At 46.5% G+C, this 141,648-nt stretch overlaps 5 protein-coding genes and 1 long non-coding RNA gene across 10 annotated transcripts in view; 1 reads left to right on the forward strand and 5 right to left on the reverse strand.

Moving 5' to 3' along the window:
- Nucleotides 1-7,769: 7,769 nt before the first annotated feature.
- Nucleotides 7,770-25,850, reverse strand: RCC1 (regulator of chromosome condensation 1). Of its 2 annotated transcripts, none has more exons than XM_081016623.1 (10): nt 25,768-25,850; nt 20,499-20,568; nt 18,880-19,067; nt 17,708-17,887; nt 17,483-17,606; nt 16,314-16,436; nt 14,537-14,692; nt 13,025-13,144; nt 11,575-11,727; nt 7,770-9,688 (listed from the first exon to the last, which is right to left on the reverse strand). In XM_081016623.1, the coding sequence occupies exons 2-10, from the start codon at nt 20,554-20,556 to the stop codon at nt 9,516-9,518; spliced, it is 1,275 nt and encodes a 424-aa protein (XP_080872749.1). In that variant the 5' UTR covers nt 20,557-20,568; nt 25,768-25,850; the 3' UTR covers nt 7,770-9,515. The 2 variants fall into 2 exon arrangements, with proteins under 2 accessions (XP_080872749.1, XP_080872750.1); XM_081016624.1 differs by having other exon boundaries at nt 25,780-25,849.
- A 2,827-nt stretch (nt 25,851-28,677) lies between these two features.
- Nucleotides 28,678-34,902, reverse strand: LOC308482571. 2 transcript variants are annotated; one of them, XR_013989315.1, is made up of 6 exons: nt 34,866-34,902; nt 33,656-33,735; nt 32,430-32,572; nt 30,832-30,885; nt 30,544-30,689; nt 28,678-29,347 (listed from the first exon to the last, which is right to left on the reverse strand). It is a non-coding gene; the product is annotated as an uncharacterized lncRNA (long non-coding RNA). The 2 variants fall into 2 exon arrangements; XR_013989316.1 differs by lacking the exon at nt 34,866-34,902 and adding an exon at nt 34,458-34,477.
- A 10,599-nt stretch (nt 34,903-45,501) lies between these two features.
- SYTL1 (synaptotagmin like 1) lies at nt 45,502-77,633 on the forward strand. 3 transcript variants are annotated; one of them, XM_081015761.1, is made up of 16 exons: nt 45,502-45,756; nt 45,933-45,980; nt 56,677-57,069; nt 59,103-59,251; nt 60,785-60,884; nt 63,021-63,069; nt 65,852-65,915; nt 66,577-66,668; nt 67,427-67,555; nt 69,590-69,756; nt 70,213-70,315; nt 70,861-71,022; nt 73,925-74,003; nt 75,760-75,859; nt 76,612-76,817; nt 77,237-77,633. In XM_081015761.1, the coding sequence occupies exons 3-16, from the start codon at nt 56,942-56,944 to the stop codon at nt 77,374-77,376; spliced, it is 1,668 nt and encodes a 555-aa protein (XP_080871887.1). In that variant the 5' UTR covers nt 45,502-45,756; nt 45,933-45,980; nt 56,677-56,941; the 3' UTR covers nt 77,377-77,633. The 3 variants fall into 3 exon arrangements, with proteins under 3 accessions (XP_080871887.1, XP_080871886.1, XP_080871888.1); XM_081015760.1 differs by lacking the exon at nt 45,933-45,980; XM_081015762.1 differs by lacking the exon at nt 45,933-45,980 and having other exon boundaries at nt 60,788-60,884.
- Nucleotides 77,634-77,783: 150 nt separating this feature from the next.
- MAP3K6 (mitogen-activated protein kinase kinase kinase 6) lies at nt 77,784-121,533 on the reverse strand. Its single transcript, XM_081015688.1, has 29 exons — nt 120,747-121,533; nt 117,110-117,249; nt 112,252-112,275; nt 110,066-110,256; nt 105,798-105,966; nt 105,071-105,177; nt 104,263-104,433; nt 103,878-103,990; nt 102,940-103,099; nt 102,314-102,464; nt 100,156-100,263; nt 99,765-99,814; nt 98,377-98,472; nt 95,870-95,948; nt 95,542-95,675; nt 94,425-94,552; nt 91,393-91,529; nt 89,491-89,596; nt 89,214-89,371; nt 87,468-87,645; nt 86,957-87,104; nt 85,332-85,503; nt 84,089-84,292; nt 82,741-82,846; nt 82,028-82,277; nt 81,071-81,180; nt 80,396-80,505; nt 79,275-79,351; nt 77,784-78,478 (listed from the first exon to the last, which is right to left on the reverse strand). The coding sequence occupies exons 1-29, from the start codon at nt 121,099-121,101 to the stop codon at nt 78,334-78,336; spliced, it is 4,077 nt and encodes a 1,358-aa protein (XP_080871814.1). The 5' UTR covers nt 121,102-121,533; the 3' UTR covers nt 77,784-78,333.
- Nucleotides 121,534-128,399: 6,866 nt separating this feature from the next.
- LOC308482565 (ficolin-2-like) lies at nt 128,400-137,751 on the reverse strand. The gene is made up of 6 exons (XM_081015797.1): nt 137,334-137,751; nt 134,938-134,973; nt 132,084-132,211; nt 131,221-131,350; nt 130,173-130,307; nt 128,400-128,706 (listed from the first exon to the last, which is right to left on the reverse strand). The coding sequence occupies exons 1-6, from the start codon at nt 137,422-137,424 to the stop codon at nt 128,465-128,467; spliced, it is 762 nt and encodes a 253-aa protein (XP_080871923.1). The 5' UTR covers nt 137,425-137,751; the 3' UTR covers nt 128,400-128,464.
- A 2,896-nt stretch (nt 137,752-140,647) lies between these two features.
- The window catches only part of CD164L2 (CD164 molecule like 2), a 39,777-nt gene continuing 38,776 nt past the window's right edge, over nt 140,648-141,648 (reverse strand). The window contains exon 6 of the mRNA XM_081015806.1: nt 140,648-141,527. Coding sequence (XP_080871932.1) covers nt 141,521-141,527 — 7 coding nt within the window. The 3' untranslated portion in view covers nt 140,648-141,520. The remainder of the gene's footprint in view (nt 141,528-141,648) is intronic.

Consider the following 141,648-nt stretch of genomic DNA (forward strand, 5'->3'; position numbering starts at 1 on the left):
TTGCCCCCAAAAGGAAGCTTTTAAATATTTTTAAATAAAAGAATCACCCAGTTCTGAAGCACAATTGAGCAAGCATCCCATTTTGTGCACCCTCTGCTGGAAGAAGCGTAACCCAAATGGGCCAGTGATGCTCTCTCTTCCTTCTGTAGCAGAATGGCCCAATTTATGCCTTGGGAGTCAGTCGAGTAATTAGATAAAATATAATGAAAGCACTGGACCCAATTAAAGGTACTACTGCTGGATTATGAAATTGTGAACTGGTGGGCTCTTTGAGTGTTGTAGCAAGACTGAGGGAGGCGAAAGCTGTTAAGGCCCAGGAATTCAGGCATCTGTGCCTCTTCGTGGTTTTTTAAAAAGAATTTTTGAGCGCCAATAAGCATGTTGGCTGGTTGCAAGAAGTGATGGGGAGGGATGCAGGCTATACAATCGTTCCGAGTAAATCTAGGACTCAGTTTCTTACCTTTTGGAACTGCATTCATGAGAATTCTGAAGCACAACATTTACATTTAAATAGGGTTGCCATATGTCCGGAATTTCCAGGACATAGCCGGGATTCGGCCATCAGAAACAGTGTCCGGGTGGATATTGATGAAAAAATGTCCAGGAAAATCTGGACATATGGCAACCCATGTCGGAAGTGTAGATTTTGGTGAATATCCTTAAAAATAGCTCAAAAACTTATTCTGTTCTTTGAGATTTTGCAAAACAAAATTCAACAACTTTGCCGAACGAAAGCTCAACAGCTTTTGTTTCAGGATTTTCACTTTTTGAAATATGGCAACCCTAATTTAAATAGCATGGCTCCCCCCACCCCACCCCCAAATCCTGGGACATGTAGTTTCCCCCATCCTCACAGTGCTACAAACTACAATACCAAGATTCTTTGGAAGAAGACATATTCTTTCAAACACAACAGTATTTGCACCTTGTCCTGCCTACTTTTTACACTTTGCAATGTACAGACCAGCAGCAGCGGAAAGTCCCTTTGATTAAGTCTATTTAATTCAGCAGACCTTTGACCTTATGCTGATATATTTTTCTTTTCTGCTGTTCTTTTCTTCCATTTAATTTACAGCTTGGCACATTTTTAACTCACCAATGCTGTTGGATTCGTAAGCCGCCTAGAGCGGCTGGGGAAAACCAGCCAGATGGATGGGGTATAAATAATAAAAATATCATCATCATCATCTGCTCATATTTGCTAGCTCAGTTGCTTACCATTTTAACTCAGGGATGGGAAGCATCCCAGAAGATGCTGGTATACAACTCTCATCACCCAGCATGGGCAATGATCTGAGACAGTGGGAGCTGGAGTCCAGCAACATCTGGGAAAACCACAGGCAGGGCTGAAATTAATAATAATAATAATAATAATAATAATAATAATAATAATAAATATGTACCCTGCCCATCTGCGGCCCTGAGCACCAAAAAGATTATGGTGCCCACCATATGTAATCCAAAATAAAACCAATTTTATTTTTCGGAAAGACCCAAAACTTACATGTATGCTGAAAGGCACATGCATGTATGTCATGTACAACACATGGCAGCACCTGATTTCCCCACATTGTTTTGATCTTAATCAGTAGGACATCCCGTAGTTGAGGTGGGAATAAGTAATAAAAAGAGAGCAGAAAAATGGGGGAAGAGTGCAGAGCGGCAAAATATTTCAAAGTATCCCCATCACCTTTGCTGGTGTCCGAAGCACATGACCTACTTCCATCCAGTTTGGACGACCAGATTCCATCCAATTGGAAATGCATCGGTTAAGCCGATGTGTTTGCGTTGCGGAATCCGTTGCGCATGCGTAAATGACAAGAGCATGTGCTGAAGATGTGCTTCATTAAAATGGAGTTGGGGGTGGTTAAAGGAACAGATAACAAATCAGGCAATGGTATGTATAGCCATGCAAAATGTGATCTGAAATGCAGTGGGGGGGGCAGGGAGAAAACCTTGCTGCCCTTGGTTCGGCAACATCTAGAAGGACACACACCCCTGAGTCAGATCAAAACAAATTCCATCCAGGGCTGCTGGGATTACGAAACAATTATTGTTCTCTCCCCCCCCCCCCACTTTTGTATGCCTGTTGTCTTTGTCCATGGAGTTTTCTTGGCAGGTTCCTGCTCCAGGTGGATCACATTTGGTCAAAACTCTCCACTATGACCTGTCCATCTTGGGTGGCCCTGTACGACATAAGCTCATAGCTTCTCTGAGTTATTCAAGCCCCTTCGCCACGACAAGGCAGTGATCCATGAAGGGAAAGATGGAGGGCACAAGGAGAAGGGGACGACAGAGGACGAGATGGTTGGGCAGTGTTCTCAAAGCTACCAGCATGAGTTTGACCAAGCTGCGGGAGGCAGTGGAAGACAGGAGTGCCTGGCGTGCTCTGGTTCATGAGGTCACGAAGAGTCGGACGCGGCTAAATGACTAAACAACAACAACCCCCACCTTGGAAAAAGAGAAAATAGTTATTCAGACCAGTCTCCAGCACTAAGCAAAACCCATGTTAATATTCATTATTTTGCTTTTTCAGCAAATGTGCTTCTCCCAAGTATGAAGATGGTGCTGCCGCAACAAGACAAGGCTACACCTGTTGGATTTTCCAGGTCTCCTTGCTTAAACATAGCCCTGTTTGTTGTTCCATTGATTTCAATCAGACCCCACATCAAACGTGCTCAGGTCTGAAGCATTTCCCTATGATTATCAAGTATCATGATACTCTCCAGCGAGCCAAACCCCTACAAAAGGCCATGAATGTCTTGTTAAGGAAGATTTTGCTCATCTTGGATTTTTTCCCAAGCAGCCTTTTTAAACGGCTGCTACGTTTCCAGGGCACTTTGCAAGAAAGGCAGAACATTTGCCGCTTCATTCGCTCCCACTCCAAATCTAGCACTGTGGCTTCTCACTATTAGCCTTTCTGGACCTTGCTTCATTAATTTCTTTACAGATCTTTTGATCTAGCTAGGAAAAAAGGGAGAAAAAGAAATGTGGTTTTCTATTCGTGGTCCATATCTGTCCAACTGCTGCTTGCTGCTGCCATCTTGTGAGCTGTTTTTAAAACTACAATTACATTTAAAGGAGTTCTACTGCTTTAATCAAGAGTGAGTTGTGAATCCAGCAAGAATGAAATTTCACGAGGCTTCCAACTTTGGAAGATTTTCGGAATTCAAATTCAACTTTTTGGGGGTTTTTTTTATAAGATATTTATTAAGATTTTCAAAATATTACAAAATAAAAATAGAAAAAAGAAAAACACAAAAAATAAAAATAGTTAAAAACAACTCAATCTTTCCATTACTTATTTTTCATTAGCTTGTTTCCCGGACCTCCTCACGCCTCCCTTTTTTGTATTCCAGTTCGGTTTGTTGGTTCAGCAAATCCTTCCCCTCTTTGTCTATCCTAATCATTAATCTTAAAATATTGTAACATTAAATTTTTACCCAATTGTAAACCTTTTTTCATATCTCTTAAAGCATTACAGCTAAAAACCTCTTAGTTTCTATCCAACATCCTTCTAAGATTCCTTAATTTTGCAATATTTCTCTAAATAGTCTTTAAATTTCTTCCAATCTTCTTCCACCGACTCTTCTCCCTGGTCTCGGATTCTGCCAGTCATTTCCGCCAGTTCCATATAGTCAATCACCTTCATCTGCCATTCTTCCAGAGTGGGTAGATCTTGTGTCTTCCAATACTTTGCAATAAGTATTCTTGCTGCTGTTGTGGCATACATAAAAAAAGTTCTATCCTTCTTTAGCACCAATTGGCCGACTATGTCCAGGAGAAAGGCCTCTGGTTTCTTCAAGAAGCCTTAATCCTTGGGCACGTCCACCAAAGGTGAAAGAATGTACCTTCAGTTTCTTTACATTTCCAACATTTATTATGGGGCAAATGATAGATTTTTGCAAGCTTGACTGGAGTCATGTACCACCTGTATACCATTTTCATAATATTCTCTCTCAACTTTTTCTGAATTTTTAACCTTATCATGCTTTTTTCTATAACCGACGTGTGTGTGTGTGTGTGTGTGTGTGTGTGTGTGTAAAACTTAACGGAAAATCAATAAAAATAGAATTAAGGAAAAGCAAAGCATGTTCATGCTTTCCTTTGGGGATTCAGCTTGAAGGAATAGCTTTTAGATAATAAAATGCACATGTTGCTAATTTGTTATAAGACAACAGCGTTGTGCATCAAAATGTCAAAGTCAAGAGTTTTCAAGTCCTGTCTCCCACTCCTTTTAAAAACCCCATAAATCTAACAGCATTTATAACTGATGATGTTGGTGGAGTGGGGGAGGAAGGAGATGAATTTGGAAATATATATATTCAGGGAACAAGCTAGACAAAACTGAGGATTTCAAAGTTTTAAATTGGCAAACATTAAGCATCTGCTGTGCAGTTTAGCCTTACACCCATCTACCCAGAAGTCTCCTTGAGTTCCATGGAACTCACAGTTCAACATGTTTTTATAATTGCAGCTTAACTCACCCACTTAAAACAAGGAGACGTAAAATGTCCCTCATCTAGCTGGATCATAGCCTCAGAATTAAATTTGTAAATCTGAATTGTATCAATTTATTTAGCCTGTTCTATAAGATCTGAATCCTAAACACCTGTGTCCTAAACACCTGATCTATACATTCCAGACCAGCCCTCCAGGGACTGCTCCACTTCAGAGTCATATTGCATAGTCCCCATGTCAAAAAAAACCCGAACATAGAAAGCTAGGTTTCCAGGGAAACGATAGCCTATATCTTTCCTCCCCATTTTCTAGAATTCTCCTTTTTTAAAATGGAACTGCACTGTCTCCACTCTGCATGCATGCCAATCCTCCCGTTATGCCAATGAGCTTCTTGAATATAGTTGTTTATGCCCATCGTTCATCTCATTTGTTGGAGTGGGCTTAGTTATTGCAGCTGTTCATGCCAGAGTGGAATAAAGGACACTTACAACTTAATAGATTTCAAGAGAGCAATTGCCCAGGTCGCATTCTCTTCGCATTTCTGAAATGTGTTGGCAAAATCTGTGCTGGTGGCTTAATTGATTCAAAGCAGGGGTGATAACTCTCTTAAAAAAAAAAAAAAAGTTTCGTTTTGGGAGTTTGTCCTTTGTGCATCAGAATCCTCACACTGCAGATTGTGTTGTTGCAATGGGGGCAAGCAATCAAGGTTAGACGCCCAGAGTTTTCTTAAATCACTTTGTCCCTCTTGTCTTAACACAAATGGAACACAAGAAAGGTTGGGTTACAACATTCAGATCACCTTCTGGGGATGATCTAATGCATGGTAGTACAGTGGTACCTCAGGTTACATACGCTTCAGGTTACAGACTCCGCTAACCCAGAAATAGTACCTTGGGTTAAGAACTTTGCTTCAGGATGAGAACAGAAATCGTGCTCTGGCAGTGGGAGGCCCCATTAGCTAAAGTGGTACCTCAGGTTAAGAACAGTTTCAGGTTAAGAACGGACCTCCAGAACAAATTAAGTTCTTAACCTAAGGTACTACTGTACCTAACATTCCACATTGTGGCACCACTCTGGAAGCTTGTTCTAAAGGAATGTTCTAAAGGAATGTTCTAAAGGAGACCTAAGAATTGTACTGAATTCACCAAAAGCTAGAAAACAGGTCAGTGCTGGGCCTCAAAACACCACTGGGTGACAGAGCCTAGTACAAGGAGTCAGAGAGAACAGGGGCTGTCCCTAATCAATCAAAATCCCAGGTTGACTTAGATGCCTTTATAAGCGGGGGCAGCCAATCTAGTGCCCACCAGATGTTTTTGGGAATCTGCTGTCCTCCTTTCCCAGCCAAGATGCCCAATGGCTGAAGATAATGGGAGTTGTAGTTCAACGGTATTTGTATATTTCATTATTACACTGTTTTTAAAGAAGTCTAGCAAACTGTCAATTGCTCAAAATTGGAAGAATCTGGACAGTCTACATCTATCCCTGTGGAGACACACACAAAGAAAAGTATAGATGATAGCATTAATGGGAAAACTTACCAGACCCCTGAAAGCTCAGAGGAGTGAACAAGACGCAGATGGCTATATAGAAACATGGTACCCTTTACTTTCTCACCTGATAATCTTACAGTGTGGCATCCTCTGAACACCCTTGTTCAACTTTGGAACATTTTTAATTAAAAATTCTGCCCCATTCCATTATTGCAGAGGGGACATAGTGGGATGTTATTGCAATCACACACACACACAGACACACACAAACAAAGACACAAACATACACACCAACAGGTGATAGTCAGGACTTGAAGGCTTGCAAAGTCCTGAGCAGTAGGTAAAGCACCACTGATCAGCTGAGGATTGAAGTTACTGCCTATCAGCTGACAGGCAGCATTTTAAAGCTTGATTTCTGGAGGGATTGGCTGGGCAACAGAGTTCCCTGTGCAGAACCGTCACATAGCCTATCCAGCCCCGTGCCTGATGACATATGTCTGGTGCAAGGCAGGTGAGTGTGGTTTAGGGGAAAACAGCCTCGTGGGCCAGAGACCCTTCCTGGGCCAGAACTGGCCCCTTAGGTCAGAGGTTCCCTACAGACAATACTAGGACGGACCCCCTAGCTAGCAAGGCCAGAGCTCAGGGATGATGGGAGTTGTAGTCCAACAACATCTGGGGACCCACAGGTTGAGAACTGCTGGACCAGATAGGAATCTTCCTCCTTTCTTTCAGGTGGACTGGGCCTGTCACTTATTCAGTCCCACTATGCACAGGAGAGCAGCTCCTTCCTAATGAGTGAATACACTGACCATTCATAGCAGTTTCCCGACCTTGGGTCTCCAGCTGTTTTTGGACTACAATTCCCATGATCCCTGACCACTGGTCCTGCTAGCTAGGCATGATGGGAGTTGTAGTCCAAAAACAGCTGGAGACCCACGGTTGGGAAAACCTGATTTATAGTGTGGACCGGCCTTCCTAAAGCCCAGCACCTTTCACATGTTTTAAGTCCCAGCAGCCCCAGATGATATGGCCAATGGGATTTGTGGTCCAGCAATATCTGGAGAGCTCCAGGTTGGGGAATGCTGACATGGATGTTACTTGTATATACATACATACCATCAGTCTGGTATATGATGCAGGTGTAGAGGAAGAAATACTATATCATATCCCCAGCTTTTGCTCAAGATTTCAGGGCCTCATTCACACCATACATTTAAGGCACGGCAGAACCACCTTGAGAAGTCATGGCTTCCCCCAAAGAATTCTGGGAGATGTAGTTAGTTAAGGCTACAGAAACTTGCTTGGTGACCCCTATTGCCCTCAGAGCTACAATTCTGTGAGTGGTTTAGCAATCACTTTCTTTTCGTAGGTTATAGAGAATTATAGCTCTTCCAAAAGTAACAATCTTTTTTTTCTGCACAGCTCGTTTTATTTTTGGCTGGAAGCATCTCATGGCTGGCTGATCCCTGCTTTTGTCTACACCGGACAACCATTTTTAGATTATTATTTTTTATTGCACAGAGTGTCGCTCCAATGTTATTTCTGGTTACTATTATTATTGCATCTTTTTTGTTTTGAATTATGTTGTACATGCTGCTGGAAACAGCCTTGAGGCTTATCTGAAAAGGCAGCTTATTAATATTTTCAATATGGCAATCACCCTATTCTGAAGCTGAGTTGAGTAAGCATCCCATTTTTTGCTGCAAGCTGCACGCCCCTAAACTTCAAATCGGTCCTAGGGATGGTGTATAATAAGCAATAAAAATGCAGGCGAAAAAAACAGAATCAACGGCCCTGCAGAAGATGCACACTCAAGAGTTATCAAAACTCAATTTATTTCAAATGTTAGAATTTTTACAGATTCACATCTCTCCTGCAAAAAAATAAAAATCACTTTTTGCTTCCCTTGCTTCCTAAAAACAAAATAAAAACAAAATAAAAATACTCAGGGCGCCCAAATATTGCCAACAACTCGGCATTTTCCCAAACACAGCCCATTGTAGGGCTGGCAAGATCTTCAAAGCATGGTTGAAGGAGACAAGAGCAAGAAAGTGGGCAGAAGAGATTGACACACAAAGTTTCTATCCTAGTTGGATTACCGCACACAATCTGTGCGTCGGTACAATTCGGCTATTTTTCCTCCACCGGCTTTACCAAAGCCTATATCTGCCCCGCAGAGCCAACACTCAGCACAGGGTGTGGCCCTCCAATGTTGTTGGACTCCAACTCCCATCATCCCTGGCTGTTGGCCATACAGGTTGGGGCTGATGGGAGTTGGAGTCCAGCACCTGGAGCGATACAGGCTTCCTGCGGCTGATGCAGGTAGAAACTAAATACAGGTACCAAGATGGAGAGTCAGGGCAACAGCTCCCTTGCAACCTCCCAGGATTACAGACACAGCTTTAAAAAGGCAGCCGTCTACGGGATATATCCAAAATAATAGAACCGATGCCTCTACCTCAAGAATTCTGAATTAGGGAAAACATTTGAGCAGGGGCAACTTCCCTGAACCGTCACACAGCCACCCAGATGGGAGAAGCTGCACTCAAAGACTCTGGAGCTCTTGAAAGGACAGGCAATGGTCCTTTGGGGCTGTGGCAGGCATGGCTAACCTCTGACCCTGCAGATGTTGGACTACAACTCCCATCATCCCTGACTGTTGGCCATGTCAGCTGGGGCTGATAGGAGCTGGGAATCCAACCACATTGGGAGGGCTACACATTCCCCGTCCCTGTGCTCCGGAGTCACTCCGCAGCAGAGTTCGCAGCTGCCAGAGAACTCTTTAAGACGTCCATGTGTATAAATAAGGGACCAGGATCACCCTCAAGAACCATCTCTGCTTCTAACTGCCCGCCTTGTCTCAGCCAGGAAGGTGGCGGCAGAAGCTTGAAACTACACCTAGATTAAAGAGAAGGCAGTCCTCCCCTTAAAAACAACATTCTCCAAACTGGTACCTGCCAGGTATCCCTAGACTACAACTCCCATCATCCCTGACCACACTGGTTTGGGGCTGATGGGAGCTAGAGTCCATAGCTTTCAGAGGGCACCAGGTTTGGTAAGGCTGCCTTCGATGGGTGTACAAGTTAATCCATCTCCCTGGACCAAAGAGGGACTGAATGCCAAAACTGAGAAAATTGTGACTTTTGAGGTGAGCCATTAAAAACTGAGGGGGCAGGGGCAGGCAAGGGAAGAGTCTAGGAGATGAAAGCCCCGGGTTTGATGGCGAAACCAGGACAACTTGTGCAGATTTCAGAAGCAGGGCAAATCAGATAGCGGAGAGGGAACAAAAGCACCATGTGTTTCCAAAGCCAAATGCTATCCCTTGTCTTGTTTATTTTTTTTATTTTTTTAAATAAGACCTTGTCCTGACTATCAATAGCTTTGAGAGCAGTGAGGGGAGCCATTTTTTAAACAAATACCAACATCTTAAGGGAATTATTTTATATTGGCTAATTTTTCTCCCTAGAGAAATATCAGAAAGTTTTCCGCAGGAGCCCCGTTCCCCAAGACTCAGGAAAGTGCTGCCCCCTGGATGGTTCTCTCCGGGGCTGCAGGAACAGTTTGTCAACTCTGCCGCTCCTTGACGAGGAGGACGGTGTGCTGCCCTCCGCCGGTCACCGAGAGAACGCTGCGATTCTCCAGCTGCTGGCCAGACATCTGAACGGGGCTCCAGGCATCCTCTTCGTCCCCAGTGGCAAGCTGGAGGTTAGACCCCATGCCCCAGGCAAATGCTCGGCCTACAGAGGACAGGGAAAGTAGGACAGTGAAAAAGAGCCCGAAGCAGTTGTGCCCGAAGCTGGCTGGGCAATGCATGCCAGGGCTTCTCACATAACCATTGCATATTATTGAAATTGCAATACTTTATTGTCACTTGTACAACTTGTATACAGTGAGATTACACGAGTAACCCCTACTCAGCTCTCTTAGTCTTAATTCCCCTCGTTTACTGATGCACACCCACCAAACCCGAAAGTCAGTTGCCCTGTTTTTATCTTTTCATTCAGCAGCCTAACAGCCCACGGATAGAAGCTGTTCTTTACCCTGTTGGTGCGGCTAATCATGCTTCTATATCTTCTTCCTGAGGGCAGGAGATCAAGAAAGTGCTGGCCAGGATGTGAATCATCCCTGAGAATTTTCCTCACTCTCCTGAGGCAACGTTCTTCTGCTATTTCACCCAGCGGATTCACAAGGCAGCCCATAATATCTTGTGCTGTATTCACCACCCTCTGTAGGCACGTCCTATCAGTTGATGTCAAACCAGCGTACCACACCGTGATGCAGTATGAAAGTAGAAGGAGATCATCAAATGTTGCAATACTCTGAGGAGATGGAGTCTCTGTTGGGTTTTCTTAACCACCTGGGTTGTATTGATTTTCCAAGTAAGGTCATATTCACATTCATATTCACAGTATGGAGAGGTGCAATATTCAGTTTAAGTTTCTAGACCTCATGAGTGCAGACTGTTGAGACCTGAGCAACTTAGGGGCTCAAAGGCTCCATCACCAAGGATCCCAGTCAGGAAGGCCTGCAAGTCTTTAACTGAGATTCCTTTAGCTGGGTCTCAGCTTTAGCTGTGATTCCTGCATTGCAGGGGGTTGGACTAGATGACCCTCGGGGTCCCTTCCAACTCTACAATTCTGCGATTCTTCAGCAGAGCACATGTGTTGCCTGCAGAATATTCAAGGGACAATCTGTGGCATCTCAGCATCCCTGACAAAAGCCTTGGATATCAATACAGAGCTAGATGGGCTAATAAACAGCAACTTCCTACATTCCCATTTTCACGAATTTTCTGAATACATGAATCCATTGTATAGTTTTACGGGCGGAGGGGGAAGAGTTCCAAATCTTTCCATGCTGACTGCAGAAACCTTTTCAAATTCCTCTCAGAGAACCGAGAGCTACAACAAAATGTTGCAGCGTGGTATGCTCCCTGTTCAGGGTTCGAGACACCTCCATTCCATTCTCTCTTTTCCCTGTTTTCCTTCCCACACCCAACAGCTACACAACTTTTAGAAGACGCCTGAAGGCATCCCTGTATCAGGAAGTTTTTAATGTTTGACATTTTATTATATTTTTATATGTATTGTGGAAGCTGGGGCAAACCTACGAACAAGAAGCTGGCGTAATTAACTTTAGGCCAGATCAAAACCCTGTTTAAACAATGCGACGGCTGCTGTTCTGCCTCAGCCTGGCAGAGGGAACACAAAGCTTCCAAAGTGTTCTAGGCCAGGCTGCCGGGACCTGTGGGATCCAGCCTAAGCACCCCCCTCTCTGGTCCCACCTCTGCCGAACATCCAAAATGCCCTTTTTGGGGAGCCTGCACCAGCCTCAGCTGGCTACCTGAATCCCGGTTGAGCCAGAATGAGAAAGCGATGCCAGCGTTGGGGGCTTAAGATCAGCTGAACCGCTGCATCCTAAGCTGCTCATCCTGCCATTGGATCCCCCTGCCCCACAAGACACAAAGTCATTTCAATGGGTCTACCCTAAGTAAAACATAGCTGAATGCTCTCCACCTGTATATTCAAGTTACTACAGACTAGTAGCCACTCTCTCCAGAGCTTCATTCCCCGCAGCGCCACAGATTCGGCACCTACCAGCCCAGCACGTGGATCAGACTCACCATCTTCCGTAACCGCAAAGCCAACCCGTTCCCCACAGGCGACCGATGACGCTTTTGGCAGCCCAGGGACAGCCGTGGGGGCGTTCTTGTCCGACGCTCCCTCTCCCAGGCCCAACATGCCGTAGTCTGCCCTGCCCAGGCTGCACACGGTTCCTGCGGAAGGTGGGAGAAGAGACGTCGCTCTGTTAAGAGAGATTCAGTGAAGAGCACCACAGGGCAGGTGTAGGATCAACGAGGGACCGACCATCACCCAGACTGTTTGAGGATGAAGGCTGTTTGGGCCACAGCCTTCTCTGAACATCTGAAGAGCTGTTCAACGGTCTCCCTCAGGAGGTGGTGGTCACTCCTTCCTTGGAGGTTTTTAAGCAGAAGTTGGATGGCGACCTGTCACAGGTGCTCTTAGTTGAGATTCCTGCATTGCAGGGGGTTGGATGTCCCATGGTGTCCCTTCCAACTCTACAATTTTGTCACTGGAGAGAGGTTGCTTAACCCGACAGGTGTGATAAGGCCTGGTTCCCTTTCATACATTCCATGAATACAGTGGTACCTCGGGTTAAAAACTTAATTCGTTCTGGAGGTCCGTTCTTAACCTGAAACTGTTCTTAACCTGAAGCACCACTTTAGCTAATGGGGCCTCCAGCAGCTGCCGCGCCGCCGGAGCACAATTTCTGTTCTCATCCTGAAGCAAAGTTCTTAACCTGAAGCACTATTTCTGGGTTAGCGGAGTCTGTAACCTGAAGCGTCTGTAACCTGAAGCATCTGTAACCCGAGGTACTACTGTAGTTGCACACAGATCCTCACCTATCTGCGCTGCACCATATGACAATGTGGAAGGGGCTGCCTGGTTGTGAATTAACCTGTGGATTGTGTTGCTTGGCTATCATTGTATTGCAACAGGAAAAGATCCTTCGCCGTTGCATGCACACTACTTTCCACTCGACTGTGTTGAGTGTGGATGGTTTGAAAGCCTTAAATGAATATATTTCTGACTGAGGGGGGAATTACAGCATTTAAAGAGTCCTGTACTGAGAAATCCAACCCCGATTTCACCAAATCATCTAAAGCAGCCCTGGGGCCATGGCTCAGTGGCAGAGCAACTGCTATGCATGCAGAAGGTCCCAGGTTCATTCCCAGGAAGGGCTGGGAGAGACTCGCTTACCTGAAACCTCCGGAGAGCTACTGGCAGTCAGTGTAAACACTGCTGAGCTAGATGGACCCACAGTCTCGCTTGGTATAAGGCATTTATGTTCCTTGGTACCGTTGCATCCGCTCCTTTGAAGTCATGGAGCCTGCAGCCCTCCCAATGTTGTTGGACTACAACTCCCATCATCCCCTGCCAGCGTGACCAGGGATGATGGGTGCTGTAGTCCAACACCTTCTGGAGGGCCATAATTTCCCCATGCCCGTATTATGTTCCTCTCCTCCAGCCCATCAAAGAGCAGCCACTCACCTTCCGAGTCCAGACACACAGTGTGATGCTGCCCAGCTGAGAACCCAACCCAGGATCTGGTGGAGTTCTTGAACGCCGTCAGAACCTTTGGCGAATAGTAGGTGTCAATTCCTTGTGATCCTGGGAGATAAGCAAGAAAACCCAAGCCAGTTAATAATGTGTACTGTATAGTTATGGGAGAGAAAGAGGACTTGAAGAATTCAACCTGGCATCTTGGAGGTTTAAATCTCAACGCATCTCGACATAGTCTTAGCCCCAAGCTTACAGAGGTTGCCACCAAGTTAGACTAGAATGATCTGAGACTGGTGTGGGCAACCTTTTGTCCCCAAGGGCTATAGCAGCAGCACACATGGACGCTTTTGAAGTCTCTCTTTTTGCTGAGGCTGAAGGAGGACAGACCCGTCTCCAGCCCAGCAGGAAGAGAAAAACCCTTTGAAAATCAATATTGCGCCTTGGGCCCAAGTCCATCCATTCTGGAATCATTTTTAAACCTTTACACAGGATTAAAAGGGGGGGGGGGAGGATGGGTTTCCAAATATGGAAGAAGAATCTAATCAGGGTTCAAGATCTTGTAACTAAGGGATTGGTCACTTCATACTCAGAAGTTAAAAGCAAGTTTCAGGGCAGAAACCCCAGAGCAAAAATCTATTCACTTTTGGTCAAATAGGAAACTGAACTGTAGCAAACGAACGATTATTTTGTGAAATGGGCCCAACAGAAAGGGGGAAAGTCCCACTCACTGGATATCTGGGAAAAGCTATGGAAATCTGCACGTGAATTTTCTTTCAATGTAGAGAAGAGAAAACTGTTTTAAAATCATGAGGGCGGATTGTAAAGATAAATAAAAATGTAAAGATAAATCAAATCAACAAAATCTATCCAGACACATTCTGTAAGGGCCAAAAAGGCAAGCGTTTGATCTTTTTTTAATTAAAAGGGGGGCAGGCATCCAGGGGAAATAGGCTTGGCAATCCATATCCGCCATTGCACCCAATGTGTTTTGACTATACAAAATTTGGCTTTAAACGCAATCCACGGAACATAACCCCCGTTTGCTGCAATGGCCAAACAGTACAGGAAGAAGGGGAAAGCCCTACAGGGCCTGCAGGACACAGATCTACGCAGCGGAGGCTGATCCATTAAGGCACACAGGACAGGGCGCCATTGACCTCCACCAGCTGTGTGCTGGTCACCCAGTTTCCTACCCAAGGGGCACCAGCCATCGCCGCATCTGCCATTTAGGATACTGATTGTGGGAAAGGTTGATGCATGTTCTTACTCTGTGGTGCAGTCCATGTGCTGGGAGCTGCTCCCTTTTCCCTTGGCAAAAGAGGGGCAACCAAGCCGACCCAATTAACAGCTGACATGCGAGGTAGTGCAAGCCGACCCCACCTTCCCTCCCATGAATTTGGCACATTTTGGAAGACCCTCGAAAAACAGCTCCCCCTCCCACCAAGTCCACTTGGCTCCTTCTGAGCCTGGACGGCAGCCTGACTGAGGTGGCCAACTCACCCAGCTGGTAGTAATTGGAGAGGCCGAACCCAATGACATGGCCCTCCTGGGTGATGGCGATGGTGGAGTAAGAACCGCAGAAGACGTCCCGGATCTGCCCCTTGGTCTTGCAGCCTCTCTGCTTGATAGCGACAGCTTGTGGGAGCAGCAGCCGTTCTGGAAGAGAAGTGGCAGGAGGAGGAAAGCTTAGGAGGATTTGGGTGGGGGGGTTGGGGGGTTGGTAGAGGGAAGGAAGAAGCCATCCAGCACAAAGATGCCCTGGGTAGCCAAGCCTTCCTTCTGGAATATAATGTAGGCTCCTTTATGGGAAATCTCAAAGGTCTCCTGCCTGGGTCCTCCTCCCTTTAAAGCAGGTGTGGGGAAACTGGGGCAGGGAAGAAGACCAAAGCTCTCTACCTTGGCCCCCAAAGACTCTTGCCAAGCCTGTGACAGGAGCATGACAGCAGTAAATGACATCGAGTAAGTTGGAGTTACCGTATTTTTTTTGTGTATAAGACTATGCCTTTTGCTAAAAATAAAAAAAAAGGCAAAAATTGGGTGTCGTCTTATACATGGATAGTGAATGCCGAGGGGGGGACGTGCGATTAATGGCAGCAGCAAGCAGGAGATTGGCAGCGGCGACTGGGCAGGTGATTGGCAGCTGCGGCAAGTGGCCGGGTGGCCTGTTGGTGGCAGCGAGCAGGCAGACAATTGGCGGCTGCAGCGAGGTGTGCGATCGTCAGTGGCTGTGGCAAGCGATCGGCAGTGTCGCGCAGGCGGGTGAGCGATTGGCGAGCTCCCCCACCCCCCAAAAAAGCTAAACAACTTGATTTCTTAATTTTGGTTTTTAAAAATAGGGGTTGTCTTATACATGGGGGCGTCTTATACATGGAAAAATACAGTAACTCTTTACTGGCAAAAACAGGAGTGTCAGGCCAAATGAGCACAGCAACTCATCTCCGGCAGGTCTTGCCCACATGAAGCAGTTGCTGAGACTGAAGGTCCCCTGCCTTCCGCCAGCTGCCTAAGTCCCCTCCTGAGACTGTGCCTGTGTGAAGCCAACTTCTCCACCCTCTTCAGATTCTAGGAGACTGGGGGAGGGGAGATTGTGAGAGAGGGGGAGACGACTCCTCACCAGCTGGACTCAGCTTTTGGCTGAGAGTTAATGACTATTACTTCAACACTCTCTCTCACTGCCCCAATCCACTCTCAACATGCCCCCCTCTCCATCATCACCAGTGACGCGGGGCAAGAAATGTCCCAGCGCCTTGTTTTTCCATGTGTTCATTCACAACTATGAACAGATTCAAAATGCAAATGCAGTATTATTGGGCAAGCTTGGCACTGTCAAACTGTTTTGCTTGAGTTCCAAAATACAAGTGAAATGCATGTGCGAAACTAGATCACTCTCTAGAGCAGAGGCAGCCAGGCTAGTGCCCTACAGAGGCTGTTGGACTCCAACTTCCATCAGTTCCAGCCAGTTTGTCCAATGGTCATGGATGACAGTAGTTGGAGTCCAGGAAAATCTGGAGGGCACCATGTTGATAATCCCTACTCTAGGGCATCAGAAATTTTTCCAATGCAAATTCTCAGAGGAAAATTTCGGGGGGGGGGGGGGACGACAGGGCATTTTCCCAATTCTATTTTTACTCTAAATTGCATAGATTTTCCCCCCAAACAGGATGGAATCTATAAAGTTTTCCTGATTCAAGATTTTCCAGAAAACCCTTACCACTGGTCACCACCACCCTCAGACCACTCCAAAGCAACAGAATGAATCTAATGCCAATAAACTCACCCAATCCTTTTCTTCCTCCTCTGGCAGTGAAGACTTGGGGGACTCGCCCCAGTTGGCCGTTGTCTCCGCAACCACAGGTGTAAAGTCCTCCAGCCATGGACACTAATGCCAAGTGATGGCTCCCTGAGAAGCGAAAGCAGAGGCATAAAACTACCCCATTTTTTACTCCCACACCAAGCAATTAGGTTTCCAAAGCATGGTTTTGATGGCTTGGGTGGGAGACTGAAAAACAGCCAGATTGGGACATTCTTCTGCGGTTGCATTAGCTACCTGACATCCCACCTATGGGAGACCGCACAGGAAATTACGTCAAGGAGGAACACAGGAGAACAAGGAAAATGTCCTCTTTACTACCACCCAGCTATCAACTTGAGATAACCGCTTCAGTCTCCTATACAGGAGGTTTGGGCTTTACAGGAAGTAAAAATTCGACACTGGAAAGTCAACACACCAGTTTGCATAGGGGGAAATGGTTGCTGTGCATCGCTAACTGGCCTGGTTCACACACAACACAAAACCAGGGCTTATATAACTATGCCTTAGTATTATGTGTGAGCCCTGCCCAGCAACTTAATGATGGTCTGTTTACTGCCAACCAACTTCTAAAGTCATGGTTTGCTGTTGGCTTACAAACCTTGACTTGTTTTACCTATGGCTTTGTGTTATGTGCAAACCCAGCACTCATCCTTAAGCATGGTTTCTTTGACCACCTCACCCCAGTCTACACACAATCAGCACAACTTAGCTGGTTTGACAGTCAATGCAAAGCGGATAGGAAAATTCTGCCTAAGGCAATTAGGGATTTTTTAAAGGCAAAATAATATTAGAATTGGAGCTGTAAGAGATGCAAAAGGGAAATTGTGTTATATTGCTCAGGAACTTGGCAGTCATATATATACAGTATTCAACTAATTTTTATATTATAGATGTATGTTCTGTATTATTTTGATAATATTATTGCCTCATACAAGTTTGTCATGGCCTTTGGCTAGAACAATAAACTTATGAACTTGAATCTCACCACACCGACCAAGGCACAGGGCAAGAACAGTTGGCAGACAAAAACTTTGGAGCAACAGGTCACGGTTTGTTTGACTGCCTGAAGGACAACTCCCTGTTTAAAAAACCACGGTTTAGTGTGATATGCAAACCAGGCCTCTGTGACTCACCTGAGGCAATTTTAACGACTGGCACATCCAACTGCAGCTCCACAGGAACAGCACTGCCACTGGTAGACTCCAACTGCTCTCCGCCCTTCAAAGGAGCAAGTAAACCAATGACTCCATTCTCATCCTGAGTAGAGGCAGATGCACAAAGAGAAAGGTTTAGCTGGGAATCCAGAACAGAGGGGCTGAATAAGTCTTTATTCCTCCAAAGCAAGGCAGGCAACATACCCGGAAAGCTCCCCAGATGAAGACACGCCCGTCGTCTGTCAATGCCGCCGTGTGGCTGTCCCCAGCAGAAACCTGCACCACCTTCTCCTTCAGATCAACAAGTCCCGGCAAAAAATCTGACCCCTCCTCTGATGTGTCCCTCCCCAAGGCACCCTCGTCGTTGCAACCAAAAGTGTAAATCTGCAAAACAGGAGAAAATGCAAGAAATCGACTTGCTGGGCCAGACCAAAGGAAGATCAAGTCCTGGCAAATCCTGATTTCCACAGTGCCAGATGTCTCTGGAAAACCCACATGGAGGAGATTAAAGGCCAGCAACTGGTAACTCAGAGCTACCATGACTAGCAGCCATTCTCCATGACTCTGTCTATAGGGAGGGCCATAGCTCAGTGGTAGAGCATCAGCCTTGCATGTAGAAGGTCCCAGGTTCAATCCCCGGCATCTCCAGGCAGTCCTGGAAAGCCACTGTCAGTCAGCGTTGACAATACTGAGCAAGAGGAACCAATGCCCTGGCTCAGAATAAGGCAGCTTCCCCATTTTAAAGCCATCTATGGTGCTTGCTACCAACACAGTTGTGGTCAAAAAGGGCTACACAAGAGGAAATCCAAGGGCCTGTTATTTCAGATGGAGGGCTGAGACAGTGTGGCAATTGGATAACAACTTTCAACAAGAAGCAGGGAACCCTGCTGCATCTGCAAAGCAGCTTGAGCCGCTGGTCTTCAGTTGGAGGGGCAGGACTCACAAGTAGGTCGCCACCATGTCTTCATCACCACCGCCTGTCTCGTTGGCACAGGGGTGGGGAAATTCAGGCCCAGGGACCACATGCATCACTCCAGGCCTTGGGACTGTTCCCAGGCGGACACTTTCCCTAGGTCTCGCTTCACACCCTCCACGAGGCTAGTTTCTACACACACCTCCATCCTGGCATTTTTATGAGTTCAAAATCAAGTTACAACCAGGCAAAATGACTTGGGGTGCAAGGAAGGGTCAAAAAAGGGGTGTGGGGAAGGGGCATGGCCTAAAGAGTGTCACAAGGGCCAGACAGAGGCATAGAGGGTCTCTTTGGGCCGCTGGGCCTGAGGTTTCCCCCACTACAATGCTTTGGGGGTTTGCAAGCACCACTAAAGGAATGCAAATGGTTACGGCGCCGGTGGCGAAGGCACGACGAGACTCACTTGGCCTGTTTCACTGAGGCACACCGTGTGAACCCCTCCCGCTTCAGCCTGGATGATCTTCTCGGGGAGCTGCAGGAGGGCAGGCCTCTTCCGCGCCAAGACGTCCGGTCCGAGGCCCAATTGCCCAAGGTCGCCCTGCCCCAAGGTCAGAACCAGTCCGGGCTCCGTCTGGTGCGACTGATGGCTGACTGGAGAGGAACCGTGAGGAGGAGTCAGAAATGGAATACATGGGGCAGGGGCAAGAGAAGAAGTATCACATGACCACCCAAATCCATTCAGGAAGCTCTCAGCTCAGGACCCAACCGTTCTGAGACTAGCCAATGTAGTCCCTCCTGACATTGGGCTCCAACTCCCATCCAACCCCAGCCAGTATGGTAAATAGCCGGAGCTGCAGCCAACATCTAGAGGACAACAGACAACTAATAGCACCCTTAGCAAACCTCATTTCCCAAGGGAAATGGGGAAATTCAGGGAAGGCATGACTGCATCATACCACATCATGGTACTGATGGGGCCTTAAACAAACATGGCTATTCCACATCAGTTACAGGCTTTCGTGAGCTTTGAAGGCTACAAGAATTGCACATGACAGCAGTTGCAACCCACAGCAGCCTCCGAGGGTACAAAGTGGGAGGGTGGCAGAGAAGGCTCTCAGCAGATTGGCATGGACAGGCCAAGACAGGGGACTCCCCATTTATGTGGGGGTTACGTTCCAGGCCCCTGTGCACATACACAAAAATGCACAAAAATGCCAAGCACCCTGGAGAGCCCCCCTGGCTCGGGAGCAGACCCATACTAGAGTCCGAAAAGGTTCTCTTCAGACTCTGGTGAGGATCTCCTCCCGAACCAGAGGGGCAGAGGGGCTTTGTGGGGCTCCTTAGCCTCCCGGCTTAACAGCTGACATGCGAGGTAGCGCAGCAACATCAGCCACTTCCCTGTGCATCAGATGAGGAAGCCCTGCTGACCCTCCGCTCATGCAAAGACGCTCCCCAGAGCCCAAAGAGGATGCCGTCTTCCAGCTCCTGGGAGGGTCTCCTCGCAAACCGGATGTTTAGTGAGCTGGTCAACCAAGCCCCACCGTCCCTCTGGCTCATGTTTGGTTGACCAGGTGCTCCCCCTTTCCAGGTACCATTTCCGGGTGCCCGGCACTGCACACAAACAGAACATGAGTAAATGGGGAGTGGCCTGTAGTCATTTATTATCATCATCATCATTATTATTACTATTAGGACTTATTGCAAAAAGCTTAACAAACTATTGGGTGAGATCTCAATGGATTCAAGTTACAAGAAAGGAGATTCTGACTAAACATCAGGAAGAACTTTCTGAAGGTAAGAGCTGTTCGACAGTGGAACAGAAACCCATGAGAGGTTGTGGACTCTCCATCCTTTGAGATTTTGAAGCAGGGGTTGTCACTGTTGAAATTCCTGCATTGCAGGGGGTTGTACTAATAAGCCTTGGGGTCTCTTCCAACTCTACACTTCCATGATTTGCATTGCATCCGATTGTCATAGGCTGTGTCATATATTTTGTTGTTTCTATGGCTTGCAAACCACCTTGTGTAAAGTGATATAGAATGGCAGTATACAAATTAAATGAAAAATGGAACGCAACCTCACCTTTAGTCCGCTTCACTTTGACAGCGTCATCTTTTTCCAGCACCCGTTTTCTTGGCATGTTTCTTTAGTGCTGTTAGGAAGGGAGAAGTGGAAGAAATCCCCAGTCAAAACATGAAAGGCTGGCATGGTCCAAATCACAGAGCAGGATTACTTCACTGGAGCATTCTTGAGTTCTCTTTCACGGGTAATAGTTTTAGTACAGTGCTTCTTATATTCTAACTGGGAAGCTGTGAGTTTAATGGAACACCTGAAGCCATTTTCTGAACTGAAAACAAATACTCCCTTTTTTTAGGTACAGCGGTTTTTGTGCTCTATTTGTATGATCCCTGCCCTTGTGTTTCATAATGCTCCTAGAGCTGTGAATCTCTGATGAAAACATCTGCCTTTCTGTTTCCATAGAAGACTGCTCTGTCCATCTACAAATATTCAGCAATATGTTATGTGTCCCAAGAAAGTTTGTAGGAGGCATCTTGAAGTGTTTTGAATTCCCCCCAATATATTTGGCTACGGGGGTGGGGGGCAGATCACAGAAAGGGAACCTGGGCCTTTCAAATGTTGTTAGACCCCCCCATTCAGTGTGGTCAATGATAAAGAAGGACGGTAGTTTGAGTCCAGCCACATCTGGGGCCCACAGGTACTCCATCCCTGCCTTATGTTCTACTGCTGCAGCAAGAGGGTAGAAATAGGATCCTTAAGTAAGAAGAGAAGTGTTGAATGAGACCAGGAAGATGATGCCAATGCAGAAAGGGAGAACCTGTCCCTCAATAGCGATGAAAATATTTTGGCTGCCAAACTTTCAGAGCCTAACCGAAGTAAATTCAAAAGTTAAAGCCCTCCATTGTTCCACATCTCCCCAAGGCCATTTGCCATGGTGCCTGGCCAAAGAAATTTGGAGGGGGGGGGTGTCATTATCATTATACACACAGTGCCTCACTGGCCCCAGGGCCACCTGTTCCATCCTCTCATGGTTTGGCCTGGAAAAGCACAGCATCAGAACAGATGTGAGGGGGAAATGGTCATTTTTTTTAAAAAGGACACAAGAAGGATCAGAAAACGCTTCGAGGCATCATACATGGTTGACTTTGGGAGATGCTTAAATGAACACTTTTCCAGCTCCAATGAACAGGGGTAATGTGTGAATAACTGGATTAGGGGAACAAAGGCCAGCTCTGGCAAAGAAGAATTTTACTTGACGTACTTTGCACAATGCAGGAAATTAACTTCACTGGTATTAACGCCAAGCCCCCTGCCCCACCACCAACCCAGATTCCGCACTCAGCGAGTTACGCAACTCATGCCACTTTGCACAGCTTTTGGAATATGCTTGTTTAATTTAACAGTAATGCAATGTTGAAGACTTGTTATTGGCTGCAATGGGAATGTGCCTCTTTGGCTTCAGCAGTCATGGCAAAACTTGTTTTTTCTAAAAAGTGTGTAATTCATTGCAATAAATCTAAGTGTCACAGGACATCAAGGACACAGATTCCTCAACGCAATTTCTGCAGGAGAGTAGATGTCACGTAATCTGGTACGGTTATTTTAGCACCATGAAAACAAACTAGATTCATGTTTGGCTTTGGTCAAATCTATTTTAGGCAGTTTTATGCCACTTTAATCTCTGACTGCCCCCAAAGAACACAGGGAAATGCTGTCTTGTGAACTGGTGAGAATCCACAACACAGGGCAGGAATTCCTCCAGTGCTTTATTTTTCCGTGGGAAATTTCCCATTTCATAAGCTCATTAGTACCGATGAATGGATGTCAAATGCAGGCACAATGACTAGGCAAGCTTCCCTGTTTCAATGTTTTTAGCTTTGCTTACTAAATACAAGTAAAATAAACATGCTATCACACTAGAGGCATCACAAAAAAATACAATGCAAACTGAAAATGTTCCAATGCAAATTAGGTCAATTTGCACAGGAGACATTTCCAGAAAACTTTCCAATTCAAAATTTTCCAGGAAACTCATGCCACTGCTGAGAATTCTTTATTTGGGATTCCTAGCTCCTAGTCTCACAAAACTACAGTTCCCAGAACACCCTGGGAAGTGGCCAATGACTAATAAATCAGTTTGCATCTGTACAGTATTGTGATTGTATTTCCCTGGTATGATGCGCCTTCTAAATCCCTTCCCAGTGCAATATCCCATATAAAGAGAATAGTTGGAAGGTTCCATTGAGACAGGACTATACCCTGCTGCCTTTTTAGCTTTTTGGGGTGTAATTTTGTGTCTTTCTACACACGTGAGGAAGCGTGTACAGTCTTCAAAGAATGGGGAAAAGATCTCAAAAAGCTGGCCCATTCTCCAGGGCACCCTGATGCTGTTAATCAGAATAGAAAAAGTAATAACAACAACAACAATAGGAATAGACACAGCTAGTGAGACTAGGCATAAAGACTTTGACTGGCAGCAGCTTTCCAGGGTCTCAAGTTGTATTTTCCATCATTTAGTACTGCCTGGTCCTTCTAACTATTGATACCAAGGACTGAATATGGGATCTTTAACATACAAAGCATGTACATTACTACTGAGCTATGATTCTTAACTGACCATAGTAAGACCCCCCTGTGATAGATAAAGGTCTATGTATTCCAACCTCCTGTTCCCCTAAGGCAGCAGTTCTCAACCTGTGGGTCCCCAGATGTTGTTGGACTACAACTCCCATCATCCCTGAGCTCTGGCCTTGCTAGCTAGGGGTGATGGGAGTTGTAGTTCAACAACATCTGGGGACCCACAGGTTGAGAAAGGCTGCCCTAAGGGGCCAACCAGATGCCAATGGAAAGCCTATAAGCAGAACATGAGAACAAAAGCTGGGCACTTACTCATCATAGAATTGTAGAGCTGGAACGGATCCTGAGAGTCATCTAGTCCAACCTCCTGCAATGCAGGAATCTCAGCTAAAACATCCATGACAATTGCTATGGACTGGAAGCTGTCTTGTACCAGATCTAATTGTCCATCTGCACTAAACATTTAAAGCAGTATCATACCACTTTAAACAGTCACGGTTTCCCCCCAAAGAATCCTGGGAACTGCAGTCTGTTATGGGTGCTGAGAGTTGTTAGGACATACAAACACACACATAAAAAGGTAAAGGACCCCTGACAGTTAAGTCCAGTCGCAAACGACTCTGGGGTGGCGGCGCTCATCTCGCTTTACTGGCTGAGGGAGCCGACATTTGTTCGCAGACAGTTTTTCCGGGTCATGTGGCCAGCATGACCAAGCAGCTTCTGGCGAAACCAGAGCAGCACACGGAAACGCCGTTTACCTTCCCGCCGGAGCGGTACCTATTTATCTACTTGCACTTTGATGTGCTTTCGAACTGCTAGGTTGGCAGGAGCAGGGACTGAGCAACGGGAGCTCACCTCATCGCAGGGATTCAAACCACCAACCTTCTCTGTGGCTCACATCACCCACCACATATATACAGACCTACAATTCTTAGAGTGGTTTAACAATAAATCCCTCTTCCCGGTGAACTCTTGAGAACGGTAGTTCTGCGAAGGGAATATCAAGGGGCATGCAGAGGACAGCTGGGTGGCTTGTCACTAACTATGTATATATATTTTTTAAAAAAAAACAACAAACACAACAACAACCCTGCAGTAGATGCTCACACAGCAATTAGAATCACAGAAATGCAGAGTTTGAAGGGACCTTGCACAACTGCATTCCACTTCTCTGCCAATGAACACCACACCTGTTCAATAGTTCCACCTGTTGCACAGCTGAGGGCATGAGAGGCTGTCTGGAAACAAAGATGAGCCCTGACTGCAAAATAAACCAGTTGTGCTGAAAGGCAAAAGGCAGCTAAGAAGCCAAGCTCCAGATCAGAAAAGACACACACACACACAGACAGAGAGAGAGAGAGAGAGAGAGAGAGAGAGTTCATTTTTTTCCTCTCTGCAGCAACCAAAGAGACCCAGATACCTCGCTAATCCCTCTCAGCCACAGATCCCTGGACTACAAAACAGGGAAATCAATACTGGCCTACCTAACAGGGTTGTTGAGAGGATTACAGAGAAAGCAGAAGTGAAGTGCTTTGAACACCCAACACCCTTATACACTTTTTAAAAAAGAAAGACAGAAGAAAAAGTGGTTTATAAGCTAGAAAATAAATTTAAAACATTATCATTATATTGCAACTACTAAAACGTATCTGTGAAGCGTCCTGTTGTTGAAACAATGTTAGGTCGTGTTTGTGAGAAGGCTCCCTGGACTTACTTGGTCAAAAAAGAAAGAACTGTAAGATATATTCGAGAAGGAAAAGTAAAATGCACCTGGGAACTGGGTGAATGCAGTCTGAGTATTATCTATTCTGACTGACACATGACACGTGAAGAAAGAGCCTTCGGGCCAGATTCAACTACTCAGTTCCACCACCAGATGCCAGTGCAAGAAATCCAGCTGTCCCGAATCTCCCACCCACGCACCCACCTTCCCCTTTATGGGATGGCCTCTGGTCCCAGTGCTACCAGGGAGAAAAACACCTCTGCCCACTTTCTCCACCCGCGGGTCATTTGTACGCTCCTCTATCATGTTCTATCGCCGTACCCCCACCCCTTCCCCACGCCAACTCCCCTTCTACAGCGGTACCTCGGTTTACATACGCTTCAGGTTACATACGCTTCAGGTTACAGACTCCGCTAACCCAGAAATAGTGCTTCAGGTTAAGAACTTTGCTTCAGGATGAGTACAGAAATCGTGCTCCGGCGGCGCGGCAGCAGGAGGAGGCCCCCATTAGCTAAAGTGGTGCTTCAGGTTAAGAACAGTTTCAGGTTAAGTACGGACCTCCGGAACGAATTAAGTACTTAACCCGAGGTACCACTCTATTTCCCTTTCCCGCAACTCTCAAGGAAGCTGCCTGGATTTGAATTTCCCGCGCTGACGCTCCCTTCCTTTCCCGCTGTTGCAAGCCGCCCGAGGAGAGAGGGAGGGAGAGAGAACCTCCGACTTTCTCCTTCTCCCAGGAAACGTTCTCCCAGGAGGGAGCGCGCGCCCTCGCCACCCGGCTTTGGAACGCGAGCCTGAAACTTCGCGTTCCATCCGTAGAACGTTCAGACACCAGCCAGTCCGCCCGCCACGCCGCTCTCAAGCCACGTGGGGACGAGGCCGGTCGGGCCCTTCCAGAACTTAAGACGAGATTCAAAGGGGGCGAAGCGCACCAAACCCGGGCTGGTTCTCTCTTTCTCCCCCCACCACAACCGACCGTTCTGGGCAACCCCCGTTCCGCCATGCTGCTGCTGCCGGCGGCGGCAGACTCACCTCGTTACTTGCCTTATATTGGCTTTCCCACTCCCAAGTCCGACAAGTCTTCTGTTCCTCTTCCCCACAAGCACTCCCTCTGCCTTGCCCCCTCCCTCCCTCCCTCCCCTGGCGTCCTTATCCGTTCGAGCATGCGCACTGAGGCGCCCCGGCGCAGTTACCATTGGCTAGCAAGAAAGGAGGAACAGAGAAAATTTACTCTGGAGCGCCAACTATCGGCCGCTGCGAAGCAGGGAAAGGAGATCCCATCCCCCAACCATTCGACAAGGCTGAGGTTAAATAGGAGAGGTAAAGCCCGGACGGCGCTTCAGAGGGTAGATCATTGATCATTTGGCTGTACACGTACACATGTAATGATCTTAATAAAGTGGGTTCTTTTTCAGACCCCGACCCTAGTTACACTTAGCTGGGGGAGTAAGTCAACACTACAGAGTACCTAGAAGGGGATCAGCAAACTTTTTTAGCAGGGGGCCAGTCCCCTGTCCCTCAGACCTTGTGGGGGACCAGACTATATTTTGAATAAAAAAATATGAACGAATTCCTATGCCCCACAAATAACCCAGAGATGCATTTTAAATAAAAGGACACATTCTACTCATGTAAAAACATGCTGATTCCCAGACCATCCGCGGGCCGGATTTAGAAGGCGATTGGGCCACATCTGGCCCCCGGGCCCTAGTTTGCCTACCTATGAGCTAGAATTTGGCTGTATAGTTGCAGTCCTGCACATGTTTACTTGGGAATAAGCCTGAATAGACACAGGGGGGACTTGCTTGAGCATCAGTGTGCCTTGGCTTGGGCTGCATGTCTTTCAAGGTGGGCTGGAGCGCAACAAAAATCTGATCATTACTTTTATTGGTAGTATTTTACCAAAAAAAAAAAAATATTGCTTTTACTACTATATCCTGCTTATCTTCAAAGCTGAAGGCTCACCCAAGGAACATGGCTCACCCAATTTCCATTTTATCCTCAAAACAACCCTGAGAGATAGGTTACCCCTCACAGAGCTACAATTCCCAAACAACCCTTAAACAGCACCCAAAATTCTTAAGAAAGTGCTTCAAATGTGTTCTAAAGGTATATAGCACTGTACACAAGCCTGTAAGTCCAATTATCCCTGAAGAGAAATTTAGTTGGAGGTGCCATGGAGGAAGGATTCCCCAACAGGGTGGGGAATCTGCCCCCTTTCTCTTGGCCATGCTACCTGGGGCTGATGGGAGAGTCCATCTGGACCCAACATAGTAATCACTGTCTTTTCAATCATCCACTCATTTTGCCAAGGGCTTTCTTCCAGCAAGGGAACGACTTACAAAGGGGCTTAGAGGAGAAAGTTCCCACCTAAACCTTAAAACCAGGAAATGAACACACCCCACCAAAAAACCCTCTGTATTGGGACTCTTCAAGTGGATGCCCTTGGGTTTGGGGAAAGTGAACTATAGGAGTGTATGTACTTGCTTTCCTGTCTCACACAAGATGCATTAGTGTCAAAACCAACAGTCAATCTACCTTGCATTCAGATTGGCAACAGCTATCCGAGGTTACTTTCCCTGCCCTACCTGGAGATGCGGGTGATTGAAGCTTGGACCTTTTGCATGCAAAATAGATGCTGTTCCAGTTTCAGCTTATCCCATGCCTGCTGCAGTTGCTGTTTGAACAGGTAATTTGGGAGGGCGGCAGCATGAGTCACTTAATTACAGGAAGCAAAGTTTTGCAATGCACAGAATACATGTACTGGCCAGTAAAGATGGATTGTTTGATTAAAGGTCAGGCTGAGCAATCACATCGCACTAAAAATATACCTTCAATGGTCACATGGTGCTGTTTTTTAAGTTTTGTGCACCATTTTTAGTGCTACCCGGAACCTGTTGGAAAATTTTCAAGCTTTAGCTTCTTCGCAACTGGAGAGTAACCATCACCTGCAATTTACCTAAAACCAAATTCCAGAGTGCACTAGGATTGGCTGAACATGGAAGTCCACATGCAATTGCTTAACATGTTGGACAAAGAGGCTTGGTTTTCTTTCAGAGGACAAACTGGGTGATCTTTGGCTAACCAAAGGACCGTTGTACAGATAACATGGGAGAACTATCACCTTAAGCTGATCACTAAACTTCTAGAAATTTGTTGTCATAATTACAGACCAGGTTATTTGATAGGCACAGGAATTACATGGGAAGGGTGCAAACAGCAAGCTACAGTTGCAGTCTACTTTGAATAAGATCTGTGCAGGAGGTACCAGAATTTGCAGAAAAATATACGGTATAAAGTTTCATTGTAAGAACTTACAAGATCTTGTGATGGAGCTTGCTATCTCGACCCTCTTTCCTCAAAATGTCAAGCCTTTTTAACTTGTGAGCCTGAGGGAAGCGCTAATCTTAGTACTGATTTTTGCTCTGAGTTTTTGGCTAAAGGGTGGGGTATAAATGCCATATGTGATCCAATACAGGATGTAAGGAAAGTGATCATATAATCAGCAACTCACTGGTGTGTGCAAAGAACAAAATCTCAAGTTCACTTCCCATAATCGGTAAGGTAAAGAAACTGCAGACTTCAATTAGGCAAACACAAAAGACTAGATAAACTGATGTGATCAACAATTCCAAGATATCAGATACTGTGCATCTGCCAATACCTTTTGTTTTTTCTGTTATAGCCAATGCTACTCCTACTCAGAGTAGACAACCAAAAATTATGGTCATAGCTAACTTAGGTCCATTAATTTCAATGGGTCTACTGTGAGCAGAACCTAGTTGGATGCAACCCTGTTTCAAAGTCCATTTTAAATTGTCAGACATTGTTGGAGCATGGTACAGCTGCATAATCTCATCTTCTGTCGTCTGTATACCCATTTTCTCTAACAATGTCAATACCAACTGTAGATCATGTCCTAAAGCATTAATAAAAAAAAACTTACAGAATAATATGCTTTATTGGTGTTCAACAAGCTATCTCTTACAGGTAAATAGCATAGGAGTTCTTGAAATCTCAAGCTGCTGTTACTTGCAAGGGGGAAAAGGCATGCATGCATCAGTTGTCAAATTCTGCAAATGCAGAAAACCTCTTCATCCCAACCGGTTAATTTGGTTTTGGACCATTATCTTTGTCCCCATTTAAGTGTTTCCCTCGACCACCTTTGCTCAGAACACACAAGCGTTGTGTCACAGATCTTGCTGTTTTGTTACCACTACGGCAGCACCTGCTAATCAGGGAAAAAGCAAGATGATAATTCTCCACATTAAGGCTTTGGAGGTCATTCCTTCTCATTAGTATCCACAGCAATGCAGCTTTTCTTCCATCATGTTGCTGCCAGAAAAAGCCATCATAGTGCCCTGTCAATGTCGGGGCCTTCCGAATCCCGCCAGCCTAGTCGGCAACCAGGGATGATGGGAATTGTAGACTTGAAGGCATACTGAAGGTGGAGACCAAAGGTAGCCATTTCTCCAGGATTGTTCTGTTGGATCTGTAGGACTCTGTTCTCTTCTGACCTACGCTTAAATAGCTGATGCTTTCACAAGACTACATCCTCAGCATCTTCTCCAGCTCTTTTTCTCCTGGTTGTTATTCTTCAATTTAAAATGGCCTGATAAATAAAAACAAAAACATCAACAGGCTGTTTCTGGTTCTCAGCTTCCTGAACATAAAATCAGCACATTTTAACTGATTTAAAGCTTTTTTGTATTGTACAGACTTGTGAGTCACTTTGAGACTTTGTGGAGAAAGCAATGAAAAAATAATTGAGGGAGAGAAATCAATCAAGCATGCACTAATAAAAAGCAGGACCTCAATCATTCCAATTTTTAAAAAAATCAGACCCCTATGTAAAGACTTCGAACTAGTCACTGCACAAGCACTGAAATTATGAGAATATGCAAGGACCAACTTGAACAAGCCCAAGTGTGCAGTTTATAAAACTTGAATAGGTAAGGATGAAAACGTAATATTAACAGTAAAACTCAATATATCTGTGGCCCCCATAGCTTCTTCCAACCATGAACCACAAGCTTAGGCTTATTAACACAAGTATGACATCAAACTCTGGTGCACATGCCTCTTACAAGGCCATTATGTGCCTTAATTTTTCACATCCCTCATGCCATAGTACCCAAAACTCAAAAAAGAGCAAGGCAAAAATTGAACACAAGAGCCCTGTTGGATCAGGCCAAATGGCACCTAATCCATCATCCTGTGGCCAACCAGATCCCCCAATAGGAACTCTACAAGATTTAATAAGGGTTTATGAATGAAGCAGCAAACAAGCACATGTCTCCTGCATGGTTTATCTCCTCAGTCACCGTCCGAAGACTCAGAGAAGCAGTAGGAATATGCAGGTTGCAGACCACGAGGGCCCAGCTTGCTCTCCAACGGTGTGGAAGGGGACTATACGTCACAGAGCCCAAAGGCCTACGCTCCCATACGCCACATGGACAGAGCTGAGAGAGAGCAACCTCTCCAGATATCCCCGTTGGTTGAAGGCAGGACGAACTGCAAAGTGCTTCTACAGTATAAGAAGTTACTAGCCTCTTTACCAGCATGCCTCAAGGTGGTACTTTATATTTGTTGGGACTCCAACTCCCATTAGCCTCAGCCAATAAACCAGTGTTTATTGAGATGGGAGATTATGATGATAGTAGCCCAGCAACATCTGGCACATTGGAAAAACGCTTGCTTAATATCTGCTTCCAATATAATGATCCCAAGCTACTACAAAGACTGTTGTATGCAGGCCAGCAGGACATTAGCAAACTCTCTTCTGGAAGGACAAAGCAACCCTTTTACCTGGTTGACTCTTGTGGAGCTCCAGTGTCCATGATGTGCAGACATCTGATCCTCACCACATCCAGAAGTCAGCCCTCATCCTTGCTCAGGCCCCAGGTATGATATACAACTAGCGGCATGACATAGCAAATGCAGAATACCTGTCACTAAGAATAAAAAGCAGGGTTATCTTTCAGAATTGGGTCTCTGAAAGCAGAGGGCATTTGCCCAACAAGAAAAAACAACAGACAAATAGGAAAAAATAATTATTCTCGTGAATACCTTGAGAGTCAAAACTGCTGTACATACCCATTTCAGGATTATATGGCCATTCCAACAGCATGCAATGAACTTTCAAGCGTACTGGAATGGGAAGAACAGAATCGTACAATAGTTAAGACAGCTGCTTCTCAAACTGGGAGTCCCAATGTATTCCTGGGCTGGTCACACAAGGAGTATGTGTCTGTGTCATTTCTCCCCCCCCCCACCCCCACTTCTAGGGATTTTAAAGAAAATTCATGATGGGCCCACAGCACTTCTATCGTGGATCCTCTTGGAGCAAATTGGTTACTGACCCCCTACATATTAAATTCTATTTATATAAGCAATATGTACTCTAACACCAATATGCTAATTAAATGATGGAATATATAATATGCAATTGCCCAGTGATCTTGACAGTCTTATTTACTTTTTCAGTGAGAGGAGGGGAGATAGGACTAGAAAGCCTAGCTGCTTGTGCCACCATAGCTTTTTGCTGCTGTTATTGGGGGGAGGAAGATGTTCTGGTTGATTTCTATGAATTGCACATCATTTTATAATAACTATTTTTTACTTAAGCCCTTTAAAATATTGCTAGGCTGCCTGGAAACCTTTGTGCAACAGGCTACTTATAAGTTCAATAACTAATAATAGAAGGGGCACAGCTCAGTGGTAGATGATCTGTTTTGCATGCAGAAGGTTCCAGGTTCAATCCTTGGCATCTCCAGGTAGGGTTGGTAATGACCCCTGCCTGAATCCATGGGGAGCCAGTGCCAGTCAGTGTAGACAGCATTGAGCTTGATGGACAAATGGTCTTAACTCAGTATAAGGCAGCTTTCTATGTTCCTAAGCGAATTATATTTATAAGTGGACCTCACTCCCAAAGGTTTAAGCAACACTGGATTAAACACAACTTTTTAACAATACCACACTAACACAAAGCAACAGCTACAGTAAGGAAATACTATCAAAGTGAAGCAATGTCTCCTGCATGGTTTATCTCCTCAGTCACAGTCCAAAGACTCAGAGAAGCAGTAGGAATATGCAGGTTGCAGACCACGAGGGCCCAGCTTGCTCTCCAACAGTGTGGAAGGGGACTATACGTCACAGAGCCCAAAGGCCTATGCTCCCATACGCCACATGGACAGAGCTGAGAGAGAGCAACCTCTCCAGATATCCCCGTTGGTTGAAGGCAGGACGAATTGCAAAGCGCCTCTACAGTATAAGAAGTTGTTGTTTAGTCGTGTCCGACTCTTCGTGACCCCATGGACCAGAGCACACCAGGCACAACTTTCATATGCCTGTTGTCTTTGTCCATGGAGTTTTCTTGGCAGGGATACTGGAGTGGCTTGCCAGTTCCTGCTCCAGTATAAGAAGTTACTAGCCTCTATACCAGTATGCCCCAAGGTGGTAGCTTATATTTGTTGGGACTCCAACTCCCATTAGCCTCAGCCAATAAACCAGTGTTTATAGAGATGGGAGATTATGGTGAGAGTAGCAGCCCAGCAACATCTGGCACACTGGAAAAACGCTTGCTTAATATCTGTTTCCAATATAATGATCCCAAGCTACTACAAAGACTGTTGAATGCAGGCCAGCAGGACATTAGCAAACTCTCTTCTGGAAGGACAAAGCAACCCTTTTACCTGGTTGACTCTTGTGGAGCTCCAGTGTCCATGATGTGAAGAAGTCTGACCCTCACCACATCCAGAAGTCAGCCCTCATCCTTGCTCAGGCCCCAGGTATGATATAAAACTAGCGGCATGACATAGCAAATGCAGAATACCTGCTACCAGGAATAAAAAGCAGGGTTATCTTTCAGAATTGGGTCTCTGAAAGCGGAGGGCATTTGCCCAACAAGAAAAAACAACAACAGGCAACCCTTGAACAAATCTGCACTCCCACATACGTGCAATACCCTCCACCCCCCACAATATCCTTTAAAAGTGATTGTAATTTTTATGATCAGGAGAAAACTGTTGTGGTGTCTTTGAAAAGTGTATTGCAAACAAAACCCTATTAGCAAAGCTCTTGCTTGAGTGTCTCCTGCATGGTTTATCTCCTCAGTCACTGTCCGAAGACTCAGAGAAGCAGTAGGAATATGCAGGTTGCAGACCACGAGGGCCCAGCTTGCTCTCCAACGGTGTGGAAGGGGACTATACGTCACAGAGCCCAAAGGCCTATGCTCCCATACACCACATGGACAGAGCTGAGAGAGAGCAACCTCTCCAGATATCCCCGTTGGGTTGACAGCAGGATGAAGTGCCTCCATTTCTAGACGTTTTATAGTCTCTAGGTCAGCAAGGGCCAAGTACGCTCAAAATACTGGTGCCCCCAACTCCCAAGGGTAAAGTACAAGGAGCAGAACTTTATTTTTGCGGTGGAGACAAGTGATGTGCTCCATAAGGAGTTTGCACTTTCAATAGATTAAAGAAAAACCTTTTCCTTTAGATATCTCTGGGAAGGAGGCTGTGTACACACTTTACCTTCAAAATACATTTAAAACGCATTTTCCCCCTCCCCAAGAATTATGGGCACTGTAGTTTACCCCTCATAGTTGCCAGTAACCACTAAACTACAGTGCTACAGTAACGCATATGCTTCAAACTTATATACACAGCCAAAGTATAACATCTGCATATAATCCATTTGTATAAAATTATGCTGTTCCTATCTTTGCAAGTCTTCCCAACCAATTGCCTTTCAGGTATTGCAAGACTACAACTCCCAAGCATTCTTGGCTATTGGCCATGCTGACTGGGGCCCAGTAAGAGCTGTACGTAGTTCAAAACATCTGGAGTGCACCAGATTGATGAAGGCTAATTCAGGTAATTTGCTGATTAAGATCAAACAAAAAAAAATTATCCAATACCTTGCATTCCCAAACTGGACATGTTCACCTGTGGATCAAATGCCCTCTTCAGCAGCATCTAATGAGGTTCTCAAGGCTTTCTGACCACAAAGAACGAAAGTGTGCATTAGTGTATTGTAACTTTATGAAATACAGCTTCATACAGTACCATTGGCACCAAGCAAGGTACAGCCTAGCATCCAATAATACATTGCATAAACATTTATGCCCAAACTTGCGTTTGTTTATAAATGCTTGGTTTCAGGTAAGCTTTAAAGCACCACAAAGATCAGAAAAACTGTTAGGCAAGTCCGTATTATTGCAGATTAAATGCTTCAGAGTCTCATAGTTTTAAACAAAATCTTGCTTGAAATTATCAAAGTTGAAAGGTTTCTCGCCACCCAACAGCACCTTGATACACACATGTGTACACTGTTAAGAGGTCACTAGCAAGAGGAAAAAAAGGTTTTCAAATCAGGCATAGGATCATGCTAGTGCAGGTTTTTAGTAGTTCAGTAAATATAAACCTCCAACAAACATGAGGCTTCTTGTGAGGATGAAATGGGAAGAGGGGAGAACCTTGTACACCACCTTGAGCTCCTTTAAGGAAAGGTGAGAAACTAATTAAACAATAAAACATTTTAGAGAGGTAGGCAAGATCCAATTTGCCTTGCAAGTTTAACAAAGAAGACACCCATGCAAACGGGTAGAAATGAGGCTGGTCATAGCTTTCTTCCCAACCAAAGAGGATTCCCAGATAGAAACTAGGGAAGTGCAGTACAAGCAGAGGAATGGTTGCTGTAGGGCACCATTCTTTCCAGACCTCAAAAACAAATTGCGAGCCATGCCGGCTGCTGTCCTCCAAAACACACCCGACTTGCAGTACCTGTTGAATTTCTGCCTGCCGCCACATGCTTTCAAGGTGCAGGAACTCTCCCTCTCCCAATAATTTATTTTATAATCTTTTGTATAAGAGTTTTCTGTGGCACTAACTGCAACAACGGCGCTCCTTCAACGTTGAAATTCAAGAAACGAGCGGAAATTCAACAGAGAAAATCTCATCACTGCATCTTCCGCTGTTTCTTTCATTTATTAAGATATAAAAACGGTGCAATTATAAAAGCAACTTAATTAATCACTTATAAGTATTACATTCCCTATTGCTTCTTGTGAGATTAAAATGCCGCGCTTCCCGCTCTTTTAAGGCGAAGGCAGCAGCTCCACCACTTACCTCTTCTTCCCACGCGCCTAGAAAAGAATGTGGGACGCACGACGTGGGTATTTATAACGCGCAGGGGCTGACGGGAAAGAGCAAGCCGCCCGACTGCACGGCGCATGCGGCAAAGGTTTCCCGTCGAAGGGGAAGGCGTAAAAACCCCACGAGTTTCATCTATTTAGGCGGTCTTCACTTCCGATTCTCAATCGATTTTTTCAGAATGCGGGGCAATGTGGGGCGGAAAGGCATATATGAATAGTATTATATATATATTTTTAAAATCGAACAACAAAAAAATGGTCCTCGGCGCATATTTGAGAGCACTGCACTTCTGTCTCCAGATTTCTCTCTCCCTCTCCCTCTTAAACCTTACTCCACTATAGCTAATTCTACCAGTTTTGCCCCGCACATCGATGGCCAATGGGAACCGAACTTTTTACAGATTCATGAAGACTGCACCTTTCAGGGTATTTAATTTTTTCTATTTAAACAACGGCGACACAACGCATGCGTAATAGCGAAGTGGGGGAAGAGAGAGAGAGGGAGGGGGGGAGGGGGGGATGGATGCAGAGGAGCTGTGATTGGTTGAACTCCAAGGTGGTGCCGAGTTGAAAGAGAAGGAGATTCTAAGAAAAGAGACTCCGACGCCGTTCTGACAACAAGGGCTCCCTCTACCGAGTGAAATGGCGAATAGCCACTCGTGGGGAACGGAGGCCGAAAAAGGAGCCACCGTTATTTATTTTAATAAATATAGTTTGTATGTGCCCAAGGACGAATGAAAGTCTAACTTGTATTTTTGCTTCACCTTCATATTTTAAATGATCTTAGAGTGGCTGTCTTATTCCAAAATAATTTTAGAAATACACTTGAAAGAGAAACAAAATAAAATAAAATAAAATAAAATAAAATAATTCCTTCCAGTAGCACCTTAGAGACCAACTAAGTTAGTTATTGGAATGAGCTTTCGTGTGCATGCACACTTCTTCAGATAAGCTCATTCCAATAACTAACTTAAGGTGCTACTGGAAGGAATTTTTTTATTTTCTTTATTTTATTTTGTTTTGACTACAGCAGACCAACACGGCTACCTACATGTAACTAGAACTTGAAAGAGAAGTTGGAGAATTACAACTCATTACCAAACTAAAAACTATGGAGAGACCTGGTCTGAATAGAGATAATGGATTCATGTCCCATTATACATACTAAAACTAATTTTGGTCATCTATCCTTTAAAAATCCTTTGCCCTTCCCTGTGGAACCAACTGCCATAACAGTCATCAACAGTTAAAAGGTTGAAGCGATCTCTGCTTCAGAGTATCTGACAAAGTGTGTATTACACACGAAAGCTCATACCTTGAAAGCTTATATTTAGTTGATCTTTAAGGTGCCCCTGGAATTATTTTTTAAAAATCATCTTTCAGTTTGTTATTTATTATGACTATGACAGATCAACACGGCTATCCACCTGAATCTATATTTTAAATGAGTTCATCTATTCAATTTTAAAAAAAAATCACATCAGCTTAAAAAAAAAATATCGTTTGACCAAAACTACGTGCTTAAGATCCAATAATAATAATAATAAGCATGGCAGAAAACTGGAAAGTGTTTGGGACAGATGCTTGGAGCTGTGCATGGCTTTATATATTATCACTTGCAACATAAGAAAAGCTCTGCTTGGCTGCCCTATAACCAGCCTAAAAAGTTCAGGGTGGGGACACCCCGCAAGCAGTTTGGGGCATCGTATCCCCCTGTACATATTAATGCTTTACTTTGTATTCATTAAGGCTGTGCTCGTGATAATGATAATTAAAGGTTCATTTGTCATCTGTTCTTCAATTGTACTCTGATCAATCAATTGCCTCACAAAGTTGTAATGTAACTTCCAGCTGGTATACATTACAAAACTGATAGCTAAATTTGCACTGGCAGATCAGAAGATGTGGTCTAGACATACTGAAAATTATGATGTATTATAACATTTTTTTCATAATATTTTATTGAGTTTTCCAATTTAATAATCCAATAAAAAACGCATTATATTCCAAATTACAACACAATCCAGGAGAAGGGTCCAGCAGGTTCTGCAAATTGGTGCTGCCTATCAGGAGTACTCCCCTTTCAGTAACCCCCCTACACACTCTCTAGCAAGGGAAGGGGCCAGTGCAATGAGAGCAAGAGGGGAAAGTTGACCAGCCAAGGGAAGAGAAGTAGCTGGAGTCTCTGGTGCCACCCAAGCTTTCAGAGCCCCACCGCCATCACCAGTCTATGTTATCTAGGAGGAGTTACAGAAGGAAGGAGTATTTACTGTAGATCAGCTGGTGCATAGAAGTGAACGTCTGGCCAAACATCATCTGCTGGACACCAGGACTTAAATACCTGTTTGTGGGAATTTGCGTTTGCTCCAACTTTCTGTGGCTACAACAACTGTGCCTTAAGGAACTGATGCACCTGCTCCCTGTATCAATGAATGCTATAAACTAGAAACCTTTGGACTACTATCTGATTTTGTGGAGAGCCCGGACAGACGGCCAGGTAGCTGTGGAAGCCTCACACCCCACACACCCACACCCATCAGGAAGCTGTCTCCAAATCACTTCCTCCTTCAGGATCCCCAGTTGATTTTCTGCCTTGTGGAAGTAGGCAGAGTTTTTTTGGGCTCCCACATGGGTATAATAGCTATTATTATTATTATTATTATTATTTTATTGTTGACTGCCCTCGCTCCTCCACAAGGCAACAAGGTGAAATTGTTGCTCATTTCCCCACTTTGGTCAAGAATAGTATTTCCTCCAACAGCAAAGAGATAGTACTACAGGGTCCCTGATCCAGTTCACAGTGGGAGTCCTTCTGGAGTGCAGGAAATCAGGGAAGATCAAGCCCAAGGAGAAGGCCAAGAGTATTCACCAGCCACATTCCTCTTTCTGTGACATGACAGCAAACAGAAAAGTTCATTATGGAGTCTGACTGGTGAAAGGGTCAGGTTCTGAAGCACACCACCTTTCTGGCCCAAGCACCACTGCCCAGAGAAGAAAATGGCTCATTTAGTGCAATAATTGGCTATCCGTGAGCCAATGGATAGGACAGCTGCTCCTGTTTTTCAGTTCACAGTAACTGTGACAGGAGGTCTTTGGATCAGCTGACTACCACAAACTGCTGCATTTGCTGCCCGAGTGAATGTATAACAGCCCCTTGGCCGAGTCTGCCGCAGCTGTGGTAAGGATGAATAACCTGCTTTTGCACTTCCTTCTCCCCATTGTAATATCTAACAGTTTCTGTATTCTGTAGTTCAGTGGAAGGAGAGAAAATAAAAACCCCAAATGATGCTGGCCGCATAATTCTCTCACACACAAACACATCATCTTGAAAAATGCTAGCTTTAATTTAGGATTCATTCTCCATTCTCCCTCTACCATTCCATTTTCTATTTTCAACTTGGAGCCAACAATTTTTGGTTGTTGGGCCAACTCTTCACTGGGCTGTCCCTTCTCATGGGAGAGTGAGTTTTAACTGTTACAGGCCGAAGAGAGGCTGGGACCAGGTACTCTGGGTCTACATGTTTCTCAGATAAGCCCCTTAAGTAAACTTTTTGCATATTAAGAGGCTTGACAGGAGATATCTGACAGGCTGGCTGACAGGCTATCTGTCAGGCTATCTGTCCGGATATCTGACAGGCTATCTGTCCGGAGATGTTGCCTCCAATGCCGCTTGCATTCCCCATCATTCTGCACTGGCACCCCACGTTGGACGGTGCTGGGAGCATGTGCCGACAGCGGAAAAGCCAGCAAAGGAACCCACAGCTTGGTGCACACAACAGGATGCGTCGCACAGTGCCCACAACATTACACGGCGCTCCGGGTGCTGCGCGCGCAGCCGAAACAGTTAACCGCCATGCGGGGGGGAGGCAGCAGGCAGACAGCACGGCGACTGTGCATGCTGCCCAACATTTTGTCCCCCCCACCACAGAACCTGCACCCCCCTTCGTACGCCCCTGTGCGTGGGATGCTGGCACCCCTTTTGATTGGTGCTGTGATTCCCTGCGAGTCCCTAAAGGTTCTAAAGGTACTGTATTTTTTGCTCTATAAGACTCACTTTTTCCCTCCTAAAAAAGTAAGGGGAAATGTGTGTGCGTCTTATGGAGCGAATGGAGGCTGCGCAGCTATCCCAGAATCCAGAATAGCAAGAGGGATCGCTGCTTTCACTGCGCAGCGATCCCTCTTGTTGTTCTGGCTTCTGAGATTCAGAATATTTTTTTTCTTGTTTTCCTCCTCCTAAAACTAGGTGCATCTTATGGTCTGGTGCGTCCTATAGAGTGAAAAATACGGTAAACAACTATTTCCTAAAAAAAAGTCAACAACTTTGGGGATCCCCCCGTAAAAAGGTCAACAACTCTGGGCAACCTAGGGGCGCTGGGTGGATCTTTGCACCCTGGTGCCGCATATGCTTAAGACAGTACTGTGAATGAGCTCAGTAGAAGGCAGTTCTCTCCTGTTCTGCTTAGAGTGTCTCCTTCTTTCCTCTTTACAGACTTTAGTTTCAAGGATGGGACTGGGGCAATGACAAGAAGATCGTTGCCTCCACTTGGGTTGATGGTGTGCTATAAGACTGGTCTCCTCATACTGCAGGGTCTTCCATTTTACAGCGTGTACATTCTAGAAGGGGAGGGGAGGGAAAGTGCCCTGCTGCAGGAATTCCTTTCCTCTTCTTAGATGGCATTTTTGAGGGACAGGCAAGGACAGTGCCATCCTGTTTCGTCACCCGATATGAAATGGGAAGGTGCCGCCCCAACTCACCACCACCCAAGCCTCCCTTTTTACATATATAGGTACCGTATTTTTCGCCCTATAGGACGCACTTTTTCCCCTCCAAAAATGAAGGGGAAATGTGTGTGCGTCCTATGGGGCGAATGCAGGCTTCAGGAGAGCCCCAGCGCCAGCCCCACAAGCTCGGGGGACAGCGGGGAGGCGGAACGCCGCCACCCCGCTGTCTCCCGATGTGGTTTGGAGGCTGGCAGCAGGGAGATGCGTGCTTCTCCCTGCCGCCAGCCCCGCAAGCTCAGGGGACAGCGGGGAGGCACAGTGCACCTTCCCGCTGTCCCCGGACCTGGTCTGAAGGCTGGCGGTGGGGAGAAGAGCGCTTCTCCCCGCTGCCGGCCCCACAAGTGCCTGGGGGGGAAATAAAATTTTTTTTCTTTATTTCCCCCCAAAAAAACCAGGTGCGTCCTATGGACCGGTGCGTCCTATGGGGCGAAAAATACGATAATAATTTTATTTGATTTTACAAATATAGGATTATAACAATCCAAATTACATATCCCTATTCAGAGATTTCTCCAAATCGCTGGGCTTCCCACCTTCCCCTCCATGGATCGTATTGTCCACCTTCTTAACTGCATATTATTTCATAGTCCATATTTTATATCTTTCCATATTATCCATAATATTCGCTACATTACAAGTGTTATTAAAATCCTGCTAAGGTTTTCATCTGCTTACAGTGGTCTCCTAGATAAATTATAATTGTTTCCCATTCTTCGTTGAAGTTTTGGTCTTCTGGGTTCCTGAGCCTTCCGGTCAGTTTTGTCATTTTGGCATAGTCCAATAGCTTGGTTTGACATTCCTCTCTGGTAGGGACTTTGTCTTCTTTCCATCTCTGGGCTAGTAGCATCTGCGTTGCTGTTGTCACATACATGAAAAGTCTTTTCTGTTCCTTTGGAATGCTGGTACCTACAATTCCTAATAAAAGGCTTCTGCGTTTGTTTGTTTGTTTGTTTGTTTGTTTGTTTGTTTGTTTGTTTTTACAAAAGTTATTTTAAACATTTTTTTCAATTCATTATTTTGGTATTTCTTAGAACGGCCAGCTGGCAGGGAAACAGTTCAGGGCTAGGAGGTGCCTGGAGGAGCTGGTCCTGGAGCAGAGCGGATGGAATGAGCCCTGCTTCCTATCTCTCCCATTCAGGCAGCCTGATGGAATTACCAGGGAATAAGTTCCATTGCAAGAAAGGAAAGTGGCTGTCCAACGAGGCCTTACAAATAGCGGGGGAGAGAAGGCAAGCAAAATGCGAGGGAGATAGTGAAAGATACAGGAAACTGAATGCAGATTTCCAAAGAATAGCAAGGAGAGACAAGAAGGCCTTCTTAAACGAGCAATGCAAAGAAATAGAGGAAAACAACAGAATGGGAAGAACCAGAGATCTGTTCAAGAAAATCGGAACTATGAAAGGAACATTTCGTACAAAGATTACCATAATAAAGGACAAAAGTGGTAAGGACCTAACAGAAGCAGAAGACATCAAGAAGAGGTGGCAAGAATACACAGAGGAATTATACCAGAAAGATATGGATGTCTCGTACACCCCAGGTAGTGTGGTTGCTGACCTTGAGCCAGACATCCTGGAGAGTGAAGTCAAATGGGCCTTAGAAAGCACTGCAAATAACAAGGCCAGTGGAAGTGATGGTATTCCAGCTGAACTATTTAAACTTTTAAAAGATGATGCTGTTAAGGTGCTACACTCAATATGCCAGCAAGTTTGGAAAACTCAGCAGTGGCCAGAGGATTGGAGAAGATCAGTCTACATCCCAATCCCAAAGAAAGGCAGTGCCAAAGAATGCTCCAACTACCGCACAATTGCACTCCTTTCACACGCTAGCAAGGTTATGCTTAAAATTCTACAAGGAAGGCTCAAGCAGTATGTGGACCGAGAACTCCCAGAAGTGCAAGCTGGATTTAGAAGAGGCAGAGGAACCAGAGACCAAATTGCAAACATGCGCTGGATTATGGAGAAAGCTAGAGAGTTCCAGAAAGACATCTACTTCTGCTTCATTGACTATGCAAAAGCCTTTGACTGTGTCGACCACAGCAAACTATGGCAAGTTCTTAAAGAAATGGGAGTGCCTGATCACCTCATCTGTCTCCTGAGAAATCTCTATGTGGGACAAGAAGCTACAGTTAGAACTGGATATGGAACAACTGATTGGTTCAAAATTGGGAAAGGAGTACGACAAGGCTGTATATTGTCTCCCTGCTTATTTAACTTATATGCAGAATTCATCATGTGAAAGGCTGGGCTGGATGAATCCGAAGCCGGAATTAAGATTGCCAGAAGAAATATCAACAACCTCAGATATGCAGATGACACAACCTTGATGGCAGAAAGTGAGGAGGAATTAAAGAAACTTTTATTGAGGGTGAAAGAAGAGAGCGCAAAATATGGTCTGAAGCTCAACATCAAAAAAACAAAGATCATGGCCACTGGTCCCATCACCTCCTGGCAAATAGAAGGGGAAGAAATGGAGGCAGTAAGAGATTTTGCTTTCTTGGGCTCCATGATCACTGCAGATGGTGACAGCAGTCACGAAATTAAAAGACGCCTGCTGTCAAACCTAGACAGCATCTTAAAAAGTAGAGACATCACCTTGCCAACAAAGGTCCGTATAGTAAAAGCTATGGTTTTCCCAGTAGTGATGTATGGAAGTGAGAGCTGGACCATAAAGAAGGCTGATCGCCGAAGAATTGATGCTTTTGAATTATGGTGCTGGAGGAGACTCTTGAGAGTCCCATGGACTGCAAGAAGATCAAACGTATCCATTCTTAAGGAAATCAGCTCTGAGTGCTCACTGGAAGTACAGATCGTGAAGCTGAGGCTCCAATACTTTGGCCACCTCATGAGAAGAGGTGATAAGACTCCCTGGAAAAGACCCTGATGTAGCAAGTCCTAGGCTCTGTGGTTTAACCCACAGTGCCACCCGCGTCCCCAACATGCAGAATACTGCGCAGTTAAGTAGCTATTGAGTGTTAAAAATGCAGCTTGTGGCCTTCCCTTTGCATACTACCCAGCTCCCCAAATTCTACACTTTGAAAATTTAGCACAATTCCACTTTGTTTGAAGCTCCAGGCACCCTCAGCTGCCCCCTCTAGGTGACAGAGGATGCCCTAGGAAGGTGACCAAACACTGTAACTTCTCATTACCCACAGAACAGTTCAAGGCTTCCCTCTAGTGGCTAGAAGTTGTCAAAAGGCATGTTTTGATGTGATTCAATGCAGAGGTGAACAGCCTTCCAGCAGGCAAGATCAACTTTGTTTTCTACCACACACCCATAACTGGAGCCAGGTACAAAAGGCATGCACTTAAAGATTTTGGAGGCTGGGAATTTGTCTCGAGTAATGGAACTGAGGTGAGTTCACAGTCCTTCCATCCAAATATCTGTTCCTGATCAGCTCCTTCCTCCCAGCTTTACTCATTTTAGCAATATAATTTCAGGGGGAAGTTGTTTTGTTGTTGCCACAGCATATCACCCAGAGATCTACCAGTAGTTCCCGATCTATTTTGTTCCTGCCCCTGTGATGTAGCCCAAGTTCCTACATATTTTGGATATTTCTTGGCAGGGGGCCTTTGACAGTGTCTTCCTCAGGGGTCAGCAAACGTTTCCAGCAGGGGGCCAGTCCACTGTCCCTCAGACCTTGTGGGGGGCCGGAGTATATTTTTTTTGGGGGGGATGAATGAATTCCTATGCCCCCAAAATAAGCCAGAGATGTATTTTAAATAAAAGCACACATTCTACTCATGTAAAAACACGCTGGTTCCCGGACTGCCCCTGGGCTGGATTGAGAAGGCAATTGGGCTGGATCCGGCCCCCGGGCCTTAGTTTGCCTACCCATGCTCTTGCTCCTAAGGAAAGCATTGGGCTGAACACAATGCAATGCTTTCTCATAGAGGAGGTGTGGATCTGTGGCTTGGGTAGTCCAAACCATCGGGTAGTCTGACCATCAGTTCCTTATGTGAAATTGTCAGGCTTGAATGAGGCCGACAGAATAGGTTGCAATGCCAGCTTGGCTCTGTGGGTTTGTGTGTGGTGCTTTCAACAGTTACTCTAGTTTGCAAAGTGGTTCACATGGTAAGAAGGGGTTAAGAGGATGGGGGGGGAGGAACGCCATCACCTCCCCCCAGTGAGCGAAGGGTGGTCCGTTAAAGGACTGGGGGGGGCGTGGCCCTGTCCGAAGCCTATGGAGGTGTGGGCCAAAGGCACGCCCCCCAGCGGTGACCCGGGGGAGCTCCTAGTCATGTGCCTCGGCGGGAGACTCCCCCGATATAGTGTTAACCCTTCCCCATGTCTCCAGCAAATGGGCTGGAGCCGGATAGTCGTTAGGACCAATGCCTAAGCCAATGCCTCTCATTCCTGAATTCAATAAAGTTGTGGCCTAATTCGCCCATTTAACCTTAAACCATGGTGTCTCGTGTCTTTATTTATCCTGGTGGGGGGCGGGAACTCGCCAGCAAAGGGTGTGGGGAATATTCTGGCCCCTCACTCTGAGAATTTACACCTTCCTCTGAGAGTTGGAGAAGAAGATTAAAATCTTGTAACCACAGGCTAGTTGCTGTGAGATCCAGCTGTCTTCTCTATGCCCAAATGGGGCTGAGGCAGGAACTCAGTTCCTCTCACATTTTAAAGTGAACCCTACCTAATTCACACATCCCAAAACAAGAATTGAATAAAAATGCATCTATCTTTAGAAATTCTCCAGTTCTCCAACTAAAACATGTATATTAGGGGAAAGAATATTGGCGAGAACTATGCACAAAAATGCATCTAGGGAAATCTGCTTGGGGAAAAAAGTACATAGGGAAAATTTGCAATAAAATGCTAACAGATTTTCATGAGGACTTTAAAAAACACACCCACACATTGCAAAAATATGTATAGCAAAAATAGTGCTCCATCAGTGTTAGATTGATTTGATAATCATGAACTATCAGAGTGTCAAATTTAACATAATATAGTAGATAATAAACAATTGTCCAAGTTCTTATTTGTTCATCAACCATCAGGACAATATTCAACCACATAGTGCCTTTGCTTTATTGTAAATATGCAGACTGCATATAGATTACATATATGTTTGCGATAATCAACATTTGTAAATAAAATTTTGTTATAAATATGAAAAAAATCACAAACTGGTGTAGACATGCGGCAAACTGAGCTGAAGAATGGGAGCATAAGAAACTGAAGTTGAGAGATTGGATCATCTGTCGGTGTCTCTTGGCTTTTCATTTTTTCAATTTGAATTTATGTTCCCCACATTTCCACATCAACTTGCAATTATTATTATTTTTAAAGGTCCTCATGAAAACCCAGCAGCATTTTAGTGTGAATTTCTCCTGATATGCATATTTTTCTATGCAACTTTGCCAAATGTATGCACTTTTACAAAGCAATTTCCCCTAATAGAGCTTTATGTTATTTTCACTAATATACATCAATATGCACACTTTACCTTAGTATATGCATTTTTGTACGCATTACTTGGCTAGCGAATGGCAATGCAAAAAGCAGGTTTTGAAGAGGGCTTCTGCTCATGTATTGTTTTGGAAAATGTGAATTAGGCCTGTTCACTTTTACATGTGGACTGAATCAAATTCCTTCCCCTCCTTATGAGTTCCAAGCCACTTTTTGCATGGACACCCGACCCACCAGCTGGGCTCCTTAGACATCTCCAAATGTCAGTCTTCAGAGGCTGGATCCTTGCAGTCCACTCCGGCCCAGGTAGCAGCTTTGGTTCCAGGCCCGGCTTTCCCGCAAGCTTTGTGGGTAGGTGTTTCCTCCTCTCTCTCTCTCTCTCTCTCTCTCTCTCTCTCTCTCTCTCTCTCTCCCCCCCCCCCCTCCCCGCTTGACTCAGCTCTCCTGCTAGGGCTGTTTCTGAGCTGCATTGAGAAAGTACAAGGCAGGCAGAGGAGGAAGAGGAAAGTGGGGATGACTCAAGAGAGCAAACTTCTGCTTTGCTCGAGAAAGAGCCGGGGAGGCTCCTCCAGGATCCTTCTGCTGCCACAGTGACACTCAGTCGCGCACACCCCACCTTCCTGTGGCCGGCTGGGTCTTGCAGGGTAGGGACCCCACCTGGGCAGGTAACTTCCTCCTTCTCCTTTCCTGTTGGCAAACGCTTCGGGCGTGAGGCTCAGGAGTCCCACCTTTGCAGGAGCATATGGGAGAGCTGAGACAGGATCCGGGAGGGAAGGAACTGTGTAATATGCTGCGGAGTTGGTTTGGCTCTCAAGTTTCTGCTTGTCTCTCCGTCTCCCAGATCCTGTTCAGCTGCGAATACCTGTTAGGGAAGTGCCTGGAGGGAAGTGTATGTATATTTGTGTGTGATGGCCGCTTGCCCATGCTGGTTGCCCGAGAGCTACAGTATGCATATGCTATGCCCGCGGTGCAATTTCAGTCATTTTAGGCTTGGATTTAATGGGCTGTTTTTTTGGGGGGGGGGTTGAAAGGTGGGCCCCCCTTGTTACTTGACTTTACTGGTTTCAAAATGTGGTGAGCCAGCGTTCTTGTGTTTCCGGGAGCCCCTCTGCTGTAGGACCCCTTTGCCACAAAATCCTGCCTTGCCCTGTTCTCCTGTTTTGATGCCACTCAAAGCCGCCACACTTCCCCCTTCGCGTGGAGCACCCAAGAAGATTGGCAGGGCAGGGTGTGTTTGTGTGAAAGAACGGTTGGTTTGCAGACCCAGCTCCCTAGTGACGGAGTCCCACTGAGAGAGGGGTCTCCTAAGGGGGTCCCCAGGCACCTCAGAGCTAGTGGTGCTGCCAGGGTGGGACTGGGGGGCAAAAGTGCAGAGCCCCCACCTGAGCAGGAGGGTCTCCAATCACAGCAGGGCCAATTTTACAATTGTAGTCTCTGAAGTCAAGGGGAAGGTATAGCTTGGTGGTGGAGCCTTGCATGCAGAAGGTCTTGGGACTCCCGGTCTGAAATCCTCAAGAGCAGCTGTCTGCCAGTGCAGAGAGTACTGAGCTAAATGGACTGTTGGACTGACTCAGTGTAAGGCAGCTTCCTGGGTTCCTATGTAACCATTTTGAAGTAAGTGAAGGAATGCACATTACTATTTAAAGCTCCCCGGCCCCAGCCAGGAGACCATTGGCTCTAGAGTCTAAAATTACCAAAGTGCACTGCTGTCCCAGAGGTGGCACATGCGCGACCCCAATAAAAACAGCAAAGGCAGTGAACTGGCAAGTCGGTAGGCCGTCCATCCCTTTGCATGCAAGATCCCTGTGCTTTTAGCAGCTGGCAAAAACGGGAGCATTTTGTTCAGCTTGCGTTTTCATGCAAAGCTACCTGATTTGCAATTCCTGAGCGAAGGCATAGCTGTCCTTCAAAATGCATACTTCTCTGAATTTTTGTAGAGCAGTTTGCCAAACCAAAAAATGCAGAGATTGGTGAAAATGATGTACGAAACAGCTCTGCATTAGAGGGAAAGGTTAGCAAAAAGCTTATATTAGATAAAATTGGGCACCAAACTGCATATTTTAGGAGAAATTGATGTGAAAATGCATATGGATTTTGTGCAGATTTTTGTGGGGGAAATGGCCAATTGGTACAGAAACAGGATGAACTGAACTTGAGGTTGGTAAAATGAGAGCATGAAAGAATCCAAATTTGACAGATTCACGTATCCCTAGACGGGAATCAAACATGGAGTGGTGTTGCCTGTCATCACCCCCTTTGCTCTGAAACAAGTTGCTCCTGGACAGTAATGTTTTTTCCTCACAAAATGTACAACTGCTTGACCAGGTTCCATGAGCTGTTAAAAACGGTGACTGTAGTGTCCCACTCCAGAGTTGGGTGCAGATAGATAAAGGAAAGTGCAATGGGGTCAAACAGCACTAGGCTCCTTCTCCTTAGGTTAGTCGGAATTTGGAGGGACGTGAGCTGTCTTAAAGCAACAACTACTGCTCATATTTGGGAAGAATGTTCTCCTTTTAATATTTTTCTTGTCTCGTTCCCTGTTTGATAGCCTCAGAAACTAAACAAGGGCACCCTTATCTTGCAGTCCCTCCAATTAAGATTGGCCTTTATCTGTTAATCAACTAATTGTTTAATTGATTAATCCAATTAAAGTTGGCAACATACCCTGAGCTCATTTGTATGGGGTGTGTGCTGTATATAAATGCATATATGGCTGAGGGTGTTCTCTGTTTGGCTAAGGTGTACCTGTGTGTCCAGCAGGTGGAGTTTTGTAAGTGCTTTTAGTGTGTCACGGGGCTGTTTGCAAAAGTTTGATCAGCTTATGCATCTGGTTGTTTTTGTTTCTGCTGTGCTCTTCTGTAGTCTGTGCACTGTATACTGCTTATTTTCCTGTATCCCGCCCACAATAGTGGCTGAGCACCTCTCTCTTGTTTCCATCGGAGACAGAAATAGAACTGCAACCTGAACATATTTAGGAGTGTGGTAAGACCTCAGCCACATTGGCTCCTTGTGTGAGGAGGAGGCATGTTTGTTTGTGTCTGTAAAGGTCCTAGTTCTTCAGAAGAATTCTGGTCCTTGAGTTTGCTTTTGGCAATTTCCTCAAGACAGTAGTCATCTTTGCCTTCAAGGGATTCTCATGGGACCACAATCGTTTGAGACGGAGGGAGCCTGCCTAGCTCAGTTAGTTAGAGCGTGGTGCTGATAACGCCAAAGTTGCAGGTTCGATTCCCCGTATGAGACAACTGCATATTCCTGCATTGCAGGGGGTCAGACTAGATGATCCGCAGGACCCCTTCCAACTTTACGATTCTATAATCTCCCACACTTCCGCTTCTCGTGTGATGAGTAAGCATGGGTCTGAGAGCTTTCCTGTCAATATTTCTAGGCTTGGGTCCTAGCAGTTTTCCGTTTGCCCCGCCGCTTTCCTCAGAAAAACCTGATTGACATTTGCTCTGATTTCGCAGTAAGCAGTGGGATTCCCCGGAAGGGAAGTGGCAGGGCAAACGGAAGTCTGGATGAGCCCTAATATTTGTTGATTGTCTGGGACTGCAGTGGTACCTCTGGTTATGAACTTAATTCATTCCGGAGGTCCGTTCTTAACCTGAAACCGTTCTAAACCTGAGGTACCACTTTGGCTAATGGGGCCTCCCACTGCCGCTGCGCTGCCGGCACACAATTTCTGTTCTCATCCTGAGGTAAAGTTCTTAACCCGAGGTACTACTTCCGGGTTAGCGGAGTCTGTAACCTGAAGTGTTTGTAACCTGAGGTGCTTGTAACCGAAGGTACCACTGTAGTGGTTGCTGAATTGTAACACTTGGACTGCAGGTGTTTTATAAACCTAAAAGCATGTATGTACCCTGGAGTTGTTGGTTTCTTCCTGAACAGTAATGACTTCAGTCACTGTGAAATTTGGAGCACTGCTTTTAACTACCTCAGTGTTTCTCAAACTTGGGACCCTAGCTGTTGTTGGACTACAACTCCCACCATCCCTAGCTAGCAGAACTGGTTGTCAGGAGTGATGGGAGTTGTAGTCCAACAACAGCTGGGGGGCAGGACCCAAGTTTTTTTAAAAAATGAGGTAGTTAAAAGCAATGCTCCAAAACATGTTTGGCCAGGCCACATTCACACCATACATTTAAAGCACTAGGATACCACTTTAAACAGTCATGGCTTCCTGAAAAGAATCCTGGGAGTTGTAGTTTGTTAAGGGTGCTGGGAGTTGTTAGGAGGCCCATATTCCCTTCACAGAGCTACAGTTCCCATAGTTCACTGTGAAGTTGATTGGGAATTGTAGCCATGACTGTTTAAAATGGTATCACATTGATTTAAATGCCATATTATATAGAATGATGATGCCTTTCTAGCATAACAGCTTCTTGTTTCTAAATCACATGGCAAGATCCAGGCCTTGTCTAAGCTGGTTCTTTCTTGGTTATCTGAACACAAAAATGCTGAGCTGCTGCCTTTCATCTCTTACTTAAGTGCCTATCAAGATGTGAAATGTTACTTTAATGTGTTTGAATTCTTTAAAAAAATATTTGCAAAGGTAACAAAAACAAGAAAAGAAATGTGTTTGAGTTGCAGCAATCCCAGAATACATACAAACATATCCAGTTAAGGAGCTGGGACCGAGCAACGGGAGCTCACCCCATCGCAAGCTGTCTGCAGACAAACACCAGCCCCCTCGGCCAATAGAAAAAGATGAGCGCTGCAACCCCAGAGTCGTCCGCGACTGGACCTAACGGTCAGGGGTACCTTTACCTTTTTATCCAGTTAAGATTTAAGGTAACATCCACATATTGAGCTCGGAGGAGGGGGATTTAGGCCTAATCTGCACTATGTTTTTAAAGCAGTATTATGCCACTTTAAAACAGCCATAGCTTCCCCCCCCCCCCAAAAAAAAATAATCCTGTCAACTGTCATTTGTTAAGGGTGCTCCAAGTTGTTAGTAGACCTCTGTTCCCCTCACAGGGCTACAATCAGGGGTGCCTTGTGACAGTGCCCCCCCAATCACTTTACCACACACCTTTGTGCCAGAAGGATGGGAAACTTCTGTATTTGATCTCACTTCAACAGCAGCGGTTTGTCACCATGCAAATAAACTATATGTCATAAACCCCATCGTAGGATAGACTTCAGTGTATACAGCCTATTAATCACTCCTGAGTTTTTATGAAAGGAAACTTGCTGAGCCATTGTGGCATAGTGGTTAGAGTGCAGGATTAGGACCAGGGAGACCAGGGTTCAAATCCTCCACTTGGCCATTGTTATAAGAAAAAACTGCTCCTTTTCCCTTATGGGGTACCCAAGAGCCCATATAAAGTCCTTTTGTAGGTTTAAGGCAGGATTTGTGAGCGAAGAGACAATTGGAAGGGTTTCCCATTTCCTCCCTCCTTGCAGAGAAACATTTGAGGTCAATTTGGGAGAGACAAAATGGTTTCAGGACTTTTTTCCTGTACTGTTTCAGACATGCGGTTTATATATTTATATATGTGTTTGCTTGGAACATTTATTTTATATCTTAGACCTTATAATTCTCGTAACACCATGAAAACAACTTGCATACAAAAATGTCTTGTATTAGGGGCAGGGGGGGGGGGTGGACTGCTTGCAATGTGTGTATCAGTCACAATTGTATATACAAATGTCAGGCTAAAATGCTGACAAATTTTCATGGGGATTTAAAATAAATAAATGAATATATTGCTGAAGAAATGTGGCGAGTTGGATTTAGGATTGGAAAGACAAGAAACTGCAAGAACTGTTCATGCTGCCGTTTAAAAGATAACTTGAGTTTAATGAGCAAAACAGATGCCTGGTGTGATTTTATTTCTTTAAAACTAGAAAATAGCTTAAGGCTTAAGAGTGGTTCGGAGAGGCTTACAAATCATCAAGCAATCAATAAATGAGAGTCTCTGCCCTCAGGTTTGCAATTTAAAAAAAGACGCAGCACTGAAGGAAAATGGTTTAGGAGAAAAGAGAGAGTGGCAGCGAAGCAAAGTTATCAGTTGCAAGTTGTTCTAATGAACAGCTAGAGTGAAGCAATTCAGGGAAGGAGGCACAAAAGGTGCTAGACTCTTAGCTGTGCCCATAAGGTGGCCCTGCTGCATGGTTGCTGCCAGGTTTGGGCTGAATATGATTCAGATGGATTGGGGAGGACAAGCTGAGACCTGCTGCAAGCTGCACACTCCTGAAGGGAGTGGGGAGAAGATCAAGGGAGAGAAGGGTTGGATCTCTTTTGCAGGTGGCTGGGGATGAAGCCTGCAAAACAGCCTGACAGCCGCCAATCTGCCTGTGGGGCACTTGTTAACACAGGGTGGCGGGGGAGGGAAATGGGGAATTCCTTCTTCCTGTCCCAGGGGAATGAGTCCCTCAGGGTGGAAAGCAGGCTGAGCTGGGCTGGTTCAGTGTTGAATGTTGATTTTCTGGGAAGAGCGCTAGGCAAATCCCGGGCTGGATCTCTGGGTTGGAGTAGAGACCCGGTTCCTTGTTCCTTGGCGGGGCAAGGCACTCCTCCATCCTCAAAACAGTGGGCAGGCCTGCCTGCCTGCCTTTCTTGGGGACGAGGCACATCCCATTCCACAAGCCAAGCTGTTTACTCAAAATACCATTATGCAAAGCAAGGCATTTATGACCACAAACTATTTGCAGAAACGTTTGCATGCCTTTATTGTAGATGGAAGTGTTTGAAACGTGTTGGGTTGTGTGTGGATATGGTGGCCTATGAGTTGCAGGGGCAGAGAGAAAAGCAGTTGAAGGAGCTGTGTGTGTTTAGCCCACAGTGTGTATTTTAACAGAGGGGTTGGGAGCCTCTGGCCTGGGGCTGAATGTGGCCCTCTAGGACTGTCTGTCTGGCCCTCAGGACTCTCTCCAGGCCCTACTGGCCCCACTCTGTGCCTTCCTTGAGTTCTTTCGCCTGGCTGACCTGTGATAATGCCTGTGGCTTGGCTGAGTTGTGCTTGCAGAAACTCCCTGCTCTTGCCCAGCTTGGATGTCACCTACGGTGCATAGGGAAGAGTCCCACCCATTTCTCTGCCCACTTTTGTCTCTGCCCCTTCTGCTTTTCCTCTGGACCCACCAACCACTGGAATGTTGCCCCCAAAAAGTTACGTATTAGAGATGTAGCCCTCAGGCTGAAGAAAAGTTCAGATGGAACATACAGAAGCCAAAAAACAACAACAACAGAAGGTTTCTCCTGATCTGTCATCATTTGATGCTCTCTCTGCCACTGGCACATGGTGATAACCTGAAGGAGCAGAAATAATTTTGAATGCTGCTTTATAAAAATGGAATAAACGTGTCTGCTCCACCCCTTACTCATCAAGCACTATACCTGAGAAGCCAGGTGCAACCAGGCTGTCTCCTGAACCACCAGGTGTTGCCCTTTGCCCTCTGGTATTAGGTGCCACAGCTCTCCAATCAACCCTCTCTCTGTTTGAGAGAGCTTTGGCAGAAGTTTTGGGCAAGGGAAAAACAACCAAGACTGGCTTCTTTTTTTGTCAAGCAAGCCAGTTGCCTCATTCTGGAGATAATGATATTTCTGGCTGTTTCTTATGCAACCTTCCTCCATCCAGTTGCCCAAGAATGCACCATATCTTTCCCAACACAAGCTTCAGAGGGAAGCTAGAAACTAGATTGCTGACTGTCCGAGAGGAGGTGGATGGGGGCCGGGGGAGGTAACGTAGTCTTAGATAAAATGTGGTTGATATAACCCAGGGCCAGGGGTGTGGAACCTCAGGGCTGTGTGGCCCTTGGAAAACTTCCCCAATCACATTCTCTTCTCTACTGGCCACACCCCTCAGTATGTAGACTATAGCCTACAGGGCAAAGGAAACATTCACATTTATTGCTCCACCCACTTTTGCATGTGGCCCTCAGAAGATTGTACAGAAGGGAATGTGGCCCTCATGCTGAAAAAGGTTTCCCATCTCTGTAAATAACCTATAGTAATGAAACAGCGCTGCCTGTTTATACTCCGTTCCTGTGATTCAGTAAGCAATATTGCACACCCCTGAAATTTCTTGCCACCCATTGCAAACAATGAGTACTGTCCTGACCCAAGACATTTTTTCTGCACCAAATTCCCCGCTCCTGGCAAGGGGTGGGGGGCTGTCCATTACCCCTTGCTCTGAAAAAAAATCCCGGATCTGTACTTCCTTGCATCTCACCATAACCTAGCCACTGCTACACTACAGATTATAGGACTGGGCCTATGCTACAAATGATCAGAATCTCTGTATCTTGGCATTCTTGACCAAAGTGATTTTGAAATGGGCAGGTTTAGTAATTAACAGAGCCCCCCCCCCCACATGGCCCTTAATAGGAAACACCTGCCGCAATGTCTTTGTGATCACCTGCATAATTGCTAAGCAGTGAGGCAAAAGTTGGAACATGGACAAACCTTTTTGTTTAGTGCCTGAACGCTCTTTAAATAACAAGCAATGTTTAACCGTGTCTTGGGCTTGAACCTGAACCGGAGAAATGTTGTGGGAAGGGAGCAGCAGACTGGAAGCTGTGAGCTGAGCCCGTGTGTGTGTGTGTGTGTGTGTGTGTGTGTAGGGAGAGGCTGTGTTTGTGCAGGGTGTGATTCCTTGCACAGAGTAAACTTCAGGTGGCTGTAAAAAAGGAAAACGAAAAGCCCATTGAAATCTCTCCAGCATGCAGGTGTGTGTGTTTGCAAGTAGGAATTCCCCAGAGTTCCATCCTGGACTTGGGCAAGGGCTAGGCTGAAAATGAAGGGAGTGCATGTGTCTGCGAGGGACTGAAGTGGTAGCAGTCTGGCAAAGCTTGCCCAGCTTTCCTGGGGAACCACAGACCCAGGAGCTGAATGTGGCCCTCCAGAAACTCTCCATCTGGCCCCTGGAACTTTCTCCAAGCCGCACCTCTCCCTGGCCCTCTTGCTTGTCTGGAAAGGGGGGGGCTAGCCCATTGTACAAAGGTAAAAGTTGCATTAGTTGCCCCACCCACTTTTGCCTCTGGCCACATGTGCCTCCCAAAAGGTTGCTCAGGAAAGAATGCAGATCTTGGGGTATAATGTTGGGCCTCCAGACCTACTCTAGGCTTAGGAATCACTTATAACACCCCAAATATGGAAAGAAATTGAATGTGACCCTAAAAGTAATCCTACTTTCATAACATCTGAGCTGAGGGTCACCCAATAAAGCTGAATGGTGGGAGATTCAGGACAGGCAGAGAGAAGCCTTTTTTCACACAGCCCTCGGGATGGTCTCAATTTTGTTTCTCCGCATTCCAGTCTTAAATTAAGTTCTCCACATGCTGCAGAAATTTGCATAATAATATACATATATATTTAATCCCTTCTGAAAATTAACCAGCATTTTAGTGCGGATTTTTGGCTTTGGGAAGGCGGTGCAAGGGCTCTGGGATGCTGCCAGAGCCATCACAGCTTTTGCACAGATGTGGTGGGAATAAATAAACCGAGAATTGGTTTCCTCCGCTCTCCATTTGTTTATTTATTTCCCACCCAGCCATGCAAAGTTGTAGCTGTGTAAGTAAGTACCTACAACACCCAGGATCAAAAGCGACATGACTCTGAATGGCAGTTACTGGGCAGCCATTGCCTCATATAATCTACTTGTGGGCTTCCCATGTCCATCAGCTAATGTAGGGATGTTGGACTAAATGGGTGTTTGGCCTGATCCAGCAGTGCTCTTCTTTTAGTGTTTTAAACTAATCTGGGTGTTCACATTATCTGCTATAGATAAAGGCACAAACCACATCACATCCTGTGATCTGTCAAACTGGGTTTCCTGCTTTGCTCCCTGTTTTGCGGGTAGCAGAAGGTGTTTGTTGTACAAATGTTTGCATCCCACTGAAAAGGCACAACCTCCCTGTAATTGTTCTGGATGGCAGGATTATCGTCTCATCTACGTGTTTGGGTGCTGAATCGTCACCAGCGTATTTCTTCCTTTCTCTCTCTTTTTTGAATATTTGAATATTTTTGAAGTAATCTCTGAATGCTTGATATCTGTATTTAACATGGGATTTCAGTACTGGATAACATTCAGTTCAGAAGTGGTGGTCAGGGCAAGTGAAGAGGCGATGTTAATATGACTTGAGTAAAAATGCCTCTTCCAGATTATTGAGACATGAACTTTTGTCGCTTAGGGGCTGTTTCATCAGATACAGGAAGTGGACCAAGAAAGTGGCAGGTTGAGGCATCCTGCACAATAGCACGCTGAGAAAGCAAGAACCCAAGGCAACAGGAATGTGAAACCCACATCCGCATTATTGTAGCATTTTCTTTTGGTTTTTGCATTTTTCTTGATCTTTAGCTTCTCAGCCTCTAAAATGCACCTTTTACCTTTGGATTGGTATAGGCTAACAGGGGTACACATCTGGAATGCACATCTATAGATCCTGTCCAAGGTATTTTGGTGCCCAAGGCAGATTTATTTCCCCTAGTATAGTGCATTCTTATTGTTCATTTTCACTAATAGGTATTTGTATGCGCAGTTTACTTTAGTATATGTATTTTGTACACATTACTGGAGTACAAAATTTGGAGAAGTGCGAATTACAAAGTGTTTCCCTGCAAATTGTACTGGAAAGTGCAAATTAGCTAGGTTTGCCTTTAATTGATAACTGAATTGAATAGACTACTTAACATTTAGGGGAGGAATTCAAAATAGTGTATGAGATTTTTTTTTTAAATCCTAAAACATCATAAAATTACAACAAAATGCAAATCCATAGAACGACTGTTTAGAGTGGTATGTTACAGCTTTAAATGTAAAGCACAGGCAAGGCCTTAGTTCAGTCTGCTTGAATTGCACCCCTTGAGTTGCACAGAAGCTGTTGCAAAGTGTCCTGCTTTAGGGCACTCCATCTGCGTTTTTCTTCCACTGCGTTTCTCTTCCATCTTCAGGATACAGCACAGATGCACTGCAAGTGTGCCTTGTTTCTACTCTAGCTGTGTCTCTTTCTCCGTAAACACAGATGGGGTTGGATAACTTGTAGAACCCCTGCTGTATCTAATTGTTCCATGTCCACAGTTTGGCCTTCCTTTGAAAAACCATAATCCAGAAGCATTGTTACTTAGATGCTTCCCATCCTGTGGCTGTAGAAGCATTTCCCGCCAGTGTACAGCTGAACTCCTGAAGCAGTTTCTTGAAGAGATGCTTTGGGCTGCAGTTGCTACCATCCTTGACCCATGACCGTAATGATAGGAGGGCGTTGGACAAGGGGGTGTTTAAAAATAAGGACAAGGAATCCGTGTCAACAGATTTCTTCTCAGAAATAACCTGGGGAGACATTCTCCACAAAAGCAGTACTTGGTAATAGGAAACAAACCCTTTAGTTTAGGTACATCTGTACAGCACAGATGTAGAATGGTCTTGTTCGTCATTCCCTCTTCCCTCAGGGAACTCTGGGAACTGTAGTTTTGTGGGGGGAGGGCTAGGGATCTCAGATAGCTGTCTCAGAGGCCCAGCCGACTACAGTGCCCAAGGTTCTTTGGAACAATTCATGGCAGTTCAACTGATTTTTAAATTAACATCAATGTGTTCCGCTTGAGAATGAGCTTCTGGCATTAAAATTGTGTCTTTCCTGCCTTTCTCTTTCAGCTGGTTGTGGCCTTGTCTCTCAAAATGGTCGATCAGGACGGAGTGTAGTCTCCCATGGAGCATCACCTAGAAGGCTTCTTGAGAACCTATGGCAAAGAGTGGGATAATAATACTGGCCTGTTGGCTGGACCTCCCGTTTCCATGTCGCAGGATGAGGTACTGACAAGCCAAACCAGAAGGGCCTTTCAGAAGAGCAGCGTTTAGACCCTGGTGAAGTTGGCTTGCGACTCTCACACGTACTTCCCTCCCCCCCCCCCCGCCCCCCATGGATCAAGACATTGGCATGGACTCCTTGCTGGACCTCAGTTTTCTGACTGAGGAGGAGCAGAATGCCATTGCGGAAGTGCTGCGGAGAGACTCGCAGCTGCGGATGTCGGAGGAAGGACGCATCAGGTGAGAAGCAGCTTTGTGGGGGTAGCTCCAACATGTATGGACACAGAGGCTTCCTTATACCAGGACCAGCTGGTGAAGACTGGTGCATTAGGGCACTGCCCCACCTGTTGGGGGTCCGCTAATCGGGCCCAAGCTGCCTTGGTCACTGAAAAGCCAATAAATGCCGTAGGCAGAGGAGATTCCCATAAGCACTAATTTATTCAGCTGAGTAAAACAGAGCGGGCGAGCCACACTCACCAGTGTGATGGTGAAGCCGCTGCAAATAGCCTTTGTTCATACTTTTTATAGGCACCCCCCTCCCTTTCCCCCTTTCGAGGTTCCTTGCGCTGATTGAAACAGGACACCCTGCCTGGAGACCTTGAAGGGGAGGGTGGCCTGGCAGAGGGAGGTTTTCCTGAAAATTGCCTAGCAACGTTATCTGGTCTTCACATATTTGTGGCTCACCCTCCTAAATTCTAAAGCAGGCAGTTTTTCACAGAAGCAAAATGGCATCAGTTAGGCTAACCAAAAAACAGGACAAGGACAGGGCTCTAGGGCTCTTCCTGAGACCCCACACACCTACCCCAGTCTGCCCTCAGCAAGCCTCCACCTGCCTTGCTTGCCTTTCCAGGTTTGTGGCACTGATAGTCTTAATGATACCCTTGAAAAACTCAGCAGGGAGGAGGCTGGGGACAAAACTAGACTTAGTGGGCTCTGCTAAAAAGTGAAAGATATACAGCTGAGGAGAAAATAACAGGCTGAGAACCTCTCCCTCTCTTTCTCTCATTATGGCAACTGGCTGAAAAGCAATACAAAACAAACTGGCTAGGCTGGTTTATTTTGTATTCTGCCGCTCCCCCCCCCCCCCCAATCCTAACCTGAGTTCTGTTAACAAAGGAGCACACTTTCTTTAGCTGGAATGGAGCAAATCGTAGCTATAATTCACCTGAGTCAGTAAAAATTCTGGGAGGGGCCCTGGCTCAGTGGCAGAGCATTTGTTTTACATGCACAAGGTCCCAGGTTCAATTCCCAGCTTCTCCAAGTAGGGCTGGGAGGGAGCCTGAAACCCCAGAGATCATCTGCCAGCCAGTGTAAACAATACTGAGCTAGAGAGCCCAATGGTCTGGTTTGGTATAAGGCAGCCTCCTTTGATTCTGTCTGTATAGGAAGGAATTCTTGGGGGCAGGTGGAGGATGAATTTTTTCAGTCCCTGGATTCTCTCTTCGTGGGCATTTGGCGTGGAATTTATGAGGCACCTTTGGAAGGATTTCCTAGCTCAGCTGCCTGAGTGGAAATGGTTTTCAGAAATGGTTCTGAGCTGAAATGGTTCTGAAATGTGGTGCCCAGTGATGGGGAGTTGCAGCTGTTGTGCAGCTTTTGGCAATTGCTGAAGATGTGCCGTTTCACCCTGGCCTCAGACACCTGCGATATATGTTTTCAGGCCCCACCCTGTTCCTGTGACTGCAATTGGCTTTAGTTGTTTTTAATGCTGAATTTAAAATTGTTGTAAACTGCCCTGGGAACTGCTGGTAAAGGGCATGTCGTAAATTTTATTTTTTTTATTTCATATGAGCCAAAGCCTGCAACAAAATGTTGCAGCATGAAGTGCTTCAGTTCAGAATTCTAGCCAGCCAGCCATGCCTTCTTCCAGGGTGCTACCATTCTGTCACCCCACTCCACAATTTTTCACTTTCTGCCCGCAAAAGTCAGTCAGCATTCCATGGCCAGATAGATAGCAGGCAATGGGGATCTTTGACCCTCTATATATTTGAACTACAGCTCCCATAATTCCTGGCTATTAGCAGTGCTGGCTGAGGCTGATGGGAGATGGAGTCTATCAACATCTGGGGGTGGGACGCAGGTTCTGCAGCTCTGGGATATAGGATCGGGTTACTTATTCTGAGGCAGTCGGCACAACATTACATATGTCAATTCAGAAGTAACTCCCATCGAGTTCAGTGAGGGTTACTCCCTGGTAAATGTGCCTAGAGCAGCCTGAGATTCTGCTCTAGAGAAGCAATCCTCACCTGCCCGCTTCTCTTTCTTCCCTCAAGCAAACTGCGTGAGTCCGTCTCGGATCCCAGCTGGTTGAAGATCCTGTCAGGGGACTGGTTCTGCGATGTCCGTTCAAAGCGGCACCGGCACAATCATTTTGGCTCAGACATTGTCCGGGCTTCCATCCGTCGCAAGAAGAAACCCAAAGGTAAGGGAGAGAGAAGACCCTCCTCCTGGCTGCCATCCCTGCAGTGCTAAAGTGCTGGTCTCTCTCCTCACACTTCTAAACTGGGGGCAAAAGGGATGTGGATGTATTTAAGTCCACAAGTGGGATGGGGGAGTCTGTGGTCCTTCAGGTGTTGTAGAACAGGGGTGCAAAACCTCAGACCTGTGTGCTGAATGTGGCCCTCTGGACCCCTCTATCTGGCCCTCAGAAGTTTCTCTAGTCACATACCATCTCCCCGAGTCACTCCTCTCACTTGCTCTGCATTACATTCTCCTTGAGTGTTTTCGCCTGGCTAGAATGTGCCCTTGAACAATTAATAATAATCATAATAATATATGTATTACCCACCCTTCACCCTAAGGTCCTAGGGCATGTTACAACATTAAAACACAATATTAAAGACAGTTTAGAATACACACACAAAGATATGTACAAGGCGTGACTGGAAAGTTCAGTGAATGGCCGCAGAAATCGTACAGTGAGAAATATTTGAACATACAATCGGCATCAGAAACCCAGGAAATGCTCACAATTGTGTACTGAGATGAAGCTGTAACTCGAAAGACAGTGTATGAGTGGTTTAAGCGTTTCCGTGAAGGGCGGCAAACCGTCGAAAATGACCTTCAGTCTGGCAGACCCTCAACAAGCAGAATGGCAAAAAATGTCGACAGAGTTCATGAGTTATTGATGCGGGATCGGCGTTTGTCCGTCCGAATGATGGTGAAAGAATTGCATATTCCACGTGAAATCGTTAACTGAGGTCACTGAGTTGTCCCACCCTCCATATTCTCCCGATCTGGCCCCACCAGATTTCTTTCTTTCCCCAAAACTGAAATCTGCACTGAAAGGGCACAGATTTTCCAACATTTCACACATCCAAGCTGCTGTGAGGAGGGAACTGAAAGCAGTATGAAAAGAGAACTTCTCCAGAAGTTTCCAACAGTTCTACGAACATTGTCAATGGTGCCTTGTATCAGAGGGGGGCTACTTTGAAGGCCTGTAAGGTATGTATGTTCAAATATTTCTCGCTGTCCGGTTTCTGTGACCATTCACTGAACTTTCCAGTCACACCTTGTATATGTGTGTGTCTGTATGTAGATGCACACACACACAAACATACACACACAAACATCTGTCTCCTCTTGCTTGCTTGCTTGGATGGAGGATAGAGATGGGTGTGTCTTGAAACTAGCCTGCCATACAAGGGTAAAATTTATATTTATTGTCCTGCCTGCTTTTGCCCCTGGCCCTGCCCACCAGTTGCATGTGCCCCCCCCCCCGAAGGGAATGCGGCCCTCAGGGGAAAGACTCTTCCTCATCACAAGAGCATGAGAAGAGTGTGCTGGATCAGGCCAATAGCCCATCTGGTCCAGAATCCTCTAACTCCCAGTGGCCACCCAGATGCCTGTGGGAAGCCTGCAAGCAGGACCTGAGCACAGGAGCACTCCTCCCCCCTCCTCACATGGCTTCCAACAAGCAACATACGGAGAGACGCAGCTTTTACTTGTCACAAAGCAGGTGAACAGGACCCAAAGCAACGAGCCAGCTTAGGAGACCTGGAGGTGATCAGTGAACCCCCAGCGGAGGAGGAGAACGCGGCGGATGCAGTGGACGGGTGAGAAGCATGGGCAGTTTGGGTGTGTGGACGGGGGGGACCTTGCCTTTTCATTAGGGAATGTTGGCTCCTCCAGGAGAGGGTCCAATGTCTAAAAGGAGCATCTCCACCCCCATCATTATACCCGGACACTGAGGTCCAGCGCCAAGGGCCTTCTGGTGGTTCCCTCACTGCAAGAAGCTACCCCTTCTTGGTAGTGGCACCTGCCCTGTGGAACGCCCTCCCACCAGATTTCAAAGAGAACAACAACTACCAGACTTGTAGACGATATCTGAAGGCAGCCCTGTCTAGGGAAGCTTTTAATGTTTGAGGCATTACTGTATTTTAATATAGTCTTGGAAGCCGCCCAGAGTGGCTGGGGAAACGCAGCCAGATGAGCGGGGTATAAATAATAAATTATTATTATTATTATTATTATTATTATTATTATTATTATTACTAAAAGCTGGTTCTTAGGATGAATAGCATCAGCTGAGGGCCAAATGACATCCTATGTGAACTGCCGGGCTACCAGTCATGTCTGGGGCTTAGAGGGGGAAAAATCAAATCCTCGGTATTAAATAATGAGAGCAACTTTGTTTAAGGTGGATTGCAGCTTAGGGGTGATTTTTAGTCAAGATCACAGCTGGGGAAGAAGGGTTATACTTTATGGAATTCACTGGAACTCAGGGTCTGGCCCCTCTCAGGTGGGCGGCCTAGCCATTCTAAGAGAACAAGGGAGGTGTTCATGGTAATTTTTGGCACCTCTTTTTCTAGAAAAAAATAGCTCTGGTTATACCATCCCTCCCTACTGGTTGTGGTCCTGATGAAAATTGGAGGGGCTTTTGCACCTAGGGTTACCTTTTTAAAATATCCTGATGTGTCTGATAGCCAAGCAGTTAGCATAGCGTACCATTTAACCCTAAATAACCAAGATGGATAAAGAAGATAAATATTTTTAAAGGAGGCAGTGTTTTAGCACAGGACTGGGGAACCTCTGGCCCTCCAGATGTTGGTGGATTACAGTTCCCATCACTCCTGATTTTTGGCCCTGCTGGCTGGGGATGATGTCAGAGGGGGCGCATTATCTGGACGGGCCAACATCTCCATGATTTAACACAAGAGTTCCAAAACTGTGGTGTGTGGACCACCAGTGCTCTGTGAGCTTCATTCAGGTGGTCCATGGCATGTCTGTGGATTTGAGATTGAAGACAGGATTTGGCACCTGCATCTCATCAAAGGTTCATCTTGATTTTTAAATCTATTCATGTTGCTTCTTTTAGTTCTTAAATTGTGTTTTATGTTTTACAGTATGCATTCTGTGGAATTTGAACTGTAACACAATAACATGCAGTATATAAGGAATAAAGGAAGCAATAAAAATGCGGTCGGAAATCATGCGGCATCTAGCACAGCACATCTACAACAGGCAGAAGAATCATTAAGACCCTAAATAATTTTCAAGTTGTCCATGGGGGCAGATGGGGGAATTTGGGAACCACTGGCTTAATAGAATCTTGTAGCTACAAAGATGAGGCTGCAACCCTAAACCAGTTTACCTGTGAGTAAGCCTCAATACCTGCGAATAAGCCTCAATAGCTTCTGAGTAGGCATGTTTAGAATTGCATTGCTTAGCCAAGTTGCTGGGCAAGAGGAGAGGGCAGCAGTGACTGCTGTTTGCCTGTATGTAAGCAGGGGGCAGATTCCTGCAAAGAAATATGGAGTTTAGCAAACCAAAGACTGAGTACATGTCTTTATCTCCTTTCTGCACTAGCGGAATGTGTTTGTGATAAGGCTGTGGTCTAAGTTCATCAGAAAGTCAGTGAGCATTAGCTGAGATTGGCGTTGGGTCTTAGAGGCTCACCAAAGATCTGCATGACTTCCAAGTGAATTATCAGCATCCTTTTTTATGTGTAAATGTGTTTATATTTGAATGTATTTTTATTCGTGGTTAAGAATGTTGGGAACTGTACTTTACCCCTCAAAGAGCTACAGTTTCCAGCAATGTTAACAAACTACAGATCCTAGGATTTTTCGGGTGTGTGCTTCAAACGTATGAGATAGATGCAGAACTTGCTCCTTGGAGAAAAAAGAAAATAATTTTATGAACCAGAGAGCTTTCACCTAAAGAGGGAAAATCTCTCCATTTCTTCATAGGCTCCCAAGTGAGACAGATCCTCAGACATCCATGTCGAAAGAGACTCAGGTGAGTTCACTTGGCTGGTGGGGTGAGCTTCACTGTGATAACAAAACCTATTTGACAGGGGGGCAGAATAGGAATATAGAAAGCTGCCTTACACCACTGGCCCATCTAGTTCAGTACTGCCTGCACTGATTGGCAGCAGCTGCCCAGGTTTTCAGACCAAAAGGTTAGTACTGCTCAGAGTAGATCAATTGAAATTAATGGGCAAGATTAATTTAGGTCCACTAATCCCAATGGGTCTACTCTGATTTCAGTTTAGTTGGATATGACCCCACGAGTCTTTTCCAGCCCTACCTGCAGATGCCGGAGATTGAACCTGGGACCTTCTGCCCACAAGGCAACAAGCCTTCTCTTCATCTCCCATTTATGGAAGGGCATCTAATATTCCAAGTGGGTTTTGATATTGGGGCTTGTGTTGTGTTTCAAAACAAAAGTCCTGGAGCAGCACCTAGCACATTTTGAACATAAGGAGAGTCATACTGGGTCGCACCAAAGACCTGTCTACTTTTCCACAGTGGCCAATAGTCCTCTCCCACCTGTGTTCCCCATCGACTGGCATGCTGTCTGGAGGCAGGAGATAACTAGCTTGTCTAGCAGCTCTTGATAGCCAGACCTTTAAAGCCTATTTGAAACACATTTTCTGCCCGCTGCCTCAGCAGGAATACAGTAGTACCTCAGGTTACAAACACCTTGGGTTACAGACTCCGCTAACCCAGAAGTAGTACCTTGGGTTAAGAACTTTACCTCAGGATGAGAACAGAAATCATGTGCTGGCGGTGCGGCGGCAGCGTGAGGCCCCATTAGCTAAAGTGGCACCTCAGGTTAAGAACAGTTTCAGGTTAAGAACGGACCACCGGAACAAATTAAGTATGTAACCAGAGGTACCACTGTACTGGAAATTGTAGTTTACTCTTCACAGTCCTGCAGTTCCCAGCACTCTTAACAGGTTGTAGTTCCCAGGATTCTTTGCGAGGAAAAATAAAACAAGCTTTTGAACGTGTGTGTGCCGCCTGAGTCAGACTGATAGTCTGTTTGGCACAGCATGGTCTACTCTGACTGGTAGCCGGTCTCCCAAGTTCTGTTGTGGTCCCTGACCTTTTGTCTTAGCATTTTAGCAAGAGATGACTGGTGCTAAACCCGGGGCTTCCTGCATGCAAGTGTGTCGCTGCCACTGAACTGCGGTCTCTGCTTTTGGTTAGACACAAGCTCAGCGGTTTCTGCTTGAGATAAAGGCCAACTTGAGCTTTCCAAATAGTAAATCTATCTTATCTGTCATGTGTGTGTGTGTAAATAACTATCTGTGGCCAGAGCCAGAGCCCAAAAAGGGATGGGACCTGTTTTCCCTCCTTCTTCCACTGCTTCACTCTCTCTTTCTGCCCCTCCTTGCCTTTCAGGCTGCAGGGAGCAGGATGTGAGGCAAATGTATGACCTGACAGCTTGCAGAAGGCGTTTGAAGATTGGGAGGGGGGCATGCCCACCTCCAGGGCTGGCCCTGCACATTTTTCAGGCTGAGGAATAGGTCACGGTGGTGCCCCCTGCCCAAATTTCTCCTTCTATGTTCAGAAGGCAGCTGAATCTTAGCCCATACCTTGGCCACATATTTAAAGCGCTCTTATTACGCATTAACAGTAATAGCTTCCCCCAAAGTATCCAGGGAGTTGCCGTTTGTTAAGGGTGCTGAGAATTTTAGGAGACAACCCTATTCCCCTCGCTGGGCTATAATTCTCAGAGTCTCCTGGGAAGAGGGATTGCCTCTGGGAATTGTAGCTCTGCGAGGGGGATAGGGGTCTCCTAACAGCTTTCAGCCTCCTTAACAAAAAACCAAGGGTTTTTATTAATAATAATAATAATAATAAAATAAACCTTTATTGTCACTACACCATCTGTGTGCAGTGAAATTAAACGAGCCCCCCAAGGAGCTGTGTGCTTTAAATATATGGTGTGTTGTAACCAGGCTCTTAAATCTGATGTGCAATGAGGTCTCCAGGGTTTGTTTGGTTTGTAGGTGGGCAGCAGCATGGGGAGGGACGCTTGGGCAAAAATGCCTGTGCTCCTTCTCTGAGTCGGCTCGCTTCCTCTTGGCTGCCGTCATCGCTGCCTCTTTTCTTGCCCTCTCTCTGTGTGTCCCACCCACGCAGCCGCCCAAAGGAAGAGCACAAGCACAAGCGGGGTGGGTGGGGGGTGGCGGCATTCTTCCATCTCCGTGCTCTGTTCAGGCTATGAGAGGATTTCCAGGGATTGGCAAAGGGCTCCCCTGCGGGGGCTGGGCCTTGGTAGATGTCTGATGGTGCCAGCTCATCCTGACCCTGCCAATAGGTCAGTGGGGAGCAGGCAACAGAATGACACCAGCTGTCGGTGCTCCTGAAAATGTCAAGGCACCGATTTGGCTCCCTGAATGAAACTTCAAAATGAACATGCTTTAAAAACAACAACATCCCAGTTCCTCATTTTGAGAACCAGGCTTCCTAAAACCTACAGGGAGAAGGCGGCTGGTCTTTGTTTGCATTACTCTAAATGCAGAAGGCAGCAGGTTTTTGTTTTTATGTTTTTCACCTACAGATCGCTTGCCTGGGAGGTCTGAGGTGCTTTCATTATCTGTGCTCCTTTGGCATGAGTGTCACAGATCAGCTTTCTGGAGGGATGGGGGGTAGTAATTGATGCTGTTTGCATATGCAGATAAGAATCCAAATACATTTCCTATTATCAGACCATTTGTAGTCATTAAACCCAGCTTGTGGCTTCTCTCTCTCTCTCTCTCTCTCTCTCTCTCTCTCTTTCTTTTTAGATGGCTGACTTGACTTTGCAAGATGTGATCCAGTCCCCAGAGCAGATACCTGAAAACAAGCCAGGTAAAATAACAGCATCAACAACAGCATCACACACAGGGTGGTGTTCAATTACATTTTACTGAAGAGTAGACCCATTGAAATTCAAGGGCCTAACTTTGCCATGTTCATTCATTATGGTGGGTCTACCCTGAGTAACACATAGTTGAATGTCACCCAGTGTGTGTGCATGCGTGAGACACTTAGTGTGTGTGCATGCGTGAGAAAAAGCAGAGGTTAAGCAAACTGGACTATTATTGAGACAGTGATTTCCAAAGTCCCGGGGCAGGTTGCAGCACACTTTAATCCAGTTCTGCCTCCCTTGGCGGCGGCTGAAAGGTGTGTGTGACATGCAGCACAGGGAAGCTGAGGTTCCCAAGCAATTTACTGCCTTGTACAGCATCATGGCTGGCTGAGTCACCCATCAGGAAGACCCTGGTTCGAATTTCACCACAGACCATTCATGGTGAAGTGGCTTGATAACGCCACAGCCTCTTAGCCTCAGTCCTTCATCAGTATTATGGGAGTCGCCTACCGGGTTGTTGCAAGGATAGCAAGAAGACTGTGTTTCTGAAGCTCTTTGGAGGCTTGGAAGCACGATGCCCTGCTATGTATTTGTTCTACTTCAATCTTGCACAGAACTGAGTTTCCCTCCCTCCCCTAATGTCCCTATCTTTTAATGTAGAGAGAAGCGACTCGTTTAGTAGCCTCAGCTCAGAGACTGGAGAAGAGGAGCAGCAGAACAGCAGTGTGCCAGCCATCATGGTCACCATGCAGGTATGAGGTGTTGCTAGGCAAGTGAATAACATCTTCCCTCTGGACCAGGGGTGGGCAACCCACAGCCCTCCAGGTGCTGTTAGACTACAGCTCCCTTCAGCCTCATCCTGCAAAGCTGGTGTCCAGGAATGATGCGAGTTGTAGTCCAGCACTATCTAGAGAGCCACTGGCTGCCCACCCTTTCTGTGAGCACTGTGTACTCTAAATAGAGGCCTGAGTAAACACAAGCCAAGTAAAAACTATTGTGTGTCCTAGTGCATGGGACTTGAGACTGGGTTAAGATTTATGTTCTGTCATGGAGAAATTGAGCGGCTGTTTTGTTTATGTCATCATAGAATTATAGAGTTTTCTCTACCCCAATTCCCAATCTGGAAAATTGGGTACAACCTGTCCATCATTTGCCCTCACTGAAAGAGTTGAGGGTTGTTATTGTTGTTTTTTAAAAAATCACTTCTGTGGCACAGAAAGTTCAGCTCTGCCGGCATCATTGGTATTTGGGTAGCTCTCTTACCCAGTGGTGTCCTGCAGCTCAAAAGTCCAGAAATTGCCATTATTAAAAGGTGCTACATTGTAGGAAGGCTGTGAGGATAAGCTCCCGTTTTCCTAATTGTTTTTCTAGAAGCATAGAGTTGGAAGGGACTCCAAGGGTCATCTAGTCCAACCCCCTGCAATGTGGGGCTCAAACACATGTCCCTGAGGTGCAGAGTCTCATGCTCTCCCAACTGAGCTGTTACCTACCTTGTCTTTTACATCCTTAGAGCAACGAGAGTCTTGAAAATGGCCAGGAAAGCACTTTGGATACATCACCTCCAAAGAACAATGCAGTGGGTTCCCGGAATAAACTGATGAGCACCAGTTCCTCGTTTTCCAGTCTAAGCTCATCCACAGTATGTGACTGGGGAGGGGTGGGAGGAGCAGTGGCTCAGCGACGGGGGCAGCTTTTTAGCATGGGGAATGGAAGGGAAATTTTTCGACTTTCACTTTACAATCTGTCAGGGGGCTATCAGGGGAGCAGGTTCATCAACAGGTCAGAAGGGAGACTCAAAAGTCAGCTGTTTTATTCAGGAAATTAGTATACCACAGATATCACTCAGGTACAGCTGCCTTCAGTGAAGACATTGCCAAGACTGGCTCTTGACACCTCCTCCTCCTTCTAAACCAGAGGTCAGCAACCTAAGGCCCATGGGCCGGAAGTGGCCCATGAGGGTCACTTAACCGACCCATGAGCTGCCCCCGAACTGAGCCGCCTGCTCGGCGTGTCCCTGTGCACTGCGCTAAACCGGTGCAATGCAGCGCGGGGACTTTCTTCCGCGGCTCTGGAAACAGCTTCTGCGCATGCCCAGACACCAGAAATGGCTTCTGCGCAGGCATGATTTTTGGCGTCTGGGCATGCGCAGAAGCAATTTCCGGCGCCACAGACATGCGCAGACGTGATTTCCGGTGTTGCGCTGCGCTGGTCGGGTCCACAGAGGATCTCCGTGGGAGTGATCTGACCCCATGCCTTGCCAAACCCTGCTCTAAACCTTTTCCAGATGTCTTCCAAGCAGACACAAATTCTGGAGGGTAGGAGCTCACCCCACTCCACCCTGGGCTTTTCTTGCTTTCTGTTCAGCTATGTGTAAAGTTCTGTGTGACCTTGGAGTCAAGGAACAAGGGGAACTCAATGCAGAGGGACTGGGCAACTGTGAAACTGTTGCCCCTCCTTGTCTTCTCCTTCAGATCCTGAACTCAAATTGTGTCCCTCTGCACCCAGTCCTGTCCTTGGAGGGCTCCCTGCCTCTGGTTCTTCTTCTTCACTCAAGCCTCCTGTGCCTTCCACCTCCCAGCTTCCTCTCTCCTCTGATCTGTCTTCTGTGTCCCACCACCAGTCCCCTGGGTCTGAGGCTTCTTCCTCCATGGCTTCCCTAGGGGGTTTCTCAGCTGGAGCCTCCCACCACCCGTCATCATTCCCAGCCAGTTCCAGACAAACGTCCCCCCATTCGTTTCCCTCCCCACCAACCCCACAGTTCATACGATTGGGAAGTGTGCGCAAAAGTGCATAAATGAAAATGACACACACAAATACATTATATTAGGGGAAATTTCTTGGACGAATGTGTATGCTAGGCATTTTTCACATGGACTTTTAAAAAAATGCAAACGGATGTGGAAATGGGGCGCACTGAATTTAAGATTGGAAAAATACAGAAACTGAGAAAAGCCAAGAGGTACTTCTGTCCATTGCTAGTCTCCAGGAGGACCCTCTCTTTTGGAAGTAAAAGCACAGATTATTTGTTTTTAAAAAAAGGTAGGGCAGTGAGGGTAGAAGGAGACAAAACTGTACAAAGAAAACCATAGAAGCATAGAACTGTAGAGTTGGAAGGGACCATAAGGGTCATCTAGTCGAACCCCCTGCAATGCAGGAATCTTTTGCCCAGCATGGGGCTCAAACCCACAACCCAGAGAGTCTCATGCTCTGCCGTCTGAGCTATGCACCCTTTTAAAGGGAGGTTGTCACCTGCCCTGGGGTAGGCATACGATTGGTGAATAGAATTTTTTTTATTTCAGAAATCCCTGTGGAAACCCTTAAAATTGCCATTAAGGCTACAGAAAATGAATTGGCTCCAAAGGCCCATCAGGCTTAGATGAATTGATTTCTAGTTTCAGAAGTCAGATTTGCATTTCCCCTCTGCTCACACCAAGGATTTCCCCCCTTTTGTTTCTTAGCGAGTGGCAAAGTAATTTATTGCAACCAAGAGCAGGATTCCTTTGCACAGGGTACACTTGGGAATAATGAGCACTTTTACATGTTCTCTTTCATCTTCGCCTGTGAAGGCTCATTATGGAGAGCTCTGGGTTCATCCCGGATCTCCTGTCCCTCATCCATGCTCTCTGTTTGGATCCTGCCTCTTTTGACCCTGATCCCGCCTGCTTTGTTGCAGATGAGTGGCAGCATGATGAGCGTGTTCAGTGACAACGACATTGGAAATGTGGACGTCCGCGGCTGCATCCAGTTCTCCCTGCAGTATGACTCCAGGAAGAAGGCGCTGCATATTCAAGTCATCCAGTGCCGAGACTTGGCTGAAGCCAAGAAGCAGCGATCAGATCCGTAGGTTTGGAGTTGGGGGGCTTAGAATCGTAGAGTTGGAAGGGACCCCAAGGGTCATCTAGTCCAACCCCCTAAAATGTAGGAATCGCAGCTGAAACATCCATGACAGACCACCATCCAACCTCTGCTTGCTCTTAGCTGTCACTTGTCAGCTTCCGTGCAACTCCCTTGATCTATCCAAGCAGCACAACTATTGCAGGTGGGTTTTTAGAGCAGGTGCAGGGAACACCAAACCCAGCGGACAAATGGGGCCCTCAAGCCCTTTCTGTGTGGCCCTCTCCCCAGACCACACCTCTCCCTGGCCCTGCTTTGCACCCCAAGAGTTTTTGCCTGGCTGGAATGTCTGATGACACCTCTTCCTTGTCCGGATGGAGCATGTGTGATTGCACGTAGAAATTAGCCTAGCTAGCACACCAAAGTAGCATTAACACCACTGCTCTTCCTTCTTCCTCCCAGGTACGTCAAGTCCTACCTCCTTCCTGACAAATCCAATCACAGTAAAAGAAAAACTGCTGTCAAGAAGAGGAGCCTAGATCCCATCTTCAACGAGACCCTTAAGGTGAGGGTTGTGAGAGCACTTTAAGGAGGATGTGGATGAATTCAGGCCCGTGCAGAAAGAGGGGCAGCCAGGTACACTTGCCCTGGGCCTTGGAGGGCTAAGCTGGCAGGGGGGCCTTGCCAGGGGCCTGCTGGACTTACATTGTCATGCCAAGAATGCCCTGTTTTTCCCAGCCGATGGGGGACTCCTGCCCTGGCCCTCAGACAAGCTCTGCGTGGGCCTGGGTGAACTGGAAAGGGTTCAGAGGACTGCAAGGAAGACAGTCAGTGGGGTATGGGAAAAGAGTCCTGTGAGGATGGGTTGAAGGAGCTGGGCATGTGTAGCCTAGAGAAGGGAGTGCTAGACAGGGACTAGGATACCACTCTGTAAATACCCAGACTACCCCCAGGCAAAAGAGGACTTGGTTGCCCCAGGTGGCAGGACTATATCTTACGAACTTAACTTGCAGAAGGGTTGATTAGGCTCGTTCCCATTGTTTTGTTTTGTTCTCCCTTTTCTTGCTTCTCTCCTCTTCCTGCCCTCCTGCAACATTCCTGGCTTTGCAGTACAAGATTGAGAAAGCTGACCTGCAAGGCCGGATCCTGAACCTCTCTGTCTGGCATCACGATGCCTTGAGCCGAAACCTCTTCATGGGAGAAGTGGAGATTGCGTTGAATTCCTGGGACTGGAGCAACACGAGTCCTCAGTGGTACAACCTCCAGCCTAGGGTAAGTTTCCTCCATACAGAAATTGCAAAATGATATAAACGACTTTGTCGTAAGACAAACAAGCAAAACTACAGCAACCAATGGTCCCGGCAACACCCTATTTCCCTCACCCTATTTCACTGGTGGCTGCTCACACATTTTCCCTATTGCCCCGCTCCCTCATTTTTAGCTTACTAGGGTGCTGCTTTATACTGAGTCCAACCATGGCTCTATCCAGCTCAGCAGTGACTGGCAACAGCTCTCCAGTGTTTCAGGCCAGGGTCCTCTTCCAGCCCTCTCTGGCAACCACAGAGGTTGGGCCTGGAACCTTCTGTGTTCGGAGCAGTTGCTGTGCCACTGAGCTATAACTGTGCCCATTTGGACACCTCTTTTGCGAGCAGAGTAACTGGAAGAAAGCAGACAGTTCAGGGAGAAAAGAAACTGGTCACATTTTACCACTAGCAAGCTGAACAGAAAATGGGGCTTGTCTTTCCTAGGTCAGGGGGGAAACTCCTCTGAACAACCTTTTCCTCCCATCTCCTCCAACTTTCAGGTCTCAATCAACTTCTGGCTTCAAATTCTTCTTCTTCTTCATTGACAGCTAACTCCCAGACTGGCTCCAACTTGCAGCCAATTGGAGTCTGTGGTCATCCAGACCAATTACAGAATTATCCTTGTGTCATCTCTACTTTGTGCTTCCAGCACATTTAATGCAAGGCTGGGCAACACTGAGGGACCCGACTTGGGGGGGGGGGGCAGGATTTGTGTGTCTGTGTAGTGGGGTGCAAGCTGGAAGCGGGCACAGCCATAGCCTAAAATGGGTGGGGATGCCTTTTTCTCTCTCAGGCATAGGCTTTATGCCACATTGAGAATGAACTGGGCCCTGGTTTCCCATTTGTTTTGCAAGCAGCGTTGGAAATGTCACCTCTCCCCAAAGCTAGTTCACCAGGCTCATGCAGTGCGGCAGGTAGATTGTGGAGGTGGATGGGGGGGGGGGTTAGGACAGCATAACTGGATCTGCTGCGCTGAGTGCTGAGCCTAGGGGGAGCCACAGGGTGTCGCAACTGTGAAGTAGTGCATTGAGCAGAACAGAAGATGAGAGACCGGGCTGCGGGTGGGCAAATTTTGGCCTCACGCAGGGTGCTGCTGAAATTTGAAAGAGCAAGGTCCACCCCTGAGGTAGAGCACAGCCATGGTGGCTTGTAGCCACTGGAAGCCTTATCCTCCGTGAGTTCGCCTCATTCCCTTTTAAAGCCGTCCAAGCCGGTGACGATCGCTGCGTTTAGCAATTCCCTGGCGGCGTTTCCTCAAAGGGTGTGCCTGTGAAGGGCTCAGTGCAGTGCAAGTCATCCCTGCAACCCAAGCAGCAACTGTGCTTATTATTCCACAGTAGTCAAAAGGGCTTGCTGCATCAGTAAGCTGGTGCAATCAGTGTCTGAGAGCTGTTGCATAAACCCCCCCCCACAAACTGTTACATTGTTTTTCTCCCCACCCCAAATGCACCTCTTCCTCTTGAGCATTTCAAAACCTGCTTCTGGAGAATCGCCCAAAACAATACTCAGACACCACTCAGGGCTGGGCCTGTCCCATCACTGCGTCTTAAACTAGAGGGTGATTCAAGCTTTGTTCTCCTTTCTTAAACATCCAGGGCTTTTTGCTGCTGTATGGGTCAGCAACTGAAGGCCCAGGCCCAATCTTGGCTCCTCAAGGGGCATCTCTTGGCTTCAGAGCTGCCGACACTAGAGGAGGCAAAAGAATGCTCTTTGTGTTTATTGTTCTGTCTATCTCCCATCTTTCCTCCAAGAAGCTTCAGTTCTCCCCCCTCCCCATTTTCTCCTCACAACAGGCCTGTGAGGTAGGTTAGGCTGAGAGCTGGTGAATGGGCTGCCCAGTGGGCCTCATGGCTGAGTGGCTGCTCTGAGCCCTGGTCTCCCAGCACTCAAACCACCACAACAGATTCTCTGGACTGAATAGCAACAGGAGTTGCAGAAAGAATGTTAGAAAGTAGGTGGCTTTGAAAGAACACAGGTCAAACTTACGGAGCATAAGTATGCTTCAGAGCACCAGTCATCGGAAATGGCAGGATGGGAGAGGCCTCCTGCACTCAGGACCAACTTGCAGGCTTCCCATGGGCATCCTTGGTTGACCACAGGATGCTGGACTAGATGGGTGACTGGTGGGATCCCACAAGACTCCTCTTACATTCATCTCAAAGAGTAGCAAGGGGGAGCCTTAGTCCATCATTCCACATGCCTTTCTCAATATGGGCCTCCAGCAAGCACCGTACTCCAGCAAGGATATTATGTGTTTATGTGATAAACCAGGTCAGATCATTGGTTCTCCTAGCCTGCTGGCAGGGTCTCACGCAGAGGTCTGGAGATGCAGGGGACTGAGCCAGGGCAGACGCACAGCAGGTGTCCTGCCAGTGAGCTCCTCCCCTTAAAGGGTGACATTAGATGGGAGTCTGAGCCTTGACTTTGCACCCTTTGAGATGCCCCCTCTGAGAAGTCTAGTGGCTACACAGGGTGCCATTTGCTTTTCCTGAGTTTCTTCCTTCCCTTTTCATTTTAAGAATACGCTAATAGCTTTCTGTGCATATAGGAAACCACTTTATACCGAGTCAGCCCAGTCTAGCTCAATACTCTGACTGGCAGCAGCTCTCCAGTATTCCAGGCCAGGGACATTGCTTGCCATACCTGGAGGCGCCAAAGATTGAAGCCAGGACCGTCTGCTACTTCTGCTAACCTACAGACTGTCCTCTACTTTCTTGGTTGCAAAATGTTTAATGCAAGATGTTCTATTGACCATGCAGGAACCTCCCATGTGGGTGTTGCTGTTCCGTCACAGAGGGAGGAAGTGACACAGAAGGTTTTCTCTCCCTGCTCCCACCTTTTGTGATGGATTTCCTTTGCTTCTTTCCCAGACCCCAGTCACTCCTGATGCTCTCTGCAGCCGTGGCATCCTCAACCTGGCACTGAAGTTCATCCCGGCTGGATCAGGAGGTGAGATCAAGGCCCTGTTTCTTCCAGACCTCCCAGCAGCAGCACCACCCTCTGGGTTTTTGGATTGGGGTGGGAGGATTTCTGCAAGCCCCCCCCCCCCCCCCGCCGGTAGACATTAGCCCAGTTTGACTTGGCGGGGGGGAGGGGAGAATCCTTAAAGAAATAATGGGAATCAGCCAGCCACGAACCAAACTGATGTTCCAGAATCTAAGACTTAAGTGAGAGGTGCTGGGAGGTGAGAGGCGGGGGGAAGCTGGAGGAATCCTAACTTCCTTCAACCCTATAGAGCAGGCATCCTCAAACCCAGCCCTCCAGATGTTTTGGGACTACAATTCCCATCACCCCTGACCACTGGTCCTGTTAGCTAGGGATGATGGGCGTTGTAATCCCACAACATCTGGAGGGCCGAGTTTGGGGGTGCCTGCTATAGAGGCTTGTAGACAGAAAAGTCTTGAGGATGGAAGATCTGCCGTGTACATTGGGTGCCCAGGTGAGTTGTTGCTGCTGTCCTGACAGCAAAGGAATTCGGTTGGTCTGATGTCTTTGCAAAGAAGACATGCCAAATGTTCACCTGCCATTTCTTTGCCTTTGCCTATATTAGCTGGACTATTGGAAGCCCAAAGCAATTTTGTTTATTATATTTACATATCACTCATCCATCCATTTTCCTTATTGCACAGTTCAGCAGAGTAACTTGTAAAAAGGCTAGAAAAGGGGAGAGAAGGAAAGAACAGGCAGATGAATTATAGCCTGATAGAATCAGGGAATGGAATGTCCCAGAGAGGTCCTGATGTGGCTACAGCCCCATTGGCCTAAATTGTGTTTTGAGGGATTATCTGAACTGGGCAATTATTTATTTGTTTCAAATGTGTGTGTGGAACATAGGAATCTGCCTTATATTGAGTCAGGCCTTTGTCTGCCTAACTCAGTGTTGTTCACACGGAGAGGCAGCAACTCTCTGGGGTTTCAGGCAGGGTTGTCTCCCAGCCCTACCTGGGACCTTCTGCCTGCAGGGCAGATGCTCTCCAACCAAGATATGGCCCTTCCCTAGGGGTATTGCTGTTCTTCTGGTATTCACGGCGCCTTGACAAAAAAACCCTCAAAAAAAATTGGTATAATAAAAACCAAATGCCAGAGTTAAAATCGAGAGAACAAGGTAGCATTCTACATAAATAGCAACCATAAATGCGGCAGTTTGGCTAGGAGCAGACAGATCAACCCAGCAGAAGACTAAGTAAATAGTCTTATAGTAAATTGCCCGATACTCAAAGGTAATGACAAAGGCATCAAGCAGATCTCACAAGGGAGGGATCTAGTCCATCTTCATGAAACTACAGGACTGGTCACCTACCTAACCTCTGCAGGTATGGTCTACCTCCTCTCAGTGATGTCAGCTGCTTGAAAAGGTTCATATGGGGTCAAGTGACCTTCCAAGTACCCTGGTCCCAAGCCACTTAGGGTAGAGGTGGAGAACCAGATATTTTTGGGACTCCCTTAACCCCGGACTAGCATGGCTAATGGTCAGGGTTGACAGATATTAAATTCCAGCAGCATTTGGAGACCACAAGTCCCCCACCCCTGATTTAGGGATTTAATCATCTTAAGAACCAATAGCAGTTTAATCTGTCTTGGATCCAGCTGTCAGCAGGAGATTCCAGCTACCAGCAGGACTGGATCTAAAATTCGGTAGGTGTTGGGTTGGAAGAGATGGTGCTTGGCCTCTGAATCCACCTTCATTGTCACGGCTTTCTTTCAGGGGAAGGGCTTCCTCCCACTGGCGAGCTTCACATCTGGGTGAAGGATGCACAGAACATCATTCCCCACCGGGGCAGCACAGCAGACTCTTTCGTTCAGTGGTAAGTGCCTGTTGCTGTTGGGTCCCTTCCACATGACCTGTCTATTGAGCATGCATCCTGATCTGTTTGCAGAGTTTAGAAAGGGGAGCTCAGTCAATGCCTGTTATTTATTTAGCATTCATTCTGACTGGTGTGCGTTATTGCAATGTTGCATCAAGCCGTTGCCATCTCACATTTCCCAGTGAATTTCGCCATCACTTTCCTTGTTGCAAAAATCCTGATTTTGGGGTGGGGGTGGAGAAGCGGGTTTGTTACAGCCAACAGAACCAAATCAGCTTTTAATTAGGCAACCTGGATTTGCCAGGATGTGATTGGATCCCATCAATCTGGAATTGTCCTTAAGCCCTCTTGCAGTGGGGAAGGGGCTAGGGTTAATGGAGGGGAAGGGGTGGTTCAAATGCTAAGCAGGGCACTGTATGCAGCCTGATGTATAGTTACAAGAGCACGTTTCCCGCTTTGGACTCAGAGTGGGCAATCACAGTTTGGTTTTTAGAATGAGCTCCTTGCCTGTAGAAAGCCAGCACAGCAGGGACACAGCTCTGGTGAGCCTGCTCTCCTTGCCTGGCTAGTTTTCTATCTGCAGGGAGTCATTTTGTTTCTAAGGAGGGACCTTCTGAACTGCAATCCATCACCTGCACTGGGTTCTCTCCTGGTCCTACTTGACGATGCAGGGCTTGAGCCTGTGACCACCTGCAGTCAAAGCAGATCCTCTGGCCACTAGGCTTCAGAACCTTCCTTGTCTCCCCTTGCAGCTACATCCTCCCTGACGACAGCAAGGTGAGCCGGCAGAGGACCCGCATCGTGAAGAAGAGCCTCGGCCCCACTTTCAACCACACCATGGTTTACGATGGGTTCCAGGCCAAGGACTTGGCTGAGGCATGTGCAGAGTTCACCATCTGGGACCAGGAGACATTCTCTAAGCAGCAGCTCGGAGGCATCCGGCTCAGCCTTGGCACCGGTGAGGTAGCAAAGTGTTGTGGGAATGTTGGGTTTTGAGTTTTAGACTGTTGAGGGTTGGGTGGGCGTGTATTGAATCTGCACCTTATTGAGGGAAGGAAAATGAGCCAGGTGCTGGATTCCAGATTAGAGGGGGGCCTTAGCACAATGTCCCCAATCCCTCAGTTGGGTTATGTAGGCCTGGTGTCAAACAGTAACAGAGTTCCAGTTGGCAGTGGAGAGGGGGGCCAGGGACTCTTAACTTTCCACAATGGCTGAGAGTGTTGTGGGAATTGTGGGAAATTTAAAGGGTGCTCACCCAGAGTATTGAGAGTATTGGAGGGGAAACAGTTTAATGGAGAGGTGGGCAGGACAGAGGGTGCCCAGAAATGCCACGTTCTGGTGCCTTGCAATACACCTTTCTGTCTGATGGTCACACAGGGAACAGCTACGGCCTGCCCGTCTCCTGGATGGATTCGACGGAAGAGGAGCGCCATGCCTGGGAGATGGTGTTCAAGCAGCCTGGGCAGTGGGTGGAAGCGAGTCTTCCCTTGAGGACCAACTTGAACCCTAGGACCTAATCCCAAACTACAGCAGGACACCTGTTCTTGGGGTGATGGAGGAAAAGCTGATCGGCTTCCCTAGCAGCAGCCTCCTGGATGCAAATGAACAGGCCCAGAATCTCTGCAGGACTTGCAACCACAGTGGTTTCTGAAGGGCAGCCCCTGGCAGAGGGACAGTAGATTTGGTGCCAGGAGCCCATGGGCAGGTTCAGCCTGGGCTGGCTGCTCTCCCAGACTTAAGGAGGGAGGTGAGCAGGTCTGACTCTTAAAAAGGACTTCTTTGAAGGCCTTGAGATGGTTTTCACACTGTACTTTAGGGGACACCAAAAGATGCCCCATGACAAGAACCATGCTGTGGCTACATCTATCTTCAATCTCTGTCCATCTCCTCCACATGCTATCAACATTGACAAGAGGCAGTGTCATGCTTTGTTTAAAAAAAATTTATTTACTTCCTCCACCCTGGGCATTGCATTTCCATCCTTGTTGGTATTACGGCAAAACCTGAACAATCCCACCGTTTCCTTTCTGCCGTCCAATGGAACACCCAGAGTATCATTTCCCAGCCTCAATGGCTGCTACACTAATGACTCCTGGAGCTGTGCTTTCTGCAGCAGGCCAGAGATGAATCGCCATCCAGCACTGCCGTGAATGATGCAACCAGGGCTTTTTCCACTGTTGACTCTGAAGCGACCTCCCACCCCTTGCAGGGTAGCTCAGAATCTCCCTGCCTCTCTTCCTCTGAAATCCAGGTCACAGGACAAAGCACCCTTTGTCTTCCTTTGTCTCAAGCCGAGAGAGAACTGCAGATTTTTGCAGTGCCACAGAAATCGTCTCCTCCAGACGTGATTTGCTTGAGGTGCCAGAATAGACCAGTACCACCTTCCCCATCACCAAGGGATAAATGGAAAGTCAGTTCACATCACCTGTGTGTGAGGGCAAGTCTGGAATCTGCTTACTGCTGGGGAAGAAGGTCTATGCCAACCAGATCCTGCTGTCCTCCAAGCAGATTAAGGGCTTCCCTTGGCCTGGCTCTTGCTCTGCTTTGGGCTGTAACTTCTGGCTGAGTGTTTGCCGATGCTCCGAGATGGCTTTCCAGAGGCGGCACACCATCCCCCCTCTGCCAAGACAAGACCATGGAAAGATTCAGATGGTGAACATGCTATATTGCGCCTCTCGGGTCGTTGAGCCGACGTGACTTGCAGTGCTCCAAGTGACAGGGCACAGCAGATCACTGGAAGACGCTATCCAAACACCTGGACCACTCAGAACCCAACTAGAGACAAGGGGTGATGCTTTGTACTTCCTAAGTAGCCTCCATGCTAATGGTGTTTCAGCTTTATAAGAGGTAGCAGCACTTGGGTTGCAGTCCCTCCGCGCAAGGATACTCAGGCTCCAGGCCTTCCTCCCGGGCTAACTGCAACTAAATTCTGTAACTATAATAAATAGCAAAAAATAAACAAATTCTGCTTAAAAGAATCATTCGGGCAGAAGTTTGGATTTTATTTTTTTTATCATGGGCTCAGTAGAGTGGTGAGGAGGGAGGGCTGCCTTTTGGGGGAGAGGAGCCAATATAAGTGCCTTACTAGATCTGATGACGACTCTTCTGTGTTGTGTTGAAAATGGAGCCAAAACCACTCAGGGGAACAGCGGAATGTAATTATGCACTGTCCTCTCTCAGGAAGTTGTGCACAGGGAAAACACACGGCTGCCCCGTGGACTCCGCATTTGCAGCAGCCCCATTTGAGTGCTCTATTAAAAAGCACAGAGGAATGCATTGTGCGAAGGCAGCCGTTGACACACCGCAGAGACTTCAGTGAGGAAGGTACAGATCTGGGAAGTCCATTTTGCAACCTAGACCCAATGAATTTCTTAATCGCCCCTACCTGCCCCTACCTAAGCTGCCTCTCACCTACCTGATACGGGTATACCGGAGGTCGTCAGGCGTAGCACAGTTGAGCAAGTCAGGCAGGGTGAAGCCATGGTGTGAGAGCTAGGAAAGAGAGACATACAATTGCTTTAGCTGTGGCTGGTCAGAGAACAGGGAAGTTGACAGACACCTACCCACTCCAGAGAAACCACCTCTCTGGCTGAGAAAGGTAATGGAAGTGGAGAAGAGTGTTGTGCACTTATTATTATTATTATTTATTTATTCTTATTAACTGTCTATACTGCCCTTCATCAAAGGATCTCAAGGCTGTTTACAATATAAAACCACAAAAATACATAATGCAGTCACAAACCAAAACCATACCTCTCCTCAGTTTAAAAGGCCAGAGATAGTTTAATTAGCCACAGAGAAATATTTTTGTGTGGCACCTAAAGAGATGTAATAAAGGCACCAGGCGAACCTCCTCGAGGACAGCATTCCACAAATGGGGAGCCACCGCAGAAAAGGCCCCGACTCTCACGGTGGCCAACCAGCTGCTTGTAGAAAACGCCCACTTGTGATTCCCAGCAACTGCTTCTGACTATGGAGTCAGTACATAGACACCATGGTGAGTAGCTGTTGATAGCCTAGCTTCCCATAAGTTTGTGTAATCCACTTTTATGGCCATCCCCACTAGTGACCAACACCACATCCCGTGGGAGCAAATTCTCTAGCTTGCGTGAAGAGTAACTTCCTTTTGTCTGCCCTGAGTTTCCCAATGTTCAACTTCATTGAACAGCCCCAGGTTCTAGTATTATGAAAGAGGGAGAAAAACCTTTAATCTATTTTTTTTCTACACCATGCATGGCTTTACACACACCTACTATGTCCCCACTTACTCACCTTGCCCCTGCCTGCCCAAATTAAAAAGCCCCAGAACTTTTATTCACGGGGGAGTTGCTCCAACCCCTTGATAACTTTGGCTGCTCTTTTCTGAAACTCTCCCAGCAATAAAATGTCCCTTCTGAGTTAAGCCAACCCAATGACATTCTCTTCCCCACCCCCTACCAACTGCATTTAAAAACAGGCACTTCTGCCTGGAGGCTGGGCCAAACCATAGAGCCAGGAGCTGATGCTTAAAACGCCCCCCTCCAAAAAGGAATCTACCGTTGCAATTGTGGCTTTGTCAGCCCCGTGTTTTTCCAACCACTCGGCGAGGACGGGGTCTGCAGTCTCTTCTTCTCTCTCCCAGGAATGCATTGGGGAAGTAGTGTCTCCTGGGAAAGCAGGTGAAAAAAGGAAGAGGTTTTTTAAAAGGTTTCTTCAGTGCCTTGTGTGATTAACTTCTGCTTCCTAAAACCATAAAGCATGATCTTCCCACAGCACCTTGCTTTAGGTGCATTTTGGTTCTGAAAGGCACCCAAACTGGCACCTTGCAGGGAGTCGGGGGAGAGAATGAGATGATGGGACAGTGGGCTAAAGATGCCACACGCAATGTCTTGCCTGGAGAAGAGGAAGAATGAAGTGTGTATCTGTGTGTGAGCGCACGGAGACATGTGCACAGGAGTGTGGAAGAGGACACAACTATCACTGCATATCTGTGTGTGATGTTGCACAAGCACAGAGCAGGATACTGGTGGCAAGGGCTGCTGCCAGTCAGTGTAGACGGCACCAAGCTAGATGAACTAACAGTCTGACTTGGCATAAGGCAGTTTCCAATGTTCCCATGGTTTCAAAATTAGGCTTTTCTCAATTTTTGCAGGGTATATAATTTCAACTTGTTTAGCACAGAGGTTGCATAGCTCTGCTTACAGCTGAGCCTCCTGGTGCCAGTGACCTCACCTCTCAGCTTGGCTCCTCTTAGAGCCCAGGAATCGGCTTCCACACTCCACAGTGCCTCCTGCAGAAGCTTCTGGCATTCCCGCTCCTTCTTCATCAGCTCCCACTGCAGCCTGGCAGGGCCAGAAAGGGTTAGAGAGTGAACTTGCTTGCAAGTGCATGCATAAAAAGATTAGAGTGGGGGTCAGATTGTTCTGCTAGTGTGTCCAACTGCGAAAAAGTAGGTTGCATTTGAGATTTTGGTGTTCCTGGCTGCCAGGGCAGTCACATCCTCTGCCCTAGAAATTCTCATCCTACTGAGGAGGAGTGGCTGGGATTAAGCCCAAGTGATGTGTGGATTCCGCACATGCTCAGACACACTCTCCTTTAACACTACGACACATATTTCAAAGGCCAAACATTGGCACTGAAAACAGGTTGCTGTGCTTTACAGCTTCTGCGGCTAGGCCCTGAATGTAGCTGCATAAGACTACCCTGTGCCAGTGAGTAGTCAACCTGGTGCCTGCTGGATGTTGCTGGACTATTTCCATCATCCCTAACCACTGAGGTCACTGGCGAGAGTGCTGCTGTGCTCAGGTTCCTCTGGTAGGCTTCCCATCAAGGCATGTGGGGGGGACTCGATGGGCCTTTGACCTGAACCATCTGGGTTCTCCTTATGCCGTTAATGGACTTGCTTGCCGGGGCTGGTAGGAACTGGACTCCAGCGACTATCGGTGACCACCATTCTAACACACAGCAGGAGGAGCCATTGTGATGCTTCCTTGAGATGCTGCTGGACTCCAGCTCCCATCAGCCCCAGCAAGCATGCCCAACGGCCAAGGATGATGGGAGTTGTAGTCCAACAGAATCTGGAGGGTGCCAGCTCTGCTCTAAAGCCCTCAAAAAATGGGGCAGAGGCCTGTTGACCCTTTGCTGCTTACCCCACCCCAGCCTAAAGGAGGGAAGCCAGAAAGGGCTTACCTTCTTGTCTCCGCCTGCAGCTCATTCAGCTGAGCCATGAGAGGCAAACGGCCATTCAGGGAATGCTGGGAGTCTATCCAGCTGCTGCTGCTAGTGCCGATCCCAGAACTTGGTGTGTCCATGCTGTCCTTGAGGGCAAAGTCCTGGCTTTTCAAAGACTGCAGCTCCTGGGGCAACAGACTCTCTTCCTCCTCATGGCTTGCGTGTTCGTGGCCTTCCTCCCGGGAGGACCACGGCTTCACCTTGAGTTCTGGAAAGGCAAAATGTGTGTGATAGAAGAGGGGCGAAGGGTGGGCAAGGCGGTTGCCCAACATAGTGGCAGACAGCGGTGATTCCACAGCTCAGTGGTAAGAGCGCATGCGTTGGCATGCAGGAGGACCCCAAAGCTGTTCCCTGGCACCTTCGCTCAAAAAAGCACATTCCCAACTGTTTGTGCCAGGAACACACACAACACACACACATCCTGTGTCACCACCTGGGAGACCGTGGTTCAAATCCCCACTCAGCCATGCAGCTCCTTGGGTGACCTTGGGCCAGTTACTGCCTCCCAGGATAAAACGAGAAGGGTGAGAACCACAAACACCACCTGGAGTTCCTCGTATGAAATGACAGAATATGAATGCAATAAACATTCTTCTTCAGCTCCTCAGACCCAGGGTATTCCAGACTGTATTCAGAGTGAGCCAACCTTCTATTCCACCCATTTCTCCTACCTGTCAAGAGGATGGTGAAAGCTGCCTGGACCGCCTGCCCCATGAGGTTATCCAAGGCGAACACCCAGTGAGGCTTGATCTGGAGCTTCCGCAGCGCCTGCTTTACCTGTGGAGGTGGGAGACAGAGAGGAGACAGGCTCAGGATGCACTGGGCCTCCTTCCTCTACTTAGCTCTCTAGGCACTCCCCGCCCTTGCCATTCTGGCTTCACCAAAACACTGAATATAGTTGCCCCAGAGATGGCGGTTGAGGGGGTTGAGGGGGAGGACTTGTGGACTATCTAGTGCAGGGGTTATTAATCCTTTTTGGACCAATCAGCACATTTTGAGAAAGTGCTGTGGCCTGCATTTTGAATTTTATTCCTGCCCTTTGAGATGGTAGCTATCCCTCCTTCCTTTGTCTTATCTGCAAATTTGGTAAGGGTTCTGTCCATCTAAGACCATCCTGGTGGGATCCATTTTTCTTAACTAGATCCCTAAGACCCATCAACTGCAGCCAAGAGCTGGGTCAGTTGAGCAGACATACACTTCAGCATTATGGGGAGGATAAAAGGTACCCCTGAGCACATGCTGAGGAATTTGAGGAGCGAGCTCTCAGCCTTTCTGCAGGCAAAAATCACTCCAGCCTCCCTTCCAACTTTTCTTCATTTTAAACACGCAGAGATGAAACAGCAGCAACAGTTATAAAAAAATCTAACAGGCAGCAGTCAGATCCTGCGGCCCTTCAGATGTTGCTGGACTACAGCTCCCATGACCGCTGAGCCATGCTGGCTGGGGCTGATGGGAGCTGGAGTCCAACAGAATCTGGAGGAGCACAGGTTCCCCATCCCTGGAGTGGTAAGGTGGCAAGAAAGAAAGCTGGATATTTATGATGCAGCCATGTCCATGTACAGAACTGAAACAGTCCTGAAGCAGTCAGCTCCCTAGACAATCTTACTAGGCTACGAGTGATCACCAAAGAAGCTATATAGACACCCTCCAGTGCAAATATATATGATGCTTGTGCTGTCTTGCTAGAACTTTCTCAAAGCCCGGTAAGTGCTTGCCGGGCTTCAGGAAGGAGGCGTGAGGGCTCTGGCAGGGTCCTAGGGGCCTCCTTCCTAAAGCTGGGCAAGGGCTTACCAGACTTTGAGAAGGAGGTAGGAGGGCTCTAGGACCTTGCCAGAGCCTTGCACCTCCTTCCCAAAGCCCGGCTTAGGCTGGTGCTGTGAGGGAATTAAATGGCCTCGCAGAGGGCAGCATATTACCAAGGTCCACCCCTGAGCCCAGGGCGGCTTCTGGGCGTTGCAAGGGAACACAGAAGACACTTTTCATGAGGGACCCCAGCCGCACCGACCCAAGCCCACTTACGGTGTCCTGGAAGGTGAAGAGGGGCGCTTGAAGCTGACAAAGGCTTAGGCCATCTGCCTGCAAGCTGGTCTGGATTTGGAGCAAGTCGTGAGCCAGCTGCTTGCGGTTGGGGGAGCGGATGTATCTCTTGAGGCAGGAGACCAGCTGGGAGATGTGGTCCAAGGAGACTGGGCTCTGAGGGGAAGGCGAAGAAGGAGGCCAGGCCTGGAGGAGAGACACAACCGGAAACAAAACAGAACAGAGCTGAGCTGAGGGCCAGGGGAAAAGCCATGGCACTGTGCCTATTACCAAGTGTGGGAATTCTGCTTTGCCTCTGTTTATCATCTCTCCTGCAGGGATGGGATGAGGGAGGCGCTGCAGCCCAGAAACATCCGGAGGCCTGCAGATTCCTCACCCCCCCCCCAAACTAAAAGCCAGTGTGGTGTCACAGCTGGCATGTTGGGCCTGGGAGACCAGAGATCAAGTCCCTGCTCAGCCGTGAGAAATTCACTGGGTGACCTGGGGCCAGTCACGGTCTCTGAGCCTCACCTACCTCACAGGGTTGTTGTGAGGATAAAATGGGGAGGAAGAGAACCACGGACGCCACCCTGCGCTTCTTGGAGAAAAGGTGGGATATAAATGCAAGAAAGAAAATAAATTGCACACGCCTTTCAGTTCCCCCTTTGCTCTGGGACTTGACGTCCAGTGGCTCCCCTACAATATTCATAATCAAAGGTGGGGGGGCAGAAATGCTGCAGTTTCTCCCACGCCTTCCCTGGAGGTTGCTGAAGACCTGCCCGCCCTGAGGGAAGGCAGAAGCAAGGGAGCCAGGCCAGGGAACACACACACCAACAGCTCCCAGCTGGCAGGAGAAGACTCTGCCAGTTTCCTTTTTTATATAATGTATTTGTTTTCATGTTTAAACTGTAAGCTGCCTTGGCAGAAAGGAGCTATATAAATCTAGAATAAATAAACGTGCTCCCAACACAACTTTTGTAAGAATCCACAGGGAGGATGGGTTTTATTCATTTTCCATTTGTACATTTGGGGCTGAGGAAGGAAAGAGGAGACCCCCTCCCCCCCCGCAAGGTCGGGATTTGGCAACGCTTTAATTCAGCCTTCCTCAGCCGGGTGTTTTTTTGAACTACAACTCCCATCAGCCTCAGCAAACATGACAAACTGCCGGGTATATTGGGAATTGTAGTTCAACAACTGTCTGGAAGGCCCCAGTTCCTGAGCCCACAAAGGCCCGAGCGGTGCTTACCTCATCCTGGGCCTCAAAGAGCGCGGCAGAAATGCTGGGCAGCTCCTCTGTCAGGACCTTGTGGAGGGTGGCTCTCCGCTCGCTATCCTTCCTCAGCAAGAACAAGCAGCCGCTCTCCTCGTGGGAGGAAGAGGAGAGGCTGAGGTCAACATTGAGCAGTTCCTCAGGGGCCCTGTGTAGACACATAGCAATTGAGGGGATGGATCCCGAAGGAACATTGGCTGGGGATGGAGGGGTGGGAACGCTGCCACTCTGGGGCAGCTGGCAATGTGAGCCATCCGTGAGAACGCAGGTTGTGCTGAATTCTTACCAGAAGCACAGATAGGAAACCTCATTCAGAATGAGGGCTGCGTTCCCTTCGGGGGAATCTTGTGGGGGCCACTTGCCAGAGCAACAAATGAGACTCACCAGGCAAGCAAGAGGCATTGGAACCAAGGCCAGTGAGAGGTACCAAAGACCAGACTAAGGATTCTCAGGCCATATCTCTCAGCGACCTGAAGTGCTTTTGCCCAGTTGGAATGTGTCTTTGAACTGAGACAATGCCCTTTATATATATATATATAAAAGAAATTGCCAAATTATTCAAGGTGTGCAAGGGAACACAAAAAGCCCTGAGATGGCAGTGGATCTGACCTTAGCCACCCCTGCTTTAAATTATTTCTGTTGTCATTTGGAAGTGTGTGGACATTGCAGTATCGTGAGGAGCTGTGGAAAATATTAGGAACATGTGACCCTCCAGATGCTGTCTCAGAAAGCTTGGCCAATGGTCCAGGATAGTGGATGTTGCAATCCAACAATGTCTGAAGGGCCACACATTGCCCATCCCTGTTGTAAGGGAATTAACGTTCCCCAGGAACAAATCTAAAAGGTTGTCATTGCTTTGGCTTGATTTACTTAGCTAAAAGTACAGAGTGCATCTGCTCACTTGTTTAGAACAGAAATCATATTGTGACTTGTTGAAGAGTTCAGAAGACATCAGATTGCACACTGCTATGTTATCACAGTATTGCTGGTACTGGAAACTCGCAGTGACAGGAGCAAAGGGTTGCCACCAGGTGGCGGTCAGATCCTTCTTTATTTTCTCAGCCACCAATTTTGTGCACAACCTGACCTGACTACTTTAGAACCAGTATCAAGGCTGAAGAAGACGGGCCAGCAATTTTGGCTGGACCATTCACGATATTTACCATCTGGCCAAAACCGCCATTTGAGAGAAAGATGGCTTTCGTTTCTTTGCCTCCTCTACTTCCTGTTTTTAAAAACAGCATATTTGTTTTCATTTTCTGTCTTGTACGCCGGGGAGCCTGTGCCTGATGGCAGGAGAAGTTTTCCACGCATGTGGGGCCACAAATATTAAAGTGGCTGCCACTTGAGACCTCCTGGACCAGGGGCAGCAATGCAGCTGCAGCTCAGGCACAGGCAGGTTTCAAGACAGAGCTAATGTGCATCATCACTGTGGCAATGTGGACAGGCAGTAGAGCACACCAAGTTTCCAAGTAGATTAAATCGTCTGTTCAGACACCAATACTTTTGTGGAGTCTCAATTCCATGGGGAACAAGCTATACTGTAAACCTGCCCAAGTTAAGCTCCCCACTCCCTGCTTCCCTTCTGTTCCAGGTCTTACCTGAGATAGGTGGGCCTCTGAGCCACTTCACTGGTGCTCCGAGACAGAGAGACATTCAAGGACTGCAACGATGAAGAACGTTTCTGGGACTCGCTGACACCCTCTGCTGAAATCGACCTTTCTGGCACATTTGGAGGAGACAGCTCGTCTGTAGGGAGAAGAGAGAGGAGTGCAAGGCTGGCAGCAAAGTAATGCTGCGGCACCTCCCAAACAATCAGGAGCCCCAGCCTGACTTGGCTCACAGATTGAGATATATATATATTAATAATAATTTATTTATACCCCACCCATCTGGCTGGGTTTCCCCAGCCACTCTGGGAGGCTTCCAACAAAATATTAAAATACAATAGTCCTTCAGATATTAAAAGCTTCCCTAAACTGGGCTGCCTTCAGATGTCTTCTAAAAGTCTGGTAGTTGTTTTTTCCTTTGACATCTGGTGGGAGGGCATTCCACAGGCGGGTGCCACTACCGAGAAGGCCCTCTGCCCGGTTCCCTGGTTCCCTGCCCTACCTGTCACCACTGGGCTCCTGGATTTCCTCCTACTGGGTGCCTTCAGAAAGGGTTCCTGAAGCAAGGCAGCAGCAGTCGCCCGCTTGTCCGGATCAGCCTCAAAACAACTCAGGATAAAGGCCTTGGCTTCATCCGACATGGAATCGGGCACCTCGGGGTGGATCTTGAACATGCCCACCTAAGAAAAGGCAAACGACTGGCAATAGTATACACACAGTGCACCACCCGAAAACATGGGTCTTGCTGTTCATTTATGGTGGGAATTGACAGGCCAGGGTAGTCAGCTCCTGTCGGTTTTTAAGAAATGAGGAAGATGTTTTATTACACCAAGTCAGGCTGTTGATCCATCCAGCTCAGTATTGGCTGCACAGACTGGCAGTGGCTCTCCAGGGTTCCCGGCCTATTTGAAAATCCCAGGGATTCAACCAGGCCCTTCTGCATGTGAAGCACAACATGTTCTGCCTCTGAGCTACAGCCCTTCCTCTTTATGAAAAGACACTAAGTCAAGGGCAGAGGCCTTGGTTTGTCAGAAGTGCTGGGTCACAGGCTGTTTATGGAACTATCCTGGTCCTCAAAGCTCAGACTGAATGATGGAGGCTGCTGTATTCTGATTGCTAGCCCATCTACAAAGCTAAGCAGGGTCTGGTATGGTTTCCAATTGGCTGGGGGGCCACGTGCTGAGATTCCTGCATTGCAGGGGGTTGAACTAAATGACTCTCAGGGTCCCCTCCAATGCTACAACTATGATTATATGCAGGGTCTAAATGGTGCAAAAAGATCTAATGGAACATATACCCTAAAGGACTGCACTACTTGCATTCACAAATACACACTTGCTGTAACAGTCCCAGACAGAGGTTGGTGTAACTAGCCAATGAGTTGGCCTGCTCTGCTGGTCTTCCACAAAGCGCTGAGCAACCCAGGAATACCCAGCCCCAGAATCATCTAAAAGGAGTCTGCTGAGAGGGCTGGGGAGCTGATGATGACCATGTCTTCCATAAACCATCTCTCCCTTTTTGGTATCCTGGCTGCAGTTAGAAGGAAAGGTGAGAAGGAATGCCATGCTGCTGAGAAAAGGGAAATTCCCCTAGAATCAGAGCTGCTTCGGGGCTGGGCAGCAAATGAACCAGGGAAGAGATTGTCAGTCCACTTGGACTACCCATTCTCATTTACTTCTTCCTGCCTAGTGGAGCAAGTGGGCACAGACTGTTAGAATTCCTGCTCCACAATTGCAGTCATGGGATTTTTGTCTATCACATGACGGTATATGTTTTGATTCCACAGAGTGGGAAGTGACAGAGACAGGATGCTTGTGTTACTGTGTTCCGTGAAGTGGGACTATTGTCCTTTGTTCTTTTTCTCTTTGCTGTCTGATGCTAGAGAAAGAGGGAGCCATGTTGCAGTGCTCCGTGTGTGTTTATATGTAAATAAAGTAGATTAGCCAAAATGCTGAGTTGCTGAGGTCTGTTACGCATGATGCACAAACTCTGCGGATCCTTAAGTGTGCCGGTGTCAGTTGGCATCGGTCGCTGTGATGTTCAGGCTGAAGAAAGCTTCTGAAGCTCCTGAACGAAAGACCAGGAGGGAGAGAACATGCCAGTCAGGCATGTGCCTCTGCCAGGGTCCTACTCGAGTGTAGGCTGAGCTCCTGACAGAGACAACTCCTGCAAGGATCCCCTCCTCCCTGCAGGAAAACTGCCAAGTGTTCTTCCCAGCTGTGCAGAAGGGTGCAAATCCCAGCCTCACCTTGAACATGGCGGCCTGCGGGCTGCCCAGCTCAAAGAAAGGCGGCTTGCCTGTCGCCATCTCAATGATGGTGCAGCCCATGGACCAGATGTCAGCCGGCTTGCCATAGCCACGGGGTCCCTGATCAATGACCTCTGGGGCCATGTACTGTAAGGTGCCTGAGGAAGGAAGAGAGAAACCAAGAAGGAAGAAGTCATGGGAGCCACATCCCAATGCCTGAGAGCCCGGATGAGTAGGCTCTCTTCCCCAAATGACGCAGAGCTGCACACACACTTACCTGTGAATGTCTCTGTACTGGGGCTGATCCCCGCCAGCCTCTTGGATGTGCCAAAGTCTGAAATTTTCAACACTCCACTGTACGTGTTGATCAGGACGTTATCACCCTGTTTATCCAAGAAAAGCCAAGTCACTGCTTTGGAGATCAACAAGGCACTCAAGTTCTGAGGACTTCCTCCAACTGCAAACAGGCCTGGCACCAGTGTCTTGGCATCCTTGGACGACTGCAAGGGTCTCGGGACTACGAAGGCCCTGCTGCTGATGTCTGCCTAGACGTGCACCTCAGGCAGTTCCCTGCACAGCCTGCGAGTGCCAGATGGCTAGATCCAGCCAGCTTTTTAATTTCCCACACTGCCTCTGAGTGAGCATCGCTCTGTGGCATGGAGGGAACTGTCAGTATGCCTTTCATCTGATGTCAGCGACTGGGCTCAATAACTGGTTCTGTCCCGACTGGGCTACGTGACTGGAGCACTTTCAGAGACCTTCCAATCCTGGAAAGCAGGTCCCAGTGCACTGGACCCACAAGTGTGCATTGTGAGCACCAAACTCATGCAGAGTATAAATAACACAGAAGCTAGCTGTGAAGCATAACTCCTTTTATTTCTAATAGCTGCTACAAACTAACAAACTACTGGGTTGCATGAGTGTTACATCTCCCACTCTACCATCTAGTCACTACATAGATAAGACTCTCTCTACACACAGTCAGTCAGTCAGGAGCGGAAGAGTAGAAGAGCAGTTTCCGCCCCCTCCTTTCTTAAAACATCAGATCAGGAGATTCTGTCAATGGGAGGGGTGAAAATATCAACAATCTCTCCCTTTTCATACCAGCCATTGCAGAATCTAACATATGGCAACCAGACCCAGCTGCCCAATGCTGTTCAAGGCACTGCCTTAGCAGCCAGGGAAGCCTGTCAGGGATGACCAAAAGAAGAGGGAGCTCAGCAGAAGACACTTTACCCAGAGCCTCTTCAATCCTGGACTAGGAACAGTGAAAAAAGGAGTGGCAGTGCCAACCCCCCCCCCTTTCCACAAAAACAAAACCCCAAGGACTGTCGCTTAGAAATTCAACTGTAGTATTAACTTCATCATCAATTTATTATGATCCACAGAACAGGAATGCGGCAAAAATAAAGCCATACAATGCTCCATAATCTTAAGCATCGAGCAAAACAGAAAGCAATGTATTATCTAAATGCCACCAGCTCAAGTATACATACTGACAGGATAACAAATGTCTTAAATAGCTCCCAAATATAATATTTCCAACTTCAGGTGGTTAATTGCCTTCTTGTTCTCACTGTCCCTGATAAAGAAAATCCGGCCATTACTAATGACACACGTAGGGTTTTATCTCCCGGTAAATATTTAACATAAAATTTAGCTGACCTTCCTGGTTTGGCCAATAAAGGGGCAATCATCTGCTGATGAGCGCCAGCATAAAAATTATAAAAACAAAACAATATTTTCCACAGATGTTCCAGCTCCTGGTTATTACAAGGACAAACCCTCAAGGAACACCAGCCTATTCCTCCCCAGAGCAACCGAGAAAGGCATCACATTAAATCTGGCCAGAGCAAAAGCTGTGCGATAATTAACTGCATGCAAATTCCTAAAATAAGCAGCTAGCTGAAAATCATTAAGGATCGTCTTTAAGAAATGCCTAAGGAGCAAGGCAAGCAGGCTGTGCATGAGCTAGCCAAAATGTCCTGAAAAGAAATATCCCATGTAGTCTTTGTTTTACCAAAGCTAATGCAGAGTCAAAACCCAAATGAAGGAGGAAAAGGAAAGCTGCGTGAAAAGACCTGCTTGATCCCTGTCAGGTCTGGCAATGCCACACAGAGATCTAGCACCAACAACATGTCTACTCCTGGCAGCCCAAGCCAGGAGCCCAAGCTCTCACCTTGATGTCCCTGTGGACGATCTGGTTGTCGTGCAGGTAGCGCAGCCCCTCTAGGATTTGCTTGGTGTAGAAAACGATGGTGGGCTCGTTGTCTTTCAGGGGGCCCCACATGGAGCGCAGAAGAGAGGAAAGGCTTCCTGGATTTTTGGGGTGGGGAGAGAGGGACATGGAACACTATAGAGGCTGTTTTCTTATACAGGGATTAGACAAATGCACGGAGCACAAGGCTATCAATGGCTACTAGTCATGTCCACTGCAGTCCTTGCATCAGTAACCTCAAGGCTGAATTACTGCAGTGCTCTCTGCGGCAAACCTTAACCCTAATATCGCGTCTCAGTCACTGAGGTAAGGGGCATCGTCGGTTATTCCCTGAGCTAGTGAGGCTCAGCTGACAGCAACAAGAAACTGAGCTTTTAGTGTCATTGGCCCAGTCGCGTGTGGCCAACCGAGATTCAGCTTCTCTTTTAAGCTTTGAACGCCTTTTGTGACAAGCTTCCTGTGCTGCTCTGCGGATGCAAACAATTAAGAAAGCATCTTTATTGGTGGTCTCTGGTGTGTGTTTTTTTTAATTTTTACATGTTTTTTATTGCACATTGCATATTTACTGCATATACAGTGGTACCTCGGGTTACAGACACTTCAGGTTACAGACTCCGCTAACCCAGAAATAGTACCTCGGGTTAAGAACTTTGCTTCAGGATGAGAACAGAAATCGTGCGGCAGTGGTGTGGCGGCAGTGGGAGGCCCCATTAGCTAAAGTGGTACTCAGGTTAAGAACAGTTTCAGGTTAAGAGTGGACCTCCAGAATGAATTAAGTTTTTATTTTTATTTTTATTTTTAATAATATTTATTAGTAGTTTCAGAATTATAGAAAATAAAGAAAAAATAAAAAACAACACAATAATACATAAAAAAGAGAGGGGAAAAAACGCAAAAACCAATACAACAGTACAGCAAAAAGATACAAAGGAAAAAGGAAAACAGAAAAAAAAAACACAAATCCCAAATTACATATCTGTAACTTCCATTTGCTTGTTTCATTGACCTCCTCACACCTCCTTTCTTGCATCCTAGTTCAATTAGTTATTTCAGCAAATTCTTTCCATCTTTCTCAATTTTTATTAGATAATTTATCTTAACAATTTAACCTATTAATTAACTCGACAGATCCTTTCTATCTTTCCCCATATTCTGTTATTCAAATTACCTTAGTTTATTTAACCTTATCTTACCCTAAAATACCTTAAACCTTAAATCTTAGTTTTCAAATATACATAACTCCTGATATCATTTCTGCTAGAGTCATATAGTTTCATTCCAACATTTTCCCTAATATTCATTAATTTTAAGCTAATTCCCTAAATAGAAAGTTTTTATTTCTAAATTTTTTCCAATTTTCATCCAACGTCTCTTCTTCCTGGTCTCGGATCGTGTCAGTCCTTACTGTCTATTCCATCTAGTCCATCAACCTGGAAGCCTTATGTCCGAGGCCCTTAAGTCTCTTCCATGTCCCTTCTGCAGTTCTTCTTCTTCTTGTTTATACTTGCCCTTTTCCTTGTCTTTTGTTGGTCTCTTTCTTAATTTCTTTCCTTTCTCATTGAGGAGTAGGTCTCTGGGGAATTCCAACCCAAAATTATCTCCATCTCTCCTCATCAAACCCGCCCATTCCCCACAGACCCATTCCCCACAGTCATCGCTATAGTCCAAAAAGTATTTAAAAGCATATTTCCAGGTCTCTCCAAAGTTAGGAACCTCCTCAGCTCCAAACTCCCCCTGGCCCACTCCAACTTCAATCTTCAATGACAGCGGCTTATGCTCCTGTAGGGCCTCGGGTCTCTCCATTTGTATTATTTGAGGTGCAACCGCATCCTCCTCCATTATCTTCTGCACTTGCCCAGACAGTGCAGGTTCATGAGTTGGTTCCTGAATGATTTCTGTATCAATGTTCCCTGTTTGTCCACAGTTATTAACCACAACAGTCATAAAATCCATTTTCTCATTCATCAAATCCATCTTCTCGTGCATCTGTTCCAGCAAGGCACTTGTCTTGCATAAGGCAAGCACCCAATCTTCCTCCCAGCTCATCTTTAGTCAAGGTCAGAAGAGACTGGTCCCACGATCTTAATCTCACAGCTGTTGAGTCCTCAGATATACTGCAGCAACAATTTAACAAGCTCCCTCTAGAGGAGACAATTTCTATTTGTATCCATTTTTTTTTTAAAGGCAAGTCCAACAAAGGAAAATTACTTTCATATTTCAGATATTTTTCAGATATTTTGTTTCTTTAGAATGCAAAAGGCAACATTGGAATCAGTTTGTTTCTCTTCTTTAGCTATCTGTCAAAGTATTCCATTCACAGTCAATGAACCTCTCCAACAATTTCTGTCTCTGACACCCCGTTCCCCGGTTAAAGACGGTGGAAGCTTATCCTTCTTCACTCCCTCTCCTGCTAGGATTGAACAAAGCCCCCCCCCCTTTCTCCTGCTTCCAAGGGGGTTTCAGTAATTCTGAATGAAGGAAATTTAGACTTTTTTAACAGCTTTCCAGGCTTTAGCTTACAAAGTTTTTGCTTTAGTCTATATACAAAAAGCGGAAGGCGGACTTCCTGTTTTGAGCCTTCCCGCTTCGATGCCAAATTAAGATATTTCTTAATCCAATTTTCCGTTTCTACTCACGGGTACTTGTTTTAAATCCAATTGTCCACAGGAGAAAGTCAGCGCTCTCCGGCAATGGCTGTGCGGCTTCACTCCGTGAAAATAGCAATCAGTTCGCAGCACCGCGCCACTCACCCCACTTCGCTCCGGCGCCCCAAAATGGGGTTCCCGGTGAGTAGGGGGGGGCGCTCCTGGTGCCCTGCCGAACCCCACGTTCCCAGGCTTCCTCCGCCTGGGATTTCTAGCGGGTCCCCACCTCAGAATGAATTAAGTTTTTAACCTGAGGTACCACTGTAGCGCCGCAACCCCAGAGTCGGTCACAACTGGACCTAATGGTCAGGGGTCCCTTTACCTTTACCTTTTTACCACTGTACTTACCCCCAGGTACCTCCTCCATGAAGATCTTGAGGAAGCCATCTTGACTGACAGAGCCCAAATAGCGAACAATGTTCTTGTGTCTCAGGCGCTTGTGCAGAGCAATCTCCTCATGAAGGGGCTGCGAGTATCTGAAGTGCAAGTGTGACATGTATGAATGACAGACGTTCACACAACTCTCTCAGAGGCAGCAGCCAGGGGATGCCACGCCCCTCCCCCCATGCTGAGCATATTCCTGCCAGGTAGGATAGCCATGTGTCCTACTTTAGAGAGGACAGTCCTCTCTTTGAAGGGCTCTCCAGTCAAAGTCCGATTTAAAGACAAAGAACCCTCAGAAGGAAGAGCAGCAGCAGGGTCTTTGAAGCTGCCCATAACCTATTAATTGGGAGCTAAGTGAATCACAGGCTATTATTAATAATAATATTAATGATGATAATGATGATAGTAGCTCCTGAGCAGAAGACTGAGTAGGCACGAAGGTCATCTGGTCACAGTCTTCCCTAATATGCACTGGATTTTTGTTTAAGTTACAATCATTATTCCCAAATTTGCGTCTACACATAACAATTAGCATATTTGGGTTTTGTGCAAATCTTTTTTGGTGATGCGTAAGTGGGAATCTGATTTCAAAGACATCCCAGAGTTCTTGCAATGTGAAAGAAGCCCCAGATTCCCCCAGAGCAGTCTGGCCATTCTAAGGATAGGGGAAGGAAATAGTTGGGTTCACATTTTAGCATAAACATACCAAAGTCACACTTCCTAAACAAATGCACAAGCTGAAAGATGGCTCATCTTTGAAATTTGAACTCCTCCCTAATTTTGTGATATAGCACTCCAACAAAAAATGTGCACAAAAATGTGTATATCCATGAAAATAATGTACAAAAAATGCCTTGTACTAGGGAAAATTGCTTGCAAAAGCATAGGCAAGACGGCATACAAAAATGGCAATATTTGGAGAAATGCACACAAAAATTAGTGTGAATGTTAATAACCTAACTAAAAGAGGGGAAAATACACACAAGTGCAGAAGCGTGATGAACTGAGCTCAAGACTAAAGAAACAAGAAGCCAAAATTGACATTATTAGTAATTCCTTCCCTGCTTTTCGCAACTCTTACCTGCTGTCACGCTCTGGGATCTCCTTAATGGCGATGCGCACCTGATTGCTGAGGTCCCGGCCAGCGTAGACCACCCCATAAGTGCCTTTACCTAGAATCACCCTGTCACCTGCTTCTGTGCGTTCGTAGTCATACTGTGCAAGTCAAAGAACACACACAGAGTTATGGAACTTAAAAGGTGAAATCTCTATGCGCAGCACCCTGTCTTGGCCTGTTCATCACTGGGCTTGGCCATTTTCCACATCCGCCTTCACAGCCATCGTTCGACAGGCCCTGACAAAAGTTCCCAGTTCCTGAAACCAAGGAGTGTCCTCTTCCGCCAGCTCACCTCGAGTTCCTCCAGGGAGCTGCAGCTATTCACTTCCTCACCCATCTCTGCCATGAAGGAGCGGACCAGTTCGCAAAACCTAATGTAAAAGAGTAGAGGGGGGAGAAAAAACCCCTAAGAGAATGGACACCAGCACAAAGAACCATCCTGTTATCATTGGGTTCAGAATCAAAGGCTAAAAGCCCAGACTAGACGGGTTGAATAAAAGACTGAAAAGTTGGAAGAATTATGCAAACGGATGAGGGAGAGAGGACTGAGAACTAAACCCGAAGTTATTGCAGCTTAATTTGGAAGGAAAGGGTGAAAGGGGCCCCAAATCACTCAGGATATTTCAGAGGATGGGGCGGGTGAGTCGAAGCCAAGCAGGGAACACACTCTCTATCTCCAGAGATCCTTCTAGCAGCTACTATTACTATTTTAATTTATTTGTTTGTGCAAAGCTCTGGGAGAAAAGCTATGTACAGTGGTACCTCGGTTATGAACTTAATTCGTTCTGGGGGTCCGTTCTTAACCAGAAACCGTTCTTAACCTGAGGTGCACTTTTGCTAATGGGGCCTCCCGCCGCCGGTGCACGATTTCCGTTCTCATCCTGAGGCAAAGTTCTCAACCCGAGGTACTACTTCCGGGTTAGCGGAGTTTGTAACCTGAAGTGTTTGTAACCCGAGGTACCACTGTGATAGTAAAACATCATTCCAGCAGGGTTTAGGGAGGGGGGGAAATGACAGCCACCAGTTGCCAGACAGAGCTGTAAGAACAGAGTTGCCCACCACCATTTTCAGTTAAAATGCATTCTCCACCCACCCATTTTGTCACCTGCAAATTGAGTAGTAAAGTGGGGGAGGGGCAGTTTGGCTCAACTCTAAAAAAAGGGAAAATAAAAATAAAACCTTGAAATTTAGAACAGGAACAGGAAATCTGGTGCTTCAGATTTTCATTCCCTTATTCCATGCAAACTCTGTGGATGTGAAACTATATTTGCAGTCATTTATTCATGCTGACACTCTTAAACTCCACACCTTGAGCCAGCAGTTTTCATGTTTGGGCATGCGAGGGAAGGTGGTGATTACAAGTTTAAAATTACAGTGGTGCCCCGCAAGACGAATGCCTCGCAAGACGGAAAACTCGCTAGACGAAAGGGTTTTCCGTTTTTTGAGCTGCTTCGCAAGACGAATTTCCCTATGGGCTTGCTTCGCAAGACGAAAAACGAAAACATCTTGCAAGTTTGTTTCCTTTTTCTTAACACCGTTAATACAGTTGCGACTTGACTTCGAGGAGCAACTCATAGAACGCGGTGTGGTAGCCTTTTTTGAGGTTTTTGAAGACTTTGGTGATTTTTGAAGCTTTTCCAAAACTTCTTTTAAACTTTTAAAACTTTTTTGGGGGTTTTTGGATTTTGGGTTGGGGTGTTTGGAATTCAAGGATTTGGTGTTGGGGAGGGGTTTGCAAGAATCTGGAAGCTTGTTTTTCCCCCCTGCATTTTTATGATTTTCTGTGACCACTGGTCCACTCTGCTGTTTTTTTAAAAAAAATTCTGGATTTGAATTTCTGTGTGGTGGGTGGCTGGGGGAACAGTTGAGGAGGGGTTTGCAAGAATCTGGAAGCTTGTGTGGTTTTTTTCTGCATTTTTATGATTTTCTGTGACCATTGGGCCACTCTGCTGTTTTTTAAAAAAAATTCTGGATTTGAATTTCTGTGTGGTGGGTGGCTGGAGGAACAGTTGAGGAGGGGGTTCTTCAGCAAGAAGCAAAGAGTGGAAGAGGAACCTTCTTCGAGTTGTCCCCCAGAGTCTTAGAAAATGTACTGTACACTTTGTTGATTTTTAAATGTTTTTCTGTCATGTTTAGAAACTTAATTTATTGTTCCTTCAATTTTTGAAATGCTCTTTACAGTATGTGTGACTTTAAAGAGCACTTAATAAACTCTTGTTGTACCAAATTTGGCTTTGTTTGGACTTTTTTTGACCATAGGAACACATTAATTGGATTTCAATGCATTCCTATGGGATTTCGTGCTTCGCAAGACGAAAAATTCGCTAGACGAAAAAACTCGCGGAACGAATTGATTTCGTCTTGCGAGGCACCACTGTACTTCCCTATGAGCATCAACAGGGTTTATCTCCAATTCAATTTCTTTAGAGCTGAGGGGGCAGAAATCAGATTTGAGAACCCAAACACCTTTTTATTTACTTTGCCTTCCCTGACCCTCGTTGACTTTAATTTTTACGAACATGTTTTCAGAACCCACACTGCAGCTGCAGGCCTGGCAAGCAGGCAATGGAGATCCAAGCATCATGTGTCCATGATGAAGAAGAAAGGCCATCAATGGTACCCGGTTTCTTGAGTCTGCAATGTAACCCCTGGGAAACACTCTGTCTAGAGCAGCATCCTGCAGAAGATGCTCCCTTTCCCCGAGTGGGGAATGTAGTTGGGTTGTGGTTGTTTTTAACTGTCCCTCTTCCAAAGGTTGCGGGTTGTCCCTCTGCTGCCCATTCATGTCCCCCCACTCACCAGCGGCAATGGTACTGGGTAGGGAAGTACAGCTGGAAGTCTTCTGCTGTGTGCAGAACATAGAGGAAGCAGCACCGCTCATCGCACTTGGAGATACTGGCAAGAAAAAAAGATAGGAGTGGAAGGACTTCAGCAAGTCTCCTTTCCTTATCAGCGCAAGCCTGTGTCTTGCTTTAAAACCTGCCTCTCTCTGTGTCCCACCACCCCAAGTTGCTCACATTAGCCTCAGGGGCTTACCAGCCACAGGCCAGACCCCATTCTCCTTGAGATGCTAGCTTTCTAGGTGCAATGATGTTTTATTTATTTCTATTTGCATGGAGGAGCATTGACATGTGAGCTACAGTACGAAGTGGGAGAAAAATACATTTTAAGGACAAACTGACCTAACTCACCAATCCCAGACTTCAGTGTAGATTGGAATGCACTTAATCTTGGGGGTGGGCTGTGACTCACGTCATAAGACAGATGCTTGGAATGTAGAAGGTCCCAAGTTCAATCCCTGGCATCTCCAGGTAGGGCTGGGAAAGATTTGTACCTGAAACTCTGGAGTGCTTCTGCCAGTCAGTGTAGACAACACAGAACTGGATGGAGCCAGGGTCTGACTCCATATAAGGCAGCTTCCTGCATTCCTCTCAGTCAAATTACACACTTCTCCAAATTTTGCAGTGCATTTTCTTTTGATAGAAAATGCACAAAAATGTGTGCTGGGATCTCATAAAAAGGCAGCTTCTCATGTGTCCTCTCTGCCCAGTGCTCTCTACTGCGAGTGCCACCTGGCTAGCTCTGTTTTCTCAGGGGAGGGGCTGTACATCAACAGTCTATTGGCTTTGCATGCCAATTCTTGTGGGTTAATCTCCAATGTCTCAGGAGGGCTGGGGAAGACTTCTGCCTGAAATTGTAGTGACCTTCGGCCACCCTGTGCTCTAGGAGTAGCCAATGCGGTGCCCTCCAGATGTTGCTGAACTACAGCTCCCATAATTCCTGACCATGGACCATGCTGGCTGGAGGTGATGGGAACTGGAGTCCACCATGGAAGGCACCATGATGGATGCCCCAGGTATAGGCAATAGTGTGCTAAATGCACCAATGGTCTTTCTTGACAGTGTCCTATGTTCCTGTTTAAATCAGCCCTTTATTTCAGGGTCTAGAGATCTAGAACTTTCTTTTTTTTTAGGGGAAGAACTGTAAGTCAGTGATGTATCTCAAGGAAGGACTGGGAAAGCCCTTGAAACCACAGCGAGTTACTGTTTCTTAGTGTAGCTAATGCTAAGCAATGTGGCTTATTTCTCTGACCTGGTATAAAGGCTGCTTCTTATCTGAAGCACTAGCCTAGCCTTAAAGACAAGGAATTCAAACTATTTGTTTTATATAAAAATAATAATCATCACCTGATTCCACGGATGGAAGATGTTGGGAATGTCCACTTGGAAATCCCTTCCTGTAAAGAGACCCAAAAGGTGAAAGAAACATACAAATGCCCCGAGTGGGGAAACACAGGAAATTGAGACACACACCTGGAGGGATAAACAGCCATGAAGATTTATAATGCATAAAGACTGGAAATCTAAATAGAATGAAAGTAATTACATGAACTTTCATCACTTTTGATTAGGTATTTTGTGTTTGTATTTTTTGTAATTATAAGGGTTTTTAAAAAGTTCAATTTTAAATTGTTGTAACTTGTTTTGGAACCTTAGGGTGAAGGGCAGGTAATAAATTAAAGTTTTAAAATTTAAAATCAGAAAAAGAAACTGACCCAGGACACAATTCTGGACCTACCTCTTCTGGAGAGCCAATGTGGCTCAGCGTCACTGATTTTTGCCCTTCTTGACTGCAGACACTGAGCTGAGATGGTTGCAACACTCTGCCCAACTCTAGAATCAAGACCTGTTGGGACAGATGGTGAGTTAGATTGCTAGTTAACTTACATGCCGCTTCGTATTTCAGCAAAAACCTCAAAGCGGCTGACATATGCCATAGTGAGCATAGACTTAATTAAGAGAAGACGGCACACATAACCTCTCTGCTGGTTGCACTTTGGATCTGTGCTGCTTGCCCATTTGTTACGGGACCAGGCTCCAGGTGATACTATTAGTATATGAGGCCCTCAACAGCTTGAGACCAGTCTACCTGCAGGATCGCCTTAACCCCACATGTGCCCATTTGACTGCTTTGATTTGCAGAACCATCACCGAAACGAGCACAGTGAAGGTGCCTGCCTGATGGGAGGAAGTTTCAAAGCCTGGGTGCTTCCTTACAAATGTGGAATGAGTATTATGTGGTACCTGCAACAGTGCTGGTTCATCAGGGCAGCCAAGGCTGACTCAGCCCTGTGGTCAGGTGTGAGCACAGCTAATTGACTGTTTCATCTTATGGGATATAGTGATGATATTCTCAGATGTGATGCCTGGGGCTACAACTGGAGGCCAGGAGGAAAAGGTGTGTGTGTTTGTGTTCATACACACTATACATTTACAGCATATCTCTCCACCCTGCCAAGAATCATGGGAGCTGCAGTTTGCGAAGGTTGCTGGGAATTATAGCTCAGTGAGGGGTGAACTACAGTTCCCAGAACTTTGGGAGAAAAATGCGCTGCAAATGTATGGTGTGTATGCAGCCTGTTGTGTGTTGAGATTATAAATGGCTGCAGAGGAAAAATGGCTTGAGAAAGGTAGCTCGGCATATTCCAGAGTTTCTTGGTGCAAGCTGAGAGGGCTGCATTGGTGTTGCTCCAGGATCAGTTTTTGCATGGCAAAAATCAACCTGCGATGTTTTGCAAGCCATCAATCTGCAAGGTAAACAGGCCCCTGTCTCAAGGAAGCTGCAATCCAAATTTCCACAGTGGAGGGAGACGAGAGAAGGAAGGGTTGGGAGAGACTAAAGTTCACAAATTTGAGCAGAAATATATAATTTGGCTTTGTTTCACCTAGAGGTAAGAACTAGGAGTTATCCCAAAGGCTTCTCCCAAGGAGAAGATTTGTAGAGGGGAATTAAAGGGAGAGAGAAGCATCTGCACAATTTTCTCTTACCCCGCAAATCTGTCAGCACATGAATTTCACACAAACAGAGAGAGGGTGGGGGGAGAGAGAGACTGTCCAGTCCTCTCTCCAACCCAGCTATGCAAAGCTTGCCCTGAATTTTATATAGCTTAAGGGAGGAAATATGAAAGAGCACCTTAGGCAAGAAAGGCTTTGCTACAACAGAAGAGGAAATTTCCTAAGAATCTCATTCTGCGACTGCAAGAAAGGCTTTGCTACAACAGAAGAGGAAATTTCCTAAGAATCTCATTCTGCAACTCTGCTGAAACTGACAGATGAGCAAGGCAAAGTTTTGCATGCTTAAGGTCACAGCATTGATATGGCCATCAAAATGCCATTTAATCCAGATTCAAACTTTCTGGGCAAAATCGGATAAATTAAAAAAGCCGCTTGCTGATGGCCAGCTTGCAATTTCTGAATGACTCGTTTACAGTGTTAAGTCACTATCTTAGAAGCACCCAAGATCTCAGGCAAAAGGGCTGGAAAACCCTCTAAGACCTTGGAGAGTTGCAGAACAGAAAATCGTGGGGGAAATGGTTTGATGCCATGTATATGACCTTTTATGCAGACTGGACTATGCCACTTCAGACAGCAGGTTGGGCATAACCTTTTTGATAGCTACCCCATACAAAAATGAAACAGAACACACCCTCCATAAACAAAGAACTAGTATATTAGTTATGCTAGCTCACGCCTCATCTAGATGTGCTCATTTTCTAAGCCACAGTTTGAAATGGCAAAGTCCATTTTACCACCGGAGTGCTCTGCCACCCCCAGAACCACTTGGTTCTGCTGCTACTGCCTCTAGTAGGATGGTAAGCAAAAGATGCCACAGTAGTGTAGCAAAGGAGCAGGCAGGAGGAAAAGCTGGTAGTTCAGTAGAGATTTTGCCTCCTTACCAGACACTCCTCTGTGGAGACAAAGGGCTGGCAGGAATCCATCAAGAAGCCCAGCCAGAAATCAACCAGCTCCTGTTTAGGTGACCAGGTGTCGGGGGCAGTGTTGAAATGACTATAGATTACGTAAGTCTCCTTGATAGATGTCAAGAACCTGAACCAATAATTGGGCAGGGGGCAGAAGAGAACAGAGTTAAAAAAGAGAAAGAAGCACACACTTCAAACAGACCCACACAGTCTGCAAAGGGTGAAGTAAGTTAAAGTTTCCATCCGATGCCAGTGGTCTGTGTCACATATTATTATTATTTCCTACATTTATAGACTCCCTTTTCAGTCAAGGAGCTCAAGGCAATGTACCTGGTTCTTCCCCTCCTCATTTAATCGCCACAACAACCCTGACTGGTCCAAGGTAAGCCAGTGAGCTCCATGGCTGAGCAGAGGTTCAAAATCTGTTGTCCCACCACACTGAACAAGGAGGAAATCACTTCCTCTCAGAAACCTGCCCTCTCCCAGCACCCCCTTCGACACTCACAACTCCAGTTCATCTCAATAGGTTGTCAGCTAGTTAGTCTTCCTTGCCCCCCACCCCTACCCCTTTCCCATGAGGACACAAAGTTCCCACCACACACCAAACTGGAGCGTTGAGCTTGTAAAGTTTCTCCGAGGCCTGGATGATTTTGTCAAAGTCGCCGGTCAGGATACTGGCGCCCAGGTAAAAACCCACATCCCAGTAATGTTGCATCTTTTCCAAGCATCCCTTCCTGCCCAGGACACAGCTCACCTTCATACCTAAGGAAGGAAGGACCAGAAGCAAGGGAGGTTTTTCTAAACTGCAACAGGTATGTTTCGGGGGAAGGGGGCAGGGTCAGTGGCAGGGATTTCTGAGGGAAATTTTCAAAATGGTCACGACGTTCTGGCTAAACTGGGGGTTACCATTCTATTGGCTACAACATAACACATATTTCAAGCCTCATTTCAGCAGGGAGAAGCAGCAGAGGGAAAGAGGCCCTGAAGGCATCTTACCATTTTGAACAGTCACAGCTTCCCACAAAGCATTCTGGGAACTGCGGTTTAAGGGTGCTGAGAGGTGCTAGGAAACCACTACTCCCCACATGGAGCGACAATTCCCAGAGTTCCCTGGGAGCAGGGATTGGTTGTTTAACCACTCTGGCAATGGTAGCTCTGTGAGGGAAACAGGGCACTCCTAAGGCCTCTCAGCACCCTTAACAAACGAAAGCTCCCAGGATTTTTTTTGGCGAAACCACCACTCTATAAAGTACTATGATAACTGCATTAAATATATGGTGCAGATGGGGCAATAATTGCTCTTTTCATAAGATCCCGCCCACCACCTAGCCAATATTTCCCTATCACAAAACGTTCATTGAATTGGGCACTTAACACTATCACTTGGAAATGAAATCAACCAGATTTTGTGTTTATATATATACAGAGAGAGAGAGAGAATAATAAAGAACACTGTCAATATCTTGGTTTTAGATCAGAACGATGATTCACACATGCGGCTACCCTTACGAGACGCAGATGGGAACAAGCAGCCCCGCACCTAACTGCCGAAGTTGCATGGAGGTTTCGAACTTGTGTCCAGCAGCGATGAGGAAGACAACGGAGTTAATCCCAGCATGGAGGCTCGGGTCTGTTAAAAAGGCCTTGTGATACCTGAGGAATCAGAAGCACAAGGAAATATCAGACCTGAAAACTAACTAGGAAGGCTGCAATTCAGACCCAGCAAATAAGCCAAATGGGTGAAAAAAAGAGAGGACAGGCTGCTTGCAACTTCAATCATTTCTAGAAGTAGGAGTTTCACCTGGCCACCCTACCACCACCAAGCCATCCCACAAGCAATGAGCATTTCAAAGAGATTTCCACGCCTGCAGCCATAATTTAAAGCAGTAGCGCAAGTTCAGCAAAGATCCCTTTCCATTCCTCACCAGTAAAAAGCCTGGTCTCTCTTTTCGGCATCAGTGAAGCCAGAATCAATGAACATGTCCTTATAGATGCGGCCGCACATGCAGTACAGGTCAGGGGCTGCCCTTTCAGGCTTTTCCACCAGGGGCAGGATAACAGAGAGAGCCTTCTCCCGATCGCCAGGCTGGTTCCGCCTACAAATGCATATCACACACAGTCACACACGTAGCCAATGCAGAACACCAGCTTTGCCCATCTGCTACTGTGTTAGGACCTTAGTGTCGCGATCCACAGGGATGCCCATCACCGAGGAGGGCTGATGGCCCAAGCAAGGGGAGATCAGAATTTCCTGGTTACGAAGGCACAGAGACTTTGGAGAGTCCAAGGTGTGGGTTTAGCACCATGCCGCAGAGGCCAAACATCCAGGTTGTCTCAGCATAGTCATTTACTAGAGACCCTGCCCACTGGGTGCTGCCTTCTGGGTACTTAAAGGCCACTGCCTTCTGCTACATCCATTGGTCCCATCAAGATAATGGGCGTTCCAGCTGTGGGGATCCCTCCTCCATGCCCTCTGGATTCGGTGAGGAGTCTGCAAACCAGCCATGAGAGTCCATTGGCAGAGGCGTCCCCTCGGGGCTCAGGGAAAGTGCTGGTGTCTGCAGACACCCATGGGATAGACCAGGGAGTGGAAGCATCTCCTCATCGGAGCTCCCATTGCCAGAAGACACCTCTTAAGTGTACTAATGTCCCTGGGCATCAGGGAAGCGGAGGGTAGGGAGGCCTAACAGGGCTGAGAATAGAGGCCCATCCTTACCTGACAATGTTCCTCACCTGTCAAGGGCAAAGGCATAGTGAAAGCAGATGTTGTGCTGCTCAGCGACATTGCAAGTCGGCAGGGCCTGTAAGGTCTCCACTAGGGTGATGATGCCATTACAATCCTGCAGAAGACATAAAGTGAAGCCGCAATATGCAGGCGCGCACACACAGCCTTCAACTAACTCAGTTCAGCCCCAAATACACATGGCTCCTACTCTAGGAACCTGCCATGAAACACCACAGACCAGGATGTGTAAGGGGCGGGAGGTGATGGTCAGGTGCTCAGTGGTAGGGCATCTATCCATGGGTGTTGAATGCCTGCAATGGCACTGATGTGCATTGCTGGAGTTGACTGCTGCAATGGAAGTACAGTGGTACCTCGGTTAAGAACTTAATTCGTTCTGGAGGTCTGTTCTTAACCTGAAACTGTTCTTAAATGAGGCACCACTTTAGCTAATGGGGCCTCCCGCTGCCATCGCACGATTTCTGTTCTCATCCTGAAGCAAAGTTCTTAACCTGAGGTACTATTTCTGGGTTAGTGGAGTCTGTAACCTGAAGCGTATGTAACCTGAAGTGTATGTATCCCAAGGTACCACTGTACTGGGTTGGCAGGGGGTCACGTCTGCCCTGGGAAACAGACATCAAAACATTCTGCTTGATGCCACTGACGGCATTTGGGCTGCATTCGTGCGCATTAACTGGCCACAGCATGAGAGTCGAGGGGCCCTGTGGATCAGCTCACCTGTGCGTCACGGTAGGACAGAATAAAGTTCATGACAATATCAAGGCTGAGGCATTCGACGCTGTCCAGTCGCTGCTGGATACTGGTCAGCTCACGGCTCAGCTGCTCCCCGCTGTACCTTTCGCGAGCCCTGCGGATGTCCCTTCGGATCATCTCCCGAAAGTAGCCACTGGAGAAAACAAGAAGCTTTCCTTTACTCTGAGGAAAGGATAGTGCCCCTTGGCTTACCCCAAGAGGGGAAGGCATGTTTACCCAGGGCCAGTGCTATATATATCAGAAGTGGGGGATCTGGGGGCCAAATGCAGCCCTCGAGGCCTCTCCCTCTGGCCCTCAAAACTCTCTCCAGGTCATGCTCCTCAGTGGCCCTTCTCCACAGCGCACATGTTTTTGCCTAGCTGAAAAGCCGTCCTTGCTCTCTCTAATCACACCTCCTGCTTATCTGGGTGGAGAACAGAGGCTGGTGTTTGTGTGCATGTAGAAACTGCCTTCTGTATAAAGGTAATATTTACATACATTGCTCCACCCACTTTTGCCTCTGGCCCCACCCACCACTGGTATGTGGCATCCAGAATGTTGCCTTGAAGGGAATGCAGTTCTGGGGCTGGAAAGGGCTCCCCATCCCCACTATATATTAACAAGAAATACTCATTCTCACAGTGTCCCATGCAGCCAAAACAGGACCATCTATGCACAAGAGGGAGGCATCAGCAGGCTTGAGGGATCCCCAAGACTGGCAGTATGGAAAACCTTTAGTAGGAGGAATGGCCTAAACGGTGGAGGTGGGAGGAGGACCCAAAACAGCCCAGTGTGGACTGACTATGCTCAACAGCCACTGAACGCTGCACTTCTATTGGGGGAGGTGGAAATGAAATGGAGTATCCTGGGAAAGAGCATGACTGGCTAGAACCCTGAGCAGTCCCACTTGACTTCCATGTCTGTTCCCATTGCTCAGACAGAATAGCTTTGACACTCAAGACTTTCTTCCACACACAGGGCTAATGTGTGGAGGGCATTTTTTAATTTTATTTGAGCTAATTTATATGCTGCCTAATTGCTAGAATTTCTAAGCGGTATCCCTTTTTTTGAGAGAGAAAATGGGTAAAATCAACGAAAACAGTATCATTAAAAGCAGGGAGAAGACAGTGGGATCATGCCTCCTTGCCCTGCTACTGACACTGCACTGTGAGTCAGCCTGCCAACTTTTGCCCATGGGTCTTGGATGTCTGCAAAGGGAGGCCTGTCTATAGGATGCAGGGCTGCCTGGTGTTAGTAATAATTTTATTTTATTTTTAAATTACCCACCCTTCAACCTAAGGTCCCAGGGCAGCTTACAGATTTAGAACACAATATTAAAAACCATTTAAAACAGACTGCCACGGGTAACAGTGTGCTCAGTTGTGATGCAATCACAGAGGCCCACCACAGCTTCCTGCAAAGTTCTAGAAACAGTAGGAAGGATCCATTTATTCTGGTTTTCAGCAGAATGGGAAAACACACTGCTATTCTAGGTTACTTTCCTAAGATGAAAGGCTCCCCAAATGAGATGGCACTTCCTGCTTCTTTAAGTCCAGCAACCTGCAGGCCAGCTATGGCCCCAGGAGCCTCTTCATCCAACTCAGAGAATCCCTTTCTTTCCCACCTGCAGCAATTAGCAATTTGAGCCAATTAGAGGCTTTTTTTTTCAAGCCAGAGAGCAGTGTGGAACTGCAGCTGAGGAACAGAGAAGTTAACACTTCCCTTTCCATGCACTATGAGACACACTTTCAAAATCACTCAGATTTTTCAAGATTTAATTGCTCCCACAGAGGAAGTTTCTTGATCTGGCAGGTTGCAGCTGGGGATGGGAGGGTTAATCCTCTGCTCCCCATTCCCCCATGATCTTTCCCCCCACCCCAAACCTGCTGCATGACATTCAGGAGCTTGAAAACAGCCTCCTCTGAATGCCAATGGAAGGTTGTTTTCAAGTCTAATTGCTGTGTGGCTCTTTGTGGGAATTGTAGCTGCTGGGCAGGGAAGGATTAACTGCAATCTCTATGATGATCATTTCCCCCTCTTGAAATTAGGCTTGGGGGAAAGGCTTTCCCTTCACCCCCAAAGTCTAACAGCTTACTGGGAGGGAGTGTATGCAGTGTATTTAAGTTCTGGGGATGAGAAATGCTGTTCTCCTGCGCCATTCATTCTGGAACACAGGAAACTGCCATGTGTTTTTGCTTTGTTTCAGGGTGCTAGACTAGATGATCCAGCAAGCACTTTTCCTAACGTTAAGAAAACCATCCAGGGCTTGGAGGTTCGTAAGTGCATGGAATACCACAAAGGAACAGCATCTCCCTGCATCAGCTATTGGCCTGGCCACCCCCCACCCCCTCTCACTTAAGTCTTGCATGACACTGTGTGGCTGCCCTGTCCTCAGCTGCTCCTCTGGTGCAACTTCCTGTTTTCCTTCAGAAGCTCAACAGACCAACTCACAGCTACCCTTGAACAAGAACCCTTTTTGTCCGGTATTTCTCCATTCGCCAGCTCAGCATGCTACACCTTGGCCATCAAGATGTGCGGCATTTCTGTAATTATATCCCCTGCAGGGTAATGGTTACCACCTCACCTAGATCATTCATAAAACCAGGTCTGTCTCTAGAGGAGCTAGTTCTCACCCCAGCCATGCAGTTTCACCGAATGGATTGTTAAACTACCCTGGGAACTGTAGGACTGTGAGAGGAATAGAGGGTCTCCTATCAACTCTCGACGCCTTTCACAAACTAGAGTTCCCAGGATTATTTGAGGGAATCTATGACTGTTTGAAGTGGCATTACTTTTTTATGAAAAGGGAGAAAAATATATACAGTCATACCTCGGGATAAATACGCTTCAGGTTGAGCGCCTTCAGGTTGCGCTCCGCAGCGACCCGGAAGTAACGGAGCACGTTACTTCCGGGTTTCGCTGCTCGCGCATGCGCAGACGGTCAAAATGATGTCATGTGCACGCGTGGAAGTGGTGAAACGCGACCCGCACACACGCTGTCGCGTCTTACTTTATGTTCAGGATGCGAACGGGGCTCCAGAACGGATCCCGTTCGCATCCCGAGGTACCCCTGTAAAGTGGAATGAGACAGCCTTAAATATAAGGAGAGGGTGTGGCCAGAGTTCAACAGGTTCAAGTACCCGCTCTTATTAAGCAATAAGCTTTCCCTCTTTCTTGGGGCTGCCCTTGCTTCCCCAAAGGTAGTGTGTCAGAATCCTTCCCCTTAACTTGCTGGAAGGCCATCTTGCCCGATACTCTAACTTGAACTCAGTGAAATGCTGCACTAGATTCTGCTGCACCTCCCGGGATTCTTGAGAACTGCTGTGAGTTACAAGCCGTCCTCAGCAATTCTAAGAATCTGCCCCAGCTATGATTAGGGCACCGATAACAGAATGCAGAGGATCAAGACGGCCCTGGTATCTTTTTACGGAATCTTGAACATCTCAGTTTTGCAGTAAAAAAGAAAGAACAGCTTACATGTTGCTAGGAAAACTATGAAGACACACAGAGCCCAGCAAGAAATCATAGCCCAGTATTTTGCTTGCGGAAAGTCCCAAGTTCAACCCCCGGCATCCCTAAGTATGGCTGAGAAATGCCCCCTGGAGAGCCACTGCCAGTCACTGCTAACAATACTCGGCTAGAGGAACCAATTGTCTGACTTGGTATGAGGCAGCTTCCCATGTAAGGCAATGGGCGAGTCCAGCAAGCACCCCATCAAGATAATGCATAAGCTAGGCCCGAGTGCTGTGCCCTTTTTGCTATGGCAAAAACCTGTGACAATGTGTGGAGCGGGCTGTAGAATTTTACTGTTAATCTGGAAGTTATCGTGCCAGATGACCCAACTGCTAAAACAACCTCCCCAAAATACCTTTGGACAGAAATACGAATAAGCTGGGATACTCTCTCGAGATCTTGCGGGACCGCTTGAGTTCCCACACGACCATCTGCAGGCTTCCAGAGCTGCCACACCAAGAGGACCTTGGCTGGCAAGCAAGGCAGGGTGCTTAAAAGCTCTTTTCACACCTGGAAAACCACGTTACAGAAACTTGCACTCACACACACACACACACACCTCCATCCTCTACTACCTAGGCAAGATCACAGTGCAAGGACTTCTTCAGCCGGGCAAAAGCAGCTGTGGAGAGTATGGAGGATGTCCGGTGAGGAGTGTGGTCCTGGGAGGGCACACCTAACTCCCGTTGCTGCGCTAGTTGAGTTCATGTATTGAAAGATGACTGGGGGGGGGGTGTTACCAGGTGTTGGTGGAGGTGCCCTCCAGCAGCCTTGCAAGCTGCGCCGTCAGGGGGGTGAAGAAGGCCTCCATGGTGAAGTTGTTAGGCTGGCAAAGCTCGCTCAGGCACATCATCGCATTCGGGTCACAGCAGAAGACCTTGTTCTGGGCTGCCACCACGTAGGGGATTAAGGTATAGCTGCCGTTGCCATCCTAAAAGAGAATTAATGCTATGATCCCTCCACACACCCAGTTCTAAAACACACATGGCACTATGAAAATGTAAAAAACAAAACAAAAAAAACCCAAAACCCGCACTGGCATCCTCCTGGAAGTTGAAGATTACGTTATTCTTTTGTTTCCTTATTTGTTTTAAATTTTTCACATGCCTTTTGGGGAAAGGAAGACTTATAGGCCTTCCACTTTACTTTCACTGGTTCTGGAGCTGAGTTCTGGGTCAAAATTAAACTATTAGCTGAGGTGGCAGTAAAATAAGTGTTGCCACCTCTACTCTAGGAACTGTTTCTATTTTGAGAAATCTGCTCAGATTAGCAAGATAAGGATCAAAGCTATGTGGTCTGAAGGCACATGATGCAGAAACCTCACAAAGCTAAGCAGGTCTGGTCAGTGCCTGGGTGGAAGATCACCTGGGAACCTTATGGATGCCACCCTGAGGCCCATTATGGAAGAAAAACAGGATACAAGGCAGGTGTGGGGAACGTCTGGCCTTCCAGATGTTGCTGAACTACAACTCCCATCATCCCTGGCCATAGGCCATGCTTGCTGAAGCTGATGGGAGTTACAGTTCAGTAATGCAATGCAATGCAATAAATATGGAATGGGAAACCTGTGCCTCTCCAGATATTGACTCCAACTCCCATTTGCACCAGCCAGTATGGGCAATGAATGATGGGAGATGGAGTCCTACCATAACTGGAAAGCCACAGGTTCCCCATCTATGTAATAAAAAAATAAGCAGACCTACAAGAGGTAGTATGTACCCATTTGTGGGGCGCAAAACTGTCCACCACATGAGTTTTGAGCAGTATTAGGGTGGGGGCAATTTCTCTAAGCAGCAAAGAAAAAGAGCATTTTGGTTTCCAAAAATTGTGCCCAAAACTTGAATCAATGTGGACAAGTTTTTTGGGTGAACCTTTATGGCAGGGCTGGGGAATCTTTGGCTCTCCAGATGTCGCTGGACTCCAACTCCCATCAGCCCCAACTGACATAGCCAGTGGTCCGTCATGATGGGAGTTGTAGTCCAACACCTGGAGGGCCAAAGGTTTCCCAGCTCTGCTTTATGGACTGAAAGGAGGCAGCATTCAAATGTAATGGTATTCTTTCAAAGAGCAAATCCCTTTCTCTTCTTAGTTCAGTTCCCCCTCACTGGTGGGGTGATGGTGGTTGTTTTTAGAAAACATACCGTATTTTTCGCCCTATAGGACGCACTTTTTCCCCTCCAAAAATGAAGGGGAAATGTGTGTGCGTCCTATGGGGCGAATGCAGGCTTTCGCTGAAGCCTGGAGAGCAAGAGGGGTCGGTGCGCACCGACCTCTCTCGCTCTCCAGGCTTCAGGAAGCTATCCACAAGTCTTGCAAGCCCGGTGGGATGTCCTGCAGGCTCGCAAGGCTTGCGGGCAGCAGCCTGCAGCCCACAAGCTCAGGGGATAGCAGGGAGGCGGAGCGCCGCCACCCCGCTATTCCCCGACCTGATCTGGAGGCTGGGGGGGGGGGAGAAGCAAGCTTGCTTCTCCCCCCGCCAGCCCCACAAACTCGGGGCTAGAGAGGCTGTCCCTGAAGGCAGAAGAGGGAGACTGAGCGCTCCGTCTCCCTCTTCTAGCTTGGGGATGGCTGCGCAAACCTGGGGGGGAAATAAAAAAAAATTCCTTGATTTCCCCCCCAAAAAACTAGGTGCGTCCTATGGGCCGGTGCGTCCTATAGGGCGAAAAATACGGTACTTGCTATTTCACTTTGCAAACTACCCAGTCTCCAACATATATTTTTAAAATTCAACCATAAGGATTTTGCCATGCGTGTTCCAAAAGCTGAAACAGCCGAGTTGGATAGATAATAAATCATGTGCAGTGCAACCTTTTACATGTTTATGGAGAAGCCCCCACTGTGTTCTCTGAGGCTCACTGTGCTCAATTCCCAGAAACAGATAATGAGTTTCAAATGGTGCATGGTCAGAAAACCAAGTGGGACTTACTGAATTCTTCTGGAAGATCTCCTCCTAGAAAGGAGAAAGGCAAGGGGAGGTTATCATTAGCCACTGTACCAAAGAGCCAAACTGGATTTACTCGAAGGCTGATTAAGACTGTGTACACACCATACTTTAAAACACATCTGAAGCACACACAAATATCCCCAGTGTATTCTACTAAAGTTTGCTGGGAATTACAGTTGTACCTTGGTTTTCAAACAGCTTAGTTCTTGAATGTTTTGGCTCCCAAACGCCGCAAACCCAGAAGTGACTGTTCCAGTTAGTGAACTATTTTTGGAAGCTGAACATCTGACAGGGCTTCCACGGCTTCCAACTGGCTGCAAGAACTTCCTGCAGCCAATCAGAAGCCGCGCTTTGGTTTCTGAATGTTTTGGAAGTCGAACGGACTTCCAGGTCAGATTCCATTTGACTTCCAAGGTACGAGCGTATAACTCTCAGAGGGGTAAACTATAGTGGCATATAAAAGGCACCATATAAATGTAGTAATAAATACATTTAAAAAATTAAAAGCAGCTGTTAGGGACAATGTACAGAATACATGTAAGCTATTAAAACTTTCAGGAACTGCAGAGGTTCAGCAAGGCACCACCACCAAGGGTTTCAAATCCATAGACTTTCTGAAGAAGCACAAGAACTTCCTGCAGGCTTGTTTCTGGTGTGTTTCTGGTTTCCGGTGTGTTTCTGTATGATGCCATAGGAGGCCAGAAGCCTCCCTTGAACTTGGTTGCCTATCTTGAAAACCCATGCCTGCAGGAAGTGAGGCAAGAAGGTCTCCTTCCAGTGACTTAATTCATCACTTTCTCTGGAAGGCTCCTGGGCCTCAACGCATGCCACAGAGTCACGCTCCTAGAGTAGCTATTTACACATCACCAAGGAGGAGCAGAAATGCATCACCACAGACGAGGATACAGACCTCCGTAAAAATGACTTGCACTAACTGATCTGTATGAATGAAAATTTTGAAACTGTCACTATAATTTAAGCACAAATGCAATCCGTTTCATGATAGTGGGGAAGATTGTGAGCAGGTGATCTGCTAAGTCCGCTGCCCGGGTGCTCAAAGCTCATTGGGGTGTTTTTTTAAAAAAACCTGATGGAACAATGAATATCCCTTTGCACAACAGGCTACATTCAAGCCATGCAAAAGTCGAAGGCTTCTATACACACACACACACACACACACACACACATCTAGGCAAGCAAGAGGCATTATCATGATTCAAGGACCCATTCCAGCCAAACAAATGCAGTTGAGGAGGGCATGGGGCAAGACTTCTGAGGGGTGTGGTGAGGGAGGGCATGGTCTAAGGAGCATAGCAAGGGCCAGATAGAGATGACTGGAGGGCCACATTTAGTTTCCAGGTACGAGGTTTCCTACCCTTGTTCTGAAACCTTAAAAGACTCTGCTTATTATGGAGATAACATGTCCTTCAATCACTAGGCAATACTGTCCAATTTGGCATCTATTGACCCTTTATCTAATATCCCACCAAAAATTAATCTCCAGCTTTGTTAATGTTAGGAACTTAGATGGTAAGTTATCTTTCTTCATATCTAGGATCCCACTCTTGCATGGCTGAAATTACACTTACTTGGATACAATACCCGTTAAATTTACCAGGGCTTACTTCTGAGTAGGCATGCATAAAGGTAAAGGGACCCCTGACCGTTAAGTCCAGTCGTGGACGACTCTGGGATTGCAGCGCTCATCTCGCTTTATTGGCCGAGGGAGCTAGCGTACAGCTTCCAGGTCATGTGGCCAGCATGACTAAGCCGCTTCTGGCGAACCAGAGCAGCACACGGAAACGCCGTTTACCTTCCCACCGGAGTGGTACCTATTTATCTACTTGCACTTTGACGTGCTTTCGAACTGCTAGGTTGGCAGGAGCAGGGACCGAGCAACGGGAGCTCACCCCATCACGGGGATTCGAACCGCCAACCTTCTGATCGGCAAGTCCTAGGCATGCATAGGATCACACTATTAAGCCATTTATCATACTTGCATCGGGGTGCATCACTTCTTCCCCTGATAGCTTCCATATGTGCTTAGAAGACAAGACATCAGTCCTGATCTGGATGGGTTGTACAACTACACAGAATGAAGCTGGAATGGTCTTTACTTCTGATACGCTAATGGAGAGCACAAGGGTTTGGTCACATGTAGGTAACAGTGAGATAATGAGCTCTCTACTGAAGCTGCTCCCTTGCTATGCTGCAGCCGTGCGATGTTTCCTTATCACATTAGATAGCTGTTAGTACAAGATCATGCAGAGTAACCACAAACTCATTAGAGCTCGCTGCTCCTACGCACAGGCAACCCCCGCAAAGGGGATCCAAAGCAATTCTTGCAAGCGTCATCATGCATTAATATGTTTCACTGAGAGCCAGTGTGGTGTAGCGGTTAAGAGCGGTAGACTCGTAATCTGGTGAACCAGGTTCCTGTCTCCGCTCCTCCACATGCAGCTGCTGGGTGACCTTGGGCCAGTCACACTTCTCTGAAGTCTCTCAGCCCCACTCACCTCACAGAGTGTTTGTTGTGGGGGAGGAAGGGAAAGGAGAATGTTAGCTGCTTTGAGACTCCATCGGGTAGTGGTAAAGCGGGATATCAAATCCAAACACCACTTCTTCTTTACATCATCTGTGTGAGATGATGCAGCTTTTCTGCAATGTACTACTACCTTATGCAGTGCAGCATGGTGCCAAACCTGAAGAGGGACTTTTGCTCTAAATGGGTTGAACGTGGGGCAGGAAATGTCAGGCCTGAATGCTGAACGCAACCCTCCAAGCTTCTCTGTCTGGCTACTGGGACTCTCCCCAGACCACACCCCTTATAGGTTCTGCTCTGCAACCTCCTTGAGCGCATTTGCCTGGCTGTAATGTGTCTTTAAACTCTCATTCTTGCTTACCTGAATGGAGGAAAAAGGTTGGTGTGTTTGTGTGTAGAAACTAGCCTACTAAAATTTACATTAGTTGCATATGGCCCTGCAAAAGTTGTCCATAAAGGAAAGTGGCCCTCAGGTTGAAAAGTGTTCCTCATCCCTGCTCTTGCCCTCTTCAGTCATCAATGCTTCTGTGTTACTCAATATGGGACCAGGAACGTACCAGGTAGCACTGCCCCGTAGAGTCTGTGTGAACATCTTGACCATCTGGGCCTTTTGTACACGCACAGCTGTACAAAAGAAGGATTCCATGTGAGCTGGAAATCTGGGTGATTGGGGTCCTGGGTCACATGGGAACCTTTGTGCATATACCTGCATACAGAAAGGCTCTGTGGGGACAGGTGGTCATGCTGTTCAGGTGGACCATAGGGGACTGGGCTACACAGGGTCTCCCCACTTCCATGTTAGGTAATACAGAAGCATTAAGGTCAGAAGAGGACTTCTGGCATGCACAGAACTGCATCCCAATGCAGCAAGTAGCTGTTAAGAGAAAAACCTTCACAATTTTGAAGGTGAAAGCACCAGCTTCTTCGGAGAGCACACACTTTGCATGCAGAGGGTCCTAAGTTCAACCCCTGAAATTTCCAGGCTGGGCTTAGAAATACCCCTTTGGAGACAATACTGAGCTAGATGCACCAATAGTCTGACTCAGCATAAAGCAGCTTCCCAGAGAATCTGTCTCTCCCCACTCTCCACTGACCTATAGCTAGATTGCTGTAGGACTGATTTAAGCCTTACATGTTTAAGGTCTTGCCTGTTTGCTTGACACAATCTGTATCTGGGCAGCAGTGGGAGATGGAGGAAGGCTTCTTTTTGCAAGATGGCTGCAGATATTTTATACCCATCAAGCATTCGTAGAAGGGAATAAACTATTTTTAGGTGCGGTTTTACTAATATTATTTGCTGCTGAATGGTTGCTGTTATGACTTTATCTTCTATGATAAAGTTCATCTATAAGTTCTTAGCCCCCCTGTCCTGCAGACTGGAGGATGGGCAGGACAGAAGGCATTTGAATCAATCAATCAACCAACCAACCAACCAACCAACCAATCAATCAATCAAACGTTGCCCTGGGGGTAAATCTCCCTCTAAGGGCCGTATCCTACAGGACACTCGTCAACTTTGTTTTCTTTCCATTGACAAAATCTGTCATCTGCCACACATACATGCACTCACACCCGTGTTCTCCATTATGCACAAAAACATACTTGGGGGAACTTTTCAGCAGAACAATCGCTGCATGTTTAACATTTAAGAAACTCCTCCTATCCTTACTTCAGTCTTTCAGAGCAGATTCTAAGTGTCTTGATCATCAAGTCGGTGATGCTATCAGAGCAGGACTTTGGGGCAAAGGTCCAGGATTCCCCACCACCACCCAGAGAATGAGCAGGAGGGAACTACAAATGCAGCAGGGCTGGCTGACCATTATTTTGAAGAAAGCAGGCGGGACGGACACTGCACATATTTCTACCAAAAGACAGATGCCCCAGAAAGTCCAGATTCTAAAACTGCCTAACTATTCCCCTGCATGAAGGATTTCCTAAAATCCCAACTGTTTAGCAAGTCTAAAGGCAGCCCACTCCTGCCCTACAGATGTTCCTCTGATCTGATCAAGTGGCCCTTTTTCCAGGCAGTCCAGCGTCTCAAAGCAATCTCCATGAACAGAGTATCTGAAGAAGTGTGCATCTGAACAGAGTATCTGAAGAAGTGTGCATTCTTCAGTGTATCTGAAGAAGTGTGCATGCACACGAAAGCTTATACCAAGAACTAACTTAGTTGGTCTTTAAGGTGCTACAGGAAGGAATTTTTTTATTTCGACTATGGCAGACCAACACGGCTACCCATCTGTAACTGGATCCATGAACAGACTCCACCTGTAGAATTAAATTGCATCCGCGACTCACCCGGAGAGCCTGCAGCTCTGGAAAATCAGTGTAGCAGCACAGGAGGATGTTGTTGGTCATGCTGAAGCTCTCCCTCACCCCCAGGTGATAGAAGAGCGAGGGCTGGCACAGGCTGTTGCTCATCTCCACCACAACCACATCTGCAGGGAGGGAGAAAGTAGACACAGATACTACTACAGGGAGCACCAGCTTGCCCCCATCCTTCAGTTTGTTCTCACACCTCCCGTCTTGTTTCTTGGGTTCAATCTTTTCTGAGACAGGTAGTTGGCAAGGGCTGCTGATATGGGGCTGTATACATATCATATACATATAAATACATATACAAGAAGAAGGGGACGACAGAGGATAAGATGGTTGGACAGTGTTCTCGAAGCTACAAACATGAGTCTGACCAAACTGCGGGAGACAGTGGAAGACAGAAGTGCCTGGCGTGCTCTGGTCCATGGGGTCACGAAGAGTCGGACACGACTAAACGACTAAACAACAACAACACATATCATCAGCTTAAAACACAGCCAGGTTGTCCCTTTTCTCTGTTTGGGTTGAAGCCGAGTTGGGTGAAAATGCATCAAAGCACAGTTTTTCTCAAGAAACAAGATAGTTATGAATTCCAGTGTTAGAAACTCAGATATATAAGCTAGGCGCCAAATGGTTTCTTAAACCAGGGTTACAGTCAGCAAAACAGAGTGTTCAGTTGCCATTTTGAGGCAAGGTGGCTCTCAAGTCTTATTTTTCAAATGATAGACTATCAGATAAATATCTGGCTAGTTCAGATGACAACCTTGATCTAGGTTAAGAACTTTGAGAACTTAAAGAAGAAAAGTCATTTAATCCATATATATATATATATATATATATATATATATATATATGGGCCTATTCCTACCTCTTTTTCTTAATGGTGACACAGACCATTCATAAGTTAAGAATATTCTTCACAACTGTGAGCAGGAGAGTGGGGTGGGGTAAGTGAAGACAAGCTACAACAATCAACTATAACGTTCACTGATCCTGCTCAGGTTGCGCAGAAAAATAATTTTGGTTCCTGAAATTCATTCTGATTGTTCAAATAGAATTCTACAGGATGTGTTGCTAGTACAGTGGTACCTCGGGTTACAGATGCTTCAGGTTACAGACTCCGCTAACCCAGAAATAGTACCTCAGGTTAAGAACTTTGCTTCAGGATGAGAACAGAAATCACACGACGGTGGCGCAGTGGCAGCAGGAGGCCCCATTAGCTAAAGCGGTACCTCAGGTTAAGAACAGACCTCCAGAACGAATTACGTTCTCAACCTGATGTACCACCGTATGTGAAAGCAGTCCAGATCCAATGATCTTGGGGTGGAGATGTCAGGCACCATCCTGGTGCCCAGGCATCTTCACTTGGTCACAATGCACCTGGTGCCTGCTTAATTTCGAACACTGCTCAATAACAATAACAATAACAATAATAATTTATTTATACCCCACCCATCTGGGCGGCTTCCAACAAAATATTAAAAATACATTAAAACATCAATCATTAAAACTTCCCTCAACAGGGCTGCCTTCAGATATCTTCCAAAAGTTGGATAGTTGTTTATTTCCTTGACATCTGACAGGAGGCCATTCCACAGGACGGGCGCCACAACCGAGAAAGCCCTCTGCCTGGTTCCCTGTAACTTCACTTCTTGCAATGAGGGAACTGCCAGAAGGCCCTCGGCGCTGAACCCCAAAAGGCATTGGCCCATGTCCCTCATCCCCCCAGAGATTTAACTTCTATAGATCATGAGGATGGGGCTGAAACCTAAAGACAGGCAACAGTCATCCATTTGTGCTCTTGAACAAATATTTAAAAGGCATCCCCGAAAGGCAAGGGACAGCAGTTGATCAGAAGCAGGTACCAGAAAATTTAGCTTGTCCCTGGTAAATGGGGGCCTTTTCAAGCATAGGATGTGTCATCCAGCTTCTTGACTAGCTACTTGCCCAAGCTGCTCAACTCGTTAGGCAAGCTGTTCACTAGAAAGGTGTTCTACTCACACCCTTTGTGACTACCATGAAAATTACTTGGCTTCTGTTCTGTCTACAGTGCAATTTCCACTCATATGCATAGGCTCCCTCCTCTGTCTGCCTGTCTGTCGAAGTCTCTCTCTCTCTCTCTCTCTCTCTCTCTCTGTGTGCCTCTCCCTCCATCCTTCCCTCCCTCCCCACGCTTAGTATGGGGAACAGCTGTATCATGCTGCATTAGGTGATCCAGCCAACTATTCTGTTCTAAACCACAGTCACAGTTACTCTGAATCCTGGAATCCTTCACAAGATCAACATGAGCCAAAAGTGTGATGCAGCAGCAGAAAAGCTAATGCTATTCTAGGCTGAATCAATGGAAGTAAAGTGTCCAGATCAAGGCAAGTAATAGCACTACTCTATTCTGCCTTAGTCAGACCACACTTGGAATACTGTGTCCAATTCTGGGCACCACAATTTAAGTAGAATATTGATAAGGAGGGCAACCAAGATGATTAAGGGTCTGGAAACTAAGCCTTATGAGGAGCGCTTGAAGGAGCTGGATATGTTTAGCCTGGAAAAGAGAAGACTGAGAGGAGATATGATAGCCATCTTCAGATATCTTAAGGGCTGTCACATGGAGGAGGGAGCATGCTTGTTTTCTCCTGCTCTGGAGGATAGGATTCAAACCAATGGCTTCAAGTTGCAATAAAGGAGATTCCGACTAAACATTAGGAAACACTTTCTGACAGTAAGAGCTGTTCAGCAGTGGAAAGGACTCCCTAGAGAGGCAGTAGATTCTCCTTCCTTGGAGGTTTTTAAGCAGAGGTTGGATGGCCATCTGTCATGGGATGCTCTAGCTGAGGTTCCTGCATTGCAGGGGGTTGGACTAGATGACCCTTGGAACCCTTCCAACTCTAAGATTCTATGATAGGTATGCTTGGGGAGGAGTGGAATTAACCATATGACCCAAACATCACAAAACACAATTGGTACAGCCTGTGCAAAGTTTCTGTAAGAATCATAAAATGTGTAGATGATGACCATTTAAAACAGCAGTAACTGATAACAACAACACAGCCTTCATAGCCTTTAGGGATAGGCCATAGGTCAGTGGTAGAGCATCTGCTTTGCATTCAGAAAGTCCCAGGTTCAATCCCCAGCATCTCCAGGTAGAGCTGAGAGAGACTCCTGCCCCAAACCCCAGAAAGCAGCTGCCAGTCAATGTGCAATACACCGAACACCTGGGGGGGGGGGGGAGAGACCTTGGTCACCACTGAGTCCTGAATCAATAGACTCAAACTTGCAGAAGAATTCTGCTTCCATTTCACCAGGCTTGCCAGCTGTCTTTCGGGACACTAACAGCTGCTTATAAGTGCGAGTAGAAATTCACTAAATGGACGACGTTCCCACCCTCGTGGGGACATGCAGAGGAGCCTTGCTGCGGTGGAAGCTGGCAACATCTGATCACGTCTGATCACATCTGCAGCGTCTCGGTCCACCCGAGACAATCTGGACGAAAACCGCGGCGTTAAGTTCTGAGTTGCCAATGCCCTCGGCTCCCCCACAGAGTTGACCTGGGCAGGTTTCCTTCCCAGGTGAACTGACGGAACCGCTAGCCGGCTGAGGCAGAGGCGCGTTTGCAGGGACTCACCTGCGTTGTAGAAAGTATCCAGGGGCGCGGTGTCCCCCAGCGCCACGGTGCCAAAAGGCAGCGTCGTCAGCTCCGTCGCCGGGACCTCCTTGCAGGCTTCCCGCAGGCATTGGAGAGGCAGAGGTTCTTCCAGATCCTCGGGGAAGATGTAAACCACGCTCAGGGGTCGGCCCCGACAGCTGCTGCTGCCGCCGCCGCCGCTACTGCTGCCGCCCCCGTTGCTGCCGCTGCCGCCGCCGCCCCCTCGGGCGCCCTGGCTCCCTGCAGAGACTGGCTTGCTGGGGGTGAGCGCGATCGCCAAAGGGTCCTGCCAGAGGCTCCCGGCGCTTCCCAGCTTGCTGCTGTCCTCTTCCATGCTGCGATTCCCTCGGAGTCAGACAGCGCCTCTTTTAAAGAAAGAAACGAGCCATTGCGCGGATTCGCCCCAAACGAACCAACAGGCAGAAAAGTTGCGTTTGTTTTTCCGTCCGCCTCCGATTTTAGTGTTATTTACAGCTCCCAAACTTGGTCCATCTCAGCCCCACGTGGGATCGCCAAGCCCCGCCCCGCCCCGCCAAACTTCCTCGACTAGTTCCCGAGGTGGGTGGGTCGCGCTGGGCATTTTTCTCCTTCCTGTGCTGCGCTGCTAGGGATCGACCCGCCGCCTTTCCTGTTGGCGCAAACACCCCGAGACCAGCGCCAGCGCCCCGGGGCGATTATGCAAGAGGGGGCGGAGGAGGAGAGCGGCGAGCGCACACGCAGAGACGTCTCCATGGCGTGTGCTCCGCGGTGCCTCCTCCTGGCACCGGCGTCCGGCTCCTTTTCCCCCCTGCCGCTCCCACCTCGAGCGAGGGCGATATCCGGCACGTGCGCCACCTAAAGTATACAGCAAAGTAGAATGGCAACACGTGGTGCTCCTAGGGCGCACACCGGGCACACATTCTGACCCTGAGAATCATGGAAGCTGTAGTTTACCTTTCACAGAGCTTTAATTCCCAGCTCTTCGCAAACTACAGTTCCCAGGATTCTCTGGGGGAGTGCTTCAAAAGTATGGTGTGTATGCAGCTGGTGTTTAATAGCACTGTGGGTTAAACCAGCGTCTAGGGCTTGCCGATCAGAAGGTCGGCGGTTTGAATCCCTGTGACGGGGTGAGCTCCCATTGCTCGCTCCCTGCTCCTGCTAACCTAGCAATTCGAAAGCACATCAAAGTGCAAGTAGATAAATAGGTACCACTCCAGCGGGAAGGTAAATGGCATTTCCGTGCGCTGTTCTGGTTCACCAGAAGCGGCTTAGTCATGCTGGCCACATGACCCGGAAGCTGGATGCCGGCTCCCTCGACCAGTAAAGCGAGATGAGCTCCTCAACCCCAGAGTCGGCCACAACTGGACCTAATGGTCAGAGGTCCCTTTACCTTTACAGAGCGTGATTAATGTGATTTCAGACAGCAGCTGTAAAATTCTGGAGAGCAACGGCATGTCAGTGTTTCTGAAACAGTGGACCTTGGACAGCTCTAAGGTGGGCCTCAGGCCCACACAGGGTAGGATTATGTCATGTTATGGCCCTAAACCAGGTGGGGGAACCTCTGGCTCTCCGGATACTGCTGAACTACAAACCCCATAAGCCCCAGCAAGCATGGCCATTGGCCAGGGATGATGGGAGTTGTAGTTTAGCAACACCAGGCAGTCCAGAAGCTCCTCACACCTGCCAATTCTAAATCACATTTAAGAGGCTGCATATCCTGCACCTGATGTCACCTGCCACCAATGCTGTTTGACAGCTTATGGACACCTGGCCTAAAGAAATGCTGATTTCTGCAGATTTAAACCAAACATGACATATAACATTGTAGCCATTTCGTACTGTATATTTTTGTCACATCAGAACAATAATGTCTGTTTTAGAGCCTGTTTCCCCGGTTTTCTTACTTTTTTAACCAGTTGCGTAACACTTGAAATGTAGTGTATTTATTTATGAATTGGTATTCAGCTTGTGTGCAAATCCTGCACTGCCTCCACTGCACTGACGTGGCAGCCTGGAATATGCCATTCCTGGTCATTGAACCTCCCTGGGCGATGGAATACTGCAGGTTGATGTGTGAAGACACCAGTAGTATTTCTGAAGCTTTTTGTAATGAGGATGTGTTGGTACTAGAATCAGGGTGGGGCTGTGTGGGTTGGAGGCTGCAACCTGGAGAAAACACCTGGTACAGATGCATCTTTAAAACCACGTGGAAAACTCTTAAGAGCACAAGTAAGTCTTACTGGTTCTTAGTTGAGGCAGAGAGAGAGAGGAAGTGGAGAACTGAAAGAGGGCATATGGACAGAAAAACAACAGCCAGGGATGGAGAGGTATAAAAGTCTACAGCTAATTTTCCCGTCTTCTCCAGACAGTCCTACCAGCAGGAGGTCAGCGGGTGCACTGCCCAGACTGGATCACTCTGTTAGTAAATTTGTCCCACGTCACTTTCCAAAGAATGAGAGTTTGTTTCTAAGAACTGGAACACTTCTGGATTTTTGTTTTTGTTTTTTAGAATGCCACCCAGGAGTGGAAATATTCTACCCACCTAAGACTGGCCTGCACAGGACTTGCCTCACTGTGGATTTTTTTTCTGATAACCATCATCCTTATAATGTGCTTAAGTAATTGTGGTGGGGAATCCCCTTTTTCTCTCTTAAAGGGTGCGAGGAGCAACATAAGGAAGTTCTTTTAAACAAAAGTTGTTTTTAGCTCAGGCTCAATTCCTGGCATCTCCACATAGGGCTGGGAGAAATCTCCCAGTCTGTGTGTAGACAATACTGAGCCAGATGGAGCAGTGGGATGACTCTGTATAAGCTTCCTGTGTGAGCCTAAGGGAAGGTAATAAAAATCTTTCCAGGCTGAAAAATTACTGTTCTTTTTCCATTGGTGTCATCAGTACAGGACTTTTGGACAGAGTGAGCAGGAGAGCCCTCAAACCACAGCAGGGCTGGTGTACCACATGCTAAAGTAATTCACATTTCCATCCAAAGTGTGGAGTGCTTGTAAGATCACTACCACCACCACCCCCGCCAGTCAAAAATCACCTAACTGCACTACTGCTTACTCAGCTTGTCTCTTGCTAACAATTCTTAGTCACTTTAAAAACTCATGTGGTTCTCTTGACTGGTTTCAAGATGCCAAAAACAGGCAGGGCAGATAGAAACCTTGACCATGTGGGCTGGGGTAAAGGAGGGTTCCCAACCCCTGCATTTTACACACAGTTTGAGAGAAAGGTGTAGCAAAAATGGTTTTCAACCTTCCATAAAAACCTCCAACTCTTTCCTAATAATTGCAGGCCACTGACCTGTAATTTCCCTAACATATAGAATACTTGCCAAGGCCATTAAGGTAATCTCCAGCAGCTGTAATTTTTCCATTGGCCCTTTCCTGTACAACAATGTTGTCCTGTTCCTCCTCATTAACCATTTAGAAACCACAGAGTGTATTCTGCCAGAGCTTTCATATTCCTGTACTAAAGTGTTCTGAAATGCAGAACACCCAATGAGAAAAAATTAATGACGTCAAGTTAAGATGGCAAAAGATGTGATAGGCAAATTTATATCAGAGAACCATGTTAAAATAGATTACACATTTGGCTGAGTCACTACCAACACATATGATGGGGAATTATTATAAGATACTTTTAATGTCAGTTGGTAGAACATAAGACTCTTAATCTCAGGGTTGTGGGTTTGAGCCCCCACACTGAGCAAAAGATTCCTCCATTGCAGGGGATTGGACTAGATGACAATTGTGGTCCTTTCTAACTATGATTCTATGATTGTTGGTATTTAACCTCTGATTAGGAAAGGTTGAGTATTGACGCTGGATATGAAAGGAACAGGGGGCTGATTTCTTGCATATGTAATGGAACTGTGATAAAGTTAAATGAGGGGGATTCTTAAAAAAAAAAAAAAACACCATTGAGGATATAATGGGATATATTGATTTTTTAATGCTTTCCAAATTTGGGATATTGGAAGAATAATGGTCAAATCATACAATGACTGGGAATTCAATGGGAGCTGGACAAAATTTTGCTAGCCACTGAATTCAAAGTGTTGGTGCTGACCTTTAAAGCCTTAAATGGCCTCGGCCTAGTATACCTGAAGGAGCGTCTCCACCCCCATCGTTCTGCCCGGATGCTGAGGTCCAGCGCCAAGGACCTTCTGGCGGTTCTCTCATTGCGAGAAGCAAAGCTACAGGGAACCAGGCAGAGGGCCTTCTCGGTAGTGGCGCCCGCCCTGTGGAACGCCCTCCCATCAGATGTCAAAGCGATCAACAACTACTTGACATTCAGAAGACATCTTAAGGCAGCCCTGTTTAGGGAAGTTTTTAGTGTTTGATGTTTTATTCTGTTTTTAGTGTTCTGTTGGGAGCCGCCCAGAGTGGCTGGGGAGACCTGGCCAGATGGGTGGGGTATTATTTAATAATAATAATAATAATAATAATAATAATAATAATAATAGAGAATTCCAGAACTGCTTTCAGTGGAAGAATGAGAGAAAGACAGACGTGAAAGCAGTTTGCAAGTTTATGGCCCCCATTCATGATATTAAAAGTAATAACCAGCTAGAATTATTTGATGCATTTCTGTTGTTACAGTGATAAACAAGCTTCAAAATATCATGGATAAATGATTAAGCATACTTTCCTTGGAAGTGACAAGTATAGGAAATACAATGTTATAGTATATTAAAACATAATTATTTTGTTTAAAAAAAGAAGAAAGGAAATGCAGAATACCTGTCTGACCTTTACCAGTTTAGAAACATATTAACTTTCTTGTAGTTTCCAGTAAGACACAAGTAAACAAAGGCGGAAGCACTAATTCCAGCAGGGAACTGTCTTATCTCCAGTGCGAGTTAATATCTATATGAATCCACTGAGAGTGGTCATTAGTTTTAGGGCAAGGTGCCATCAGTGGGCCAATGACACTCAGCTCCATTTCTCCATAAAATGGAGGGGCTGTGTAGTCACAATGGGTGAGATGGATGAGGAGAAACAAGCTGAGCTTGAAACCTGGCAAGATGGAGATGCTGTGGGTGAGTGGTTTCAGTGCCCCTGAGAAACTGACCAACTGCCTGCCCTGGATGGGGTTGCACTGCCCCTGAAGGAGCAGGTTCACAGTCTGCGGATGCTATGCCCATCTTTGTCACTGGAAGCCCAGGTAGCCTCACTGGCTATCTGCGGACAGTACGACAGAAAAGACAGTTTCTGGACTAGGAAAGCTTGCCCCCAGTGGTTCAAGCTTTCGTTACTTCAGGATTGGATTACTGCAGTGTGCTCTACGTGGGGCTTTGCTTTTGCTCCTTGGATCTGGAAAACCACAGCTTGTGCAGGATGCTGACAGCGATGCGACCCTGTCAGCATCTAACACCTTTGCTCAGAGACCTGCACGGATTGCCAATTTGCTATTGGGCCAAGTTCAAGGTGTTACTATTAGTATATAAAGCCCTTAACAGTTTGGGACCTGTTTACTTTCAGGACCGCTATCCCCCATATATATATATATATATATATATATATATATATATATATATCCAATCGGCCACTTTGATCTGTGGAACTGGCACTGTTAACTGACACTGTTAATATTTTAGTGTGGCAGCACCTTCACTTTAGAACTCCCTGCCTGTTTCCATTATTCAGGAGTTTTGTTGTATCCTTTGGTGCCCAATTAAAACATTTTTGCCTATGGCAATTTAAACTGATGGACTATGTGCAGCTTGCGAACCTAACATATAGAATAAGAGAACAAGAAGAACATACGTTTAAGGAAGATTGGAAAATGTTTATTGAATATGTGGGGGCAAATTGTGTACACTTGAAAACATTGGCAGATAAATTCAACAGTGTAAATAAGTTTTGGTGGATGTAATAATGGAATACTGAATGTTTTAGTTTATGTAAAATATGCAGGGATTTATGTTATGCAAAATGAACCATGGAGCCTATCCGCAGAATCCAGACATGTGTTTTAATTTCTTTTTGGCATTGCTGATTTTAATGATATTTTGAATGTTCTTAATACTTGTTTTTACCTGTTGTTGTTTTAACTGATACTTGTAATGTTTTAATGTTGCTGGGAGTCTTTTTTGTTAAACCACTCAAGAGTTTTTGTTACAATCAAGCGCTAAAGAAATGCTGTGAAATCAAGTAACTAAATAAATTTGTAAATAAACGTAAATATTACAAACCACCCAGGAGTCTCCAGTGATCTCCACCCTAAAAGGAAACAAAATTGGTTAAGTGCTGTCCCACAACCCCTGGGATTTCTCACCACTCAGAGAAACGGAGTGCTCATAACAATATGTTTGTTAGTATACTTTTAACAGGTATTACTACTTCCCTCAGAACTATGATAATTGCTGTTGTGTGATGGGAGGCCAGTGCTAGAGGCTGCTAACAGGGAATTGTCAGCATCCTTAGCAAAATACAATTCCCAGAATGCTTGGGTGGGAACTATCAGCTAAGATGGTATAAAACCGATATAAGTCAAGTAGACAACCACAGTCTGACAACAGAAAACAAAAGGAAACACCTGGTGGAAAAAGTAAAGAGGTTAATGGCAGTATGAAAACAGAGAATGGATAGGCCTGAAGCCTTTTTGACTCACTTTTCCAATACCAATGCACTCATGGTCTTCCCAATTACAGCCCTAGCTTTATTAATGCCTCTTTCTCATTCAGATATGACCCATGGTTGAAAATTGCCTTGTCAAACATTTTAATATCCCTACATAACCTCCCTTGGCAACCAAAGTGAACTGGATAGAGACTTACTTTGAGGTCGAGGACATCCTGTCCTCTGCTCTCTCCTATTAAAAGCTCCCGCAAAAAATCAGGACTGGAAAACGAAAGGACTCCGCTTGAAACCTTGGAAAGCTATTGCCAGTCACAGCAAACAGGTTCACACTGCCTATTTAAAGCACTACACTACTAAACAGCCATTGCTTTCCTCAAAGGATTCTGGGAGCTGTAGTTTGCTAAGGGTACTGATAGCTGTGAGGAGGCCCCGATTCCCCTCACAGAGCTACAGTTATCAGAGCAGTTCAACAAACAATCCCACTTTACGGGGAACTCTGGGAATTGTAGGTTTGGGAGGTGAATACTGCTCTCCTAACAGCTCTCGGCACCATTAATGAACTATAGCTCCCAGAATTCTTTGTGGGGAGTCATGACTGTTTAAAGTGGTATTATAGTGCATTGACTGTATGGTGTGAATGTGGCCAGAATTAGGCTAGAGGGGACTGCTTCAATTAACTCAAAACAAAGTCAGACATATCCATTTACAAAGGTTGCCAAATATTAAGTATTCTAACCGGCCATCTAGACTTTAGGTGTGTTTTATCTGCACACTGCTTAGAGAGCTCTTTGATCAAGTAGCTAACAAGCAAATAAATAAATAGCTAGCTGCAGTTTCAATATTTGAGCACTTTGTTGAATAAACCAGGTACTTTGGGCTGGATTGTATTTTTATTATTATCGATTTTGGCCTTTGTGATTTGAAATTTCTTGCTTCTTAGGCATCCTCAGTATGGACAGTAAACGTTTTGCCCTAATGGAGCCTCACCCTCACCTATTAAAAGCTTGAACAGATTTTGGAAGCAGAATAATCCCTCATGCAAAATGAAGAGACACACAAACACCCATATAGCTGCTTAATTTTTGCTTTAATCATTCCCTTTGGTTGCTTTCTAGGCCTCAAATGGGATCTCTTTAGCGAATCTTCATCTCTGTGCGCTTGTAGGAGGTGCCAACGCCCTTGCCAGTTGCCCAGTCAATGCCATAGGTCTGCCCTTTCCGATCACCAATAGGATAGCCTCCGTTCAGGTTGGACTTATAGCAGTTGGCATACCACCAAGCTCCATGCACAGTGACAGCGCAGTTCTGTGTCCCGGTGTCATTGTCATTGTCATGGGTGGAAAAACGCAGCCCGCTGTGAAAGGTCATGGAGTCACCTGCAGAGCAGAAAGAGGGGGTGTAAAAGTGCTCTCTTTTTTCCTTTGTCTGCTGCCCATTACATTTCTCTCCCCGCCCCCCACAGCATCAGTGCCTGAGGGAGCTTCGGTCAAAGTGCCTTTTCCATGTCAGTAGGCCCTAGTGGGCTCATCTGGTTGAGAGGAGAAGCAGCCCTTTGATCAGCATTGAGCGGCTGCAGGGTGTGAGAACAACCACTTTAATTTCCCACAGTGCCCCCAATGCAGTACGGCTCCAGGGCACTGTAGGAAATTTAAATGGTAGCTCTAGGAACGGGTGGGGACAGGTAAGGTGCCAGTGATGTGTCCTGTCAGGAGCTGGAGATCTAGCTAAGTCACTTAAATAATGCAAATGGAGTGCAGTGAAAAGAGAAATCCTGATAACTGTTTACTGAGGAAATTGAACAAAGCAGTGTATAATGTGAGGAGAAAGGAACAGAGAGGTTTTGTCTTTCTTTTGGCAGAAGCCTTGTACGTCAACCAAACATACAGAGGAAAACTCCCTCAGGCCAACATAACCAATCTGAGCATGTGCTACCTCAGCAAACATCATGCTGCTCTGCCTAGTTGCTAAGCCACACCTCCCCTCTTGGCTAGCTGACTTTAACAGTAACAGAATTAACCCTTTAGTTGCACACAGGATGATTTCTGCTGTTACACTTCCAACAGCAGCCATTGCTGGAGTAACAAAACAGCAATCCCAGGTCTGGAATGAGTGAATACTAAATATGTTGGTCTTCAAAGTGACAGGGCCAGCTCAATATATTTTGCTGCCTGAGGAAAAGGACAAGATTTGCCTCCCCTCCAATTCCATGTACAACAGCTGTTGGATCATCCTTGATTCACCACATTCACCATATATCTGCCCGCAGCAGGCTAGAAAAGAGCAGCGATGGGTAACTGTTGGCCTGCCATATCCCTTCATTCCTCCCTGCTCCTGCTGCCACTGTGCTAAGCCATAGTTTGGCTCTGTGTTTCATCCAAACCCAGAGTTGTGGTTTATTTCCCCCCTACAAAAAAACCAAGAACAAACCTTGCTTAAAGTTCTTAGTTTGTTTGGAGAGAGACAAATCATGACCCCAAGTTCAAACGATGACTTAGCTCACAGCAGAGCAAGCAGGGAGAAATCTCACCAGGTGCACCAGCGCACTGCACATTCACCTTCAAACCATAGGTAAGCTTAACTATAATTAAAATGGCAGCAGGGAGCCTTCGGCCTGTGGGCCTAACTAGGCCCGCCCACCAGGCCTCTGCATTTCACCCAGACGACCATTTTAGGCAAACCATGCCGACCTGTCAGTCACCTGATGCCATCTGATATCAGAGATCCGTTATCTCCAGTATATGCACTAAATGCCTCTGACCAGGTCCAGTTCCCCACTCCTGGTTTAAAGCGGCATGCGAACCTGGTCACAGTGCGTGTGGAAAGCAGGTTTGAAGTCCCTCACCTGCAGTGCCACCCAGGAATTGCCCCAGGACAAGCTGATACTTCTCCTCTTCTCCCCTGAGCTGGAAGGACTGGTAATGAGCAAAGGTTTTGCGGTCGTCAAAGTCTACCAAGTCCACACGCAGCTGGTGCTCCCCTAAGGAAAAGAGGACAGAAATTCAGCACAACTTTGCCTTTTGCACACTTGAAAAACTTACGTGTGATGTGGCACAAGAAATATTTCCAAAGCAGCCTCTAGAAGGTTGTCCACAATGGGACGTGGTCCTCAGGCTGAAAATAAATTATTATTATTATTATTATTATTATTATTATTATTATTATTATTACCCCGCCCATCTGGCTGGGTTTCCCCAGCCACTCTGGGTGGCTTCCAACAAAACACTAAAATACAATAACCTATGAAACATTAAAAGCTTCCCTAAACAGGGCTGCCTTAAAAAATGGTTCTTGCGCCTGTCATATCAAAACACATCACTGGGTGTCTTAAAATTTTGAGCTGGGGGCTGCTATCAGAAGAGTGGGGTGGAAGAGGGTAGTGGAGACCTTGTATTTTTAAATCCTGCACAGATAGGCTGCTGCAAATAAATCCAATATTATTGTTGTGATGGAATAAAAACACAGCTCTCTTTTGCCTCCCAGAGGCTCACAATAGCATAGCAGGTCCCTGCTACTGGCCTGGAAAGAATGTTTTTCCAGATAGGGATTGGCAAAAATGTCCTTTCTGGTTTCTTTCAGATTTCCAGTCCTAAGTTCAGTTCCCCACATGTTCACATCAGTTTTGAATGAATGAATGCATTTGTGTGCGAATATACACATTTATGCACACTATTTTCCCCAATATAATGCCCTTTTGTACGTTGTTTCTAATACATTCATTTGTATGCAGTCTTTACCCTTGCACATGCACTTTTTGTACACATTACTTAGCTGGAGAACTGCACTGCAAAGTTCAGAGAAGTGTGAAGGTATGGCTGTGCAACTTCAGCTTTCATTGTAAACCAAATCTAATTTCCCCTCCACCCTTATCCCCAGATCAAAGGCGGGGTTACCGTCCCGTGTCAGGAGATGAATGTTTTCATTGCCCAGCCAGAATTCCGATAGCTGGTTCCCAAAGCCTTTCTTGTAGTCATTCCAGGTACGGTAGAAATCAACAGACCCATCCAACCGCTTCTGAAACACCTGAGAAAGAGATATAGAAACAAACATAGCAGAAAAAATGAGTACATCGCCTGTAAATGTATTGTTTTCTCACTCAGTCTCTCACATCCAGTGTTTGAGTGGCAGGGGCTATGGCCTTCTAGTTGTTGCTTGACTTCACATCCCAGCACCCCTAGCTATTGATAGGGCTGCTAAGAGTTAGAGTCCAGCAACATTTGGAGTGCAAGAGGCTTCCCACCCTAGGTTTCACAGGCATGGAAGTGCAGACCTGGAAAATGAGATCCTGGATTTGGGCTGCGTTGTGTTGGAAGGTATGGGTAGGGGATTTTTAAGGGGGCCAACTTCTGGGCTATGGATTGCAGGAGTATCAGTGTTTGTGTTTTTATTTTAATCTGCTAGTTAGTGGGTTGGAAAAACTGCCGTGTTCTCATGTTAGCGTAATGACAAAGTTTTCCATTGCACGCTCTCTCTCTCTCTCTCTCTCTGTGTGTGTGTGTGTGTGTGTGTGTCAGAGAGAGAGCTTGATTTCCCCATGTTGTATGGAATGTTAATGTTTTACATGAATTTTCTTCTCTATGTTATTTGTGTATATGGTTTTTTTCAGTGCAAATTACTTGGAGACCGTTTAGATGACAAGCGGCGAATAAGTTTAATAAATAAATTATCAAACCCAACGGGAGCAAAAAATCCCAATAACAATACAGGGCGTAGTACACTGCAGTAGCGCTGCCTTCACCTCAAAGCAGCCACTCACCAGCCAGCCCCCTCCATCAGTATCCATGTCACAGAAGACCCTCAGGGGCCAGCAGCCTGGCAGATAGATGGTGTACCAGCCGCTCAGGAACTCCCCCTTGCTCAGCAGCTCCTTGCAGCTTCTTGGTGCTGGGAGAATATGCCAAATGACAAAAGGCAAGATGAAAGGCAATGGAGGCAGGAAATGTAGCAAGCTAGGGATACCACCATAGCTTCCAATTAAATGTCATTATATGATTATTATTTATATGCCACTTAATGCCAAATTAGGCTTCTAAGCTGTTTACAAGTATAAAACCAGTTACAGATGGGTAGCCGTGTTGGTCTGCCATAGTCGAAATAAAAAAATTCCTACCTGTAGCACCTTAAAGACCAACTAAGTTAGTTCTTGGTATAAGCTTTCGTGTGCATGCACACTTCTTCAGATACTTCAGTGTATCTGAAGAAGTGTGCATGCACACGAAAGCTTATACCAAGAACTAACTTAGTTGGTCTTTAAGGTGCTACAGGTAGGAATTTTTTTATTTCAAGTATAAAACCAATGAGAGAAACACTCAGATATAAACATCTGGAATCAAAACACATAATAAAAGGATCCAATTAAAACTCTAAAATCCAGAATTAAATCCTGCTAAACCAGAACACCAATTAAATAGGCCAAGAGGTCAAAGGAATGCCTGTGCAAACAGTTCAAAAGCCAGCAGAATGCCAATACAGATGGGGGCCTCTCTTAACCAGCAGGGAGTGAATTCCATAACATCAGTGCTACCAATGAAAAAATCTGCAGATATTGATGACAGTGCATTAAGACCACTCCATAGGTTCATTTTCACTTGTTTAATGCAGCGGTTTCCAAAGAGGGTGGTACCACCCCCGGGGGGATGGGGGGGGGATTACCTAGGGTGGGGAGTGCTGGAAGTGTGAATGAGATTTTGAAAAGCTGGTATCACTGGATCAAGTTCATTGGTTTTGTTGAATTATCTAACTAATTGGTTTTAATTGGATTTTGAATGAATGTGCAATTAATTATGACTGTTGTGAATTTTATTATGTTATTATCTTCCCTATTGGGCTGTCCAAACCACTATTCTGAAGAAATATTTTTATAGGGTGGAGTAGGGAGCACTGGGGATGAGTTTGTGGAACCAAGGGGGCAGTGGACAAAAAGGTTTGGGAGCTTCTGGTTTAATGTAATATTACTGTTACTTACGACAGTTTAAAGCTCACCTTTTTCACATTGTAGATTATAAAATGTCCACACAAAAGCTGGGTTTCTCATTTTGCTATTTGTGTTTGTGAGAGTGATCTTGTTTAGTCTGTCTGCTTTTAGCCTAGAAGTGTTCCTACAGGTTGCTAATGCAGATTACAAATTTTACTCCACGTTTTTAAACTGGCCCTTGGGTAAAAGAGACATCATTTTATCTCTATGTTTTATAGCACTTCTACATTTATAAGGCGTGTGAAACTTCATTCACTGGAGCTTTTGAAGCATTTAGAAGCAGCCCCTGCTTTGCCTAATGATGTTGGGATTTTATCAGCAGCTTAGTCACGTTTCGTACCACGAAAAGCGAATGTTAAACCATATATAATGAATGAATGAAAGGAAGGAAGAAAAGCTGTGGGATTTCAAAGTCTGCCTATGCCTTTGAAGAAAGGAGTATTGTTGGAGGCTTTGAAGAGCTCACAATGGGCTTGCTTCCTTATCGTGGCAGTCCTGAGGAACTACTGTCACATAAGCAATTAGGGTAGGCAACGTGGTGCCCTTCAGATGCTGCTGGACTACAATTCCCATCATCCCTGGTGGCACCATGTTGACTACCCATGGCGTAGGTATTTGGGGGCAGTTTGTGGATCATTATATAGTACACTGTTGTCTTTGTGTACTATATGATGTATTGATGCTTTTGAATTATGGTGTTGGAGGAGACTCTTGAGAGTCCCATGGACTGCAAGAAGATCAAACCTTTCCATTCTTAAGGAAATCAGCCCTGAGTGCTCACTGGAAGGACAGATCCTGAAGCTGAGGCTCCAATACTTTGGCCACCTCATGAGAAGACTCCCTGGAAAAGACCCTGATGTTGGGAAAGATTGAGGGCACAAGGAGAAGGGGACGACAGAGGACGAGATGGTTGGATAGTGTTCTCGAAGCTACCAGCATGAGTTTGACCAAACTGCGGGAGGCAGTGGAAGACAGGAGTGCCTGGTGTGCTCTGATCCATGGGGTCACGAAGAGTCGGACACAACCAAACGATTAAACAACAACAGCATATAGTACACTAGGGTTGAAGCCCTACTTGCTTCTCTCGCCAACCCCCTACACCCTCCCTTTCCAACTCACCAACTGCTGCCCCCCTTCCTTTGAACTTTGTCAGCCCCCACCTTCCTTCCCAAACACCTGGCCAACCCCTCCTCCCTCCCTTTGCACCTCACAAAAGAAAACCTTGGACCTCACCAGGTCTCTGCAACTCACCTGGGCCCCCTGCTGGCTTGCCTGCATCTCTGTCCTCGAGTTCCTTCATCCTTTCCTCACCTGGGCCACTTGCCTGGGCTGCCCACCCTCATCTCTGTTCTCCAGATCCCTCCCCTTTGCTTCACCTAGGTTAATTGCCTGAGCTGTCCACCTGCCTCTCCTCCTCACATCACCTCGACCTGCATCTCTGTCCACTGGTCCACCTGCTGGATGGCCCAGTAGCTCGTCACACTGTAGTTCTCAGTGCCACCTGTCTGGGGCAAACTGAACTGCAACGTGACAACATCCTTGCAATTTTATATATTAGAGTTTGAGGATTATTATAAAGTTGAGCCACTAGATGGCAGAGGGTGCATTTCCCAAGAGAAGCAAGAAAGAAACTCACCGGTTTGGCAGAGGGCCAAAAGATCTCCCCGATCACCTGATATTTAGAGAAAACAAACTTGTTACTAAGCAAATCGTAACAATACACTGAAGGTGAAATGATTCCAAAACCCACAATTGGGCAATACCTTGATTAGGACTCACCAAATGTCACAAACTTGTGGCATGCTTTCCAGTTCTCCAGATGTCACCCATAAAGGGTGGGGTAGAGAGGTGAGGGAAATAGGGGGGTGGGGGGAGTGTACAAAACTTAGGTTGATGTTGTAGCCATGAGGTCAGCTGGTAGACCAAAGGGAGTCTACAGGCTAAGTTCCTCCCAACAAGTGCTGCAGGTATCAAGTTTCACACCTGCCATCCAAAATCAATCCCTGGCTTTGCTAAACTGAAGATTGCCATGCTTCTCTTTATTTCTGTTTTTGGCATATCCAGGATCTGGAATGTTTGTTTTTAAGAGGTGGGACAGATCCTACTCCCCTCACAGAGTTAGAAACCCCAAAGTGGTTTAACAAGCAATGCCTCTTCTCAGGGAACTCTGGAAACGGCAGCTCTGTGAGGAGAATTGGGGTCTCTTAACAACTCTGAGCACCATTAACAAACTACAGCTCCCAGGATTCTCAGGGGTTCCTGCCACTCCAGGAAACCCAGGACATCCCTTCAGGAAGGCAAAGCTGCTCATCACCCGAAAGACCCACAATCTTCACTTCTGTGGGAAAAGATAGGAAATGTAGTATTTCACCCTCTGTGCTAATGTCAGTGTCCACCTGAAATTAGACCCTGTTTCAACGATGGGGAGGCTCACATGTGGCCCTCGAAGCCTCTCTTTTCTGGCCCTCATCAGTCTTCAACAAGCTACACACCTTCTTTTATGCCTGGCTGGAATGTGTCCTTGAACCACCCATTTTCAGGTCACCATGATATTCTGTCATTGGGAACCACAGGTCAAGGAACTTTGCCATCCCTATATGCTCAACACTTCCCTTTCTGTAGGGATCAGCTGCACAATCCAGTTCCTCCCTGATGCAGCAGGCTTGAAGTCACCGCCCATCAGCTGACAAGCAGCGAGCAACCTTTCTCTCTGCAAGGATCAGCTGTGCTATCCATGGGGAACTTGCATGTGCAGCCGTGCCAGCTGCATCCCTAACTGTGCCACACCTGATGTTACATATTGGCCCAGGTGGGCATGGTTCGGGGGAAACAGCTCCACAGGCCAAATTGGGACCTGTGCTGGGCCAAAATTGCCCCACGGACCAGGAGTTCCTTACCCCTGCTATGCTCAGTAAAAACTTACACCCCTGGGCACAATCCAGGACTGGCTGCTTAGTATATAGGGGTATAGGGCAGGCCATGTGACACTGACAACTCTATCAGAGGAGAAAGTTTCAACCAGGGGGACATGGGGAAAACAGCCAGGCAGGTGCTTCCATTGCCCTATCATCTGCTGTTTGAGGCAGTCACCTCCTTTTGCCTACTAGTAGTCGGCACTGCACCAGTGTCACAGTTCAAAGGACAGCACAACTCCACAGAGGGGGATGGAAATCAAGTGGGAAAGAAAAACTCAACTTTTGTTTTTTTAAAAGGTAGAAATAAATAAATATCAGGTGGTACCTGAAACAAAATGTTGCAGTGTATCCCCACCTGTTAAGAGGAATGCTTTTGCTCAGGGCTTCAGAAAACTTTATAGCCATTGTGTGTGTGTGTGAAATTTCAGGAAAGGGAAACAGTCGACTGTCTTTCCCCTTTCCCAGGCTCCATTGCCTTCCTTTCTAGGACTCAGGATTGAAACCTATTGCTATAACTTGGGGTGGGGGTTCTGAACAGCTGGAAAATATGCCCCCCCCCTTTCATCCTACTGAAATAATTCTGGGAGCTGAGTTATTTAGCCTCTCAGCTCACATTCCTCCAACCCTAGTTTATCTACCAGAAACTATTAAGGGCTTGAGCACACCAGTTCCTTCTTCCGTCTCCACCTCCCACAAAATCTCATCTGACACCTGAATGCTTTCAGAAGTTCAAAGGTCCTCATCAGACCATTTGGTGTTTTGCTTTTAAAAACAATAATTTACAGGCATATATATTTCTGTGTACCCAGGGATATGCCGACCTTTAAGTATGTAGAAACGACTCACAAAAATGTAGAAACCACTCCTCCCATCATGAGCTTTGTATGATGTTCAGCATTCTCCAAGGGTGGAAGAGGCCATGGTTCATTTGTGGAACACATGCTTTTCATGCAGAAGGTCCCAAGCTCAACCATGGCATCTCCAAGTACGACTGGGGGACTCGCCTCCCACCCTCCATATGAATCATGGAGAGCTGCCAATATGGAGCTGGCAGGACCATTGGCCTGACATGGTATAAAATGGCTTTACTTACTGGCAAGAAATTAAAATCTCTTACCTGCGCATTTGTTGGAATCACCAGTTGCCTCCATCCAGGTGGGAAAACAGAGCAAGACTGCAAAAACCCTGCAACACAGCTCCAGACGCATGGCTTCCTTGTTCCTCTGTGCAATTCACTGTCTCCCTGTCCTGCTCTCCTTATAGACTCGTTGGGACCAATGACACTCCAGGTGGCTTATATTGGGAAGATTTCCCAACATGGTTCCAAGTCAAGAAAGCAGCAATAAAGAACTATTATTGGCTATTAATTTCCCATTTCCCGGAGGGTATGTGTAGAGGTGGTGAAGAGGTCATGTTTTGCCTCACCCAAACAGCATAACGTGTGCCAGACTTCAAATCAATAGTCTCTTTCTTCCTTTAAAGGAAACTGTAGCACGCACAACTTCACTTTGTGCAGAAGACTTTCCCCTTCTATTTGCCTAACGAGTAGGGGTGAAAACAACATTCAGAAAAGGCAAATTTGATACTGAGCTTTTCCTTGTTTGCATGTTCATGAGCCGATCAGGTTTCGAGTGACTGTTGGCATTTTCACAGGAGATTTTTTTTGCAGCACACACACACACAAAATCCAAAAAAACCAAAACTGAAGGGCAGCTGTTTAGAAGATGGCATTATAATGTTGCAACTGTTTCTCGAACTGTGTATTTCCTTGAACTCTGTTTTATGGAGGTGCTAAAGGAGCCATTAACATTTGTTCTCGTGTTTCTTATCTGTTTTGTCTCTCCAGTGCATGAGGACAGGATTGTTCACTTGGGGGCGGAGGGAGGTCGTAAAGCTTACTGGTTTAAGCCTAGCTTTATAAAGAAAACAGAGGTCATTTCTTAATTGCGCAAGGGTTCTCATTTCTCACCCTCAGTTCATCATGTGATGTTTTTCATTTATTTCTCACATGAAAGAGGAAACAACCCAGAGACTTTTTTAACATTGGGGAGGACAGGCAGTAAATATTTTCACCTAAAATATAAATGTTACTGGATTTTTTTTGGGGGGGGGGTTCGTGTTTCTTTTCTATATTGAGCAAGTAGCATATTTTTAAGGACACAGAATTCATGAATACAACCCATACCCTGGCCTGGAAAGTCAAGACTTCTGTGTTAGTCTGAGTGTCTCATGCCATACCCATTGACTTCTATATCACTTGTGGGCAAACACCACCCTGTGAATGTATTCTAAATCATGGAGTGGGGACTATTAAAAGCAGGTTTGGAGGGGAAGAGAGAGGATGAGGTTTGCTATGGCAGCTATACATAGCAGTAAGTCCAAGAGACCACCATGGGGGCTTGGCCTCCAAGTGCAGGGAAGGGAAGAAAGAGAAAAGGAGGGAGGGGGGAAAAGGAGGGAAGGAAAGAGAGAGCGTGGGGTGAGGGGAAGAGAGAATAAATTAGGAATGGAGAACATTTATCCTGATCCAATGCATGTTTATTCTGCAGTTAATTCTATCCAGTTCAATCCTGGTTACTTCCTAGCAAAACGTGCATATGATTTGTTTCACCTTGATTCTTTCCCAGTCTTCTTGTGGCAAATAATAAATAAATAATAGATAGAGAGATGATACATAGATAGACAGATACATTCACAGAAACAACATCCAAGTAACTTCCTCTACCCAAATACACTTTTAAAAAGCTGGGTATGATTCTGTAAAAACTAACTGAAATGGACGTTGCGTTTTGATGACTTCACATTGTGCACAACTCAAGATAAAATTCAATATCTCTGGGGGCATACAAATGGATGGTGATAATGGGTAATGAGAAGCTTTACATTTACAGGGCTCATAATTTTTCAAAGAATCAAAGCCAATTAGGTGATAAGAATAGTCCAAAGGTTCCCTGTTTGAGTTTTTATGAACCATTTTGCAAAATGAATAGTGTTTGTCCTAGGGAATTGCGGGGGGGGGGGGGGGACTTGTCACATCAGTCTGTGATTGCGAATCCCATCCCTACTAATGAGTATGTGCATATGTGGGCTTCTGTTAGGAAGGAGCAGAGCTTTTTTCCAGGGGAAACTCACAGGAACTCAGTTCCAGCACCTCTCAGGTGGGCACCATTGCCATTCTAAGAGAATGAGGGAGGTGGTCATGGTGAGTTCTGGCACCTCTTTTTCTAGAAAAATAGCACTGGGGATGAGAGAGAAATCTGATCCAGTTTGCATTTAAAAGACACAGAGAAGCTGAAACTGTTCTGCATTGAGAAACAGAGTTGTGACTTTGGTGACCCCCCCTGGAAACCTAACGGGGACACAAGATCTGTTGGAGTGTTAGTGCTCAGGAACATATACCCTAAAGTATCAATCCAGGGCACTATGGAAAATTTAAACAGTGGCTCTGTGAAAGGTCGACAGAGCTTACTAATGGGCACCCCAACCCCCCAACCCCCGCAAAATCCATTCCTGCTGCTAAGGTCTAACCTCTCCCCTCTGGCACTCTCTCAGACCAGAGCCATCATGCTGTTGTAGAAATGTACCTTTTCCAGTACTTGCATATATTTCCAGGGATGCATCACAGCGAGAACGGTGGGGACCACCTATAAATCTGATTTTATTATCCTGAAACCGCTTTGAGAACCATTATGGCTGAAGACTGCAAATAAATAATCAAGGTAAACGACTCGGAGCACAGCCTTTTCTTTAAAGGAAATAAGAAACAAGTTGCTATATTTCACTGTGCCTTTGCTTCTCGGGGGGAGGGTCCAGTACATACATTCTTTGCTCAGCTTTGCCAAACACAGCCAATGAACTCGCGCAACAAGAACACATTGCCTCCATATCATCCGATATGAAGCTCCCAGGTTCAATAGCTTTAGCTAGAGTAATATTAAGTAGTTGTTACTAGGGTGGTGGTAAGGTCCTGCCTGCCTTGGACTCTGGGTTAGCAGAGCTGTGAAGAGTGGTTTAATGAGTACATGTATTGGTTTTTATCTTGGACAGTTGGGGGAACAGAGAAGATATGTGTGTGGAGGGGTTCTTTTCTTTTTTACATTATGCATAAATTTTCACTCTTGCAAGCTGCACAGAAAAGCCACTTAGAAGTATTTCAATTAAACAAATTTTCCAGTAGAATAATGTTATAAAAGCAGTAGCTGACAAATATTACAGCAGCCTTCCCCAAGCTTGGTACTGTCTAGACGCTGTTGAACTAAAACTCCCAAAATCAATGACCATCAGCCATGTTCGCTGTGGATGATGGGAGTTGGGAGTCCGAAATATCAATGGCACCAGATGAAAGAAGGGCAGGTTACAACATTGCGGCTATAATCAAAGTTATCCCCAAATGCGTAGAAGTACGAACTGTTCAATAACAAAAACACAAAATGCGTTCCACAAATATTTTGTTTTATTATAGAGGCGTCTTCCCCCGTTGTATTTGCTGCCATTCCACAGTAAGGGGTGTTCTTTGTTTTTCCAGGGAGGCAGCTGAGAACTGGACTCTTAGAAGGATCCACTCTTTAATGGACAGACAACTTCCAATGAAGTCCAACATCGGTTGGGTTCAGCGTTAACAAGTCAGCTGCTCTGACGCAACTCCCCTGCCAGAAACTCACCCGCAAGAACGAGCATGAAGAAGACCCACCCCAACTCTCTTGTGCAAGAAGTTAACATCGCGACTCAAGTGTCTTGACATCTGCATAAGACTCTGACCTTTTAGAGTGATCTGGCTTAAACAATATTGGGTGGAGGGAGAAAGAAGTCACATGGGTGAAGTAGCCCCAAGTTCCACTGGACATTCCACTTTTGGTGCAGCATTTAAGAACAAATATACAGGACCGGCAGGTACTGAAGCAGGAGCCTTTTGGGCTTAGAATAAGGATAATCAACCAAAAGCAGGTTGCACAGAAGGGGAAAAAATAGAAAGAAAACCCCACAATCATTTGAAAGTGTCCTTAACCTCACACAGTTACATACGAAACAGATCCCTGCAGCTTGAGCTTGCTAGTATCTCATGTATATATTTATACTATTTCCGCAGCAAGTCTAAAGGGTCCAGGTATCTGAGCCAAGCATCACCCATCGTGACAATAGGCTGTTTAGGTCTGGAGCAGATCTCCCACTTCAGCAGCTCCATTTGAAGAAGAGAGAGAGGGAAAGAGTCCTGGCTCCTAATGCAGCCACAGGCAGCCTCCTCTTCTCCAGCAACTCCTCCCGCAAGAGAAACGCTTATCAAGGCAGCTCCCTGGAGATCAGCCATCAGATCCTAATGTGATGGAACAAATGAGAAGGGGGGAACACAGGGGGGTGGGGAAAACACTTCACCAGGCAAGAGAACAGACAGCAGGGGGAGCACCTAGCTCAGCCAAAATGGCAGATCTGTAACA

The sequence above is a fragment of the Podarcis pityusensis genome (genome assembly GCF_964106645.2).
Source record: "Podarcis pityusensis genome assembly, chromosome: 8".
Classification (NCBI taxonomy): domain Eukaryota; kingdom Metazoa; phylum Chordata; class Lepidosauria; order Squamata; family Lacertidae; genus Podarcis; species Podarcis pityusensis.

What these genes read in the sequence shown, in the direction of transcription:
- SYTL1 (XM_081015761.1), top strand. Translation starts at nt 56,942, where the DNA reads ATGGATCAAGACATTGGCATGGACTCCTTGCTGGACCTCAGTTTTCTG. An exon ending in GCGGCGGATGCAGTGGACGG is followed by an intron (nt 60,885 to 63,020) that starts GTGAGAAGCATG and finishes ATTTCTTCATAG; the next exon opens with GCTCCCAAGTGAGACAGATC. An exon ending in TCTTCAACGAGACCCTTAAG is followed by an intron (nt 70,316 to 70,860) that starts GTGAGGGTTGTG and finishes CTGGCTTTGCAG; the next exon opens with TACAAGATTGAGAAAGCTGA.
- RCC1 (XM_081016623.1), bottom strand. Translation starts at nt 20,556, where the DNA reads ATGCCAAGAAAACGGGTGCTGGAAAAAGATGACGCTGTCAAAGTGAAG. An exon ending in AGGAGGAAGAAAAGGATTGG is followed by an intron (nt 14,693 to 16,313) that starts GTGAGTTTATTG and finishes CTTCTCTTCCAG; the next exon opens with AACGGCTGCTGCTCCCACAA. An exon ending in TGTGTGTCTGGACTCGGAAG is followed by an intron (nt 11,728 to 13,024) that starts GTGAGTGGCTGC and finishes CACCTTCCGCAG; the next exon opens with GAACCGTGTGCAGCCTGGGC.
- MAP3K6 (XM_081015688.1), bottom strand. Translation starts at nt 121,101, where the DNA reads ATGGAAGAGGACAGCAGCAAGCTGGGAAGCGCCGGGAGCCTCTGGCAG. An exon ending in AAGCTCAACGCTCCAGTTTG is followed by an intron (nt 102,465 to 102,939) that starts GTGTGTGGTGGG and finishes TTATTGGTTCAG; the next exon opens with GTTCTTGACATCTATCAAGG. An exon ending in ATCCCAGAGCGTGACAGCAG is followed by an intron (nt 94,553 to 95,541) that starts GTAAGAGTTGCG and finishes CTTGCACTTCAG; the next exon opens with ATACTCGCAGCCCCTTCATG.
- LOC308482565 (XM_081015797.1), bottom strand. Translation starts at nt 137,424, where the DNA reads ATGCGTCTGGAGCTGTGTTGCAGGGTTTTTGCAGTCTTGCTCTGTTTT. An exon ending in TGATTCCAACAAATGCGCAG is followed by an intron (nt 134,974 to 137,333) that starts GTAAGAGATTTT and finishes TCTAAATATCAG; the next exon opens with GTGATCGGGGAGATCTTTTG. An exon ending in TCATCTCCTGACACGGGACG is followed by an intron (nt 130,308 to 131,220) that starts GTAACCCCGCCT and finishes TCTTTTCCTTAG; the next exon opens with GGGAGCACCAGCTGCGTGTG.